Source organism: Nuphar pumila, chromosome 1 (assembly GCF_984573655.1).
Source record: "Nuphar pumila chromosome 1, dmNupPumi1.hap1.1, whole genome shotgun sequence".
Classification (NCBI taxonomy): Eukaryota; Viridiplantae; Streptophyta; class Magnoliopsida; order Nymphaeales; family Nymphaeaceae; genus Nuphar; species Nuphar pumila.
Window position 1 is genome coordinate 174,456,546 of NC_143249.1, and position 144,179 is coordinate 174,600,724.

At 38.1% G+C, this 144,179-nt stretch overlaps 1 protein-coding gene across 4 annotated transcripts; it reads right to left on the minus strand.

Annotated features, from left to right (window-relative positions):
- Nucleotides 1-10,403: 10,403 nt before the first annotated feature.
- Nucleotides 10,404-110,024, minus strand: LOC149851326 (uncharacterized). Of its 4 annotated transcripts, XM_090000132.1 has the most exons (14): nt 109,765-110,024; nt 103,593-103,674; nt 101,910-102,013; nt 100,529-100,655; nt 86,849-86,943; nt 79,308-79,431; nt 66,659-66,739; nt 45,918-46,016; nt 45,263-45,424; nt 45,089-45,158; nt 44,909-44,958; nt 24,710-24,745; nt 23,963-24,130; nt 10,404-11,471 (listed from the first exon to the last, which is right to left on the minus strand). In XM_090000132.1, exons 1-14 carry the CDS (start codon nt 109,800-109,802, stop codon nt 11,013-11,015), a joined length of 1,695 nt encoding a protein of 564 aa, XP_089856258.1. In that variant the 5' UTR covers nt 109,803-110,024; the 3' UTR covers nt 10,404-11,012. The 4 variants fall into 4 exon arrangements, with proteins under 4 accessions (XP_089856258.1, XP_089856265.1, XP_089856272.1 ...); XM_090000139.1 differs by lacking the exon at nt 45,918-46,016; XM_090000146.1 differs by lacking the exons at nt 103,593-103,674; nt 109,765-110,024 and adding an exon at nt 103,467-103,511.
- Nucleotides 110,025-144,179: the final 34,155 nt, after the last annotated feature.

The window sequence follows — 144,179 nt, forward strand, 5'->3', positions numbered from 1 at the left end:
CTGCGGCTGCGAAAAACCATAGAAGTAGGGTGTCATAACCAAAATCCTGAGCACAAGTACCTCTAATGAAACAAGTGAGCTAAAGAATACAAATAAGATTTCATGCAATAATTTAGGGGAATGCAATTATAACAATTACACAATTGAATTTAAGCATTCATGCAGTAGGAAACAATTAATAAGCATGAGAGAATATTAATAAATAACATGAATCACAATTTAAGTAACCAGAATATTTAATGTGCATTAGGAACCAAACAACATGCATTCACCAACATGTAACAATTAAGAGAACAAGTAAACATGCATGATCTAATGCATAGTAGGAAACTGCATGATTTATGTGCAATGCATGGACACTTTACTATCTTTCATTAGAATTCTATTTTCATATGCATGCCCTATTAAATGCATATAATTTAAGTTCCTCTTTTTATTTACCGTTGCCCGCAGATACACCAAATGGGTAAAATTTTTTGAGGTCAAGTAGGGTTTTCAGGGTAACTTAGCACACAAGTTATATTTTATTACTAGGTTCCAAACTTAGCCCTCGACCGAATCACCTTCGGAACATTAGACCTCCACATCTAATGTCGGGACACTAAGGACTTCCACATCCAATAGTGCTACTTTCTTGGTATATCAAAATAATAGCTGTGTCTACACACCACCTCTCAAGCAAAGTGACAGATTCTCCCTAAAATCATGGTCAGGAGAAAGAACTTCAATATCGGGTTCAGGAGTAATAAATAAAGCATACAGACTTTTTGTATCCTCATGGTTTCCCCAAAACTGAATCTCTAAGATTCTCATTCTTTCGATGAAAAATCTCAGAACGTATATTACACATTTATTATTCATTCTTTTATTAAAATCCAATTATTGAGTTTTGTAATTCAGTATGCAAAAGCAAAGGCAAAAGCTCGCATCTACCTCTGCGAGAACCATCACGAGACTCTCACTCGTAAAAACACATAGAACAATGCAATATAGTGCAATAAAAATAAATGTGATTTTTGTGATGCATTTAAAAGTAAATAAAGAGGGAGCAAACCATAGCTCGAGGCCCACCAAGCCCACAATGATTCATTTCGATTATTGATGCACCCTATGCAAAAATTGTAATGATATGCAATGTATACAATGATGTTAACATGTTTTCAAATGCACAACCATTCACACTAAGTTGATAATGTGCATGAGCCACCATAATTATATGCATATGTTCACCCTTAAGAGTGAAAATCCAAAGCAAGAGACAAGATAGGCACCTATAAACAACACTATAAGAGAAACATGCAGTGACATTGTCAGAAGTTTGAACACACTTGTTTGATGTGATAAAAAAAAGCTTGCAACAAGGATGGATAGAACAAAGTCCAGAAAATGCATTCATTAAAAACTCACAACAGATGACAGTGCATAATGGAAGTTTTGAAATGATGATGCATTTCAAGAACTGGGTCTGTCTTCTAAATGAACCAAATAATTTTATTTCATTAACAAAAACAAAACTACTGAGATTAAGTTATTCTCCTTTCCATCACAAAGTTAAATTGCTTTTCTTTTGTGGGATTGGCAAGCTGAGGATAACTCCTGTGCTATTCAAAACCAAGACCCTTTGGTAATGACAATGAGACCTTAACCATCCAGTCATCTCATTCAATCAAAAGTTAAATCCATTGCTTACACGACCAATTTTTCAACCACAAACCTATTATGGCATGAACTCTAGAATTCATAAATGATGGTTTTAAGACACTGGACCTGTTGACAGAATTTACAAAGGAACTAATCCACCCATCTGAAGTGTTTTATTTAGGTTGGCATAATTTTCTTTAGAAAATCCAAAGGACTTACCAGAATGACAAGATATGAAGAACTAAACTGAAGTCTGCAACTTGAATATGCATTCAAATCAAGTGTTTGTATCACACCAACACAATCAACATAGTCAAGAACCGTATGACTGAACCAACAACTTGCAGCAAAAAAAATGCTTCAGCATTAGTTGCTTTCCCTACTGTGTCAGTACCTTATCTAAGGAACCTATGAACCTCAAGTCTGATTTCATTTATTAGATGCATGTGCAAAGCTCTGCTTAGCTGTTAAGCAATACTTAATCAAGCAGCTATAAAAGGTCTACTCAAGAGATAATACACTACATTGTCATCAAACCATGAGATATTTGGATAACATACTATTAACACATACATGAACCGATTAGATGAAGATAATTACACCGACAAGAATCTGTTTTTTTTTTTTACAGCATGTATGTGCATGTACTATCTTATACACAGGTAGTTCAAATACCAGTTTCATAAGGACACATGCATATACATATTTACATTAACACATGCTTTCATAAACCTACGAATACCTTTAACATGCCTATGCAATAACCAATGTAGGGAAAACCATGAACATGCTATTAAACCAAACATATCCAGATTTACATAAATTAATAAGTTAATCAATGATGGAAATCACTATCTTCATGACGCCAACACATAACAAGACATTTAGCATAAATAAATTCTGTTTTATTATGAACATTAATGCATATATATAAATTTTTTTTGACAAGACGTATAGAAATAAAAATGCAGCCAATAAAAAGGATTCACACATCCCCAACCATGCATTTTTAGAGTAAATATCCAAATTCACTCTTTTTTCATGGATTTCCACCTAAATCAAGCATGAAAACCCATATATGATCAATATCTCATTTGATTCACTAGAGGAGACCCGTACCTTTGTAAAAATCGAAGAAAAATTGAGGCTGAGGTGCAAAAACGTGGGTACCTTCTTCTCCCACTCCTTTTCCTCCTTCTTCCTCTCTTTCTTCTTCTCTTTCCCTCTCTCTCTCTCTCCCTCTTTCTTTATTTCCCTTATTTTTTTTTCTTTTATAAAGTGAAGGAGAGGAGGTGACGTCCTTCCCTTCTCCAGCTCTTCTGGAAAGTCTCCAATAGGAGAAACTCTCCCCTAGTTTCCTATTTTTTTTAAAACTTTAAAAAAAACTTGACTTTTCTTTTTCTTAAAACTCCCAACCCTTCTAAAACTCTCTCTTAACCTCTCTTAGGTAAGAATAGAGACTCTTTTAGAGAGTCCCACTCAGTAAAAAAAAAATCGGAATTGATATTAATTAATTAATTAATGATTATTAATTAATTAAAATTATCTAAAAACTTTCAAAAATAACCAAATTAACCCAGAAGGCTCCCTAACCTTATTAAACCCCAAATTAATGCTCTATATTGAATTTAAAACTGAAAAAACATGGGGCTTAGATTTGAATCCGGATCCAGGTCCAAGATCCAAACCCATACCCAAAACAAAAATTGATCAAGATCTGGATCAAATCCAGATTTAAGTAGGACTTAAATAAGACCCAAATCCATATTAGTTTGGATCATAGGCCTTAGATCCAATCCAATCCAACTTCGAATTCATTTCGATAAACTACTAAAGTTTTAGAAAAACATAATTTTCGGGCCAACCGGGACTCGCATTTAGGAAAGTAAAATATCGTCACGCTTATAATTCTAAGTCGCATCCAACGATATATTACACAAATACCAAATTCTGAATTTTGCTCAAAAAATAATCTGAATTTTGTTCGAATTTAAAAGTTGAAACTACAACTTTTTCTCACGTTTCGTTTGCCTCCCCTCAACCTTGTCGATGAGACCTAGGTCAAGCCCAGACTCAAAGACTTCAGTCTAAAAATTGAGCCTCAAACACTTTTTCTCCCAGACAGCCAAATTTTTGAAAATCTCAAATTTAATTAAGTATGAAAATGTGCGATGTTACAATCTATAATACCCCAATTTTGAAATTGAAAATTTAGAGATTTTTTTTTAAATCTCCATTACATGATTTTTAAGAAACACAGAGGAAACTTTTAAACATGGTTCAAACCTTGGGCGGGTTATAGTTTCTAACTCGCACATATACGGCTAGAATTAACTGAATCATACCATTAATTGAATTGAAATAACTCAAAGTACCAGTCTCACTTAATCGGAGTTTTTAAGTTCAATGAAATATGCAAATCATAACTAATAAAAATAATTCAAGTTCTCTTGGAAGCCTAAAAAAATGTGACTCTCTTGTCACCGCCCTGAGCCTCCCGCCATTATCTGTCAACTTACTACTTAAAAATGTTTAAAGTAAAGGCATTAACAATGGCCCCAGTAGGAAACATCATATCACATAGGCATAGAAAGAATATAGAACATATCTCGTACATTGCTTTATAGTCCAAATACATAACTAAGTATGCCAATATTCAACACCTATGCACGTAATCATAAAAATATGTATGGAATGCATAAACATATACCACATATGACACTGATATACTTGTGAATATTTTAATGCATCATTATATTGTTTCTCTTTTTGTCTTCGAAGGTACATATTTAACACTTAACTCTCACTCAACAATCATTTAGAAGGGTTTATCATCTGATTTTGTATTGTGCCTGTTATCGCTGCTAGCATAAAATGACTGGTCGACTGCATAAAGTAAATCAAAACTCATCATATCTATTGCTCTCTTTGCTTTAAAAAATACAACATTCTTGTATTCTCAAATTTCAAGATTAACAAAAAAATTAACACCTGCAGTTTAAACATAAATTAGAAAGACCGTCACTCTTTACTTAGATTTGTTATTTCCATTAGAAGGCTAGGTGTCATACAACATCATGCGATGAAGATCATCAATACTTGTTTATCCAAGTAGTTTCACATTGTTTGTAGTAATTTTCTCATCATTAATTATGGAGAACGATGAAATGTTTGTCAAGGGAGTGAACCCAAGTTTGGAACTTGAATTTTCAACAGAACGATTAGTCTAACACGAGCATTGGATCCAAAAGAAAGTCTGAGTCAGAACCTGAAACTTCAAAAATAGACGATAAAAAAGGAGACCTGACTCGAAACTCAGATCATTAAATGAAAAGAAAAAGGAAAAACCCGAGTTTAGAACTCAAATTTTTAAAGAAATGATTGGTTCCAACACGAGCATTGGATCCAAAAGGAAGTCTGAGTCAGAACCCAGAACTTCAAACGAAAGATAAAAGGGGAAAACCCAAGTCGAAACCTGGATCTTCAACAGAAAGATAGTCCAACTCGAGCATTGGATCAAAAGGGGCGGTCCGAGTCAGAACTCGAAACTCCAACAAAAGAAGGGATACACTTTCAATACTTAACTCCCATTCAATAATTATTTGGGGAGTTCATTATTCTATGTATTTTAATTACCCCCAAAATTCGAAGAGTGTGCAAACTTTCACAGGGGAGGCTTGTGCAATGAACCATGCAGAATCTCGATTCGTACTCTATAGAGAGATGGAAGACCTATCTAGACATTTTTGGTAGTCTGCGTCCCCTATGTTTGAGGATGGAAAACCCATGGAGACGCCTTTACTATCCAAAGCATTAACAACACTTTCTCCGACTGTGTCTACCAACCATCCTCTCCATAGTAGCCATGGTCTAAATAGGCTACTAGGTATTCTTCATTAAGGTTGTTTAAGTGCCCTCAGCACTAAGGCTCTCTTAGCCCAGTCTCCTCTCAGGACCGCAACACAACATGGGTCATTTGTAGCTATTGAAGATCGAGCTTGCGATCATACTCCATATGGGTACCCTTGAGCCAACAATGTCTCTTTAAGGCTTAAGTGTGCATGAGCATGTCAATCATATATTTAACTTGGTGCTCACTAGCACTATTGATTCACTGAACCTGGCTCACCCACGAGCCCAATGAATGCATGCCTTACATGACTTACAACGCATCATATGCTACATACCACACTACATGATGCATGAGGCTTATTTCAATATATCATAAACCATGAATCACATAAAATATCACATGTATGCCAATACACACTATATGACCCATCTATCATGCTCAAATCTCATGTACTAACATGCAGTCTCATATGTCATCATGCACAAATCATCAACATATTTGCATATATCATAAACATGAAACATTACATATTAAAAAATACATGATTAGCATATCATATTATAAGCAAGTACAAGATTTAAAACAAGTCAAGCTCACAAGACATGACATGTCTCGCACCAGGGACCACATACATCAAAATTTTCGTTTTGTTTACAGGTCTATTAGACCAACATACCGAGCATATTTGAACCCTAAAAAATTCAGTCACATCAGAGGGTGTTATCTCTTATATCCAAGTGACAACTCAAGAAAACAAATTTTATTTACACATAAAAATACATAGACCAAAAACTGTTTTTCAGTTCTGTCAGAATATGACAAAAATTTACTTCACAAAGAAGCAGTTACCAAACCCAATCCGGGAGGAATCTCAACCTCTCAAATTTTATGGTGACAGTTATACTTGTTAGCTTTCAAAAGTAATTTCATAGAAAAACTCCATTATATGATTTTTTTGCAGTAGACCCTATCTGAGATAGTTTCAAATCCATATTTTCTAGAGAATCCTGAATTTCACTTGACTTGTGTGAGATTTTGAAATTCATAAAAAACAAATTTGATTTTTATATTATTGTTTCTAGATTCATCCACATACCAAACATCACATATCCAAAAATTACTCATAAACATCAAACCATTAATTTATTATATTTTTTGCAAAACTGTCTGTCGAAAATCACTCTACACTAAGGAAAAAATTTATACCTTGTATTGCAGAAGCCATAACCCTCAATTTCGTACGACAAATGAGACTTAAATTTTTTTTGAGACACCTCCCGGATGTCTAAGAAGTCTATAAAATACTAGAACTCATTTGGTTTGAGAGCAATAAATTTTCTACCGCAACAAATTGGTTAGGAAAATCATGATAGCATGTGCATCATAATATAAAATATGATAAATATAAGAAAAACACAAGCATCAACCTGTAATATTGATTTTCAATCATGCATTAACTATATAAATAGTATGTACGCACCACGTAGGCTTATAGAAAATATCACATGATCATAAAACATACGTCAAATCTTAAACTATCCATATATCTTATGATTTATGCATATAATACCTAGTTTAAGATGCTAGCATGCTAAATCATCATAAAACACATTAAATAAATTTGCAAAAACATGATTTATATTGTAAACATATGAAAAAAAACAAATATTCATTTGATCATCCTGAAAACAATGACATACCAACCATAAATCAAGTAAGAACAAAAAATTATGTGTTTTACATTACTTGGTTTTTCAGTTTGTCCGTTATAGCATAGTTTTACCAAAAATGTATTTTTCAATTTTTTTCAAAGCATGGTATTGATTCAAAAATAATTTTAAAACACTTTTGTAACTTGTTTCTGGTTTGATCTATCATGGACCAACCCATATAATCAGTAAGGTGCATGATATATGCACTTGCATTCGATCTACAACTACGAGTGAGATGAATCCTACCTGAGTCGCTCTCTTAGTGTGACTAAGACCTTTGTCTCTCATTGTAACATTGAGTTGCAGCTTCAATGGTTGCTCACACACAACTCTAAGTGTGGAGAGAGGAAGAAGAAGGTAGAAAATAAAGAGATTTACTAGGAATATGCGAGAGAAGAGAGATAGCGATAATGAGAGGGGTGTGTGAGGGAAACCTTTTATAGACCCTCTCCACACCAATTCATGCCACATGGGTCTTTCTCTCCCCTCCAAAATTATGTGGATGGGGGAGAGAATCTCCTCTTGATTTCAAACTCTCAAAACTCAGCCCATTAGGACTTATAACCTCTTTTAAAACTCCTACGTATTTTAGCTTTTTAATTTGACTTTTCCAAAACAAAAAACTAACTACTAATTAACATGTGGGGTCCACTTGGGGGCGGGGGGGGGGGGGGGCTCCACCCTTCCTAAAACCCTCTCAACTTGTTAAGAGTCTCATCCATATGGATTATAGGGTCTTAAGTGGGCCCCACATGGGTGGCATCCCACATGGGTCCAATTCAATAAAATTGAATCTGAAAACCATGAACCATATCCAATCTCAATTGTGTTGGATAAAAAAATCATTAGTTAAATTCAAATCCAATACTTGAGTTAAGGGTCTATATCTATTAATTAAATCCAAATCTATATTGGATCCAAATACTAACGTTTAGATCCAAATATGATCAATCCAAAATCTATAAAAACACTTGGCCACCTCCATAACCCCCGTGGACCCCCACATTGATACATGACACCCTATTAAGTTGGGCGTGATCCACTGCCCCCCCTTAAGGACTTTGGGTTGATCCAAAACATAACCTGATCAATTTTAAAAAATCAAATCTCAGGTCGAATCCAAGTTCAAAAACCCAAAATGGATGCCGATCTATGTTGAAAAATGCATTTTTCGATCCAACCCATATGTTCAACTAAAATTCTTCAATTTTGCTTGAATTTAACTTAATTTCAACTCAAATTTAACTTAAATTTTGCTCGAATTTAAAAGTTAAAATAAAAAAATTCACATGTTAAAATTAATGCTATAAATTCTTTATAGCTGCTATTTTTAGAAACAATTATAGAGCGCCAACCGAGTTGCGTAGTGCTACAATAATTTTCAAATACCATTTTAGTAGCCATCATAACTGTCTACAACCACACAACGTATCACTTAGTTAACAACTCTAAAAACCAACAACTCCATAATAAACCACAATACCCCCATAACCAACCCTTATTTAATGCTTGTGCACAATCAACCCCAACCACATCTAACTAATTGAATGCTTCTGCGCAGTTAACCCTAGCCCCAATCAAATAAAGATAAATATTGACAAAACCACCGAATATTGATAAACAACAGACAAAAATAAGTAACTATATGCAAAAATCTCTAAAGATCATAAACCCTAAACGGTAAACGAGAAAAAGATAGCGCAACAACCGAAGAAGTGGAGGAGAAGAATATCACATCCTTGCACAAGGTAAAACGAACAACTTTCACGAGAATCGCTAGAAGGGTTGGAGTTCTAGAGGGAGGCTCTTTCAAGATACAAACTAGAAAAAGAAAAAAAAACTAAATGTGCATTTATTTGAGATGAAATTTCACAATATTGGACTTTCACAAATATTTTAGAATTTCACAATACTTCATGCAATACTCATTCGTAATTTCGCAATTATCGAACTTCTGCAAATTTTATAATTTTCGCAAGTGATCATGCGAAACTCATCACGAGTTTTGCAAATTGTTTAAAATTTTACAATCTTTTTTGAAAAATCGCAGCCTTATATGTGATTTTGTCGACGAATTTCATGGGTGTAATATTTTAGCATCATGATATGCAAAAATTAAAAATTCGCACCTGAGAAGAGTAAAAGCATGAAGAAAAAATTGAGAACCTACGATATTATCCATTAGATGAATTTGGTAAATTGTGAGGCATTTTTGAAAATGCATTATTATTTTTTGTACGGTAGAACCATTTTCCATTTAAATTTTGCATGGTACTATTGGATCTGGTAAATATCTCATAAAATGTAGGTATTAGACTTCACACAACTCGAGTTCAACATGCAAATTCTTGTAAAAAATAGGTCAAAAACATGTAATTCATGGGAAAAAAATGAATCTGATTTGTTCAGGATCCAATGATATGCACATCCAAAAATAAAGTTGCAGATTCACAGTGAAGGTGGGACTAGATCTGAATTCCAAGTTCAGGCCTAATTTGCAGGCTCAACAAGGTTGAGCATCCTGAGTGGGAGCAGGCCTGAAATACCAGAACTTTGGCTAAGTAGGGGGGTGAGTAAAGCACCAGGTGATGCCGGCATAGTCCCTGCTATGGTCCTGCACATTGGACCCTTCAACCCTTGAGAGGCACAGCCTTGTTAATGAAGCCCACATCCTAGGCAGGGGGCACAGATTTGACCTAATGGAGCATAGGTAGCAGCTGCATGGGCACAGCCTAAGGGATGGCCCCATCTTGCTTGGACCCTTAGGAAATGCACAGCTAAATCGATGATGCAAAACCAGAAGGTAGCAACGGGACACTGCGCAGCTTGGGGTGATGCTATAGGTGTGCGCAATGTGGACATGAATGCACACAGTGGGCGCAGAGAGCACATTACGTGTTTAGATATTGCATCTGGCGCAAGCGACCATTGCAACAATGCACAGGTTATGAATTTTCCACGAAGTGGTACCGCATGAGACCATGCTCATATGACTTCAATGAATGTCCCCGCCTGCGCCATCACCCCTCAATGCAAAGCACAGCCTTGAATCCTTGCATATTACTGGGACATGTTTCATCATGAAATATGGACTCTTCCAACTTCCCAATTTGATGAACGACTGCGTAGGGGATGGACAATTACAAACCAAATGAACGCCATGGACATCAACCATCAATAGTGACTACATAAACGCATGCCATGAAGATGCACTAACAATAAAGAAGCATGTTCAACAAAGACAGATACATACATTCAATGCGAGAAACAGCATACAGACCTCATGCATTTGCTTGTGCACGTGCCGTTGCATAGCACAACTGGAGACACAAGCTCAAACTAGTAACCACATCCAATCACCCAACCAACGCAAACTTAACAGCAGCAGGTTCTTTCTTCAATAATGGACTGTAGCTTGTTACATACATCATTGCACAAACCGAATGCACTTGTAAACATCCATGTACGACTATAGAGCCCTCTATGATTCCAAAGATGGCAAACCCCCTTGATCTGCATGTTCCTCGAACAACATTGTTGTCATTTCACACGGCAGCTGTGTTGTAGCATATATGCACATTCGGCAGGTGCATTCTTGCCAGTTTCTGCTGTTCCACAGCTGTTTCTCACACATGCAGTTGTATACACATTTGTAAATCGAGAGGAAGCCACAAAGATTTATACATGCACACTATATCTACTGATTCATCAAACAGAATCAGTCCATCTTAGCCACAGATAATTTCCACCAATTTTCCTCAACAGTTCAGCCCCAAATGGAAAACCAAGCCATCCATAATGTGTATTCATGGTTTCTTTGGTGATGAAGGATTGGCATCTGCACACTGATGAGCATCTGAGTGCTGCTGCAGTGCTGGTATGTCACCATTGCAACAGCTCCCAGCAGATGATAACTTGTCATTCTGTGTCGTTCGATCTTCTGATGCTGGTACACAAAACTTAGATGGGTTGGGGTTAGGAGCCTGATGGTCAGTGTCAGTTGATGACTCAGCATGCTGTGCTATTATCTGACTTTCTAGGTTCGAATACAAGCTTGGCTCAGACTGGGGGAAGGTAGGAGACTGACTGCAGTTATCATGTGCTGTTCTCTCGATGGAAGGTTCTTCCATGGGTGACATATTCCTTGAAACTGATGAGTCATCCGGCTGCCGTGAATCAAATGGCTTCATCTGTGATGTTGGATCTTCACTAGTTGACCCAATGTTCATCTCATTGAGGGACAGCAAAATTGCTTCTGATAGCATCTGCAATAAAAGAAAATATCTAATTTCATATATAGAAGAAACAATTGGAAGATGCCTCCAGATTCTATGGCACATTATCGTTTGCATTGTTAAATTGCAAGCCAAATGACATGGGTGCGCCCACACTTTTTTTGTTTGGTAAACAGAGATATACATCAACTTAGAAAACAGATCACAAATGCAAGTAAAGAACATTCACGCAGATATGTCCGACATTAGTTCTCATATCACATGAAGCCAAATTAAGCTGCATAGTACCCTAGTGCATGACATATCATGACTTTTCTCCAATATTCATATGACACTCCTCAGATATGATTTTTATTAGTGCAATCATTCCAAATGGCATTTACAAAGATAAGGCAAAGAAAAAAAAATTTAATCAACCATACACACACTGAAAGCTTAACATGCACAGAACCAAAAAGAACAGGATCTGCAATCTAACATTTATGGGTTATTATGCAAGAGGCTCTGATGCACAAGAACATTCAGAAATTGAATGCCTTATATATAGTCCAACATATTAAAGTACCCAAAGCACTAACAAAGAAAAAAGGACCTCTAGTTATACCATTGTTCCAAGGCTTAAAATTGTTGGTTAATCATTTTCTTAACCATGTGATCTGAAGTGAATTTCCAAGACTCTCACATCATCTGGCTAAAGTACATTCAACCATGGTTGTATAGTCAATCAGCTGACTTGCAAAGGCACACAAGCTATTCACATGGATACAGCTGCTACAGGAATCGGCATACAGCTAGCTTCATGGATTTTCCATTAATAATAGTACATAAAAGGACATTGCATTGGAGTAAAATCAAGCATCAATATGAGCACAAACAAAAATGAGTTGAGGGTGGATTGACATGAGTGGCAAGCACATGTAACTGAACAAGAAAACAAGGTAACCTTAAATACTCATTGCCTTTGAGCAAAGCAAAGTTGCAGAATAGAATTACGAAAAAAAATATCCCCTTAATGTTGGTGCCATGTAACTGGGTAAATAAACATGACAATTAGGTTTAACTTGTCTTGAACCAAGGACTTGCAACTAGGCAGTACAACAATCCAACTGAGACATGACGCTTCAAGATGATCGTCTGTCTTCAAGTAGCTATGCTGGCCGATCACTGAGCTGAGTATGAATAGTCTGCTTATCCAATTGAAGGCATATTTATATCTAAACAAACACTATTTTCAAAGGGTATGCTAGGATATGCATGCCATGGAGAAATGGTCATTTTCACCCACTTTGCAGAATCGCAGAGGTGCATAACTAAATAGTTGCTGCATCAACTCAACTTGATCAGTGCTGAATTGGTCTCATGCCCCAAACATCAGTCAATGACCCCAGTGCACACAACTATCAACTCACAGTCAGCTGAAGATAATCTAGTCACCTATGTCTTGTCCTCTGTTACAGATCAACACAACTCGGCAAATGTAGCCAGGAGAACTTCAATAAACCTATGCACTTATCAAAAGCAATCACCTTCCTTTGCTACACAACAAACTTCAGTAAAAAAAATCTTGTTCTTGTGCTGAAATTTCTTAGGAAAACAGTTGTGATATGGCACGGCAAAGTAAATGGATGATGTTGGGAATTGCGGTGAAGAAGAATAATGGAAAAGATGGTGATAATGATGGTGAATACAATGAAGAAGATGATGATAATGATGAGAGATGATCGATGGTGATGATGATGGTGATTAATGGAAAAAGGAAGGAGTTGAAGAAGACGAAAAAAAATGAAAAAGCCCCAGATGAAGGTGGCAATAGTCATAGAGATGTCAATGAGTCAGATTCTATTCGATATCCGACCGGATTGGATTCTGTTTAGTTGCATTTGGCAAGCCAAAACCATATCCGATTATATTATTGGATGCAGATATGGTTTTAATTTTTTGCTACCATATCCGAGAAATATCTGAATTTGATGGATATCAGAGAAATATCTGAATCTGAGACGGGAGGTAATAAAGTGCCTCTCAACCAACAAGAGTGCCTACGCACCCACTCATGTGCTTGTGACATGAACGTGGAAATTTATTTCTGATAAGCACTAAAAAAGTGGATATGACTAGAACCGCAGAATTAGGTGTTTTTTGGATCAGATTTTGGTTATTATTCAGATAATTGGTTTGAGATTTTTTACATTTGAGGCTGAATCTGAATCAGACCCCAATTAGGGAACATCTGACTAGTTGGATTTGGTAATGGCCACAACCGACCCAAATCCAACCCATTTACACCCCTAATGATGATGTTATGTACAGAAGAAAATGGCATTGACGATGATTGATAGTGGTGATTAGGGGTGTCAATGGGTCGGGTTTGGTTTGGACCCAGGTGGAACCAGACTTGGACCAGATTTTCGGGTATGGTATTGGATCCGAACCTGGGTCTAATCGGGTCTAATATGAGAGAAACATACCCGGACCCGATAAGAACTACATGAACCAGACCCAGACCATACCCGGTAAAATAATATTTTTTATCATTTTTTACATTGAAAAATTGCAGGTCTTAATCAAAACTCAGGTCGGACCCGGGTCTGGTATAAAAAAATTTCACAAACTATACCCGGGTCCATGTATTAATCGGACTTTCGAGTCCGTACCCGGGTCTTAATCAGTTCTTCTTATTTGTCACCATATCCGGACCCTATAGGGTTTGGTCCAGGTTGGGTCCATGTAAACCGGACCTGTTGACACCCCTAGTGGTGATAGAATAATGATAAAGACAATAGTGATGCTGAGACTCTAAACCATCGTTATTTATCACAGATCCATTTTTCACTTTTGATTCATCAAACAGCTAGCTCTACAAACAATTCAACCAAAATTCAGCTAAAATCCTGTTACTATGTTCACCAAAATGTTGGTTAGCTTTTATCTCAGTCAAATACTTCCCAAGCCATGTCACATTGGTGCAGGTGTTCTTACTGTTAAGAGTTATGTAATACAAAGTATTACCATTTGGGTATTGCCCCTTATATGTATAGTTTCATTTGTAAGTAACATTTATATTGGGGGCATTTTTTACCTTATTATGTTTTCTTTTATTTTGCCATGGAATGTATATAGAGGGGTCGACCCCCACAATAATGGTTGCTTTTTGTTTTGCTTGAGATTGAATAAAGTTAGTCATATTTCTCTCCATTGTTATCTTCTCTCTTCGAGATTTTCTGCTCTTGATATGGTATCAGAGCCAACATCTCACTGAGAGGAGACTGTTGCTGAGGCAAGGGAGAAGGAAGACTTCATTGTGCTGGTTCAGTTGCTGCATCGGGAAGTGTGCACAGTGGGGGCTGACATCAACAGGGACAGAATCAAAGTTTGGGCTTGGGACCATCTGACTTGAGGATTCGATAGAGGACGATTTTAGAAGATTCTGGAAACAAGAATCACAATAATCAGAGGTATACTTGATTTTTTGTGATTTTTTAAGATTTTCTGGGTTTAGGCTACGTTAGTGTCCAGATTTGAAAAATCGGATCCATCTGGCTCTATTGGTAGCTTGAGGTCTGAGATTGGATGCAATGAGGTCGTTTTTGAGTTTGAAGTATGCTGGAGCCAATCTGGGTAGGGTTTATTGTGTTTTTGTGAAGTTGCGAGAAGTTTTGGGGTAGCTACTAAGTGGTAGTAACCTGTTTCCTTGGTTTATTGTGTATCGAGCATTCTAATTTGGCATTCTTTTGCTGTGGGTACTGTGGTTCAGTGTTGAACCATAGTCATTTTATACCTTTGGAGTGTGAGCAAGTCAGGACTATGACTCTTGCAAGAGGATTAGACCTCTGATTTGCTTTGGTTGAGAGTCTTGTGTTTGGGGCTTTGAGGTAGTGTGTGTGGTGCATTGGATCTTGCATAACCTATTAGATTGCTCTTGTTTGCTGTTTTTTTGGGGCTTGGTTTGCTGGCGTTCATGTATGCAGTTTATTTAGAGTTGTGGGAGCTGCACATTGTTTGTCTTCTTGGGTTGGAAGTGCTTTGTTGTCATTGTGTGCAAGAAATATTTGTAGTTTGAGGGTTGATGAGGTATGAAGAAAGAAGGCATACACGTCACGGGACAAACTATGCTTATTGGGCAGACTTTATTAGTGCAGTAATAGTAGAGTACTTGGCTGACTCGAAGGTGAAACCCAAGCTTGACAAAGCAACAGAGGACTGGGTTAAATGTATGGACTATGGGTTCAGTAGAGCTGAGAATAGCTATGAATCTCTCTGAGTTTTAGGAGGCCAAAGAAGCTTGAGCGTACCTCAGACAAGTATACAAGCAAGAGAATTGGGTAAGGCATTATCAACTCACTCAAGAATTGAGAAGTATGCAAAGGAAATAAGTCAATTAAAGAATTTTATTTGAAAATGCAAAGAATTTTGAATCCTCTTGCACTTATGGAGGATCAAACAAAATGTAAAAAATATGTGAAGTGCGAGACGTGTATCTCATGTCAAACTTGTCTGGGACTTCTTGACCAGCATAGGAAAACTAATAGGGTTATTGAGTTTCTTATGGCGCTCAAACCAAAGCTTGATAGAACAAAGAATGTCATTTTGCATCGTTCTCACTTACCCCTTGTCACCAAGGTCATAACAGCGTTGATGGCAGAAGAGACCAAGATGAGACCTCTTGAAACATATTCATCTGATGACAATGTCATAGTAATTTCTCGACAACTGGGTGAGAGAGGTACCGGAAGAGCTGGGGGAAAAGGTGATTTGAGTTTTGGAGAGAGAGGTGATATGAGCTCTATTCAATGTCACCACTATAAGAATTTTGGTCATATGAAAACTTATTATTCAATTCTCAAGAAAAAGAAAGGTGGAGTCTATGCAGCATCTTCTGATGGTAAAGGCATAAAGCCCAAAGATCATCACTTTGACATTGGCACTTAGTATGATGATCTTTCAGCTGCAAGATCTTTAAAATGGTTAGGTGGTGGTCAACTTTAGTTGTTGGAAAGGGTGATTGCAACTTCTTGCCCAATCATATGTAACCCCTTCATTTGCTACTCCTGCCTCTTCTTTTGACACTGCTTTTTGAGGTATCTCAGGTTGTTTATCTGGTTGGTTAATAAAGTCAGGGGCTTCATGTCATATGACATCTCATGAGCCTATCTTAACCAACTGTCAACCTTACAATGTCATTTTTCACACTGCAGATGGTTCTTCTATTTATGTTTCAAAAGTATGTTCCATTACTTTTGATTCTTATCCTGATAGTAAGATTAATCTTTTTTAAGTTTACCATGTTTCATCTCTTGTTATGAATCTTATTTTTGTTGGTCAAATTACCAAGATTAATTGTAATGTTATCTTCTCTCCTTTTGGTTGTATGATACAAAATCAGTTGTCAGGGAAGAAGATTGGTATTGGTTATAGAAGAAAAGACTTATACTACTTGGACTAGATTGACATGAGTGAGCAGAAGAAGCCTTGGATCAGATTGGGAGCTTTTGTCATATATGAGTCTGTTTGGTGGCACTATATATACATTTATGTATATGGTATTGTATATACGTGTATATGCACTTGTATATACTTACTATATATATTTTGTAGTATATATATTATATATATATATTTATCATATATAAATATATATAATATATAGTTAGGGAAGTCAAACTGATTTGACTTTGACCCCAAGGACTAAAAATTCTATCCATTGAAGCAAAGTCAAATCAATTTGACTTGCTCTCAAATCAAGATCTCTTTCTCTTCAAATAAATGTTTGGTGCAACAGTCAAGGAAGCTGATTAAGGCCATAGAAGAGGGCTATACTATGTAGATTTTTTAAAGATACCTAAAGATGTTTTTTGTTGTAATGTCTAAAAGTTAGATTTGAATGTATGATATAAAAGATTAGGACATCCAAATATATCAAAAATCCAATATTTTCCGAAACTGATTTGTTTTTTAATCTTAATGATTTTTCTTGTGAAGACTGTGTTCTTGAAAAAATGAAGAGATTATCATTTAATGATAGAACTTTTATTTTATCTAGACCACTAGCTAGTTCATCCGGATGTTTGGGGTCTAACACCCATATTATCTAAAGGTGGATATGCATACTATGTCATATTTGTGAATGATTTTACTAGATACACTTGGATATACTTAAGTATAAATCTGAAATCTTCTTCCACTTTCGAAAATTTCATAAATTGGTTAAAAATAGGTTTGAAAACGAAATTTATATATTTTGTACTGATTCAGAAAAAAAAATTATATTAAATGATTTTAAAGATTATATTAAACTTCATGGCATCACACATCAAAGATCTTGTCCTCACACACCACAACAAAATGGTTTAGCCGAAAGAAAACATAGGCACATCATTGAAACTTCAAGAACCTTGCTTATTGCGAGTCATGTGCCTAAGATTTTTTGGGCAGAAGCTTTCTTGATGGTTGTTTATCTTATAAACAGAATGCCTTTATTCTCTTTATAAAATATTTCACCTATTGAAAAACTTCTTAAACTCTATCCTGACTATGCTAGATTACGAATTTTTGGTTGCAAATGTTTTGTATTAACCAACAAAAATGACGAGTTTTTTCCTAGAGCTATTCTTTGTGCCTTTTTTGGTTATGCCAACAATCAAAAGGGATACAAGTGTTATGATCCTAAAACTGAAAAATTGTATATTTCTAAAAATGTAAAAAAAGAAAATTTCTTTGATAAATATCAAGCAAAGGAAGTAATTGAGTACTCGATTTTATTTGATCTTGGTTCCAACCAAGATATTGATAATTGTGATTGTAACTATGATTTTGAAAATGTCATTGAATTAAGAGAGTTTCGTAATGAAGGTCAACATGATGATCAAACTTGTTTACAATACTCTAGAAGGGAATGTCCCAAACTTCCATGTGCATTTGAAAAAATTTCTAATTTAGATAAAGAAGAATTGCAAACTAAGAAATCATCTAGAGTTTCAAAGCCTCCATCAAAACTTGTTTCATATAATTCTTTTTCGTATAAATATCAAGCATGCATAGCCTTAATTCACTCATGTGTTGAACCTTTATCTTACATTCAAGCCAAAGAATACTCCAAATGGGTTAAAGTCATGCACATAGATCTAGATGCACTAGAAAATGCTCAAATTTGATATATTCAAAATATTTCTCAGGGAAATAAACCTGTAGGTTCTAGGTGGGTATATAATTTAAAACCAACAGTGATAGGACTCTTGAGAGATACAAAAGTAAGCTAGTTTCCAAAGGATATGCACAATAATATAGTATACATTATGCAGAAACCTTTGCACCTGTTGCCCGCATGACCACGGTTAGAACCCTCATTGTAGTTGCTTCAATTAAAAATTGATTCATATACCAAATGGATGTCAAGAATGCCTTTTAAATGACAATCTTATGGCGCCTCCAAGTACGTGTATACCTTAAGGAAAGGATCTTCATCGACATAAAGCATTATATGGTTTGAAACAAGCTCCTAAAGCTTAGTATGATAGATTTAACAATGTTATGCTTGACAATGACTTTAGATCTTGTGTAACTGATACTGCTTTGTTTGTTAAGAATTCTGATGCAGATATTGTCATGATATGATAATCACTAGAGGAAATACACAGGGAGTTCGACATATTAAAAATATTCTTAAAACTAATTTTGAAATAACTGATTTGGGTTTTTTACATTACTTTCTAAAAATAGAAGTTGCTTATTCACCTAGATGGTATTTATTATCTCAGTCTAAATTTGCTTCTGATATTGTTCTCGGGTCTCGAATATCAGATGATAAGAAGGTTGACACTCCTGAAGTAACGAATGTCAAGATGAAAATTAATGATGTGGAGACTCTCTATGATCTAACTCCTTATAGACAACTTATTAGAGCTCTTTCTTACTTATCACTAGACCTGATATAGCACACGTTATACATTCAACTAGTCAGTTTCAACACGCTCCCACATCTATTTACATGAAATTTGTTTTGCGTACTATTAGATATCTTAAAACTTTTATTTCTAGAGATTTGTTTATGTCTTCCTCTTCTGCATTAGATCTTCTTGCATATATAGATGCAGACTGAGGAGGTGATTATAATAATAGACACTCAACCACTTATTTTTGTGTTTTCCTACGTAAATCATTGATCTCATGTAGATGCAAAAAGCACCAGAAGGTCTTTCTTTCCTCAACTAAAAATGAGTAACAGGTTATGGCTACTACAATGGAGGTGGTGTGACTGAGAAGATTGCTGGCTAATATGGGAATCAAGATTCTAAGAGTTTCAAAGATGTGTTGCAACAACAAGAGTGCTATCTACATTGCAACAATACTTTTTACGAATGCACGAAGCACATCGAGATGAACTATCATTATGTTTGAGATGAATATCTTCAAAGAACTATTGATCTGCCTTATGTCACATCAAAGTACCAGCTGGTAGACTTTTTTACCAAACCTCTCTCTACTCCTAGGTTTCACTTCCTTTTAGGCAAACTTTTGATTATCCTACCATAAGTTTGAAGGAGAGTGTTAAACTGTACATATATATACATTTATGTATATGGTATAGTATATATGTATATGTACATATATACATAAATATGTACTTGTATATATATATATATATAGTTGGAGGAGTCAAACTCATTTGACTTTGACCCCAACGGCTAGAAATTCTAGCCATTGGAGCAAGTCAAATCAGTTTGACTTGCTCTCAGCAGCTAGAATTTCTAGTCATTGGGAGCGTCTCTCCCACCTTGTAATGTTCTCTCTCTCTCTCTTTTCAAGAGTTCTCTCCTCTCCTTTTTGTGTATAAATAAGAGTGTTTTTCCCTTTGTAACTCATGTTTTTGGGCATATTCATTTTATTGAATAAAATATATTTTTTATATTGTGTGCCTTGTGTATTCTCTTTGCGGGATTTGTGAGTGTGTTCTTTAGAGTACTTGTGTGGTTCACTTTGTAGAATTTATGAGTGTGTTCCTTAGAAAATACTTTTGTCATTACCCACTCAAGTGAAACATTGGTGAACATTTTGGTTCGTAATTGAAAGCTCTTTGGTTCTTTATAGTCAAATCATATTAAAGATTGTGAGAGTTGTAGGTTGGCAAAAGGTCATGTCTTGCCATTCGGGTCTAGTGATAGAGAATCAGAAAGTCTTTTTGATCTAGTGCATTCTGATGTATGGGGCCCTTCGCCTGTTTTGTCAAAAAGAGTATCATCGTATTTTGTTAATAGATGATTGTACAAGATTTATCTGGTTGTATTTTAAGAAAAATAGAAATGTTTTTTTTTTGAAATCTTTAAGAACATTTGTGTTATGATTGAGAATTAGTTTGCTGTTAAGATTAAAACACTTCGAACTGACTTTGGTAGTGAATATGTCAGTTGTGCATTTGAAAAGTTTCTGCAAGAGAAAGGTGTAGTTCATCAAAGATCATGTCCTTACACTCCTGAACAAAATGGAGTGGATAAAAGAAAAATACGCATATCATGGAAACAACAATAGCTCTTCTTTTTGGAGGTGAAGTGCCCAAAGTGTTTTGGGCAGATGCAGTTCAACTAAGTATCTATCAAATAAATTGTATGCCCTCAGGTGTGCTTAAGGCTATATCTTCCTTTCAAAAATTGTATAAACAAACTCCAAATTATGATGTGATGAATGTACTTGGATGTATATGTTTTGTTCAGTTACAGATAGATATAGAGATAAGTTGTCTAGTAAAATTGTTAAGTGTTGCTTTTTTGGTTTTGCAAATGGTAAAAAAGATACAAGTGTTATGATCCTATTGGAAAGATGGTGTGGGTATCCGGACATGTCTTTCATGAGAATATGTTATATTTCAGCCAACATAGAGAAAAGACAAGAAATGAATAGAGAAAAGATAAGAAATGAGTGACTTGTCCTTGATTCCTTTTGGTGAAAAGGAATATGTGAATGAAAGGGTAGAGATTCAAGGGAAGCAAGTTCAACCTAGAGAGAGTCAGTTTGGAGAAACCTACTCAAGAAGGCATCAAAATGTAGTTGAAATCCCTTTCCTACATCAAGTGTTGGAACAAACAAAGAGAAGATATCAGGTCAATTCTGATCCTATTCCATTGTCAGATGAATCCGGCCATCAAAATTTAAAGTCTTCATCTTCTTTCTCTAATCTTCATCAGGTACATAGAAGCTCTAGAACTTTGATTTTTCCTTCTCTTTTTGTATCCTATGAGTCTTTCTCCTCTCAACATCGTGCATTTTTAGCATTAATTCATTCTTATGTTAAGCCTGAATCTTATGTAGGAAAAGAGGAGTGACAAAGAGCTATGGCTGAAGAAATGAGTGCACACGAGAGGATGTAGGCATGGGAATTGGTAAAACCTCCAACAAGGAAGAATATTGTTGGGAGCAAGTGGGTTCATAAGATAAAGACAAAGGCATATGGGTTAGTTGAGATATATAAGGCAAGATTAGTAACCAAGGGCTATAGTCAACGGTTTAGAATTGATTTTGCTGAAAAATTTGCCAATATAGCTCATATGATAACTATTCGTACATTGCTTGCAGTAGGTACAATACAACAATGGAATGCATGGCAATTAGATGTCAAGAATGCCTTCTTGAATGAAGACCTAGAAGAGGAAGTGTATATGAAACTATCATAGGAATATTCAAATCCAAAAGGTAGGGTTTGCAGACTTCGTAGAGCATTATATGGACTCAAACAGGCACAGGCACCACGAGCCTGGTTTGAGAAGTTTAGTTCAACAGTGAAATCACTTAGTTTTGAAAAGAGTCATCATGACCTTGCCTTGTTTATGTCTTACTCTAAGCTTGAAAAATGTATATTACTTCAGTATGTAGATGATATGATACTGACGGAAAATGACATGGAGAGAGTTAAGGAGACCAAGAAAAAGTTGGCTAACATGTTTGAGATGAAAGACTTAGGGCGTTTGAAATATTTTCTTAGATAGGAGATAGCACACTCACTAAGGGGATTGTACTTATCTCAACATAAGTATGCTATATATTTGATGGTAAAGGCAAGACTAGCTGATGACTAAAAAAGAGTCAATTCTTTTATAGAAGCAAATTTAAAGATGAGAGCCACATATGATGTTGAGTTAGAAGATTATGTAGTATACAGACAATTAGTTGGAAGTCTCATATACTTCCATATCCAGGCCAGATATCACATATGCAGTTCATATAGTCAGATTAATTTATGAGTGCTCCCAGGACAGTTCACTTAGCTGTTGTACTCAGGATTATCAGATATGTAAGATATTATGCATTATGGTATGTTCTTTTCATCATCATCTGCCACAATTCTTAGAGCCTTTTATGATGCTGATTTTGGAGGCTCTACTCATGATCGTCTTTCTACTACTGGTTTCTGTATTTTTTTTGGAAGCTCTTTGATCTCATGGAAAAACAAGAAGCAACAAAAGGTTGCTTTATCCACAGCAGAAGCAGAATATAGAGTTATGGCTCAAGTCACAACCGAGATTATTTGGATATGATGGTTATTGGGTTAGTTGGGAGTCACTATTGTTGACAAGACTTCCTTATATTGTAACAATATGAGTGCTATTCATATTGCAAAGAATCCAGAGTTTAATGAGTAAACCAAGCATATTGAAATAGATTGTCACTATACAAGGAAGGCCTATGAAGATGGAGTTATTGTTGTAAAATATGTAAGCTCAAAGAATCAGATCGCAAATGTCCTTACTAAGAGTCTTGCTCCTTCGCATTTTTACTCATTCCTTTCCAAACTCGGAATGATTTTGTTGCATTATCCCAAGTTTGAAGGGGAGTGTTAATACAAAGTATTACCATTTGGGTATTGCCCCTTATATCTATAGTTTCATTTGCATGTAACATTTATTTTAGGAGCATTTTTTACCTTATTATGTTTCCTTTTATTTTGCCTTGGAATGTATATATAGGGGTCGACCCCCACGAGAATGGTTGCTTTTTGTTTTACTTTAGATTGAATAAAGTTAGCCATATTTCTCTCCATTGTTATCTTCTCTCTTCGAGATTTTCTGCTCTTGAAACTTCCATGGTAGGACAAAAGTGTGGTGGATCCAAACTGTTGTTTTATAGGGTATAATTGGGTTGTGTATGTTGAACACACACACATACACAAATTTGATGCTACCAGAAAACTCCATTAAGAAATATGAAGAGAAAAATATAGAAAGTGTAAAATATGCATGGTAATGTGAAACATATCCTCATATTATATGTCTAAATGTAGTTGCACCTAAAGGCACCCAGTACCACACCCGTGTACCAGATTTGACGTGGGTACATTGGGCATTTCTAAAGTACCTATTTGCATAGCGCTCCAAGTCCTTGCTCAATGTCAACACACGTTCTAGAACCAAGAAATTAGGAAAGAAATGTAGCCAAAAGCAGCCTTTCAAGCAGAACATGAGTTGACTCCTTAATAAATGAAAAAATGCAGAAAAATAATGACAGTAGATATTGAAGAAAAAGTTGAAACAACTTACTCTTTCTTCATCTTCAATAGTGTAGGGAAAATCAGCCAAACTACCATGAGAAGATCCAACAAAATGGCCATCCAAAGCAGACTGAGTGAAGAGAATACTGCATGGATCAGATTGGTCCATGCTGATTGGCCTATAAGATGCACTGTTTGCATCTTCACTTTCATCTTCCTGCAGTATTAGCTACATGTTAGTTGTCCAAACCCAGAGACCTTCCATGATTCAAAATGGACAAGATGGATATCTAGTACCTAAAAAGAAAAATGCAGACAACTAGACGACCACCAATGCTATGAACTGCTCATATTGCTCTGTTTTTTCAAGAAAATCATTTTCTTAACTTCAATACAATTGCACATTACCAATATCACAGCCACCTGGTGTTGTCAATTTCTTGGTATCTAACTTTTCTCAAAATCTTCAGAAACCATCAGGAAAAGCTCAGTATTTTAGGAAAAGAAAATAACCAATACTATAAAACCTCAGAAAAATAGATTTTGGTAATTATTCTCAATAATGTCAAAATAGATATAAAAGTAATCAAAATGCAGAAAAGATAAGGAATAAAGCAAGAATCAACTATTAAACTGCAAATTGCAGAAATAAGTAACAAGCTAAAAAATATTTTGTGATATTTTCAATATATTGTTGATATTATTGCTCATAATATTTAGAAAACTACATCTAATATGAAAAAACAAGATTCATTTTCTCAACGGGACAAAAGAAGTGACAAAGAATATACTGCACCAGAGGTTCCTCCTGCCCACGAATATCAACAGGGACCTGAAAAGTCGAGGACCAAATTTGGTTAATAAGGGAAAAGTTAGCTTAACAAATTTCATGAACATATGACAATACCATAATTGGTATTAAGTTTTGCATTCAAACCTGAACCCGAATCCAACTAAAATCCAAATCTGACTAAAAACCCGACCCGATTAAGTGTAAATACCGGGTTTTAAGCTAGTCGGATCCTGGTTTGGTTTTATCTTTTTCATGCAAATCCGAACCTGATTAGGCCAAACCCGATTAAGTCGGACTTGGTAATGCCTAGATCTGACCCGAATCCAAACCGTTTACATCCCTACATATGACAATACCATAATTGCTAAGTTGCTGCATCAATTCTCTAACTGAAAGCTGATTTAATGTTGGTGCAGTGCAATGAACGTTTTCAACATGATTTATAAAGAATCCACTTTAATTTGTTGTGTACCTGTCTGTTTTATTGACTTCTATTTTCTTCATTCCACATCCACACAAACCAGACAAAAATTCACTCTTATTCTAGATTCTCCACAATAAACTCAAAAGGATATCCTAGACAGAGTGCCTCTACTGTCACAAAATGAGGTATAAGATTTGATGTGCCACTTATGGGCACGAGAATGCTTGAGAATATGACCTCTTATGGGTCAACACATGAAAACACAAGAGGAAGCTGAAAAAGTGTGTTGGGTCTGGATCTCATACCAGACCTGAGTCCATCTATGTACAGTCTTCTGTGTATAACCTTTGTATACCTTTATTTTACTTCGGGTCTGGATATTATACCAGACCCAGACCCAATGTACACTCAAACATATTAATATGCACTTTAGGTCACGATTTCTGATACACAGAAATCGTGACAGCCGCATACCTCTTTTTCTTCCTCTATCCCCTTTCTCTTTCCTCTACAGGTTCCTGAGCAGATTCTCACATGGTATGAGAGCAAAGATCCGTCTAGGGTTGAAGAAGCTTCCGAAAGGTGCGATCGACCGATAAGAGGTTTGAGGTCTCCACTTTCTCCTGTCGTTCTTCTCTTTCTCAGTTTCTTTTATTTCTCTCTACCTCCCGTTTCTCCATCTTCTTTCTACTTCCTCTCTGGTGATTTTATACCCACGTGAGTCTGGCATTCACGTGAATCATCATTCACGGACATCCTGTGCATCTCAAAAAAAGGGAAAAGAAATTCTGTTTCACGTGAATCGCTGAAATCGATTCACCATTCACGTGAAACCTCGATTCTTCCCGACCTCTTGTTTCACGTGAATCCTTTTGCACCAACACCTCAAACCTTTGATTTCAAGTTTCTTTAGATTCTTCCCAACCTTTTGTTTCATGTGGTATTTCCAGATCTTGCGCACCAGTTTTTTTTTCTTTTCTGCCCAACCCCTTTTACTACCTACTGTGCGTATTCAGATCTGACAGTAAAGTTGCGTCAGATCTGAGATACTAAGTGCTCTTTGCTGTGTGACAGCGTTTTTTTTTTTCAAGTGTCTCCTCTTCTAGTTCTCTAGTTGTCACAGCTGAAAAGTATTTTAGATTAGTACTCTGATTTTTTTTTACTTCTATTACGTCGATTTCAATCTTAAAAGTGCAAGGGAAATCTTAGGTCTGATTTCCCCTTAAATCTGACAGCCTCCGATTGTCAGTCTTAAGGGTTACTCAGCCAAAAAAAATTCCATGGATTCTTATTCTTCTCAATCGAGTCTTTCTTCAAGCTTTCTCAATCAACTCGTTTCCGAAAAGTTAAACACCTCAAACTTCTTGATTTGGAAGAGACAAATCATTCCTTTTATAAGGAGCCAAGGTCTCTTAGGTCACCTGGATGGAACAACTTCAGTTCCGCTAGAATTCGTTACGAGAGAAGAGAAAGATGATAAAAGGGCGAGCTCAATTGTGTATGTCAAAAATGTAGAGTACCTCAACTGGAAAAGGAAAGATCAGTCAGTGGTTGCATACATCACTTCTACCATGTCTCATGAGGTATTTGTTGCAATTCCCGACAATTGTACAGCTCTGCAACTTTGAGAGAAATTGGTTCAGATATATTCATAAGTTTCATAGGCGAGAATGGTTTTTCTCAAGAGGGAATTTCAGATGCTCAAAAAGGATTCCATGATCATCATGGAATATCTCAACAAGATGAAGACTATTACAGACCAACTTGCAGTTATAGGATGTGCCGTGAGTGACAATGACATGGTGCAACAAACTATGAGTGGATTGGGACACGACTATAATATGATTGTCACTTCACTATTGTGCCTGCCTACTCTTCCTACTTTTGATGAGTTGCGAGCTAAATTGATACAATATGAAATGACCTTGAAGGGATTTTCTGAAGAAAAACATGCTCATTCAAATTCCCAAGAAGTTCTTGTCACAAGAGTGACTAATGGTCAAGGAGGAGGACGAGGAGGACAAGGGCGAAATGGACACGAAGGTCGTGGATTGCTTCCCACTCCAAATATCCCTCACGGACAAATGTTCATCCCCACTTGCTTTCTTTGTAACAAAAGGGGACATATCAAGGCAAATTGTTGGCACAATCCCGAAAATAAACGAAAGGCTCCACAGACAGAACCAAAAAGAAAGTCCACTAATATCAGAGACAATGGAGAGATTAGAGATTTGTTAATATCAGACCTGTCAGAATTGAAATTAAAGCAGAATGATCAAGGCACATGGTTCGTTGACTCAAGGGCAGCAACTCACGTGATTGGTAATGCAGGTAAATTTTCTAAACCTATCCCTTATTTCGGCAAGAGTAAAATTGTCATTGGAGATGGATCCTCCCATTTTGTTTCTCATGTTGGAAAATTTGTCATTCCCATGTCACATTCTACTCTTGAACTTACTGATGTCCTTCATGCTCCAAATATCAAGAAAAATATTGTCTTTGTTTCTAAGCTTGTTGATGACAATTATGCTTCAGTCGAATTCACTCCCTTCTCTGTGCAGGTCAAGGACCTTCGCACAAGGGAAACATTCGTTGAAGGAAAGAGACGAGTCAATATGTACGTTTTTGAAGAAGCTCCATGTCATCCCGTCTGCCCTATTCATCCGGATTTGAAGTCTCCATTAGAGTCGTGTTCTTTTTCTTTAGCAAATGTTTTTAGTATTTCTGAATGTAATAAGCCTTCCTTATGGCATAGTCGATTAGGACATTGTGGGAGTTATTTTATTGAGAAACTTGTTTCTAATAATCTCATTCCAAAAGAAAGTCTCAATGTGGATGAGAAAAGCCAAAAGTGTTCCAGTTGTTTTTTATGCAAAAGTCGTGTATTGCCTTTCCATTCTAATAAGAGAGCTTTGAAGCCTTTTGAGGTAATATGTTCTGATGTATGAGGACCTGCCCTAGTTGTCTCTGGATCTGGGAGCAGATGCTACCTAATCTTTGTTGATAGCTATTCTCCATACACCTGGATATACTTCATAAAAAGTAAATCGGAAGTTTTCCTTTTGTTTTAAAACTTTCTTTCCTTAGTAAGAAATCAATTCTCTGAGTCCATCCAATTCTTCCAATGTGATGGAGGTAGAGAGTTTTCATCTAGTGACTATTTCTTTTCTTCAAAATAATGAGATAGGAAGAAGAGTGTACTGCCCTCACACCCCTCAACAAAATGGGATTGCTGAGCGAAACACAGGCATATCGTTGAAAGTGCCATGAGCATGCTCCATGATAGCAACCTTCCCATTAATCTGTGGACAAAAGCTTTTCATTCTGCCGTGCATGTGATCAATAGATTGCCTATGGCTGTTCTAGAAAATAAATCTCCCTATTACTGCCTTTTTGGAGCTCGTCCTAGTTATCATGATTTGTGTGCCTTTGGATGTGTTTGTTATGTGCATATTGATCGGTCTCTAAGAAACAAGTTTCAGGACAAGGCTCAGAAGTGCAGATTTGTGGGATATGCCGACGACTACAAAGGACATAGGTGTTATGACCCTGTCAACAGACGTATCAGAATCTCAAGAAATGTCATCTTTTATGAACACAATTTTGATCACAAAGTTGGCACATCGGATATGCCCTGTACCACCACCGAATTTTATTATCCTTGGCTGAATTCAGAACTTTTTGCTAGTTCCAATTAAGTTTGCTCTCTAGATTGTGGGCAACAGGAAGAAGAAAAAACTGAGAATATTGGCACATCGGGATTACAGAATGCGGAAGAAATACCACCTGTACCGGGCAGATACAAGGGCATTTGCTATACTAGACAGAGAACGACAATGCCAGATCTTTCAAATCACATCTCAGTAGCTGCACCTACCTCCTCTCATATTCTTGAGGCCAGAAAATCCAATCGCATGCGACATCCCATTGATAGGTGGGTCAGTTATAACAACTTCTCCTTGGACTTTTAGCTCTTCTTAATTGCTCTGAATAAGAAAGATGAACCTATCATGTATTATCAGGCAGCTACTTCTACTAAATGGGTAGAAGCCATGAATGAAGAAATGCAAGCATTACATGAATGCGGTACCTGGGAAATTGTCTCCAGACCACTTGACAAAAATGTTGTTGGATGTAAATGGGTCTACAAAATAAAGTATAAACCAGACGGAACAATTGAACGATACAAGGCGAGACTGGTTGCGAAACGGTTCACTCAAGATGTAACGCCCCAAAAATCCAGGACTTGTAACTTTTAGAATAGTTTAGAAAGCTTTGAAATCATATAATAATCAGAGTTTAAATAATACTTCAGCGGAAAATGATATTTTTAAAAACCACAAGTCAATGGACCTTAAGCGCATTACAGCGTAAACTTTCCTTTGTCAAATCCCGCACAACCATTGAAATCAAATGGTTTAGAAATGAAGTTTCAATAATTGAGAATTCGCTTGTTGAAACCAAGAAGAAGCTTACCAAAACAGTTTTATTAACTCACGGTTTAATAAAAGAGAAATTTTGAAACACACTTTATACCAAATTTACCAACATGTCCTCAGGAGTGAAACGTCAGGGAAAGAGCTCTATCTTGACCTCATCACGCCATCGTGCCATCGCAGACTGTATTACCTATCCATTACCTGCCCATAAAATGGGTCAGTTTCGCTAAAAACTGGTAGGTGCACAGACATGACAATATTGAACATAATTAAGCAAAATAATTTAATATGTCAAGTAGACAGGCAATTATATAGCAATTTAATTTCAACAGATTCACAAAGCAACTATCATGAACACAATGTTAAAATTATTACAAGCATTTTACTGGCACAAGTAGGCTAACTATTACAAGCAAAGCACTGCACAAGAAAGTTAACTAGCAAAATACAATGTTTCATCAACCACACACACAATTCCATAAGTATTGAACCTGTTGTACCCTATAACTTTCATACGTGCATAACTGAACACATTGCGATCAGATTTAACTTATGTTTCGATATTAACTGGCCAAGCGGGTACGCACAAGACACGACTCTAGAAACAGCCTAGACTGATCCGGGGGTTTATTATGCTATGTATTTTATGATAACCCGGATAACTGACTGAGTCCGCACCTAAGGGGACGGTCGGTGACCAAGAGAGAAATCCCCAAAGCAGCATAAACAATGGATGCATCCCGAACATGGAGAGCTACCACCTAGGATAATTATGGTAGTCCCTTTCCCCTAACTCCGATGACTGTGGAAGCCGAGTCTTTTGCTCGTAACTGCCATTACTGGCTTGTCCATCGAAGTTTTGTACCTTCCTGTCCTCTCTCCTGACAGGAGTCAGCAATTCAAATGAGTACATCAGGGGTAGTTAACTGAAGACCCATTCTACATACTCTGGTCTTTCGACCAACTCGAGTATCTTGCCGATGAAGGCGAAAACATCACTTATTTAGGTGATCACAACATTTTGTTATTTGCACTCATCGAGGTTGCCACAACCTACTTATCCAATCATCGCAACGTAAGAAGACATACTTGTCAAAAAGTATGATTGTACTTGTCAAAAGTACGATTACGATGAAAGGGAAATGGTTCCACAAAAGAAACCCCAACAGATCTTATCTGCAAAAGAATTAATACAACACATCCTGGCAAGATAAGTCTTGAATTCAATTCAACAACATTTTTCATATTTCATGATGCAAGGTCATCTCGGATCTCTCGTCCGATCAACAAAGTACTTAACATGTTGTGCATGTCTAAAAGTACGCTATACTGAACCAGAGAGGTGTGTGGACTTCTCAAAAGGAACACCCAACACACAACTTCATAACGATTCAAAGAATAAAGGAGTGTTCATTTGTCACGATTCATCCTTAAAAGCCATAATGCCACATTAAGTCATTCACGCAAGGCACAACACTATCAAACTCGCATCCAAAATTTATCTTAGTATCGACATGTGACACTAGATTGATAAATAAAGAATGGGTCCTTCAATAGAACCTCACTCATTCATATGCTCATGCCCCTGATCGGGGTTATTCGAATTGGGTCGCAACTCGAATCGGGGTTATAAAATATTTCTCCCAAGTGTGTGGACTTGGGAGGACTCAAATGCAACTTCGAAATCCTGCGATGATTAAAACTTAACTTTGCAAAAGTTGTGCCATTTGAAAAGCACTGGGTTCGCAGGAGGAAACCCTCTTTTAAAGAACTGCAATGCACAAGTACAACTTCTAGTGTTTTGAAAACAAGTGAAAACAGGATCGGCACAATACTACATTTATGTAGGTACATATTTACCATAAGTGTCAACATATGCAGGTTATAACATGACGACAAACAACTCTCGGCTTGCGATGCCGCACATCGCACGAAAAACACATAAGTAACACACGAGGTACCAAAACCATACCTTGACCACTTAGATAGGCAAACACCTAAGGTCATAAGTAATACACGAGACACGAAGTCGTACCTCACTCAAAGGAAATGTGCAAGCAAACAAGGGCGTATGTATTTCAAGAAATACGAAACCACACCTCAAATTCATAAACAACTACACAAAATAATAATCGAAGAATGAAATTGAACCTCAGCCCATGAGCATGCAAAACAAGAAAATACGCATTTCAGAAGCCATATACTCTAAGCATGTCTAGCATGGGCATCTTAATTATTTCAACTTAAATAGGTTCATTTATTGCCCTTTGTGCGACTTTACCCTACCTCAGAATGTTGTGTAGTTGCGTACGCCTATGCGTGAGGATAATACGAGGGTCGGGCCACGGAGCACGAACGGGGCCTGTTGCGTAAGCTGCAAAGGTACGTTATTAGTATGCATTTAAATGAATAGGGAAAACGGCAATAAAGGACTGGGGTTTCGGCTTCTCTGCAAAACAAGGCAGGGATCAACGGTTCCTGCCGACTCGAAACAGAGCGGGGTAGGGTCCAATGACCCATGCCAGCAAAGGAAACAGGTGCAGGGGCCATCAACCCCTGCCGGATATTTAAAGAGGGGCAGGGGCCATCGGCCCCTGCCAGACGACTAAGAAAGGGGCAGGGGCCATCGGCCCTTGCTGGGTTTCCGAAAAGAGAGGCAGGAGCCGAAGGCTCTTGCTGGCTTTAAAGGAAGGGCAAGGGCCATAGGCCCCTACTAAAAAGAGGAATGGCAGGGGCCGATGGCCCCTGCCAAAAAAATGAGCAGAGAGAGGGGAGTGCAGGGGCAAAGGCCCCCTGCGGCTTTCAAAAGAGGAGGCAGGGGCCAATGGCCCCTGTCGTTCATGGAGAAAAAGGGCAGGGGCCATCGGCCCTTGCTGGTCTTTAAAAGAGGAGGGGGGCAGGGGCCAAAGGCCCTTGTCAGGCTTGAGAAAAAGAAAATGGCAGGGGCCATCTGCCCCTGCTGGGCCAACAAATCAGCAAGGGCAAGGCCCCTGTCTGATGACAATACGGGGAGACAGGGCTCTTCCCCTGCCTGAGCAACACGAGGGCAGGCAAAAAGGCAGGAGGGGGTGATAGGGGTGTCACCCCTGCCTACCGACCGGAAAGAGGACGGCGACAAGGCATCGCCCCTACCGGCTGGTCTGAAAAGGAAGGGGAAGGGAGTGAGCAAGGAGAGAGATCGGCTTACCTGGGGCTGCCGAAGAGGAGGTGTCGACGAGGATGTCAAAGCAGGGGAGTTGAGGGGACTCGAGGTCGTCGAAGAAACGAGAGATGGGAGAGGCGGAGAGGAGAGGTCGCTGGCGGCGGCGGTCGCTGATGGCCACAGAGGAAGGAGGGAAGGCGAGGTGGCTGGCGGCTCACTTGCGAGGTCGTCGGTGGCGGCGATTGGAGAGAGGCAGCAGCGTCGGGAGGAGAGGAGGAGGAGGAGAAGAGAAGGGAGGTGTGCTTCCCCTCCCATCCCGGGATGCTCTTAAAGAGCTCGGGGCGATCTTTGGGGAAACCCTAAAAGGGTTTCCCTTATCCTGCTATCGAGGGGGGGGGGGGGGGGGTGGAGCGGCACGAGTGAGGTGCGGCACACAAGGGAGAGGCTTTGTTTTCCTCCCTCTGTGTCGGGTTTTAAAACCCTACCGATTTTTTGTTTTTTTTTTAAACGCGGGTTTTACAGAAGAAGCAGGACAAGACTATGATGAGACATTCAGTCCTGTAGTGAGAATGGGAACGATTTAAATTATTCTTTCCCTGGCCGTTGAACATGGATGGAAGCTGAGTCAGCTTGATGTTAAGAATGCGTTTTTGCATGGAAATTTGAAGGAGGAAGTCTACATGGAACAACCCCCTGGATACCAAGAGCAAAACTGTAAGACACATGTGTGCAGGCTAAAAAGAGTTATCTATGGCCTAAAACAAGCATCTCGCTCTTGGTTTGACAGCTTCTCCCTTGAGATTCAGAAGCATGGTTTCTTGCACTCCCTACTGGATCACTCATTATTTATTTTTAGAAGTCAGAATGTGATCACTCTATTGTTAATTTATGTTGATGATATAGTTATCACAGAAAACTCTGAGGATAACATCAAAGAAGTAAAAGACTTATTAAGACAGAGGTTCAAAATGAAAGATCTCGGAGTCTTGCGCTATTTTCTCGGCATAGAAGTCGATAGCCAGGCTTATGGCTTAACTCTCACTCAGCACAAGTACACGATAGATGTTCTCAGCAAGGCAGGTATGAAAGATTGCAAACCTTTAGCAACTCCTAGTGTGTTCCACCAAAAACTAAGTACGCATGATGGAGACCTATATGAGGATCCCACCAGGTACCGCAGTCTAATAAGAATGTTGCAATATCTCACATTTACTCGACCTGATATTGTTTATTCAGTCAATCAAGTGTCTCAATTTATGCATGCACCACGTACTGGACATATGGAGGTAGTTAAGAGGATACTCAGATATCTGAAAGGGACCATTGGAGACGGCTTGATATATTCTCCACAGTCGTCTGACAAGAATGTGTGTGAACTTACTGTATATTGCGATGCAGACTGGGCAAGAGATCCTGATGAGCGAAGGTCTACGTCAGGATATTGTGTTTTTATTGGAAGAAGCCTAGTCTCTTGGAGTAGTAGAAAACAAAAGGCTGTTGCTAGATCAAGCATTGAAGCTGAGTATAGATCCATGGTTGCTGCTACTGCTAAAGTCACATGGGTCAGGCATTTACTAACTGAAGTAGGAGAAGCGATCTCCACGTCTACCTTGTTGTCTGACAATCAAAGTACTCTCAATATGTCATTCAATCCCGTACACCACAGTCGCGCTAAGCACATTGAGATCGACCAACATTTTGTGAGACAAAAGGTGGACGAAAAAGAAATTGAGCCAGAATTTGTTAACACTAAAAGACAAGTTGCAAACATTTTTACTAAGGGCTTGACAAAGGATCGCTTCTGGATGCTTAAAGGCAAGTTGTTCATGGTTCAGAACCATGATCAACTTGAGAGGGGGTGAAAAAGTGTGTTGGGTCTGGATCTCATACCAGACCCGAGTCCATCTATGTACAGTCTTCTGTGTATAACCTTTGTATACTTTTATTTTACTTCGGGTCTAGATATTATACCAGACCCAGACCCAATGTACACTCAAACATATTAATATGCACTTTAGGTCACGATTTCTGATACACAGAAATCATGACAGCCGCAAACCTCTTTTTCTTCCTCTATCCCCATTTCTCCTTCCTCTACAGGTTCCTGAGCAGATTCTCACAGAAGCCACATATGGGCTGAGAACACGTAAAGAATATTGAACATTATTGGGAAACAATCCCTTTTAGAACTCACATAATGGATGGGGTTTAGCCCCATACTTATATACAAAGAAGAGGCTCAAAGGAGCTGATGAGACCTACCCAATGGCTAGAAATGTAGCCGCTAGGTAGAGTTCAACGACTCCTTTGGAGATATTTCCAATAAGGGTCCTTCAGAAACCGGTAGTTTAGTGTCTGTCATTAGGGTCTCCTCTTCAACCAGAGAAAATTAAATTAAGAGGAGAAGACGAAGATAAAAATAATCCTTTAGAAGCAAAATTTTTCAAATATCTAATAATACACATCACAACACTCCTCTACACACTAGTAGGAGAATGCTAAAATTGATTGGTGGTGTGAATTGCATGAGTTATGTCTGGTTTGGTAATAGTTAAGTATGTCAATGCCCCAATCATCTGTCGATATGGAATAGGATCATCCAGAGGTTCTCCATCATCAACTTTCATCTTTAGATTTATCACTTCAGAAGTATCCGCTTTTTTGTCGTCAGTTATTCCAAATCTGTCAATAATTTTTTATGCAAATTTGGATGAAGACAACAGATACCCTTTAGGAGAATATGAAACCTCAATCCCTAAGAATAATCTGAAAAAATCAAGGTCAGTCATTTCAAAACTTTGCCTAAAAATAAATTTAACTTGATTTATTCTATGTTTATCTACTTCAGTAATGATCATATCATCAACATAAAGTAACAAAATAACAGTACTTGCAGCAAAATTCTTAACAAACAAAGCAGTGTCAATATAATAAGAAGTATATCCAAGTTTAAACATATCAGAACTAAAACAATTATGTCAAGCTCTTAGAGCTTGCTTAAGACCATACAAAGCTTTTTTAAGACGCAAAACTTTTTACTTAGGAACATTATATCTAGAGAGTGGATCCATATACACTTCTTCTTTTAAATCACTATTTAAAAATATATTTTTAACATCCATTTGATAAATTGACCACTTCTTAACAAAAGCTATGGCTATGAGAATTCTAACAGTAGTCATTCGTGCTATATGAGCAAATGTTTCATCATAGTCAATACCATATTCTTGAGCACATCCTTTGGCGACTAACCTAGCTTTATGTCTCTCTAGAGATCCATCACTTTTAGTTTTTACTTTAAATACCCACCAGCATCCTATTGATTTCCTTTTTATTGGTATATCAGATAATTCTCAAGTTTGGGATTTCTCTAAGGCTTAAATTTCTTCATTCATGGCATTTTGCCATTCAGAATAGTCCTTTGCTTGATTGTATGTAGAAGGTTCAAAATATGAGTAAATTTTTGCTAAGCACTCTATAATGAGGTTCAAAAGATTCATATGGCACAAATCTATTTGGAACTCTACGTGGTTGCTCTGAGTGTCTAATTCTTGTGTTTTCTTGTTCTTCTGTGTTTGAATATTTTTCCAAAGCACTTAGTTGTTCATTGTCTTTTCTTTGTTGATATTGAAGGACATTTGGATGATCTTAGGGTTAATTAGATTGAGATTCGTTGCAATTTATCTCATTAATGTCTTCATTTTAGTGGGCATTGTTTTCAATGAGCATTTCTAAAAACTTGTACTCACTTAAATCTTTGGGTAAAATAGTGTCAAAACCATTTTCTTATTCTAAAAATGTGACATTCCTAGAAACATATAAATTATTATTTTTAGTATCATAAAACCTAAACTCTTTTTGGCTTTCTCTGTATCCTAAAGATATACATGAAATCGCTTTAGGAGACAATTTCTCATTCTTGTGAGTGAATACAAAGCATCTACACCCAAAGACCCTTACTCCAAGATAATCAAGAGAGACATCATAAATTTTTTCATATGGTAAAAGATTTTGAATTTTTGAAGAGGGCAACCTATTTATAAGGTATACGTGTAACGCCCCAAAATTTCAAACTTGCGAACCTTTCAGAAAACAGGCAAAAGACTAAGAAAAATCTCTTTCCTTCAGAGTTTATTTATGAAATCAACGGAAGACTATTCTTCCTTAATTTAGAAGGCAAGCTGACAACTTTGGGCACGTTAGCTAAAAGAACCAAAACTCACAAAATTCGGATATCCCAAAGAAAATCCATTACAAACCCAAAGTGTCCAGGACGCGAGCTAAGAGCAGGAAGAAGAAATCTTAAAGTCATCTTGCAATCGCGCCATCGCCCGTAGTGTACCTAATCATCACCTGTACCCATAGAATGAATTAGTTTCGCGAAAAACTAGTAGGTGCACAAGAGAGACTATAGGAAACTGAATTAAGTACATTTAATTCAGTATGCTGAGCAGTTTAAAGCAGATATGCAGTTAAATAGGTAAGCAGTACAACAAAGTAAGCAGTGCAAACGGGTAAGTACTGCAAGCGAGAAAGCAGTGCAAACGCATAAATAGTGCAAACGAGTAAGTAGTGCAAACGCGTAAGCGGTTCAAAGTAAGTAAGCAGCGCAACTGTCAAAACGCAACATACAATTCAATTGATCGTAAGCTGTGAACCACCACGCAACTAGCTTATCCTCGTTCCTAGAACGAGGTTTCTACATCTAATCCAGGACATTGTTTATCGCTCTCACTACTTCTAACAAATGCTTTGTCCTGAACAACCTTTATATATTCCTCTCTCTCAAGGCCTTACGCGACAAACTGTCACCTGTTATGACTCACCTAAGGCGTCATACTTCTCAGAAAAACCCACCCTTCCATAGAAGGTCCAAGTCATAATCACTATCTAAAATCGCTAACGATCTGATTCTCACATCTGAGTCTTGCATGTAATCATGCTAAAACAGAAAGCCAAACTATAGATTTATAACTGGCTATCTCAAACAATCTCAGAAGATCATCATAGCTCACCATAACTTTTTATGGTAAGCAAAAACACAAGATTCACATCAGATCGCTCGATCCGGAAGATATACGACCTGACAGGGAATTACTGCCCTAGAGGGTATACCTGGTCTTGGACCATACATTTCCTCACAGAAGTTCATCGTCTTTGCGGCTACCTGTTCGTGGACAGTGTACATCCTTACAGAGATTCTACCGCTCTAGCCGGATTACTCGATCTTGATCATATATACCCTCACAGCGAAACCCTTTGGAAGTTGGTCCCCAACAAATGTCATATCCAATGAAAATCATTGTGATACACACATCAACACAAATGGCCGCTCTCAGGGTTGATAGCCACTATTACCATCAACAAGATCAACGCCGGATCACCTGGTCTGGAAAATGTATAACCTCACAAGGAATTTCGCCCTAGATGGTATACCTGGTCTTGGACCATACACTTTCTCACAGAAGTTGACCGTCTTTGCGGCTACCCGCTCGTGGACAGTGTACATCCTCACAGAGAATCTATCACTCTAGCCGATTACCTGGTTTTGATCATACACGCCCTCGTAGATAATCCTTTGAAGATCCGATCCTCAACAGACACCCTACTCAGTGATACATGCATCTATACAATCGACTACTCCGAATAATTGACCGCTCATGGAGTCAATAGCCACAATCTGGGCACAAGCATGTATATCAACAATATCATCATATCACTTCACATAGTAAAATAAAACACATGAGAACATGTAGATATGGCAATCTAGCTGATTCTATAAGCAAAGAGTAACTAACTCTATCCAACAGCCAAACAAAACAACTGAATAAGACAAACACTCATAACAATACTCGTAATACATATAATTATCATCAAATGGCTCAGTCCATCAGCAAGTAATTAAATTAATCATAAGGCATAAACCATTGCATCACAAGCCATTTATAAGCAATCATACGGCAACAGTTATATCACAATATGTAAGCAGCTTATAAGACAAGCGGCCACATCAATCCTAGTTGCTACCAGTTCGTAGATTACGAGTTGTATGCAATCACATCAATCATAAGAGATGCAAGCCAACAAGTGCTACGTTACAATAAGCACCAAACAGTTCGACCAAGGGATAAAGCAAGTCACATGCTAATATATAGCAACTGGCATAATGTTATTATTATAAGCATTTAACTAATATGGGAAGCTAGATGTTACTTAGCAAAGAACTGCGTAAGCAGTTTAACAAACTAGAGTAACGCCTCGACAGGCGGGTACAGCTCAACAAGTAGCATACTGAACTACCGAGCATGCAAGCAATCGACCAGTGTGAACAGACTTTATGTTTCGATATTACTGGCATGCGGATACGCGCAGGCAAAATGTAGAAACAACTGAGACTAGTTCGAGCGTCTGTTATTCTATGTATTTTCAATAACCCGAATAGCTAGTTCAATCCGCTCCAAAGGGGACGGCTTTAGCCGAGAGAGGATTCCCTAGAGGCTGAAAAGCAATGTCACAAATGCATCCAACTTCTGCAGAAGTGTTGAGCTAACTATTGTAGCCCCTTTCCCCTTAACTCCAATGACTGGGGAGGCCGGATCATTGCCCGTGGGGTGGTTGTTAACAATCTGTCCATTGGAGTTTTGTACCGCTTTGTCCTCTCCCTTCACAGAACAACCAGAAGCGAATGGGTGTGTTAGGGGTTGCTTAACTAACGACCCATCCTATGTTGTGGTCTTTAAACCACTCGAGCATCTTGCCTGTGAAGGCGAATGTGAGGCCATTTATGTGATTACAGCATTGTGCATTTAGCACTATTCGAGATCGCACGACCGTCTCATCCGATCATCGCAGTACTAGACATGTCGTGCACGACTACAAGTACTCTAGGATGAAGGGGGTATAGCTTCTCAATAGAAGCCCCAACAGGAGTGTTTCACAAAGATGTAATGTTTATCAACTTTACTTTATCTTTTGAAACAGCAGTACCTTGTGCCAACATTATGCATGCGATTTTCTAGAATCTCATCCGCTATCGGAGTATCTACATGTCTCGCATGACTCAATACCGGCCTTGATAGACGGGATACAGGTTTCTCAACAGAACCCCTGCTAAGAAGTTCGCTCGAACCCCAACTCGTCTGTAGGACTGCGTACTCGAAGAGTCAGGATCCTTGCGAGGTATCTCTCTCCTTAGATGAGGATGTAACGCTAGCTCCCACCTCAACTCTCGTCGCAAGAGAGAGAGTGGTGAATGCCCCTTGCATCCTCCACGAGGATGCCTTTAAGGCATACGCAAAGAGCAAGAACCTGCACGTCATCTGCAATAGCAAGGCAATACCGACACATATGCAAAAGTAAGAGCCTAGGCGCAAAGCGCAACGGAGAGGTAAAGGCGGTAAGCAGGAGTTCAACGCGAAACCTCGACGCGATGCGCGACGGCAAGTAAAAGTTGTAAGCAGGAGTGCAACGCGAAACCTCGGCACAACGCGTGACGGCAAGTAAAGACTGTAAGCAAGAGTGCAACGCAAAACACTTGCGCAATGCGCGACGGCAAGGTAAAGACTAAGCAGGAGTGCAACGCATAACCTTTTCGCGATGCGCAATGACAAAGTAAAGGACAAGGATCGTGAAACCACGTTCTTGAGTTAAATGCGTACTCGTATAAATATATATATATATATATATATATTTAATGAACCATTTTTAGTTAATTAAACTTAATTCAATTGTCCAAGTCTTCTGTGCAATCTTCCCCTATCTTTAGGAGTTGCAAGCTTGTTGGCGTTTGCGAGTATAAGCGATGAACGGCTCGGGTCGCGGAGCAGGGTCCGTTGCACGAGCTGTAAAAACGACAATCTTAGCAAGCTAATGCCAAAAACAGAAGGTCGGGGGCACTGCCACTGACCTAACGCGAAGGAAGCAGTGGCAAGGGCATCGCACCCTTGCGCACTTGCTATAGCGCAAGAAATAAGGGCAGGGGCTGCGAGCCCCTGCTGACAGCAAACTACGAGGAGGCAGGGGGCTGCACCCCTACCTGAAGAAGGCAACGAGGGAGGCCGAGGCGTCGCCCTGCCTGCCAGAAGAGTAAAGAGACAGGGGACCAAGCCCCTATCTGTTACCACAAAGGGGGAGGCAGGAGGCTTCGCCCCTGCCTACCGAATACGCAAAGAGGCAGGGGATTGGCCCCTGCCTGACGCCCGAAAAGAGGGAGTAGGGAGGGGGCTTGGCCCCTCCCCTGAACAACGAGGGTGCAGGGAGGTGGCAGGGGCTTGACCCCTGCCCACCCAATCGAGAAAAAGAGAGGGAGACAGGCGAGGAGGGGTGCTCGGCACCACCCTCCTGGTAGACCCAGAGAGAGAGGCAAGGGGGGAGTCCCCCTGCCGACGACAGGGGGCTCAGCCCCCCTGTCGGTTGATCCCAAAGAGAGAAGCAGGGGGGAAGTCCCCCTGCCGACAACAGGCGACGATAGGGGCTCAGCCCCCCTGTCGGTCGATCCTAATGAGAGAAGCAGGGGGGAAGCCCCCCTGCCGACGACAGGGGGCTCAGCCCCCCTGTCGGATAATCCCGAGAAAGAGAGAAGCAAGGGGGAAGTCCCCCTGCCGACGACAGGGGGCTCAACCCCACTGTCGGCCGATCCCGAGAAAGGCAGGGGGTAACCCCCTGCCGATGAGAGGCGACGGCAGGGGGCTCTGCCCCTGTCGGTCGACCCCTCACGGAGAAGAAGAAGAGGCGGTGAAAGGAAAAGAAAAGAAGAGGGGAGGTGGGTGCGTACCTGGGGTCGCCGGAGCGGAAGGCGGTGGCGGTGAGCTGCCGGCGCCTTCGCAGCAGAGAGAAGGAAGGAGGTGGCCGGCAGCGAGTCTGGGGGTTGTCGAGTAGAGAAGCATTGCCGGCGAGGGTTATCGCGGGTGAAGGTCGTTGGCACGATCGCCGGAGCTCGGAGGCCGCCTGTCGGCTTCGATCACCGGCGTCTCCAATCGCAGGCGGCAATGAGAGAGAGACGAAGCAGAGGGGAGAGAGAACGAGAGAGGAAGAAGGGGGGCGGGGGTTCTCTTTGAAACCCCTGCCTCGCTGTCTTCAAAAACACGGAAGGCGGTGCCTCCATTTGGGTCCGGGTCGGGTCCGGATCCAAACTTATATATATATTTTTTTCAGGTTCTTACAATACGGCAATAAGAGCTACTTCAGCACAAAAATACTACTTCAGCACAAAAATATTTGTGAACATTCTTAGATATGAGAAGAGTTCTAGTGGTTTTTATTATGTGTTGATGCTTTCTTTTGGCCAAACCATTTTGTTGTGGTGTATTAGCACATGACCTTTGATGAAATATTTTATTTTCTCTTAAATATTGTTGAAAGTCATTACTGATCAGAACGAAAAATAGATATATTGGTTTTCAAAAGGTTTGTCACTAACTTATGAAAATTTTTAAAATTCTCAAATACTTCATATTTATGTTTGAGAAAATATATCAAAGTATAGCAAGAGTTATCATCCACAAAGATAACATAATAGGTATATCTTCCCTTGAAGGCAAATTGAGCAGGGCCCCAAACATCAGAGTGAACTAATTCAAGATGTTTAGAAGCAGAGAAAGGCCTCTCTTGGTATGAAATTGATGTTATTTTTGCAAAAATGCAATCGGTACATGCGATTTGTTCATTACAAAAGATTCTCAGATGAGGAATATTGGATAATTTACACATACTAGGGTGTCATAGTCTTTGATACCATAAAACTTTATCCATTTTTTAATATTAAGGCAAAAAAGTCTTGAGAGGGATTTTCAACTGATCCATATAGTATAAGTTTTCTTCTCTATGCCCTTTCCTAAATTGCTTTCCGGAATAGAGATCCTGTATTAAGTATTGGTGAAGGAAACTCTATATCCATAATCAGTGATTTAAGAAACAAAAAGCAAGTTTAGATTTAGTTTTGGAACAAATCTCATTTGAGGAATACTAAAACTAGGACATTTTTCAAAATTTTCAATTCCACTAATATTAAGAGAGGTTTCATCGGCAGTGAAAACATTTATTTTACTAGTAGAATTACTATAATTGGAGAGTACATATTCATTATATGTCATATAAAATGAAGCACCCGAGTCTAAAAGCCAAAAAGTCATACCTAGAAGAGAGGAGAAGACGATGACATCAGTCACGGATTGTCCTTTGAGAAGATGTTGCAATGCCTCCAAGAATTAAGAGAGAGATGTTTGAAATTGACTTGCTTGAAGAGACTTGATCAACTTGTAAAGTACCAACCGAAACAACCTTTTTTTCATCTTTGTTCTTGAATTCTAGGCAAAATGGTTTAATATGACTCGGTTCTCCACAATTATGACAAAAAATATCTCCTCTTCTCCTTTTATCTCCTTTACCCTCATACAGACGATTCTTTCCATAGTTATTGTTCTTATAAAAGTGTGGGGGTTTGTATGTATGGGTGTTGGCTCCCAGTTTTGAAAAGTCCAACACATTGTCCTTAGCTTCTCTTGTTTCATTTTGAGACCTTATTCTAGTCTCTTCTATGCAAACTTGAGCTAAAATCTCTTGAATAAAAGGAAGTTCTTCTTGTCTAATATGAATGATATTACTTCTCATTTTTTCAAACTCGGGTCTTAATTCTCTTATAAATTAAAAAAAAGTGTTCATTATTCATTTGCTTCTTTCTAAGTTGATCGTTGGGAGTTTCTCAAACGGGCTTTAACTTAGCCATTTGATCCCATAACTTCTTCAAAGAGCCAAAGTACTCTCTAACACTCTTGTCACATTGTTTACAATTGTGTATCTTGTCTTGAAGCTCCCATCCAAATGCAATATCGCATTGAGTATAAGTTTGTTTAATAAAAAGTCATGCTTCATTGAATCTCTCAAACTCCAAAATAGTCTCACATGTATGTTCGTTCACACTTCTCATAAATAGGGAAAGTACCTTGGCATGGGCAATTTCTCATTCTTTCAAGGCTTTTTTATATCTTATAAGAGCTTTTTCCTTTTCTTCTCCTTTGAAAACTTCTGCTTAATGGTTTCATCATTTTCTTTAATGGATTTTGTGAGAGTGAGTTGTGGTTCAATTGCGGAACCATCAACATACTCCCGTAATGCTTTACCAATAAGAATTCTTTTAATGGCGGTAGTCCATAAATTATAATTTTTTCCATCAAATTTGATTGACTACCATTACTACATATTTGTCGGCCATGAAACCAAAGAATATAAAGCAAGAGAGAAGAGAGAGTAAGAGAAATAAACACTTGAGTCAACTTTCAACTCCTTTTGAAGCACGTCTCTACGCATTCACGAGAAGACAAATCTTCAAGAAAGAAGGTAGGCATGCTTCCCAAGATAAGGCCCACTCTTCACGCAACTTCAAATAAGCTTGAGAAGATGTTGAATATCACCAAGGAATTGATCTTGCTCTGATACTATGTCACGAACTGAGGTATAAGCCTTGATGTGCCACTTATGGGCACGATAATGCTTGAGAATATGACCTTTTATGGGTCAACACATGAAAACGCGAGGAAGCCACTTATGCGCTGAGAACACACATAAAGAATATTGAATATTATTGGGGAACAATCCCTTTTAGAACTCACATAATGGATGGGGATTAGCCCCATATTTATAAACAAAGAAGAGGCTCAAAGGAGCCGTTGGAACCTACCCAACGACTAGATATGTAGCCGTTGGGTAGAGTCCAACGACTCCTTTGGAGATATTCCCAATAAGCCCCTGAGGCTGGGAATAATTACAACAATAAAAAATAAAAAGGAAAAACAGAAAAAGGTAAAAATACATTAATTTTGTACACGAGAAAAAACCAAAATGCCCTTAGGATACGAATGTACAGAAACACCTATGTTTACATTAACAACTACATCAATCAGATATGGATCCAAATTCATATCAGATGACTACAATGATGTTTTCTGAAAAAAAAAACAAGAAAAAAACTAGAGAGATAGTACAAATTATGACCGGTAGCACAATCAATGATGAATTATGATAAATCATCAAAAGCAAGCATCCTTTTACCTTCACATCCTTGAACAGGATAGTTTACTTTTGGATGACTAATCAGAATATAAAGGCAAGTAAACCAAGATACACCTGCTAGGACCCTTGAAAAAACAAACTATACCACTAATTGACCAAAATCCAATTTTTACATGGTTATAGGTTAATACCTCTGTCCTACTCATAGGTCTTCTAAGATGCAATTGATCGATGCCATCACCTGTACCATAGAAGATATATTTTTTGAGAAACATAGTTAGAAGATATATATAGCTGAGGTAACATAAACATTCAAAATCTGCTTGAAATAAATTGGAAAAGCAGAGAGTTCACCATAACAAAGGCCATACCTGTCGGAAAAGGAGGCATGTGAGAACCATAATCTTGAAATCCAAGTCCATTCATGCTATCCCAGCTATTCTACAGAAAGAAATAACCATTTACAATCACACAAAAAGATTTGAAAATATTGACATTAATAGCATCATAAAGAGCAATAAGTGTACATGAGAATTTCTTAGTACCATGTCAACGTAATAGTCATGTGTTAATGGAAAAGAAATTCCATCAGATGCATCGGCTTGAGGTTGCAATACATTATGAAAGAAAATGGTTATTGAATCAAAGTAAAATTGAGGGCGCGGTGAATTGTGATCTCCATCAAATTTGATAATATTTTTGTCCCCCTGCAAGCCCATAAAAGACATTAACAAATTTTAAAAATCAGGGTCATGAAATTCCATATAGAACTATAAATCATATTAAGCCCCTTTCTCATAGAATAATTTTAAGCCATTTCTTTTGTGTGATAGATCTATAAGATCTGATAGGACTTCTCTAAAAGAGTTACTAGGTTCAGCACAAAGAATTTTCCATCCTCTCTCTCTCTCTCTCTCTTTCTCTCTCTCTCTCTCTCTCTCTCTCTCTCTCTATATATATATATATATATATATATATATATATATATATATACGGCCTACTTTTACATTAGGTACGCTGAATCCATTGTAATAGACAGTCTTAAACTGTACTACAAGACATGATACAAATATTATTTTAAGGTCATAAGGTGGAAATAGAAAAAATTGAAAAGAAAACTACATTCCATGAACACATAAACAAGGAGCCACTAATGATGCCAAAGCATAAGCAAGAGAAGAAAAGTAACTACAAACTTACAGCATAAGAATCATATATCCGATCTGAATGATGAGGTTGAATAAAATCATCACCAGTGGCATGCCCAAATAAAGCTGGAACAAAGCAGCACTTTGCCACCTAAAGAAAGTACTAGAACTCTTAGGCCCATGCACATGCAGAAAGGAGACATCGATGCAGCAATGTAGGCAGTTTAGATGCCAAATTCAACATCTAAACTGGACATTTTTTAAGAAGGATGATGTACAACGTAAAGACTCAAATTATATAATAGCACAAAAATATATGACATTTAACATAAAAAAGTTGGTCTCCAATTTTATGTTGGTCAGTTAAAAGGACTTGGAACAGGTAGGTTATATATGACAGACTTTGGAGGCCACGAAATTTCTCCAATCAAATATCATGTAATTATTAAAATGTATGCATTTATGTATTCCTGTATGCTATTATATATATATATATATATATATATATATATATATATATATATATATTTTTTTTTTATACATATATATAATATATATTGATATATAAATATATAGTTGTATATTAACATAACCCTAAGGGGTATTTTTGTCTTTTTCATATGTACTTAGGACAGTCCATTAGGGACTTCTCTTTTTATTTTTTACTTTTACTATTTTCACTTTTTTGACTTTTTGACCATGGACTAAACTGTTCACATTATAGGACTTGGGATTCTCCCCAACAGCTCTATTGAGCTCTCCTTTGTTGTCAAAACAAGGGACCTTCTCCCCTCTTGTATGCATGGCTCTTTAAAGCTTTATATCAATAAAATATCTTATTTTTTTGTGTTCTTTTGTGCTATCTTGTGTTGTGCCTGTTAAAATATATGTATATATATGTCTTATCTAGAATACCCGATAGGGGTATTTTAGTCTTTTCACATAGTTGTTTCTAGAAACAACTATTTTACTAGGTTAGATCTTTTTTTTAATTAAATGTAACTTTTTTTTATTTCTTTTTTCCTTTCTTTTTGAATCACATTGGGGGTCCCACCATAGAGTTATCGGGACCCCCAACGGTTATGACCGTTGGGGGCTCCCAACAACTCTATGTGGGAGCCCCCAATGGTCTCTCACTCTCTCATATTTTTTGTATAAATAGGGGACCTCTCCCCTTGTATTTCTTATGCTTCTCAAGGTCTCTTCAATAAAGATTTCTATTTTTTACTTATTGTGTTGCTTTTTTAAGGCTTTTGTATTGTCCTATCATGAACTTATTATTTGTGTTTTTCTTATGTCATCGTGCATGTCCATTGTTGGACTTGGTTAATGCTTTTTGCATTCTTAGGTTATATTTTCACATACTTCATTACATGGTATCAGAACAAGGTGGTGCTCTTGATTTTGTTAAAGCTATCTATTGATAGTTTGTGCTTCGAGAATCTCTTCCATACTTTTTGGCTCATCCTCTCTCTAAGTCTCTATGAAGAATAAGCATAAGATTGATCTTTCCTTAAAGTTAAATGACACCAACTATATGAGGTGGGCATCCGCCATGGAGAACAACCTCAAGAGCAAAAAGCTTTGGGGATACATGATGAACCAGAGTTACCGGAAGCGCCTAGGCAAAAGGGGAAGCGCGCTTCCCCGAAGCGCGCTTTGGAAGATCGAAACGTCGCTCTTCCGAAGCGTGAGGGGAAGTGTCCCCCTTTTTTGGAAAGCGCGGTTCCCTTTTATGGGAAGCGTGTTTCCCTTTCCCATATATGGGAAGCGCGCTTCCCCCACGCTTCCCCATTTTTTCATTTTTTTTGCTTCCCCCTCACTTCTGGTTCGCTTCCTAGGTCACTTCCTAGGTCGCTTCTGAGACGGTTCAGAATTTTCTTCTAAGTGGTCCCACGCTTCCCCGCTTCCTAAATTTTTGAAAGTGCCTCGCTTCTCGCTCCCGCTTCCCGTATCGTTTCCCGTTCCCGCTTCCTCGACTGGTAACTCTGTGATGAACTCCATTTCAGAACCACAACTCAAACTTACCAAAATGGAAGGAGGACAAGAAAAGGCTCTAGAGGAAAATGCTCGCACCAAAGCCATTGAAGATCACCAATCCAAGATAGAGGATTGGGAAAGTAAACATGCAAAAATCCTTACATAATTTATGAACGTGAAGCTCAAGATATGTGCCAACATAGCCAAATTCCGCAAAGCAAACGAGGCATGGTTTTTTATGAAAGATATGTATACTAAGAAAGACCTTGCGAAGAAAAAATTCGTACCATTAAGTAAGGGAACATGAGAGTCTGCGATTATTTTAGCACCTTTAATCTCTTGTGGAATGAATTATCTCTTCTTGAACCCAAATGAGTTGCTAGTGATGATGTTGAACTTAGAAGAGAGCAAATGAAAAAAGAATACTTTTTCCAATTTTTACATGGGCTTAGGCCCGAATATGAACAAGTTAGATCTTCCCTCCTTCATGGATCTAAGCCTCTTCCCTTAGAAAAAGCCATTGCCGAAATATGCCAAGAGAAAACTTGTCTTAGCATGATAAAGGGAGGAGATGAAGTATTAGTCGTGTCCAAGCGCGACAATCATATTAAAACTTATAAGCCTCCACACTTTAAGAGGCAAAATGGCTATAATGAAGGCTATAGGAAAGCCATTTGTCATCATTGCCATGAACCAGGACATATAAGGCCTAATTGTCCTAAGTTATATGAAACCCCAAAGAACAAAGTTATTTCCGTCGAAAAAACCACACCAAGGAAGGAAGAACCAATCAAAGGAAATGATTTTTTCTCGCTAGCTCAATTATCGAAGGCACTTCAAATTCTACTCAAATCTCCATCTACATCGGGTGCCACCATTGCCTTTTCCTCACCTCCAGGTATGTCTTTTTGGATCCTTGATTCGAGGGCTTCTTTTCATATGACACCGCTTGAGAGTGGTTTATCCAAATTATGCACTAATTTAAAAACCTCTTATATTTTAACTGTCGATGGAATATCGTTCTCTGGTGGACAATGATAAAGAAAGGTATCTCTCTCAAGTACATTAGTATAATTAAAGATATGTACGAAGGAGTAGTAACCAATGTCCTCACTTGTGGAGGGGTGTATGTTGTTTGCTGATGATATTGTTTTAATTGATGAGTCTAGAGTTGGGGTTAATGCTAAGTTAGAATTATGGAGACAGACTTTGGAAGCAAGAGGTTTTACGTTGAGTAAGAGTAAGACAGAATATATGGAATGTCGATTTAGTAAGCAACGAAGTAGTGATGAGAGTGTAGTGAAGCTTGGTGAACAAGAAATAGCGGTGGATGACTGTTTCAAATATTTGGGATCTATCATTCAAAAGAATGGAGAAATTGATGGAGATGTAAATCATAGGATTAAGGTTGGGTGGATGAAATGGAAAAGTGCAACTGGAGTGTTGTGCGATCGTAGAATGCCATTGCGGTTGAAGGAGAAGTTTTATAGGACGACAATTAAACCCGCTTTACTATATGGTACAGAATGTTGGGCTGTCAAGAGACATCATTTTCAAAAAATGAGTGTAACTGAGATGTGTATGCTTCGATGGATGTGTGGAAAGACACTAAAAGATAAGATTCAGAACGAGGAAATACGTAAGAAGGTAGGCGTTGCACCCATTGAAAATAAGATGAGTGAGAATCATTTACGATGGTTTGGACATATTCGACGAAGGCCTAATGATGCTCCGGTTAGAAGGATGGAGAAATGGGAAAATATATTAGCTAAAAGAGGTCGGGGTAGGCCTAAGAAGACTTGGATGGAGATGATAAGAAAGGATATGAAGGCTTTGAACCTCACCGAGGACATGACATTGGATAGAAATGATTGGAGGATAAGGATTCATGTGGAGGATCCAAAATGATTTTTTTTTGTTCATATAGCCGACCCCAATTGTTTGGGATGAAGGCGTTGTTGTTGTTGTTGTTGATGGAATATCGTTACAAATTAAAAGTGTTGGAACTTTAAATTCTTCTAAAACTTTTTTGTGCCAAATATAAGAGTTGTTCCACAATTAAATTTAAATCTTCTTTCCGTTTCTCAAATTTCTGACCATGGATATAGAATCTCCTTCTCATCTAAGGGTTGCTCCGTGCAGAATCTTCAGTCCGGGAAGCTAATTGGGCAAGGCCATAGGAAGGGAGATCTCTACTACATAAACTATTTAAATCTTTCTACCAACTATTTTTGTAATTATGTCCAAGATAAAAATATTGAAACCTTTTTCCTTTGGAAAAAAAATTGTAATGAGAAAAATTTTGCTTGTAAGGATTATATCTTTGGAAAAATGAAATCCACTCCTTTTACAAATAGAACTTTCATTTCTAAGAGACATTTTGAATTAGTGCATTCGGATGTTTGGGGACCTTCTCCCGTCATATCAAAAGGAAGATACGCATATTATGTGATGTTTATTGATGATTTCCTAAACATGTATGGATATACTTTCTTAATTTCAAATCTGATGTCTTTTCATTCTTTAAAAAAATTTATATGATTGTCAAAAATTAATTTTCAAGCAACATCTCTATCCTTAGATCCGATTTGGGTGGTGAATATTGTCAAATGAGTTTCAAAACTATTTAAAAACAAATAAAATTTGTCATAAAAAATCATGTCTTAAAACCCCCTAACAAAATGGATTAGCCAAAAGAAAACATACACATCTTAGAAACCACTAGGATACTACTTATTTCTAAAGACATTCCAAAAAGTTTTTGGGCCGAAGCCGCTCTAACATCAACTTATTTAATAAATAGAATGATCTCATCGTCTTTACAAAACATATCTCCCTATGAAAAATTATTTGAAAGAATGCCCGACTTCAATAGATTAAGGATCTTTGGTTATAAGGGATTTATGCTTTTTCATAAAAGAGATAAATTGTCTCCAAAGGATATTGAACGTGTATTCTTAGATTATGGAGAAAACCAAAAAGCATATAGATGTTTTGATCCCCAAAACAACAAACTATATGTTTCTAAAGATATAACCTTTTTAGAAAATGAAAATGGTTTTAAGAAGACCAAAGATAACAATGAAATTGAATATACTTTTTTATTTGATCTTTTACCACAAGAAGAGTTGAACTCTTGTGATAATTCTTTGAATGAGGAAGGGGATAATCCCCTAAATGTCAATGAAAATGGTAATGAAAATATGGAAGAAGAAATACATATAAATGATGTTATTGTTGATAAACCAATGCAAACTTATACCCGGCGTGATTAAAAAAATCCTCTAAATGCTTTAGAAAAATATTCTCAAAATTCAAACTTAGTGGAAACCTCTCTTAGGAGATCCAATCGTATATATAATCCACCAAATAGATTTGTATCCTACGACACATTAGCACAAAAAATATAGGTCATGTTTAATTGCATTACACTCATTTCATGAACCATCTTATTATAATGAAACAAAAAAACTTGTACGGTGGGTTGAAGCTATGAATTTAGAACTTAGTGCTCTCGAAAAAGCTAAAACTTGGGAGATAACTTCATGAACCATAGAAAAGAAATCTATAGGATGCAAATGGGTTTTCAAAGTTAAAACCAAGAGTGATGGGTCTTTAGAACAATACAAAGCTAGACTAGTAGCTAAGAGATACTCTCAAGAGTATGGTATTAACTACAAAGAAACATTTGCCCCAGGATGACTAGTGTTAGGACCCTCATAGCCGTTGCATCCATTAAACAATGACCAATTTATCACCTATATGTGAAAAATGCTTTTTTGAATGGTGAATTAAGTGAAGAAGTTTACATGGATCCGTCGTCAGGGGTTGGCATTGGAAAAGAAAAAATTATTAAACTTAAAAAAACCTTATATGTTCTAAAACAAGCTCTAAAAGCTTGGCATGATAAATTTAGTAATGTGATAACTCATTTGGGTTTTCATTTGTGTTATACTGACATTGCTCTTTTTGTGAAAAGTACAGGTTCTATGGTGGTAATTCTTCTACTTTATGTACATGATATGATTATCACTGAAAGTGATAAGCAAGGAATCAATGATATTAAGAATATTTAAAAAAAAATTGACATATCTGATTTAGGATTGCATACTCTCCCAGAGGGTACATTCTTTCTCAAATAAAACTTGTTGCTGACATTTGTACAAGTCTAATATTTTAGATGATAAGAAGATAAAATCCCCTCAAGTCATTAATGCCAAATTGAGGCTGAAAGATGAGGCTCTACTCGAAGATCCTACTGTCAACTTGTTGGATCACTAACATACTTATCCATCACTCGGCCAGGCATAGCTCACGCAGTTCATTCAGTCAGTTAGTTTCAACCAAGGTTTTAAAACCCGTGACTCGAGACTCGACTCGTTCTTTATTGACTCGTGACTCGGCGGGTCAACTCAGTGACTCAGACCGGGTTTTGTTAACTTTTGATTTTAAAAGAAAAACAATTTATAATTTGTCTCAAACCATGTTTTTCAGTAAACAAGAGATCCTTGGGTTGTGTAAAGGCATGTAATCACTGAAACTGGGAGAGAGATGTGACTCTTTCTTAGGTTGCTTTTGAACTGATAACAATTGGCATCAACTAAATTAGCTTGGTTTTGCTTGTATTACTTCCTGGGTTTGTCATTTTCTAGTTAAACCATTCATAGAGAGCAGTAGCATTGAAAAATGCATAGGCTGATCTCTGCCAGACTATCTCACAGGAATATTCCCAACTTACCAGTTACCCTTGTGTCATGCCCCCTTATACAGTATTCTTAATGAAAAATTGAACAACAATGGCATGCCATGTGTCATTTTTGTTGTCCATGCGACCATATATAAATGTACATCCTTGACAAACGAACAAAGGTCATTAAAAGCAACTAATGTTGTAGCAAAAAACTCTAGGATATCCTGCTAACTAGCCTTCAAATTTCCTTTTTAGACAAAGGACTATGGAGTAAGTTGAAGAATAACTATGGTGTCAGTTGAAAAATATGAAATTAAGTGGCATGACAAAAATTCTCGAAAGAGATGCAGCATATAAAATCCTGGTTGTTCACTCCCAAACAAAGCTAAAACTCTTTTCCCTATGAACACTGGCTCCTAATGTTGTTTCTTATGAATTAGCGGGATTTTTGTATTTTGATGGTTATGTGCATTGTCAAGCAATCAAGAACTTATGTGAAGCTCTGTTGACATTTGTCTCATTGGTAGAAATTTATGAAAACGTTACAAATCCTCTCTTGAGTGACTTCTAGCTACTGGCTACCACAAGGCCAATTACCAGTTTCCAACATATACTTAGTTCCTTAATTTTATGCTTCTGATAATACATGATGAATATTATAGTTGATTATGCTATGATAGTGATACTTAGTACCTGTTACGAAGTTAACACACACACACAGGGAAGATCCAAGAGCACACATACCACAAATCCAATGAGCACATCAGTCCACCAAAAAAGCCAACACAAGGACCACTAAGGACACACTCACAAGAGACCCTAAGGGTCTGTCTGATTGCTTGTCCAATATTGGACAGACCCTTAGAACATAACAGACAAAACATATGTTTTGTCTGTAACAACCGTACTTCGTCCCATGTTTGTTTAACTCAAATAAAAAATCAAATTTCAAACATCCCAGAACTCGCCCGAGTCAGGCCGAGTCAAGGCCGAGTTTGCCTTGCCGAGTTGACTCGTTGGAGGGTCGAGCCGAGTCAACGAGTTGACTCGGCGAGTTTTAAAACCATGGTTTCAACATGCTCCTACCACTGTACACATGAGTGTTGTCTTAAGAATTATCAAATATATCAAGAATACTATAACAAAAGGGTTTTTTTTTTCTTAGCTTCTTCATTTGATTTATATGCTTATACTGATGTTGATTGGGGTGAAAATCCCAATGATAGAGTCTCAACTATAAGTTTTTGTGTGTTTTTAGGTGACTGATTTCATGGAGATGCAAGAAGCAACACAAAGTATCTCTATCCTTAACTAAAGCCGAATGTCGTACAATGGCCACTACGACCATGGAGCCTGTGTGGCTTTGAAGTCTTCTAAGATATATGAGCATAATCATCTTCACACCTTCGAAGATGTGCTGCGACAATAAAAGTGCAATTTACATCACAAGCAACCACACTTTTCATGAGCGTACTAAGCATATTGAGATGGACTGTCACTATGTACGTGAAAAATATTCGAGAGGAACTATTACTTTACCATATATCACATCATAGTACCAGTTAGCGGATTTCTTCACCAAAGCTCTTCCTGCTCCTTATTTTATTTTTCTCCTTAACCAACTTTCGATTATCTCCCCGTAAAGTTTGAAGCGGGGGGGGGGGGGGGGTGGTGTTAAAATATATGTATGTATATGTATATATATATATATATATATTGTCCAGAATACCCAATAGGGGTATTTTGGTCTTTTAAATAGTTGTTTCTAGAAACAACTATTTTACTAGGTTAGATCTTTTTGTTTTAATTAAATATAACTTTTTTGTTTTCTTTATTTCTTTCTTTTTGAATCATATTATAAATAGGGAACCTCTCCCCTTGTATTTCTTATGCTTCTCAAGGTCTCTCCAATAAAGATTTCTATTCTTTAATTATTGTGTTGCCTTTTTAAGGCTTTTGTATTGTCCCATTGTGGACTTATTATTTGTATTTTGTGCTATCGTGCATGTCTGTTATTGGACTTGGTTAATGCTTTTTGCATTCTTGGGTTATATTTCCGCATACTTTGTTAGAGTGCCTAGACACCTTGTGACTTTATATATCTTGCTCATTAGTGGCTTGTTATTGTGTGTTTAGGGATATCACTTGTTTCATTACATGGTATCAAAGTCCATTGGGTTCTCTTGATCTTGGAGGTCTTGCTTGCGGTGATTGAAGATCGTGACAAAGGTGTGTTGCCCTCTCTTCCTCTTTACCTGTCTCTTTTTCGTCATGGAGCATGAATCAAGAGTGAAGCTCTCCTTCAAACTCAATGGATCCAACTACTTGATGTAGGCTTCGGCTACAGAAAATCATCTTAGAAGAAAGAAACTTTGGAGCTTTGTGATGGGAACTCTTGAATCATCGTTAAAGTTCACCAAAGTAGAAGAAGGTGTTGAGAAAGCTCTTGTTGGAGATGATTGTATTAAAGTCATCAATGAACATCAAATAAATGTAGAAGATTGGAAAAACAACCATGCAAAAATTTTGGCATGGTTTATGAACAATGTTGACATAAAAATATGTGATAACATTGATAAATTTAGAAGAGCCTTGGTTCTTTCTTAAGAGTATGTATATCCAAAAGGATCTTGCTAGACAATATTTTTGTCAAGATAAAATTAGATTTACTAAGCAAAGGGACATATGTGTTCGGGATTGTTTTAGTATTTTGTCTCTTCTTTGGGATGAATTAACACTTATTGAGCCTAAATGAGTGGCTCCCAAAGATGTTGAGATTAGAACAAAGGAAATTGAGAAGGAACACTTTTTTCAATTCCTTCATAGTCTAAGACCGAAATTTGAACAAGTGAGGTTTTCCCTCATTCATAGAACCAAAGTTATGCCTCTTAAAGATGCTCTTGCAGAGGTATGTCAAGAAGAAACTCGTCTTAGCATCACCAATAAAAATGATGATGTTTTGACCGTTATAAGGTCGGGTTCCAATGTAAAAACCTGTAAGCCTCCTCACTTTGTAAAACAAAATAACTATAATAATGATTCCAACAATAATAGTGGATATAGAAAGGGTGTTATTTGCCACTATTGTAATAAACTAGGACACATTAGGCCTATATGCCCAAAGCTTAAAGGCAAAATCGCTTCTATTGAAGAAATCACACCCAAGAAAGAAAAAACAAGCAAAAATAGATGAGATATTAAAGATACACTTAGCCAAATATCGGAGACACTTTAAGAACTTCTCAAATCATCTTCTACTTCGGGTGCCGCCATTGCATCTTCTTTATCTCTTTCAAGTATATAGATTCTTGACTCGGGTGCTTCCTTTCATATGACACTTTATAAGAATGATCTCTCCGAAGTTTGCACTAATTCTACTTCATCTTATGTTTCAACAGCTGATAAAACTTTTTTAAAAATAAATAGTATTGAAACACTTGACTCAAAAAATTCTCAAAATTTTCTTGTTCCAAGAATAAGGGTGGTTCCAAAATTAAATTTAAACATTTTTTTCATCTCTCTAATTTTTTATCATATTTGCAAAATTTCTTTCTTATCTAAATATTGTACCGTGCCGAATCTCCAGTCAAGGAAGCTGATTGGCCAAGGCCATAAGAGAGGGGACATTTACATTATGGATTTTTATTCCTTCTACCCAAGTCATTTTGTAATTATGTACAAAACAAAAGTATTGATACTTGGTATAAGAGACTTGGGCATCCTAGTTTTTCGAAGATGTAAAAGATATATCTTAAAAAGATTTCATTTTTGAAAAAATGAAAGTCATTCCCTTTCCGCATAGAACCTTTATTTCTACTCGGCTTTTTGAATTAGTGTATTCGGATGTATAAGGTCGTTTACCAATCATATCAAAAGGTGGTTACTCTTATTATGTTATTTTTGTTGACGATTTTATTTTCTAAATCATAAATCCGATAGAGTTCTCTTTTCTTAAGGAATTTCATATAACGGTAAAAATCAATTTCTTAACTTATCTATTTTTAGATCAGATTCGGAAGGCGAGTACATGTCAAATAATTTTCAAACCTACTTGAAACAAAATAAAATTTGTCATCAAAGATCTTGTCCTAGAACTCCTTAACAAAATGGGTTAGCGAAAAGAAAGCATAGACATATAATAGAAACCACTTGGACTCCTTTAATTTCAAGGGACATTCCAAAAATTTTTTAGGCCAAAGCCGTTTTAACCTCAACTTAATAAATAGAACTCCTTCGTCTCCGTTACTGTAACACTCATAATTTAAAAAAAAATCGAATCCAGGTTGGATTCGACCGAATCTGAGTCACCCCCCCCCCCCCGCTCATGTTTCTATTTAAACCCTAAGGGGGGGAGGGGGGGGGGGGGGCTTTTTTAAAAACAAGGACCTCGACCCCCGCCGAGATTCCCCCTCGACAAACCACCCGCCTCTCTCTCCCTCTTCGACTCACCGAAGCACACCCCCCCCCCCTGCCTGACCACCTCTCTCTCCCCCTACGATCCCTCCCTTTGCTCGACTCCGACCCCCACTGGGATCCCCCTCTCTGCTGAAGGACAGAACCCCCCTCCCGTCTCTCGCCTTCTTCCCCCTCTCGTCGGGTCCCCTCCTCACGCCGGAGGCGCTGCCTCCCTCAGGTACACAGCTTCGTCTCTCTCTCTCTGTTGTCTGCTTCCCTACTTCCTCTTTCCCGGTTAGCCCAACAGAGGAGGGGCGCCGCCCCTTCCCGCTCCCTCTTCTTCCCTCTGTTAGCAGACAGAGGAGGGGCACCGCCCCCTCCTGTCTCCCAATTTTAAAAAGAGGCAGAGGAGGGGCACCACCCCTCCTGCCCTCTTCTCTCTCGTCTCTATGTTTTCGGTAGGAGGGCGCATCCTCCTTCCCCTTCCTCTTCTCTGATTGGAAGGCAGGAGGGCGCACCCTCCTATCCCCCCTTTACTCTTCTTGGTTGGCAGGCAGAGGCGACGCCCCTCCTGCCCTTCCTCTCCCTTTTTTTTGTCGGCGGACCAGAGCCACCATTGCTGGTGGCTCTGGATTTGCTAGGAGGGAGGGTGCCGGGCACCCCCCCCCCCCCTCTGCTCTTTTTCTCCCTTGCCTTTAGCTCACGGCAGGAGGTGGGGCTTCGCCTGAGCCAAGCTCACGCCCGACAGCCCCACCAGCCTTTCTTCCGTTCCCCTGCCCCGTATCTCTTTGGTTTGTGAAGGCAGCCGGAGGTAGGGTCCAACTACTGGAAGAGCACCGCACGTCGCGTGGTGTTCGATGCGCCCTCGGCTACCCTAGAAAATCAGGAGGACTGTTTGACGACAACGTTTGGGAGTCTGGACACGTTGGCGGGGGGCTCGGGAAGAGTTGTCTTTTCTGTTTAACAGTCAGCTCCCTCTCCGATTTCCCTCTGTTTGCTGGCAGACCGACAACAGCGTTAGGCTAGGGCCTCTTGGCTGCTGCCGCCTGAGCAACATCTGCTGCCTCTGTCAACAGCCCAGCTGCTAATCCTTTCCCTATTCTGCCTCTGACAGGAGCAGATCACCTGTTGCTCCTGTTTCCAACAGCAGTAGCAATACCAGCTGCTGCTGGTTGTTCGGCAACGTCCCCACCGGCCATACCTTCCTTATTCAGCCACCACAGTCCCACCAGCTGATTATCGAAGCCCCACTTAGCACTTAGCTGCCTCCTCTTGGCCAGCAGCATGTCATCCACAGCTGCTCTTTTTCTGAGCCCTAACAGGGCCAACCCTAGTCACATCCCATTAACGAACGAAGCACCAACACGGCCAGCCCCTGTCGCACCTCATGGATCGAGCCCGACTTGGTCCGGTCGGCTCGAACTGGGTTCGGGTTCGACCCGTGCAACACAAAGCGTTGCTTATTCTATTTTAGGTGATTGTATCGTTCTCTTTCGCAGCACGATAAAAATACCTTTTAGCGCACCCTATTGACGCAACGGAATCGACACACACGCACCAATGGCACAAGGCATTTATAACTTACACTCGGAATCGTTAGCAAAGCCGACAATCTCCGAGGTAGGAGAAAGTTGCATACAAGACAATGGCAGGACAAGTCTAAAACATGTATATATATATATATATATATATATATATATATATATATATATATATATATATATATATATATATATATATATATATATATATATATATACACACGCTTTTAACTCAATGATGCACTCTTGTGAATCCTTTTCCATTTACCTTTATGTCATTTACTTTGTCGTCGTGCTGTTATGTGCATAGGCTACTACTTACATAATTTATTTAACTCGATGTGTGGTTTCGCACATCGAGTCTTGCTTTATGTCATTTATTTTGTCGCCCCGCTATTACGTGCAAGGGCTATTGCTTACGTATTTTATTTAGCTGAGGTACGGTTTCGTACCTTGTGCACTACTTATGCATTTATTTAGTCGAGATATGGTTTCGTACTTCGTGCACTGCTTACGCATTTATTTTAGTCGAGGTACGGTTTCGTACCTTGTGCACTGCTTACGCATTTATTTAGCCGAAGTACGGTTTTTTAGTTCGTGCACTGTTTACGCATTTATTTAGTTGAGGTACGGTTTCGTACCTCATGCACTGCTTACATAATTTATTTAACTCGATGTGTGGTTTCACACATCGAGTCTTGCTTTATACATTGCCACCGCACTGTAACGTACACAGGCCTACGCTTTGTGATATAAGTATTATATATATACATATATACAAGCTTGTAAGGTACACAATTTTGCATATTTTTTCTTACCCTGCACTACGCTTGTTTTTAAAGATGCGAATTTGCGCATGTCTGCCAAATCTTTAAAGAAAAAGGATTTGTTGTGAGATTCCAGTATTTGAAATATGTGGTTTTAAAAAGAAAAAATGAACACGTGATGGTTGCTTATTCGCAACCAAGCTTTTTCTTCGAACCTGCGTGGAAGGAAGAGGTACATACGGACTTTGTTCGATATCCGAATGACTTGGATACCCCCGGCCAAGAGTACGGGGAGTTAAGACTTTCTATCCAATTGAAGGTTTCTTCTGAGAAACCAATACCCCCTTTTTATCATAGTGGTACCATCAGACATGCACGGCATATGGGTACTACGATAAATAGATGAGAGGTTCATGGTGACCTTGTAATGTACAATTGCAAAATGTTAAAAAGAGAAATCACATAAATAGTAAGGATCGCCTTCACAGGCAAGATGCTCAAGTTGGTTTGAAAGACCAGGGCATGTCAAATTAAACAAAAATGGTTACATCATTTCCTTCACAACACAATAAAGTTGGTTTTTTTTTTCTGAAAAAACGATACTCCTTTCATCGTAGCGGTACTATCAAACACATGCCGCATGTTAGTACTACGATGATTAGATGAGAGTTTTATGGTAACCTCGTGGCGTGAAAATGCACAATGATAAAAAGGAAAATCACATAAATGGTGATCGCCTTCACAAGTAAGATGCTCGATTTGGTTTGAAAGACTAAGCATGCAGAATGTGTTGTCATGTACTCATTTGTCTCTTGGTTCCGTCAAGAGAAATGATGGGATGGTAAAAAAACTCTGATGGATAAGTTGTTAACAATTACCCTCCTCGAGTAAATGACTCGGTGTCCCCAGTCATCAGAGTTAGAGGACGGGGCTACCAAAAATTATCCTGGGTGGTAGTTCCTATGGACTTCTGCAGAAATTGGATGCATCCCTAAACACGAATGCCTCTGTAACGCGCCCAAAAATTTTAACCTTATTATAGTTCAAATATTGAAATTTCGAAACCAATTTTTTTTTATAAGTATAAGTAAATCAGATCTTATAATGCCGAAACGATTTTTAAAAACGGTTAAGACTTTGGGCGAGGTTACACTAAAGATAATAATCAAATCAAAATGTACAGGATATACACATTTCAAACCACGTACAATATAAGACTGAAATATGAAGAGTTTTAATTTCATTTCAAATCAAAGTATGAAAAAATACTTCAGTCTCTATATGATCAAGTACTTAAAACGAAAAAATCATGAATACCAGGATCGCAAGGTAAGAGTGGACCCTCGAGGATGCAGCTCGACTAGCCCTTCGCTCCAACTACTCATCATACTTTACCTGCATTACCTCTCCCATAAAATGGGGTCAGACTCGCTAAAGTCTGGTAAAGCAACCCAAACTCAAACTTAAAGAAAAATATCAAGCATTTAAAGGTAAATATATATTATTCATCCATCGTCAAGTGATAGACAAGGGAACAACGTCCTATGAGTCATTTATTTCAAGCATTCGAACATAAAGCATTTAAAAGCATTTCATCACTTAATATTCTATAAAACCTTAACTCACGTAATAAAACATAATCTATATGCATTCAAGTCATACAAGATCGCATATATATATATATATATATATATATATATATATATATATATATATGTGTGTGTGTGTGTATCTAAGACATTCAGATCATTGCATCATTTTCATATGCATTCATAATTCTTATAAACAATAAGTCAAATCACATTTGACCATTCCAACGTGAAACACACGCACATACCTTATAAGTAATTTAGTTAGATATTCATGATATATATCAATCATGATACATAGGTGTGATATATTTACTCAGACAATCATAATGCAATCATTTGTAATGAAACTATGTAGGCGTGATGTATCATTCACCTAATAAGTCAAAACTAGTCATTTATAAGCGTGATGTGTCGTTTACCTATACGTTAACATAAGCGTCACAATCATAACCTCATATCAAGATCTAAAATCAATAAGAATCTTATTATCATATCTGAGTTCAATATATAATCATGCTATAATAGAAAAGCCAAATATATAGATTCATAACTGGCTATCTCAATCAACTCAGAAGATCATCACAATTCATCATAACATTTCATTTATTCATAATAAAGATTTACAAAATCCACGCCGGATCACCTGGTCTGGGAAATGTACACTCTCACAAGGAGTTACCGCCCTAGACGGATGGTCTGCCTGGTCTTGGACAATGCACTTCCTCACAGGAATATACCGTCTTCGCGGGCTACCCGCTCTTGGACAATGCACCTCCTCACAAAAGGCTTACCGCTCTAGCCGGATTACCTGATCTGGTCATGCACAACCTTACAGAGAATCCTTTGGGAACAGTTCCTCAACGAGTACCATATCCAGTGAAAACTATTGTAATACATGCATCAATACAATTGACCACTCTCAGGGTCGATAGCCATCAACACGGGCATAAGCATGTATACAATCAAAGCATTACACCATACATCACTTCATATGGCATTAAAATTATAAAATCATGCATTTAACCAATAAGGCTTCATGAACCAAATTTCACTATTAAACTTAAACGTTTAGCGCATGCATTCATAATTTCATTTCACGTGACATTTAAATCATATCATACATAAGCATATTATACTACGCATCATATCATCGCCACAAAGAACATTGCACTCCGTAAATTAAACCTCGAAGCATGCGTAAACAAAACATGAGTTCTATGCATGCATACGTGAACATGCACATTTCATAATACGAAACAACTAAACCTCAACATACATAACTCATACGTAGTTCGAGATTTACACGCATGATAAAAGTCATGCATTTTTCATCACATGAATTGATATATCACCTTAGATATAATTGTGTAAGGGTTGGTCAAAATCTCATTAACCATCCTACCGTACATCATACGCATATATTTCTCAAACAAACAAGACATACAAGTTCAAAACAATTTATAACATTCGCATGCTTTCTTCTATACAAAAATAAATGAGTCAATCATATGATAAGACAATATATATAATATTCACAGTATGCATCGAACACGACTTATACATGTTCATAGTAGTTATATGTGCATCACGTATCAAATTCATACAAACACACAAAGCAACATAGTATGCGCAAACCAAAATATGATGACACACATCGCGTACATATTATACATTCATAAGTGCACAGACATTCAAACCCACACACAGGTGTACCGGCAACAAACACACTCCATATTCCGCTAACTACAATTATGACAAGCATGATCTCCGAACTACAATCACAAGAGTCTTAGATATCCACAACTAAGTGAAGTGTGTGAACATAACTTGTATTTGCAATTCATTTAGATATTCAGTGCAACATCATGCTTACACAACCAGTGCCTAAACATGCTCTCTATAAGTTCAGTTAAGGTATCTTACCTTAATAATGTGAAGAACATTGAATCGAAACTCAAAAGACCGAGGAATTTTGAAGTCCGCAAAGACTGCTACCCAAGTAATACAACGAACCCTTCGTGTGTGATCGCAAATGCCAAAAACTCAAAAAATGTCAATTATAACAAAATTAGCCAAAAATAGCAAATTACCCTATAAATCATTACCAAGAGCCAAATAACACACAAATACACTCTAATAATTTACAAACTACATAAAAAATATATGTAAATATAATATATATATAAGTAGTGATTTGTAGATAAAAATAGTTCTATAAATGCAAATTATACCCTGATTGACTTGAATGAACAAATGAATATGTAATAAATAAATAAATAAAATTCAAAAGCTAGAAACATATTTCTAATTTGGAGATAAAAAAATGAGTTCTTTATTTATTAATAATCCTTAAAAATTACGGGTTTTACAACCTCTGGGGAATTCTCTCTCGGTCACTAACCGTCCCCTTAGGAACGGACTCAACTAGTTGTCTAGGGTATCAAAATACATAGTATAACAAACCCCCGGGCAGTCTTAGTTATTTCTACATTTTCTTTTGTGCGTACCCTCAAGACAACTAATATCGAAACAATGTTATTGTACTCATTTTTACTTATTTTAAACTGAATATCATGAATGGAACTACGCATGTGTTAGTCTTATTCTAAATTGTTATATCTATGCCCATACCAGATTTTCATCAATCTGACCTCATTTCATGGGTACAGGTGATGATTAGGTCAGTACGACAAACGATGGCACGATGACGTGATGATATTAAGATGAGACTCTTTCCCTGACGTTTCGCTCCTGAGGACATTTTTTTTAATTTGGAATAAGGGTTTCTTTGATATTTCACTTGTCGTATAAACCTTAATTATTTAAAACCTTGTTTTGAATCTATTTGGTTTCAATGAATGTACTGAGTTACAAATCTGTTGTGTAATGTTAAAGGTTCACTTGTAATGCATCCAAGGTACGTGAACTTATTATTTCAAACAACATTTTTCGCTGAACTGCTATTTTAAACTCTGATAAAAGAATGATTACAAGGCTTTCAAAAATTTCTTAAAAAGTTACAAGTTGGTGAGTTTGGGGGCGTTGCAGTTACAAAATGTTTCACAATTTAAAAAACTTTTTAAAATGACTCCCGATTTTAAAAGACTAAGAATCTTTGATTGTAAGTGTTATGTACTTACTCATAAAAATGATAAACTATCTCCAAAAGCCAATGAATATGTTTTCTTAGGCTATGGTAAATATTCAAAAGGGTACTGATGTTTTGATCCAATAAATAACAAGCTTTATGTTTCAAAAGATATCACGTTTCTTGAAAATGAAAATGGTTTTGATAGCAAAAGACCTAAGAAGAAATTGATTATTCATTTCTATTTGATCTATTACCAAGACATAATGAGTCTAACTCTATTGAGGTGTTTGATTCTTTTGACAATAACTCTAGTATTGATCATCCGATTGTTGATGAAGTTAGCCAACATGAAAGTTTGAAAGAAAATGTATTAAATGATATGCATGTATATATTAGATGGGAGGAAAGTAATCACCTATGTGCCCTTGACAAGTTCTCTCAAAACATACCTTTAGAAAAATCTCAACTTAGGAGATCAAATCGAATCTCTAGTGCTCCAAGTAGATTTGTATCTTATGACTCGTTTTCTCCAACTTTAAAGCATGTTTAATAATTCTCCACTCTTATTATGAATCATCTTATTATAATGATGCCAAACAATACCCTCATTAGGATGAAGCAATAGAAATATAACTGAATGGTTTTAAAAAAGACAACACATAGGAAATAGTTGATCTTCCTTTAGGCAAGAAACCTATAGGATGTAGATAGGTGTTTAAAGTCAAAACCAAAGTAACAAATCATGAGAAAGATATAAAGCATGGTTAGTCGTCAAAGGGTATGCCCAAGAATATGCAATAGATTATGAAGCAACCTTTGCTCCGTCGCAAGAAAGACTAGTGTTCGAACTCTCATCGCCATTGCCTCTATTAAAAAATAGTCTATTTTTCAGCTAGATCTTAAAAATGTCTTTTTAAATGGAGAACTTGGTGAGAAAGTTTACATGGAACCCCCTCAAGGAGTCAATTTAAATGAAAAAATTTTAAAACTTAAAAAGGCCTTGTATGGTCTTAAACAAGATCTTAAGGGTATGATAAATTTAGTAATGTTTTGAATAACTTAGGATTTATCTCTTGTTATACTGACACTGCTCTCTTTGTCCATAAAACAGGTACTACAATTGTGATTCTTCTTCTATATGTTGATGATATGATCACAGAAAATGACAAAGAAGCTATGATTGAAATTAAATTAATTTTAAAGAAAACTTTTGATATGTCTAACTTGGGATTTTTGAGATACTTTTTAGGAATTAAGGTTGTCTACTCTCCCAGAGGATATATTCTCAAATGAAATTAGCTACTGGCATATATGCTAGGTCAGGAGTTTCAAATGAAAAGAAGGTGGACACCCCAGAAGTTATAAATGCAAAATTAAGACTCGAAGATGACGTATTGCTTAAAGATCCTACTCCATATCATCAATTGATTGGATCTTTCACTTACCTCTCCATCACCCGACCTGATATTGCTCATACAGTTCATGTAACAAGTTAGTCTCACTATGCCCCTACCACAGTGCGCATGGCGGCAGTCATGAGGATTGTGTGATACATTAAAAACATCATTTCAAAAGGGTTTTTCTTATCTTCTTCATCATCTTTAGATCTAACTGCTTATACTGATGTTGATTGTGGTGGTAACGCAAATGATAGAATCTCAACTATTGGTTTTTGTGTTTTTTTAGGAGATTCATTGATATCTTGGAGGTGTAAGAAACAACAGAAGGTCTCATTATCTTCAACTAAAGCAGAATATTATGCAATGACAACGACAACAATGGAGCTTGTTTGGCTTAGGTATCTTCTTCAAGACATGGGAGTTTCCATCTTCAAATCCTCGAAGATGTGTTGTAACAATAAAAGTGCAATCTACATAGTAAGCAATCACACCTTTCATTAAAGAACTAAATATATTAAGATGGATTGTCACTATGTTCGTGATAAATTTTTAAAAGAAACTATTGAGTTATTGTATGTCACATCGGAGTACTAACTTGTGGATTTCTTCACCAAAGCCCTTCCCACTCCTCATTTTATTTTTCTACTTAACAAACTTTCGGTGATCTCACCGTCAGTTCGAGGGGAGTGTTAAAATGTATGCATTTACATATTCCTGTATGTCATATATATATATATATATATATATATATATATATATATAGTTGTATATTAACATAACCTTCAAGGGTATTTTTGTATTTTTATCATATGTACTTCGCACAGTCCGTTAGGAACTTTTCTCTTTTTTACTTTTTACTTTTTCTATTTTCACTTTTTTGACTTTTTGACCATGGACTAAACTGTCCACATTATAGGGCTGTTGGGATTCTCCCCAACGGTCACAAATGTGACCACTGGAGAGCTCTATTGAGCTCCCCTTTGTTGTATAAATAAGGGACCTTGTCCCCACTTGTATGAATGGCGCTTTAGAGCTTTATATCAATAAAATACATCATTTTTTTTTGTTCTTTTGTGCACTCTTGTGTTGTTGTTCCTAGACACCTTGTGACTTTATGTACCTTGCCCATTAGTGGCTTGTTATTGCATGTTTAAGGATATCACTTGTGATCCCTCATTTCATTACAGTAATCTCCAATGAAAAGCTAGAATATGTTCACAGCCATAATAAGGCCCTCTGGTATTCACAGTTACTACTAACCACAGACCTTTATAGAAGTACATCATCCTGCAAGCAAAAGAAATCAAATGATTGCATAGCGATATCTTGTTCAATACCTCAACAGTATTTAGATTTGCTATATCAAAGTTTGCCTTTCGCTGGACAACCTTGCGCATATAATGAATTGCAACTTTCACCTAGAATAAGATAAAATTAATCCAGTCAAAATCCAAATAACAAATTTCAATGGATACTATAAGGAACTAGAGAACAATAATTTCCAAGTAAGCTTAGGTTGCCCAATCCTGCTCAGCAAAAGATGAGACTGCAAGATAAGTAGAAGCTTGCAAGCAATTATTCAGAGATTAAATCAACATTGTTTAAGATTTTTAAGCCAGTCATAGAATTTAAAACTGTTTTCCACACCTTAAACACAAAATGGGTGTTACAATATATTTTTCTTTTTCTCTTTGTAACAGGAAAACTGGATAATAGACCCTGAAGAGCATTGAATGAAAGTATCCTCAAGTGAAATACCACAACTCAACCTGTCCAGGATAGCAGAGTAAACCACTAACCCTGCAATTACAATTAAAAGGTAATAACCCAAGTAAATGGGGACAGTGCATGTAATGCTCTTGATACTTAACAGGACACTTCTAAAACTGCCACTATATGAGCGCTAAGTAATGAAGTTATGGTACAACCAACACATAAGGGATGGAACCATTGTGTTATCATTATATTTATTAGTTTGCAAGTACACGACACCACTGTATATGTGTTTGAACTTTGAAGTTGCAACCAATTAAGGATGTTGGATTGGAATAAGGTTCAGACCAACCTGAATTCAATTTTATTCGACATGGATGTGAAAATTTTGATATAAATAGGATGGATAATCAGATTTAGATCACCAAGAACCTGATGCACTCATATCCAGATAGGATAAGTTTCATGCTTGCCTGGATCAGATACCTTACCCAATTCAATCTGGTCCTGCCCTTGTTCTCCCATATGAAGCATTGACAATGGGCCCAAACTCATGCTTCCCGTGTAGCAAAAAGTAGTATCCCCATTCAAACAACTTGAACTTTGTAACACAAATTCGATACATAATCTCATTTCATATTCAAATATGCGTAATTGGAATTGCATTCTGTTGAAGAGACAGTATGTTATGACCCAAGTTCCAAATCTGAATCTATAAGGAAGTTGGCTGTTGCTTGTGGTTGACCCTGACTGAACCTGAATCCTACCTGTTTACAGTCCTAGAGCCAGTAAACCAGAAAATCAGTAACAAAGCCAGTAATAAATTGTCCTTAGCAATTTTAACTTTCTTTGCAATTGCAAAGTGACCATCTCTAGAGGCACATAACAAGCATTTGATCATTAAATTACTTTGTGGAACAGCCAAGGGTCAAACCTCACAGGTATCACTTGAATGGAAACAATAGCAAATTTTCTAAATAGCTGAAATTGAACATAATTTTACAATTGATTAATGTACTTGTAAGCAAGCTAAAATGGAAAGGGAATATATGAGGAACCAACTTTTGACAAGAACACTCAGGTCTCATAACATATTGAAGAAATCAGATCTGAATGCATTTGCACCTACTGGCTTTTCCTCTACTGTTGAAGTGTAGACCTTGACAGTTTGACTAGCTACTATTATGTTTGTTTGCTATGACCTTAGCCATCTTTATCTGCTGCTCTTGCCCTTAATCAACATGCATAAGAGGAGCTAGTTACAGACAGGCAATGCCTTAAGTTGTACATACACCAAACATCTCATAGTTACAGCTATTGAGTTTTTTTCAATTCATTGGATTTTTTTAAGTTTCTTAATTTGAAACCAAATTTGAATGAATATTGCAATCAATTAAAAAAAAGGTGTTTCAATAATACACAATGTTATCGCAATATTTTCCAGAGAAGATCACACTTTAATTTCTCCCAAGAAAAAAACATGCTGATATTATTTCTTGACTGATATTTGTGATTATGATATGCAGATACATTGCATTTTTAAAGGCCTATTATAAAAAAAATGAAACCGTATGTGTCAGATTTGCTGCATAAATCAAAGACGAGAGAGAGAGAGAGAGGGCTCTGAAGTTGTTGGGAATCGGCAGCCTGTTTCCTCACACAGGCTGCGTTAATACTCTATTAACATTAATAGGGTTACAATAATTTACACATGGACAAAAGTGCCCCTGTATTAGTAACGCATATTACATTAAAATACAAAACCTGGAATGGATATGGGTCCTTTATTGAATGGATCCATATCCAGCCCACATTCTAATATATTCTAATAGTATGTAAGTATCATGATAAATTAAAGAATGCAAAAACCAAAACAACTCAAGGGATCACATCGGTATTGTAATATTTTCCAGAGAAAAGATACATCTCAAATTCTCCACAAAAAACACCTTGTTAATATTACTGCAAGACCAACATTTATTATTTATTATTTATTTTATGAAAATAGAGTGATACAATAACCTCATTATTAATTCTTTGATAAAATATTGCCATCACAAGCATTAGAAGATACATTAGATATAACTAATAACTATAAGACATCATATTCTCAAATTTTGAAGATGAGCTACAACTTGTCTCTATTACATAATTATGCAGAGTATACTAACTGCATAACAAACTTCATGTCATATGATGATTCACTAATTCATATGAAGAAAACATAATCTTACTCTTGCTACAGAGAATCAACTAAGGGAGTAAAATAAGTAGATGTCTATGTAAATATTCATCATTCTAGTGCCATGATAATGGTTTTATATGACATAATAACTTGAACTGAAAAAATAGACGAGTGATCAAGCCCTCAAGCTGCAACTACAAGAAACATTTCAATTTCATCGATGACAATAAACTACATATATACCTTTTTTGATGAACTTTTTTTTTTGATAAACTACATATATACTTAATGTCACAAATAATCCCTTGATAGCATTCACAAAATATAAACAATAGCAACTGGGCCAGAAGAAAAGTTCGATCTTGCCTCAAAAGATTGAACAAATAATATGAAAAAGATATGAAAAAGAGATGTACTAACACATTTCATGCTATCATTTATGGTTGATTGGATTTGTCTTGTGAAAAAAAAAAGAAAAAAGAATAAATACAATTTGTCGAGTAAAGCCTTTGACTTATGGAGTATCCATGTGACATATTTTTATGCTTATAACAATAACCAGATATAGCAGTAGTGCTCAAAATTGAAGTGACATGGCTAGAACCCTCACTCCAGATATGCACCAGTGCATTTGAATTTACACCTTATTTCATGTCCATAATAAAAATGAAGTATCCCATTCGAGTAGCTATTTGATGGAAGTGCAAGCAGTAGCAGTGCATCTCCATTAACCTCTCTTCCAACATTGTAGTTTCTGTTATGCAATGCCCACATTGAGATGTAAGGTGCACTGTCCTGCCTGGTAACTGTTAAAACATATGTAATAAAACCATAATACCAGATAGGGGTATTATGGTCATTTCACAAAGTACCCCATAGGGGTACTTATTTTGTTTCTTTTATTTCACTATTTTTTATTTTTCTTTTTATTTTTATTTTTGTATTTTTTGGATACCGAAAAGGGGCCCCACAATGGAGTCGTTGGGGCCCCCAACGGTCACATATGTGACCGTTGGGGGCTCCCAACGACTCTATTGGGAGCCCCTTTGGTCTCCTTTTCTTATAAATAGGGGGAACCCCCCATGTATGGTGTATTGCTCTTGAGAGCTCCTCTTCAATAATAGTGATATTATTTTTCATGTGTGTAGCCTTTTTATAAGGCCCTTTGTATATCCCTTAGTGGATTTTCTCTCTTGTGCTTGTTGCACTTGTCCGTGTGGGACATAGTGAATGCTTTAGCATTCTTGGTTTCTTCCGCTTATTTCATTACATGGTATCAGAGCCATAAGATCTACTAAAGGTAAAATCTTGTCTCTCTCTACTTTTCTTTCTCACATCTTCATTGTGTAGCTATGGAAGTCAAGATCGATCTATCATTCAAACTCAATGGAAAAAATTACATGATGTGGGCATCCGCAATGGAGAATAATCTCAAAGGCAAGAAGCTTTGGGGTTATGTAATGGGAACCGTTCCGGAACCCCAACTTAAGCTCACAAAGATGGAAGGAGATCAAGAGAAAGCACTTGAAGGCGATGCTCGTCTCAAGGCCATTGAAGATTATAATCATCAAATGGAAGATTGGGAGAGCAACCATGCAAAAATCCTAGCATGGTTTATGAATAATGTCGAACTTAAGGTATGTGCAAATATTGCAAAATTCCGTCGAGCAAATGAAGCTTGGTTTTTTATGAAGGGTATGTTTACCCAAAAGGATCTTGCAAGAGCTTATTTCTTGCAAGAAAAAGTAAGAACCACAAAACAAGGAGACATGAGCATACAAGATTACTATAGTGCTCTAAATCCTTTGTGGGATGAATTGGCTCTTTTAGAGCCTAAATGGGTATCTATGGAGGATGTGGTTCTAAAACAAAAACAAATGGAACAAGATAGATTGTTTCAATTTTTATTTGGGCTTCGTCCCGAATTTGAACAAGTGAGATCCTCACTTCTCCATAGATCCACGTTTCCTCCCTTAGAAGAAGCTACTGCCGAAATTACTCAAGAAGAGACTAGGCATAGCATGGGTAAAAGCATAGAGGAAGTTCTTGCCATATCTAAACCCGGCAATCATGTTAAAACATACAAACCACCTCATTTTGGTAAGCAAGGGAGTGGTGGAAGAAAAATGATTATATGTCACCATTGTTATGAGCCGGGACATATTAAACCCGTTTGCCCAAAGCTTAATGGAGCATTCAAGCCAAAGGTGGCTTCCGTTAAAGAATCCACCACCAAAGAAGATGACGGCAAGAACGGGGATCTCAAAGATACTCTTGGACAAATCTCCTTGGCTCTTCAACAAATTTTAAAGGTCACTTCTTCCACCTCCGGTGCCGCCATTGCCTCATCATCACCTCCCGGTACGTACTCTTGGATTTTAGATTCCGGAGCTTCTTTTCACATGACCCCTCATGAAAATGCATTAACCAATGTGCACACCAATTCAAAAATGTCTTGTGTCTCTACGGCCGATGGAACTTTTCTCAAAATAAATGGTGTTGGAACTCTTGATTCTAAAAATGTTCAAAATTTCCTTGTTCCAAAAGTTAGAATAGTTCCAAAATTAAATCTTAACCTTTTTTCCGTTTCTCAAATAGCCGACCATGGATGTGAAATATCTTTCTCATCCCAAGGGTGCTTTGTGCAGGATCTCCGGTCCGGGAAGCGGATTGGGCAAGGCCATAGGAAAGGAGACCTTTATTTTATGGATAATTTAATGCTTCCAAATACCTCATTTTGTACTTATGTCCAAGACAAAAATATTGAAACTTGGCATAAAAGGCTTGGACATCCAAGTTACTCTAAAATGTATCCTTTTCCTTTTGGACACAAGTTTTGTAAAGAAAAAGATATCAATTGCAAAGATTGCATTTTTGGCAAATTGAAGTCCACTCATTTTCCTATTAGATCCTTTGTGACAACAAGACCTTTTGAATTGGTGCATTCTGATGTTTGGGGGCCATCTCCGGTTCTATCTAAAGGTGGTTATTCATATTATGTTACTTTTATTGATGATTATACTAGATATGTATGGATTTATTTTCTTAACTTTAAATCGGAAGTTTTTAACTTGTTTAAAGAATTCCATGCAAAAATTCAAAATCAATTTCAAAGTCAAATATCCATTCTTAGATCCGATTCGGGTGGAGAGTACTTATCAAATGATTTTCAATCATATCTAAAACAACATGGCATTTGTCATCAAAAATCTTGCCCAAGAACTCCTCAACAAAACGGTCTAGCGGAAAGAAAACATAGGCATATTTTGGAAACCACTAGATCCTTACTCATTTCTAAAAATATTCCTAAAAATTTTTGGGCCGAAACCGTGTTAACCTCCACCTATTTAATCAATAGGATGCCATCTTCAAAATTGAATAATATCTCTCCTTATGAAAAACTTTTTAATATGACACCCGACTACAATCGTCTTCGGATTTTTGGGTGTAAATGCTTTGTTCTTTTACATAAAATAGATAAATTGTCACCTAAAGCAATAGAATGTGTATTTTTAGGATATGGTGAAAATCAAAAAGGCTATAGATGCTTTGATCATAAAAACAATAAGTTATTTGTCTCCAAAGATGTAACCTTTTTAGAAGATGAAAATGGATTTGACATATTGGAAAAATCAAATGAAATTGATTATATGTTTATCAATGATCTTTTAGAAGATTCAAATGATGACTCTTTGAGTCATCCGGAAATTTTAGAAAATACTCATGATTCTCATGATAATGATGTATCACCAACTAATGGTGACAATCTTCAAGTATACACTCGGCGTGAGGAAGCCCAACCTATTAGTGCTTTAGAAAAATTCTTGCGGCTTAATGAACCCCTAGAAGAAACCTCCCTTAGGCGTTCTTCTAGAGAATCAATTTCACCTAATAGGTTTGTCTCATATGAAACTCTTTCACCTAAATATAGAGCTTGTCTAATAGCCTTGCATTCTTACTATGAACCTTCCCATTATAATCAAGCAAAAAGTATACCTCATTGGGTTGAAGCAATGAAAGTTGAACTAGATGCTTTAAATAAAGCTAAAACTTGGGAAATAGTTCACCTTCCTCCAAATAAGAAAGCTATAGGATGTCGATGGGTCTACAAAGTCAAAACAAAAAGTGATGGTTCCCTAGAGCGTTATAAAGCTAGATTAGTTGCTAAGGGATACTCACAAGAATATGGCATCGATTATGAGGAAACTTTTGCTCCCGTGGCTCGCATGACAAGCGTTAGAACTTTAATTGCGGTAGCATCATCTAAGAAATGGCCTATATTCCAATTAGATGTTAAAAATGCCTTTCTTAATGGTCAGTTGAATGAAGAAGTATATATGGACCCTCCGCCGGGAATCAGTGCTAACCAAGGTCAAACCCTTCGGTTATTAAAAGCCTTATATGGTCTTAAACAAGCCCCTAAGGCTTGGTATGATAGATTTAGTACTATCATGTTACAATTGGGATTTCGCTTTTGTTATACTGACACTGCTCTTTTTGTTAAACATGCAGGTAATAGTATTATCATCCTTCTGCTTTATGTTGATGATATGATCATCACTGGCAATGATGAAAGCGGTATTCTTAAAGTTAAAAATATGTTAAAACATAATTTTGATATGTCTGATCTGGGTTTTCTCAGGTACTTTCTTGGTATAGAAGTTGCATACTCTCCTCGAGGATATATATTGTCACAGATGAAGCTTGCTGCAGACATATGTTCCAAATCTGAGATTTCAGATGATAAAAAGGTGGAAACTCCCGAGGTTATCAATGCTAAACTACGACTGGAGGATGGAGTTTTGCTGGATGATCCTACGCCCTACAGGCAACTCATAGGCTCCCTCACCTATCTGACTATCACCAGGCCCGATATTGCTCATGTTGTGCACTCTGCAAGCCAATTTCAGCATGCTCCTACATCTGTGCATATGAGTGCTGTGCTCCGGATCATTCGATATATTAAAAATACTTTGACTAAAGGGCTATTCCTATCCTCACTCTCTTCCTTAGATTTACTAGCTTATACTGATGCTGACTGGGGAGGAAACTCAAATGATCGAATCTCAACTACTGGTTTTTGTGTGTTCCTAGGAGATTCGCTAATTGCTTGGAGGTGCAAGAAACAGCAGAAAGTCTCATTATCTTCTACTGAAGCAGAATACAGGGCTATGGCAACTACTACAATGGAGCTGGTGTGGCTTCGAAGTCTTCTTCAAGATATGGGGGTCGAAATTACCAGGGCTTCGAAGCTTTGTTGCGATAACAAAAGTGCCATCTACATTGCCAGCAACCACACTTTCCATGAGAAGACGAAACATATTGAAATGGACTGTCATTATGTACGTGATGAATATCTTCGTGGGACAGTAACACTGCCATATGTCACTTCTGAATATCAACTTGCCGATTTCTTCACCAAAGCCCTGCCTGCTCCTCGCTTCTTGTTCCTCCTTGGCAAACTTTCGGTCATTCCCCCGTAAAGTTTGAGGGGGGTGTTAAAACATATGTAATAAAACCATAATACCCGATAGGGGTATTATGGTCATTTCACAAAGTACCCCATAGGGGTACTTATTTTGTTTCTTTTATTTCACTATTTTTTATTTTTATTTTTATTTTTATTTTTGTATTTTTTGGATACCGAAAAGGGGCCCCATAATGGAGTCGTTGGGGCCCCCAACGGTCACATATGTGACCGTTGGGGGCTCCCAACGACTCTATTGGGAGCCCCTTTGGTCTCCTTTTCTTATAAATAGGGGGAACCCCCCATGTATGGTGTATTGCTCTTGAGAGCTCCTCTTCAATAATAGTGATATTATTTTTCATGTGTGTAGCCTTTTTATAAGGCCCTTTGTATATCCCTTAGTGGATTTTCTCTCTTGTGCTTGTTGCACTTGTCCGTGTGGGACATAGTGAATGCTTTAGAATTCTTGGTTTCTTCCGCTTATTTCATTACAGTAACATGGCGACTTCATGCAGGTGAAAGAAGCAAAAACGAAAATCCACTACTTGCTCTTCTTTTAAGAACGGACCTATAGCTCTTCAAAGATTGTGTAAAATTTGTCTAATCTGGACCATCTCATCTACTGTTTGATACAACAAGTGCCAAAATACCTTCTACGAGCATACAGAGCACATCAAGAAGCCTATGAGTATAAAGGCAAAAGACTCATGGACAGATCTATTGTTTAAATGCCTATACACCTTCATATAGGATATAGCCCATTTTGTCCTAATGACTTCAGTATCTAAGTTTTCTGGAAAGCTCAAAGTTCAAGGAGGAAAGTAGCTTCACTGGTAGACACACCTACCGCAAGAAATTAACTGTTTCATGATTCTTCAGTTTCTTCTGAAAAATAAATAACTTGATCTATTTATATCTAAAAAAAGTTCAGTTTCTTTCATTTCTAAAACTGAATTATTTTTCTTCAAAAATCTGCCGGTCCCAAGCCCGGATAAAGGAGGAGGGTTGCGGTAGGCCTGTGACAGCCAGCATAAAAACTTAGTCATACCCTATGAATATGAACCATTATGAGAATTTCGTTGGGGCGTTCCCTACTAAGCGACGCGTTGTACTCTATAGGCCCGGAGGCAGTGATAAATGGGCAAGGGTTGCTAGGTCGTCGCCCGAAAGCGACGCGTCACGCCGGCGCCCGGGTGTGGTGTCAAATAGGCAAGGGTTCCCTCACTTTGTTGGACGGGTGGGGGTAAAGAAGTTAGTCCAAGACCATAAAATTAAGTTAGCCACTGGGAACATAGGGTCTTTAACTGGTAAGTTGATAGAGTTAGTAGATGTTATGTGTAGGAGAAAGATTGATATTTTATGTCTACAAGAGACCAAATGGGTAGGTGAGAAGGCAAAAGTGATAGAACCTCGGGGATATAAGATTTGGTATACAGGAATAAATAGAAATATGAATGGAGTATGGATTGTTATGAGTCGTGAGTTTATAGATAATGTAATTGAGGTCCGTAGGAAGGGTGATAGGATTTTACTTATTAAATTAGTATTAGGTACGGATATTATTAATATTATTAGTGTTTATGCACCTCACGTAGGTTTAGATGATTCCATTAAGCGTCAATTTGGGGAAGATTTAGATGGAGTAGTACAAGGGATATCTTATGGTAAAAAACTTTTCATCGGCGGTGACCTTAATGGACATGTAGGCATTAGTAGGGATGGATTTGAGAGTATCCATGGAGGCTATGGTATAGGAGAAAGAAACGAAAGTGGAGAAAGGATTTTAGATTTTGGTTTGTCCTATGATATGATCTTAGCAAACACTTGGTTTAGGAAGAGGGAGTCTCACCTAGTAACATTTAAAAGTGAGGTTAATACGAGTCAGATAGATTTTTTCCTACTTAGAAAGAGAGATAGGGGTTGTTGCATCGATTGTAAGGTTATACCGGGAGAAAGTGTAGCTACACAACATTGAGTCTTAATTTTAGATCTTAGAATTAGACAATGCCGCAAAGGGATAGACATAGGATAGATCCTAGAATTAAGTGGTGGGCACTGAAAAGAGCTAAACAAAGAATGTTTGTAGAGCAGGTAGTTAAGGAAGCTGATTGGTGTCTCGAGGAGGATTCAGAATCAATGTGGAATAAGATAGCGGGTGGCATGAGAAAAGTGGCTAAGGAGGTATTGGGTGAGTCTAAAGGCGGTGCACCGCTAGGTAAGGATACATCATGGTGGAACGAGTATGACAAATTAGCTATTAAGGTTAAAAGAGAGTGTTATAGAAATCTAAGTAAGAGTCGTGATAATGAGAATTTGGAGAAGTATATGATAGCAAAGAAGAAAACTAAAAAAGTAGTTCAAAATGCGAGGGATAAGGTATATAAGGAGGTTTATGACAAGTTGGATACCAAAGAGGGCGAGAAAGATATTTATAGGCTTGCAAAGATGAGAGATAGGAAATCGAGGGATCTGGGTATGATTAGATGTATCAAAGATGAAACACAAAGGGTTTAGTCAAAGATGAGGACATTAAGGAGAGATGGAAAGATTATTTTGATAAGCTATTTAATGGAAGTCATGCTCAGGATCTTGGAGACTTGTCCATTCATTTTCATGAGATGAATCGTGACTTCATGCGCAAGATTCAAAAGAAAGAAATTGCAGAGGCTTTGAAGAAAATGAAATCAAGAAGGGCAGTTGGCCCATATGGTATACCTATCGAGGCTTGAAAATGCTTGGGAGAGAAAGGTTTAGAATGGTTGACAAATCTTTTTAACAAGATTTGGCGGATAAATAAGATGCCTAATGAGCGGAAGAAGAGTACTTTGGTGCCTCTATATAAGAATAAGGGTGATATACAAGATTGCACAAACTATCGTGGTATAAAACTCATGAGTCATACTATGAAACTTTGGGAGAGGGTGATTGAGTCTAGGTTGAGGAAGGTTGTCATGATATCGGAGAATCAATTTGGTTTTATGCCTGGAAGATCAACTATGGAAGCTATACATCTTAGATAACTTATTGAGAGAAATAGAGAGAGGAACAAAGATTTGCATATGGTTTTTATTGATTTGGAGAAGGCATACAATAGAGTACCTAGGGACGTTCTCTGGTGGACAATGATGAAGAAAGGTGTTTCTCTCAAGTACATTAGTATAATTAAGGATATGTATGAAGGAGTAGTAACCAATGTCCGCACTTATGGAGGGATGACAACCAATTTTCCTATAACGGTTGGGTTACATCAATGATCTGCTTTAAGCCCTTTTCTATTTTCTATAGTGATGGATGAGCTTACGAGATCAATTCAAGAAAATGTGTCGTGGTGTATGTTGTTTGCTGATGATATTGTTTTGATTGATGAGTCTAGAGCTGGGGTTAATGCTAAGTTAGAATTATGGAGACAGACATTGGAAGCAAGAGGTTTTAAGTTGAGTAAGAGTAAGACATAATATATGGAATGTTGGTTTAGTAAGCAACGAAGTAGTGATGGGAGTGTAGTGAAGCTTGGTGAGCAAGAAATACCGGTGGATGATTGTTTCAAATATTTGGGATCTATCATTCAAAAGTATGGAGAAATTGATGGAGATGTAAATCATAGGATAAAGGTTGGGTGGATGAAATGGAAAAGTGCAACTGGAGTATTGTGCGATCGTAGAATGTCATTGCGGTTGAAGGGAAAGTTTTATAGGACGACTATTAGACCCGCTTTACTGTATGGTACAGAATGTTGGGTTGCCAAGAGACATCATATTCAAAAAATGAGTGTAGCTGAGATGCGTATGCTTAGATGGATGTGTAGATGTACAATAAAAGATAAGATTCGGAACGAGGAGATACGTAAGAAGGTAGGCGTTGCACCCATTGAAAATAAGATGAGATAGAATCGTTTACGATGGTTTGGACATATTCGGCGAAGGCCTAATGATGCTCCAGTTAGAAGGATGAAGAAATGAGAAAATATATTAGTTAAAAGAGGTCGGGGTAGGCCTAGGAAGACTTGGATGGAGATGATAAGAAAGGATATGAAGGCTTTGAACCTCACCGAGGACATGGCATTGGATAGAAATGATTGGAGGAGAAGGATTCATGTGGAAGACCTAGAATGATTTTCTTTGTTGGTTCATATCGCCGACCCCAATTGTTTTGGGATGAAGGCGTAGTTGTTGTTGTTGTGTTGTTGAAAAATCTGTCGAGATTTTCCTCAAAAAATCTTTTCATTTTTATTTCTCCTAAGAATATTCTCTGCAACATTATCATGATTCTGATTCTGGTGATTGTCATTTGCTCAACTGTCTCATGTATCAACAATTCCATTTTCTCTATGCTTATATTTTTGTCTTTTACCCTTTTTTGTGTTTTATGTAGCATACAAGAAAGAGAGAGAGAGAGAGACCACATTTAACTACATGAACTGGATGAACAATGACTCAATTTCTCAAAGAAATCAATAAGGGAATATATGTAAAAGAAACAACACAATTAAAAGGGGAAAACGATAAAAAGATGATACTTATAAACATGTTAATTAGGCATGAAATAAATCAATAGTGGCATCTATCTCATAAGCTGCTCAGTTCTCAGGACCTTGTAAAGCACAAAAAGAAAAACTACTTACAGTGAATTTTGGTAGACGGATTTTGTAAGTATCAACAAGTTCCATCATCAAGTCAATCAAATTGGAAAATGGACTGTCAAGAACCATACCAGCAATAGAGGGATCTTCAGCCCCATACATCAAGCTGTTAATAAAAAGGAAGTGCATAAAATGTTCCATTAGATAGAAGCACCAAACGGTAATAACTGGGAAATAATAAGCTAACATGCAACTACTGCAAGAGAGGCAAGTATAGGATCATCTAGTAATGCTATTAAAACAAGATACCTTGCTGAAACTGTTTTGAGTAAAATATCAAGTATAATTTTGGACACTGCATTATTACTGTTTCAAAGAAAATTTGAAAGTTATTGTTAAAAGATTGTAATGTTGTATATATATGCCTCACCCCCGCACCCCCACACCCGGGTTTTTTGGAAGTGCCGAATCCGCGCACCCGCACCCATGTGACATAGATATATATATATATATATATATATATATATATATATATATATATATATATATATATATATATATTATGTATATGTATAATCTTATATATATGTGTATGTATATATGTATGTATATATATATGTATATATGTACATATATATGTATGTATATATATATGTATATATGTACATATATATGTATGTATATACATATATCAAGGTTGCCAAACTAGGAAACGGAAGCAGGAAACGATACCGGAAGCGAAAGCAATAAGCACGGCATTTTAAAATTTATAGGAAGCGGGAAATGAAGTATCAATTTAAAAGCGAAATATTTAAAAAAATGAAGCAATATGGTAATTGAATAGGAATCGAACAAGAAACAAATAAAAACTAAAATAAAATTGATCATTCTTATATTTTGTGATTTTTCAGTAAAAGAGTTAAATTTTTGTTAAAATTTAACAATGATGGTTACTAATTTAAAGAAAGTACATGGAAAAAGAGTGAAAGTGTGAGAAAATACATGAAAAACATGAAATGAAACGTGAGAAAAGCATATAGGAAGCATATACCATGCTATGTCACATGGGTGCGGGTGCGGGGATGCGGCACTTCCAAAAAACCCGGGTGTGGGGGTGCAGCAAAATATATATATATATATATATATATATATATATATATATATATATAGGACTTATAACCAGTTTTTTTTTGCTGGTGTGTTTGTTTGAAGACTTCTTACCCACGTTCTGCTTGTGTACTTTGGTGCAACGGGACAAAATTGATGAACCGAAAGGATTGGCAATCTGATCGACCCAGCCTGCTCTGTTCTGCTGACTGTCATGATTCAATCATGTCTGAAACTCTCTGGTCTTCACGAAAAAAAATATAAGCGAAAGGTTTGATGTGGTTTGTTGGAGAGAGAGTGTTCACGAGGCCTACGGCTCCACCGCCACTGCCTAGGGTTCTTCAAATTTCATTTTATATGCAGTTGCACACAAATCTCCGGTCTGGACTCTGGATGACAGCTAAAAGAAATTTATTGGATTTGACATGTGGAAAAGAGAGGTCTACACCAGGCTACGGCTAGAGCACCCATCTCGTCAGGAGAAAAGTGAATACTAATAGCCACCAAGGCTACCACCACCATTATCATTTATTACGGAGAGAGAAAATCCTTGACGAAGAAAGATCTGGATGGTTGAAGGATAAAGACTTTAAAAGGCTCTTGAATTTTGGTTTTAATTTTTGAGGAAGATGGATCATCATTTCCAAGTTAACAGTATGTTTTCCAACGCTGCGAATTCATTATTTGGAGGCAGAAATAGCATGGGATGCCAACAAAGCTTGTCAGATGTTGTGGACACAAGTGCCCCCTTTATAAAACAAGAGCAGCAGCAGCAAGTAGGCATCCACGCTTTGGATGTTCCGTCCTTTCATTCTCTCATCACTACCTGCAGGGATCCAGCAAGGGGTGGGGAGAGGTGAAGAATCTGGAAGTCTTTGTCAGTCCTTGTCAGGGAATAGGCAACTCTAAAATGACCGAAGCTATCAAGGCCAAAATCAAAATCAAAATCCAGCAAGGGGCGGGTCTCGCTGCGTGGTCAGCAGAATTTTTTTTTTAAATTCCACAGCCCATTTCACAAGGCAACTTTTAAAAAAAAAATCAAAAAAATGGACCAAAATGACCCTGGGTGCGGTCAACACACCCAGGGTCGGGTTGACCGCACCCGCATCGCGTCGCGTCGACGCGGGTGCGGCACCTGTCTGGCCAAATCCTTGTGACATAGATACTATGTGTGTGGGAAGCATAGAAGAAGCATGGGGGAATCAAAATTCCCATGAAGTTTCAGAAGCGAGGAGTATCGCGCTTCCGAAGCGAGTTTCCGGAAGAGCTTCCGGGAAGCGAGCTTCCCACCTACCTAAGAAGCTTGTAGATCGTGAACTCATGGTGTCCAATAGAACTTCGCAATCTCTCTCTCTCTCTCTTCATCCTAGTTATTACTATGAAAGAGAATCAAGAGATGTCGTCTTCATTCCCATAAGACTCAATGATTTCAATTATGTTACGTGGGAGTCTGTAGTCAAACATCAAATTTGGAGCAAGGGACTATAGGGTTTGGTGGATGGCATCGAAACAGAGCTGAAACTTGTGTTTATAAAGAATGACAATGAAAAAGAAGTAGCACTTCAAAGAAATGACATGACTAAAGTCGTTACCGATTACAAGAAGAGGTGAAAGGAATGAAAGATGGGTTATCCTAAGATTAAATGGTGGCTCATTAATAGTGTTGATATAAAGAAGTGTTCTAGTTTGACAAAGTTTGATTTTGCTAGTGATGCTTGAAAATATCTTCAGATATGTATTACTTAAAAGACATTGCTCATGTATGTAACCGCCAAAATAAAGTTAGGACTATGAGCCAAGGAGACATGAGCATAAGAGAATATTATAATACTTTATCTCTCCTTTGAGATGAGTTAGCACTCTTAGAGCTTAAATGACATTGTCTTATGGACATTGAGCTAAGTGAAAAACAAATCAAAATTGAGCATTTTTATCAATTTGTTAATGAACTTAAACCCGAATTTAAGGAAACTAAGTCTGCCCTTCTTCATAGAGGAGTCATTTCCATAGTTGAAACTCCAGAAGAATTAACTATGGAAGAAAATAGATTGAAAAAATTGACTTCCTCCACGAACGAAGATTTTGTTCTTGCTATGTCAAGACTCGATAATCACACAAGAACCTATAAACCCCCTCATTTTGGAAGAGGCATCAATGAGTATGAACCCCAAAAGATTATATGTTATTTTTGTAGTCAGACCACATCAAGCCTTTTAGCCCAAAGAGGAGAAAAAAAGATAGACGAGAAGAAAAGAAGGTGGCTTCCGTAGGACCATCCTTTGAGAAAAGCGGTAGAGATGAAAGCTTTAAAAATATTTGATTGATGTCGCTTGCTCAACTAATGGAGGCAGTACAACCACTACTTAAGAATCAATCTTCCTCTCTGGTGCGACGATAACTACATGTGTGGACCCTAGTACTTGTTTTCATTTCTTGAAAATTGTTATAAAAAAGATTTTGTTTGTCAAGATTACATCATTGGAAAAATGAAATCTCTGCCTTTTGGTCATAGTCATTTTGTCTCTAAAGAACCATTTGAGTTAATATATTCCGACATATGGGAGTGACACCGTTATGTCTAAAGGAGGAGTATCATGCTATGTTATTTTTATGGATGATTATAGTAGACATAGATGGATATATTTTCTTAGACTCAAATCTAAAGTGTTTGAATGTTTTGAAAAATTTCACAACTATGTTAGATATCAATTTAAAGCAAACATTAAAATTTTTAGAACCAATTCCGGAGGAGAAATTTATTCAAATGATTTAAAAAATTATCTTGATCATTATGGAATTACTCATCAAAGATCTTGTTCTGATACTCCCCAACAAAATAGTTTAGCCGAAAAAAACATCAGCATATTATTGAAACTACAAAAACTCTTCTCATATCCAAAAATGTTTCAAAAATTTTTGGGTTGAAGCTGCTCTTCAGTGGTTTACTTGATTAATAGGATGCCTTCAACCGTTCTTGAAAATGTGCCTCCTATAGAAAAATAGTTTAAAACTCCTCCTGATTACCAAAGATTGAGAATTTTTTATTGTAAATGTTTTGTTCTTCTTACTAACAAAAATGATAAACCTTCCGCAAAAGTCATTCTTTATGTATTTTTGGGATATGCCTAAAATACAGAATAACAAACTTTATGTTTCAAGAAATGTTACCTTCTTGAAAAAGAAAATGATTTTGAAAAAATTAAGTCTAAGAAACATCATGATTATTCTTTTCCTTTTTATCTAATTAGTAAGCATGACAATGCTAATGACAATGATGTGCATGAGAATAATGACATTGATAGTGAATATGATGACACTCATGATGCACATGAGAATGGCAATGATAGTTCAAATGAAGTAGTTGAACCACACAATGAAATACAAGTTACTGAAGACCATCCAAGAATGGATTCAAATTATGAATAATGAATTAGAAGCCCTAAAAAAAGCAAAAATATGGGAAATTCAATCTTTAACTATAAGAAAATAAAACAATAAGGTGTAGATGGGTTTACAAAATTAAGACTAAAAGTGATGGTACTTTAGAAAGAAACAAAACTAAGTTAGTGGCTAAGGGTTATAGTCAAGAATATGGAATAAATTGTGAACAAACCTTTGCCCCAATAGCTAGAATGACTACGGTTAGGACTCTTATTGCTATAAAAATCTATTAGGCAATGACCTATTTTTCAAATAGATGCTAAAAATGCTTTTCTTAATGGTAATCTTAATGAGAAAATAGGATTGGCACATGGAAAGGTCTTTCGTCTATGCAAAGCCCTATATGGTCTGAAACAAGCCCTCTAAGGCTTGGCATGATCGTTTTAGCAGTGTGACGGTTCAACTACGTTTTAAATCCTTTTATACTGACAATGTGTTGCTTGTTAAGTCTTTTGATGTAAGTATAATAATTCTACTATTTTATGTGAATGACACGATTATCACAGAAGATGATAAAAAAGGAGTTAGTCATATCAAAGATGTCCTCAAGGCTAACTTTGATATGACAGATCTTGGTTTGGAATTGAAGTTGCATGTTCAACTAGTGGGCATTTTTTATCATAGACTAAATATGCAGCCGATATAATAGAAAAATCAAAGCTTATTGATGAAAAGCGAGTTGATATGTCAGAGAAAGATATCAATAAAAAAATGATGATAGAGAGCCTCTGAAAGATCCAACTCCATATAGACAAATGATTGGAGCTCTAACTTATCTCTATTACTCGTCCTGATATTGCATATGCTATTCATTCTACGAGTCAATTTCAGCATACTCCCACTACATTACACATGAGTTTTGTAACGAGGATAGTTAGATATATTAGAAATACTACTAATCATAGTTTATTTTTATCATCTTCCTCACTATTAGAAGTTATTGCATATTCTGATTCTAATTAGGGAGATGTAAATAATCGATGCTCAGCCACTGGATTTTGTGTTTTTGTAGGTGACTCCTTAATATCCTAGAAGTGCAAGATGCAACAAAAGGTGTCCCTATCTTCTACAGTAGGCAAATATCGTGCCATGATCACTGCAACTTCTAAGCTCGTGTGGTTGAGTTAATTGCTAGAAGATTTGGGTGTCCGCATAGCGAAACCTTGAATATTGTGTTGTGACAACAAAACACAATCTACATAGCAGGCAATCTAACATCTCATGAGCGAACCAAACATATCAAAATGGATCGTTACTATGTTAGAGAAGAATTCTTGAATAAGACCATTACATTGCCAGATGTATCATCGGAGTATCAACTGGTAGACTTCTTCACCAAAGCGCTTTCGTCTCCAAGATTCTACTTTCTTTTTGGCAAACTCTCGGTTGTGACACCATGAGTTTGAGGGAGGGGTGTTAAAAGATTGTAATGTTGCACACACACACACACACACACACATATATATATATATATATATGCATTTTAAGAGTTTGTAATAGATAATACCCTTTAAGGGTATTTTGGTCATTTGACCTTGTAATAGGATCTGCCCATTAGGGGCAGAACTGTCCTCTCGTGTCCTTTTATTTTTTTGTATTTTCTTATTTCTGTTTTTCTTTTTTTGTTTTTTGTATTTAGTAGGTATTGTCAAGGGCATTTCTGTCCTTGACAATATGACTGTTGGGGCTCCCCAACGGCTAGAAATCTAGCTGTTGGGAGCTCCCCAACAGCTAGTTTTTTGTATATAAATATGGGTTTATGGCCCCTTGTAAGCAATGCATTCTTTGTGCATTTCTCTCAATAATATTTATTTTTTAAGTATGTTCTTGTTGGCCCTTAGTGACTTATGTGAGTGAACCCATTTTGGGTGTGTTTTGCGCCTCTTGTATGAGGCATGCGAGCTCTTTTCACTTCATTATATATATTACAATCTTTTAACAAGTTATATGCCATAAAATGTTGAACCTGCATTTTGCAGTAAAAAAATGCTAAAAGGGGTCAACAGCTAGAGGTTCAATAAGTCAAAATTCAGTAATCCCTTAGGCTTTCTAATCAATTAGATTTGATGAAAACAAATTAGCCCAAACTCTAGTCTTCCCTGCGATGCACAATATGCATAATCAAGATATTCCTTAAACTTGCAAAGTCATGTTATGAAGTACTTGGACATCAAGGAGAAAGGACACTGCTGAGTGATCCACTGTATGAACATACGATGGCACTGATATAATTTGCATTTGTGACAAGTGGCAATCACTGTATGAGTTCATTTCAAAAAATTTGAGTCAAACCAGATGCTACCTTCCGTTGGATTTGATCCCTTGGTTAGAACAATGCAATTATGCAACTCTAATCAGCAAGCTATCTTATTTAACCATAATCATCATATGAATTAATCCAAGTACATAAGACACTAAATCGTAATTTTGAATAATTAGATGTTGTGCATGTCTGCCAACCATGTTGTGTATTCTCTTAAAGAATATGTCTCTGCACAAGGTCCAAATCCAACATTTGGCAGCAGTAAGGAAGAAGGGGTAGCCAAGTACTTAGGGTAGCCATGACTTTTGATGCTCAAAGTGATCAGACATACATCAGTGGTATTAAGGGGTATGGCAACATAAATCTTGAACATAAACTAACTGGTAATCTTCTGTCAAGCCTGAATACTCCAATAATATGCCTATGTTTTTATTTAGGAATTATAGTTTGTTTAATAATGAGCCTATTAACCTGATATTGATGCCTTGGAGGTTATGTTATCCCAAGGAAACAACAAAATACTCTTAACTTCAGAAATAGTTCTTATTTTTTAATATAAGATTACAGGCAAAAAACACAAAGGTAAACTCAAAGATCAATTGAAAGCAAAACTTCTTGCGAAATTCATCACAGTTAGCCGATGCATCCAAAGAAGTAACACGATAGATTTGCTAGGAAAATCAACATTCAACAAATGCAAGACTCTGATATCTGAAATACTGATCAAAAGATTCAAAAGAGGCAGAGTGAGAAGCAAGTAAAAGAAGGCAACCTGGTTACAGCACCCATTGAGCGACCCCACAAACCAATACAAGAAACATTGCCTTCAGTTCGCAAATAGTGGACAACAGACTTCAGATCATCTTTCTGGAAAAAAACTAAACGACATATCACTAGAAAGTTTATTACATGAAGCAAAGCCTTTTTTCTAACAAAAATCAAAGTCTTGGATCCACAAATTGGTTCCATGACTATGCATGTGTATCATACAAAGCAAAATTTCTCAGTAAATATCACAAAGATGCAACAACATCCTGATTTTGAAAATACTGTGAGATTGCATACGTGCATACATGACTTCGCACACACACGCACACATGTACACATATAAGGATAATTCAAATGGCCATGCTACAAACTGTGAAAACTGCTTTGGGCAGTCGTATTTTGTGAAGGAAACGATGAAGTGAGGAGAAAGAACAGGCTCTTCTTAGGAAATCGGCAGCCACTTTTTTCCTTAATAACTGCAGCACTAATACATCATTAACTTAATAAGGTTACAATATTTTACATGGACAAAACTGCCCTATATTAGTAATACATATTACATTAAACTACAAAACATGTATGTGCTGTATCGGATATGGATCCTCTACTGGATCCATATCCCCATATCCATTCCATGTTCTAATACCCTCCCTCAAGTTGCGCATGGGAGTGAACCATGTGTAACTTGTTCTTCAGAAACCAGAAACGGTTACTTGTGAGACCTTTTGTGGACATATCAGCGACTTGGTCTTCTGAAGACACATAAATCAGTTCAATTTCTTTGTATGCTATCTTTTGTTTGATGAAATGTTGGTCAATCTCAATATGCTTAGTCCGACTATGATGAACAGGATTGAACGCAATTTGTATAGCACTTATTATCACACATAAGAGTCGAACTTGAGATATTCTCTTTCATCTCTGTAAGTAAATGCCTAATCCAAGTCACTTCTGCTGTGGTGGCTGCCATGGATCTATACTCTGCCTCTGTGCTAGATCTCGCCACTGCCTTCTGTTTTCTGTTACTCCATGAAACAAGATTTCCTCCAATAAAAACACAGTATCCTGAAACAGACCTCCTCTCATCTGGGTCTCCTGCCCAGTCTGGATCTGTATAGGCCAATATGTCATGTTTTGGTGTTCCCCATGAAGATTGTACATATGTGAGTCCATCACCCACCGTGCCTTTTAAGTAACGAAGAATGTGTTTGAAGGCATCCATATGACCAGTTTTCGGTTCATGCATGAACTGAGATACTTGATTTATAGAATAGACAATGTCTGGTCTAGTAAAAGTGAGGTACTGTAGCATGCCCACCAAACTGCGATACTTGCCTGCATCAGGAGATAACTCACCATTACAAAGACTGAGTTTTTGATTGACAACACTGGGTGTGGGCAGAGGTTTGCAATTTGTCATTCTTGCTTTGGCCAGAAGGTCAAGAGTGTATTTGTGTTGAGTTAATAGCATTTTTCTATCCTGTCTGTCCACCTCTACACCAAGAAAATATCTTGGTTCCCCAAGATCTTTCATCTTAAATCGCATACTTAGTAAAATTTTGATTCGTTGAATATGGTCTAGAGCATTACCAATGATCACGATATCATCAACATATATAAGTAAGAAAACCATAGTAGTTTCAGCCTTGTATATGAATAGAGAATGATCTAGTTGGGACCGAAAGAAACCGTGGTTCTAAATCTCTAAGGAGAAGCTTTCAAACCATGACCTGGAGGCTTGCTTCAAACCATACAATGCTCTGGTTAATTTGCATACATATTCTTTTGGGTCCCCTTCTGCGTAACCTTGAGATTGCTCCATGTAGACCTCTTCCATTAAATCCCATGAAGGAATGCATTTTTAACATCAAGCTGACTAAGGGTCCACCCATGTTCAATTGTGAGGCCAAGAATAATACGAATAGTTTCCATTTTCACCACTGGGCTGAATGTCTCATCATAATCTTGACCATATTCTTGAGTGAAACCTTTGGCAACAAGATGTGCCTTGTATCGTTCAATGCTACCATCCAGTTTATATTTAATCTTATATACCCATTTTGAGCCAACAACATTCCTATCTGGAGGACGACCAACTATCTCCCATGTTTGACACTCATGAAGTAACTCGATCTCCTCACTCATCGCTTCAATCCATTTATTAGATTGAATAGCTTGACAAAACCCAAGTGGTTCCTTATGTTTTTCAATCTTGGATAGAAAGATCTAAAAATCCATAGAAAAGTTGTCATAACTTACCTATTTTTCAATAGGATGCCTTATTCTGCCTGATCTTCTAGGTGTCTCTCTGTTGTTGGCCAATGCCATATGTTCTCCAGCAGGTACATCTATCTGTTCTTTGGATCTCTTGGTGTAGACATTTTCTTTGTATCTCAGACATTCTGTTTCTGATACCTTATCTGAAGTCGTCTCATCATGTATGCTTTCAGGAGCCAGAGTAGTATGTTCTGCAGCGTGTGAAATAAGTTCAACATTAAGCCATGGATCATACCAATTAGCAGCTGCATCAATATGAACACGCTTGTGATCAACTTTATTTCCTAGGAAACTATTTTCATCAAAAACAATATCTCTGGATATTCTGATTTTCTTACTGGCAGGATCATAGCACCTGTAACCCTTGTGTTCATCTGCATAGCCTACAAATTGGCACATAGAGGCTTTATCCTGAAATTTAGTTCTCATGGATTTATCGATATGTACATAACATGTGCATCCAAAAACTCGTAATTCATCATGATCAGGGTGTACACCAAAGAGAATATAATAGGGAGACTGATTTTCAAGGATAGACATAGGAAGGCGATTTATCACATGAGAGGCAGTATGAAAGGCTTCTGTCCAAAGACCAATAGGCAAGTTACAACCATGCATCATACTCATTGTACTTTCCACAATGTGTCTGTGTTTGCGTTCAGCAATTCCATTTGCTGTGAAGTGTACGGGCAAGAAATTCTACGATGTATCCCATTATCTTGGAGAAAATCTAATTTTTTTTTGGAAGAATACTCACCACCTCCAGCACATTGAAGATTTTGAATATTTTGGGAGAATTGGGTTTTAACGTAGGCATAGAAGTGACGAAAAATAAGGAAAACCTCTAATTTGTGCTTCATAAAGAATATCCAGGTAAAACGAGAGAAACTGTCAATAAAGGATACATAATATTTACTTCCAAAAGAAGAAGGATTGGGGGTTGGGCCCCAAACATCGAACATATTATCTCAAAAGGCATTGAAGCTCTTTTATTTATTTGATGAGAAAGAAGTACATGACTTTTGCAGACCTGACAACTAGAACACACTTTGTCTTTCAACGAAGGTGAAATAGACTCTAAGAGGAAACCGTTCGACACTAATTTTTCAATAAAGACTTGACTACAATGACTAAAACGAGAATGCTAAAGATCTGGCTTATTACATTTGGATATACTTAGAATGCTTTTAGAAACATGATCGAACTTGGGCTTCAAGACACTGGCGGCTGGATCTTCATGGAAGATATACATGTCACGTCGCTCTCCTTTAACTAACATCTCCTTCGTTTGAAGATCCTTGACAAAGACAGAAGTAAGAGTAAATTCCACAGATGAATTGGTAGAGTCAACAAGCTTAGAAACAGAGACAATATTTTTCTTAATGTTTGGTGCATGAACAACATTAGATAAAGGAATGGATAAAGACTCGGACAAAGGGATGAGGACGTTGCCTACATTTGAAATAGAGTGGTGAGTCTCATCTCCAGTTACAATATTAGATTTTCCAAAATAGGGAGTCAAAGTAGAAAGCTTACCTGCATTGTCAGTGACATGAGTTGCTGCCCCAGAGTCTACGTAACATATTCCATCCTCGTTCTATTTCAGATTCAAGTTGGCCATAGCAGATAAGAGAAGATCCTTAGCATCATCACTGACCCGAAAAGTACCTGCAGTTCCTGAAGTAGCAACATTTCTATTGTTTTGTGTTTTATTACGATTTTGTGGGTTGAACCAGCAGTTGGCTTTGATGTGACCTCGTTTGTTACACTAGTAGCATGTGAGAACATTCTTTGAAAAGTTGGCAGTGGAATTTGGTGTAGGTAGCAACCCACGTCCACCCTGGATTTGGGCTCCCCTGCCTCTACAACGCCCTACTCGTGCACGATCAGCAAACGTCCCTGTGACAAAAACCTCATACGTAGATGATTGCCCTGCTAAAGCATCAGATATGCTTTTCAAAGACATCTCGTATTGGAAGAGTTTAGCACATAATTCCCCAAAACTGGGCAACGAAGGCAAGCATAATAAAGAAGTGACAAGTACATGATACTCTGATCCCAGGGCATTCGGTGTTTGTTGCACCTTTTCTTTATCTGGCATTGGATATCCAACAATGGCTAATTGATCTGTGATGCTTTTGACTTGGTTTAAAAATTCAATAATAGTCATTGCCCCCTTCTTTAAAAGTTAAAATTCACGCTTAAGAAACAACACCTTAGCCTCTGATATCTCAGAGTAGGTCTGAGCTAAAGTCTCCCACAATACTTTAGATGTGCAATCATCAGGAATAGAAACCAAAACTTCTTGCGACAGTGTGGAAGTGATGTACGCGACGAGGGCCTGATCGCGCTTCATCCAAGCAACAAATGTAGGATTGCGAATGATGCTTGACAATCCTCCATCCTCTTTTGCTTTGGTGGTGATAAATTTCGGATGCATTGGGGTGGAGCCATCCAAGTGACCTGAAAGATCTTGACTTCGAATAAAAGGGGTAATCTGCCTTTTCCAAGTTAAATAGTTATTTGTATTCAGTTTTTCCGCAACTAGCTGCCCCAGGAAATTGGAAAGACCAGAATTGCCTGATGTATCCATGTGTAGACTTATGACAGAAAATCGGCTTTATGATAGATAGAGAATTGTGGCTGAAATAAATAATAAAACTGAAATAAATAATAAAAATGATGCAGCTTTATGATTTATAAGAGTGACTGGATCTGGACTGCTATCATAAAATGATCCAGCTTTATGATTTATGACAGAAATCGGTACCAAGAAAAAAAATGAGAACTTGACAGAAAAGAAGAGAAGACGTGAACAGCTGGTCTTTAGATATTGTTTCAGATCTGTGTAGGGTGCACAGCAGATCTGAATGTATTCAGATCTGTGAATGAATGGGGAAGGTGAAGGCATGACCAGCAATTGCTGAATCTGATTCACGTGACTAGGAAAAGTCACGTGACTAGGAAAAGTCACGTGACTAGGAAAAGTCACGTGACTAGGAACAGAAAAAAAAAAAAAACTGTTGTGTGAAACAAGAAGAGGAGAAGAGAAAGGAAGGTCTGTTGTGTGTGAAACAAGAAGAGAAGAGGAGAAGGAAGTCACGTGGAATAAGAAGAACTCGGCTTTTGTGTGAACCAGGAAGAGAAAAAGAAAAGTCTGTTGTGCGTGAAACAAGAAGAAAAGAGGAGAAGGAACTCGTTTAAAAAAAAAAAAAACGAAAAAACGGAATTAATGGAGTGACCTGATGAAGAGAAGAGGGGCTCGACTTGTACAGAATTAATGGAGTGACCTGATGAAGAGAAGAGGGACTCGGCTTGTCACGTCGCAGATGAAGATCCTCTTTTACGCCCAGAGATATTGTGGCTTTGATACCATATGAAAACTGCTTTGAGCAGTCATATTTTGTGAAGGAAACGATGAAGAAGTGAGGAGACAGAACAGGCTCTTCTTGGGAAATCGGCAGCCACTTTTTTCCTTAATAACTACAGCACTAATTGTAAAGCCTGTTAAAAAAAAAACGGACACGTGCTAGGCACGTGTCACGGTTTGCCAGTCGTATCGGATCCGAGCAGGACCCGAGCCCAAGCCCGACCCGGCTTCTCGAATGATCGAGAAGCCTGTGTCTTTCATAAGACACAGGCGCCTCGGGCGAGGGGCAAAAACCCTCGCCTCTTCTCTCTCCTCTGCTCCGTCTCTCTCACGCTGCCGCCGGCGATTGGAGACGCCGGCGACCAACTCCGTCCAGTCGCCTCCTCCTCTCTGAGTTCGGCAGACCTCCCGGTGGCTCCGCACTCTGGCGACCGACCATCTCCTATTGTTTCCCATGCGACCTCGTCGGCTGCGCCAGAGCCCCCGACGTCGGAGTTTTCGACCCTCGCCGCCTGAGTTCTTCGTCGTTGCCGACCTCCGAGCCTCGACGACCTCTATCGTCGACGACTCGCCGCCGGCCACCACTCTCTTTTTCTTTGTTGCGTGGGTACCAGCGACCCCTTTGTTTTTGTCACCTTCGTCTCGGGTGCTGCAAACGTCGGCGATCGGAGTCGTCGGCGACCTTCGACTGTCGGCCACCGTCGCTGGCCATCTCACTCTTCGAGCTGGCGTCAGCGACTCGCCGTCAGCCACCATCTGCTCCCTCTTGGTTGTGTTTCCCGACGATCGCCGCCGTCAGGCACCCTCTCCCCCGATCTTCTTTTTCTAGCTCTCGCCGGCGATCGACAACCACCTCTGTCTGGCAGCGCCTCTGCCAGACCGCTTCTTTGATCAGCACTCCGATGAGCCTCCTTGTCACTGCCTTTCTCTTGTGTTGGGTTGGCACCACCCAGCATCGAAGCTACCCTTGAGCAACCCCCGACGACCTTGTTACCCTCTGCTCGTCGGAGCTTAACGCTGGTAACCCCAAGGCCATCCTCTCCTCTGTCCCTTTTCACCCATCGAGCGAGGTTTCGTCGCCATCTCCTGAGTCGTCCGTGGACTCCCCCATCGTCGTGGTCTCCTGAGGTAAAACGCTTTTCTCTTCTTCTTTTCCTTTGTGAGGGATTGGTCGACAGGGGGCTGAGCCCCCTATCGTCACCTCTTGTCGGCAGGGGGTTACCCCCTGCCTTTATGCAGTCGGTCGACAGGGGGTTGAGCCCCCTGTCGTCGCCTCTCGTCGACAGGGGGCTCCACCCCCTGTCGCTTTGTAGTTTTTCGGTAGAGGATTTTGCCCATGTGCCTCCTATGGTCCTCTGTTAGGGGGCTCTGCACCCTACCCCCATCCCGTGTTCGGCAGGGGGCTTCGCCCCCCCCCCCCCCCCCTTGTGTTTCTCGGTAGGGGGCTAGGTCCCCCTGCCTTTGTTTTGCTTCTCGGCAGGGGGCTTCGCCCCCTGCCTTCAGTTGTTGTCCCGGCAGGGGGCGGAGCCCCCCCTGCTCTCCTGTTACTTCTCGACAAGGGGTTCTGTCCCCCTGCCTCTTGCGTTTTGCCGGCAGGGAGAGAGGCCCCCTACCTCCTTTGGTTTCCCAGCGGGGGGTGAAGCCCCCTGTCCTCTTCATGTTTTCGAGCAGGGGGTTGCCCCCTGCACCTCGTTTGTTCTCTGACAAGGGGCTTTGCCCCCTTCCGTGTTCCTATTGACGGCAGGGGCAGAGCCCCTGTCTGTCTCGTTTCCCGCAGGGGGTCGCACCCCCTGTCTTGATTCTTGTTCTGACAGGGGGTGTTCCCCCCTGTCTTGTTGAGGCAGGTGTGGCAGGGAGCCTCTGCTCCCTCTCCTGCCTTTCTCTGTTCTGGCAAGCAGGGAGCCCCTGCTCCCTGCCTCTCTTGCTTTTTGACGAGCAAGGTTGACGCCCCTGCCTCTTGCACTGCAACCTGCGGGAGGCCTTGCTGCCTCTATTGCTCCTCTGCAGGGAGCTGAGCTCCCTGCCTACTCTCGTGTTTGGGGTTCGGTACCACTGCATGTTTTATCGGACTCGCTTCTCGTTCATATTACGACATATACTAATGTACTTAGCATCGCAGGTTGAACGGTGGATGCAGCTCGCTTTCGTGGCTCAAGCTTGCGCTTACCTACGCTGCAGGCGTACGAGGACCTGCAACCCCTCAAGGTAGGGGATTCTTGTGTAAAAGGACAAGGAACTGATAAATGCTAAAATAAGGAAAGATAACTAAAAGAAGATGATATATGTATACGTATAATATTTATATGTATGTTTTTACCTTCAAGGACGCAGTTTCGCGATCCTTATCCTCTTTACTTTCTTGCACTTTAATTTTTTTTGTCGCCGCGCTATATGTGCCCAGGCTTTTAATTCATGTCTTTACATTAAAGGACGCGGTTTCGCGATCCTTGTCCTTTTTACCTTTTTCCTACTTTAACTTTTTGCTGCCCCACGCTTTGCGCCATGGCATTTACTTGTATATATCTATCTTTTTACTCCGGGATGCAATCTTGGTCCTCTTTTACGTTCTCGCACTTTGCTTTCTGCATTTACCTTTATTGCCCTGCACTTTATGTGTCATGGCCTTACTACTTGCTTTTGCTCTTCATACCTTACTTTCCTGTTGTTGTCGTACTTCTATTGCACTTACTTTTTGTATGTGTTCGTCCTTACTTTGTTGTTGCACTTCGTGCATGTATTCTTATCTCTGTCGTATGCTCCTTTACTTGCTTACGCTTATCGTTTAATCGAAGTGCAACCCCATGCCTCGTGAGTCGTCCTTTACACTTGCTTAGTCAGTATAGGATCTCATACCTCGTGAGTTGCTTACGTAGTTGTCTGCTTGTGTGTTTCGATGATCAAGGTATGATTTCATACCTCGTGTGTAGCTCTAGCGTTCTACCCTCGCGATGCAGCTTCGCCGATAGAGTCTTGCCCTTCGATTTGCCATTGTATTAGTATGTGCACGGGTTTGCCCCTTGTCAGCTTGCACTCCCTGAGTGCAGCTTCGAGTGTATAGTGTATACTATTTCGCTTATTTGTCTTAAAGGATACGATGCACACTTATGCACTTTGGTTCTCCAAAGAATGACTTTTTAAGCACAAACTATTTTTGAAACATATAGTTTTGCAAAGCTGACAAGGGGTAGTAGTTGTTGAATGATTTTCTTTTTTGGTTCATATCGCCGACCCCAATTGTTTTGGGATGAAGGCGTAGTAGTTGTTGTTGTTGTTGTTGATAGTTTTGCAAAGCAGATTTCGAAAGCTTTTTATGACATAGTGGCTGGATCTCCCAAATCGATGTATTTGAGAGAGGTGTGTTACAACTTCAGTTCGCGTATCCAATACCACTCGGATAACCCTGTTTAGGGGCATGTGCACGAGTTAGGCAAAGGCTCTACTAAGGAACCTGTTGGATAGTTGTTGCATCACCACTGATGCGAGGCCTAGTTACTAGGCCTTTTGGTCAACTAAGATAGTAGCGCCTTTCCTTTCTTCACGAGAGTACTGTTGATAGATTTCTTCTAAGAAATCCATGCCCCCCTCATCGTGGTTGTACTTTTGAACAGGTACTTGGCATACTACGATGAGTAGGATGAGAGGTCTATGTCTACCTCGAACGTGAGGCCATTAATGGCTATTACGGGCAAAGGTCCGGCTTCCCCAGTCATCGGAGGTTAGGGAAAATGCTTCAGGCCACTTCTGCAGAAGTTCGAATGCGCATCCATGGGCCTTTGTTTGCCTTTGGGGATTTACTCTCTTGGTCACTGGCCATCCCCTTAGAAAGCGGACTCAGTCAGTCATTCGGGGTATAATAAAATACATAGCATAATAGACCTCCGAATCGATCTCGACTATTTCTACGTTTTTGCCTTGTGCGTACCCACAACAGCCTGCTCATAATGAGACAAGATATAACTCACACACATGATTATGAGATATGTGTGTTGTGACGTGAATTGATTGCTTGCTTGTTAACTCGGTAGTTCAGTGCGCTACTCGTTGAGCTATGTACGCCTGTTGAGGCGTTACTCTAGTTCGTTAAACTGCTTGCGCAGTTCTCTATTAGGTAATAACTAGCTTCTCATACTAGTCAATTGCTTATAATACTAGCATTATGCTAGTTGTTATATATTGTGATATAACTGTTGTTGTATTATTGTTTATCATATATAGCTTATGAATTGCTTGTGCCTTACGATTAACGTAGTTACTTGCCGATGGTCTGAGCCATCTAATGGTAATTGTATGTATGGCAAGCATTGTTACGAATGCTTGACTTATGTGATTGCTTTGTTTGACTGTTGGTTAGAATTAGTCACTCTTCACCTATAGTATTTGTTGGATTGCTATAGTTACTTGTTTAGTATTATGGTCCTCACTGCTCTTGTATGTAGTTGTTTGCATTACTAGAACTTTGCTTACTCCACAACACGTTTTGTCAGATCTGCTAGTCTTGTTTTTCCTGCTTGATCTAGCGATTATCTTGCTTATTGCAGCCTTTGTTCTTTCTTGTCTTTTGCACCCCCTACTAATTTGTTGTGGGACTGACCCATTTCATGGGCAGGTGGTGATAGATTATACAGTTTGTGATGGCACGATGACGTGATGCGTTCAAAGCGAGACTCCTTTCTTAACGTTGCACTCTTGAGGACATTTTGATAGATGTGGTATAAAGTTTATTTGAAAGCATCTCTTCTGATTAAAACTCTGGATTACTAAAACTATGTTACCAAAACGTTCTTTTCATTTCAATAAAATATATATTCGAGTTGCAAATCGGTTTGTAAGGGAAAGTTTGTGTTTGCGTTGTAATGCGCCCAAGGTCTAGGGACTTGCTATTTTAAACATGATTTTCCGTTGAACTCCTGTTTCAAACTCTGATAAATAATCGATTTCAAAGCTTTCAACCTTTTTCATAAAAGGTTTTAAGTCCACGATTTTGGGGCGTTACACTAATACATCATTTACTTAATAGGGCAACAATATTTTACATGAACAAAACTGCCCTATATTAGTAATACATATTACATTAAACTACAAAACATGTATGTGCTGTATCGGATATGGATCCTCCACTAGATCCATATCCCCATATTCATTCCATGTTCTAATACAAACTGCCAGTGATGTATACCCACTGGGCATTTCTAGCACCTTTTTTCACAAATTTGGCCGTGCAGATGTGTTCAGCATGCTCCATTTGCTAGGAATCACACCTGGATCGTGTTTTTCAACCAAAAAAAAAAAGTTTTTTTGGTTTGAATATTTACAAAAATTTTGAGCCATTGATTTCAAACCCTACAAAAACCTACCCATGTGTGATAATCAGATGATCTAAGAGCCAGTTCCTATAAAATAAAAAATGTAGAACACATACATATGGCCAGGAAAAAGAAAAGGTTAGGTCTCTCAATCCCAGTTTGTACAGGAGCATGGGAGGATCTGATTATATATATATATATATAGACACACAGATATACACACCAAAAAGAAGACACAGTAACCAAGACTAATAATATAAATATGAAAAGCCATTTTAATCTAGCAAAGAAGTCTAGCAGAATTACTAATTTTCAATAAAACAATAGAATAAATGACAATTTAATGCATAAATACACAAATTGATCCTTCTTTGGTTGATCTCCTTGTTGTGATCCATATTCTCAATTCTTAAGAAAAAGTCCAAACGAAAAGAACATAGTCAAAAGCAGGAATTGGCATGTATTGGGAAATCTGTGTTTTCCAAGTGGATATGTTATATTATGTACTCCAAAGTAAGCTCTCAGGCAATAGTTGATTAGTTTAGAATGTTAATCAGACCAAAATCTTTGTATTTACATGCATCGCAGAACAAATATCCAAAAATAAGCCAGAGAAAAAAGCTTCCACAAAAAGTTAGAATGCTTTTGAACCACAGTGATAGATATCACTTGTATTTTTTAAAATATCAAGATATTATCATGAATAAAAAACAAAAAAAAAGGAAAAACAGCATGACATTTTCAAAATATTAGCAATCAAAAGTGTCATGATATTATTGTAATATTACCGGTATAATTACAGAATTTCTTATTTTAGTATTTTCTGTGCTGTAAATGAGATTTTTTTTGTTATTTATCTTTTTTATACTTTAGAAACTTTTCTATCTTTACATTTCACAAAAAAGAAAAAAAAGCTCCAAAATCTATTCTTACCTTCTTTTATTATTTTTATTTTATTATGTACGCCAAAATTTTTCCCAAGACAAAGAAAATCCTATAATATCCCAGAAATTACCTTTCCAAGATATTGTCAAATTCGATATTGGTGACTGTGCTTTGTGTCGAGCATTTTTATAATAACATCAGTGGCAGGAAAATTAGCAAGAAATATCTGTATAATCCAGAAAATTTTCAAAGTCAAAAAGACATTCTCACGAAATAAAGCTTCCATTCTATTTGCAGCGAACGAAAATGATGCCAAAGAAGATGCTATACATGAAAGCCATGAACCTACAACCCTGACACGACAATGAGTAATATCATCATTTAATGCTACTGAAATCAAAGTGACAGAGTTGTTCCCAACGTGTTGCCATAAAATTTTGAACACCAAACCCTTCATTACAATGTGTCAAAAATCTAAGAACAATGAGATATACCTTGATATAAAATAATCCAAAGGAGACCCAACATGTGAGCTGGGATGAATATTTCAAGTAAATGTTGTCAAATTGTTCATTGCCTTATGGAAATAATATTGCTTCTTTATTGTGAAACACAAGCCTGAAGATGCTTGACCTTCTGGTCAAAGATATTTACAAAAACCATAACCTTTCATTTCTTTCCACACCACCCCAAGACTGGGAGGCCAATCAATTTCGCAGGACTCCTGCCCGAAATAGATTTATTCAACAAATTAAGCCTTGTGAGGTAAAACTTTATCATTCAGTGGACTGATTCCTTTAAAATATAACATAGAAGAATTGTTCTTCTTTTCTTTTTCTTTTTTGGTAAATACTGTAAAAATTTTGTTGATTGTTTCAAATATTTGGGATCTATCATTCAAAAGTATGGAGAAATTGATGGAGATGTAAATCATAGGATAAAGGTTGGGTGGATGAAATGGAAAAGTGCAACTGGAGTATTGTGCGATCGTAGAATGCCATTGCGGTTGAAGGGAAAGTTTTATAGGACGACTATTAGGCCCGCTTTATTATATGGTACGGAATGTTGGGCTGCCAAGAGACATCATATTCAAAAAATGAGTGTAGCTGAGATGCGTATGCTGAGATGGATGTGTGAAAATACAATAAAAGATAAGATTCAGAACCAGGAGATACGTAAGAAGGTAGGCGTTGCATCCATTGAAAATAAGATGAGAGAGAATCGTTTACGGTGGTTTGGACATATTCGGCGAAGGCCTAATGATGCTCCAGTTAGAAGGATGGAGAAATGGGAAAATATATTAGTTAAAAGAGGTCGGGGTAGGCCTAGGAAGACATGGATGGAGGTGATAGGAAAGGATATGAATGCTTTGAACCTCACCGAGGACATGGCATTGGATAGAAATGATTGGAGGAGAAGGATTCATGTGGAAGACCCAAAATGATTTTCTTTTTGGTTCATATCGCCGACCCCAATTGTTTTGGGATGAAGGCGTAGTTGTTGTTGTACTGTAAAAATTTGGTTGCCCATTATAAACAATGTGCAAAAAAGTCCATGAAGTTTTTTTTTCCTGAAAAAAGAGAATAAAATCCATCCTGAATAACTGTAGAAGATTTTTTCCTCTTTTGCTGGTTGTCACAAGTGCATAGCTAGGAAGAATTATATAAATATTAAGAAATAAAGAATTTTTACATGTTAAATCTAACACAAGAATATGTCATTTGGAAACACAATATTCAGCTTGCTTTCTTCATTACCTGATTTTGGGATGAAAACATGCATATGAAGCTATGAATAAGATTTTGGTTTCCAATATTTAATGAAAATTCCAATCTGTTTAGGAGTCTACCTCATTCCACCCCAAAGTAACATGCTCTCCCCCTGAAAGTCCAGACCCAGAAAAATCCAGCGTGAACACTGTAATATACGAGGGAAGCAGAATGATGGCAGCTTCACTTGCATCCACCCTAGAACCACTGTAAAAATAGACAATTTACAACTCAAGCAAGCATAGAATTCTTTAATCAACAGTAATTTTTTCATCAGATATTTTCCTCTGTTCGAAAGAAGGCAGCCTAAAATTGTTATTGAAAATAAAGTTGTTATCCCACATACCTCATTGGAAAATCCAATACAGATACTTTAAAAAAAAATGGCTATATTGCACTATAAGTAATGGGAATTGCCCAGACCAGAAAAGACACAAGGTTGAGTAAAAAATCTGGATCAGTAATTATAACAACAGGTTCCTACCAAGATAAACATTCAGGAAATTCTTGGTTTCCACACATTGTCTAAAAAGGCAAGAATATGCATCGTAAAATTGGATCTGAAAACAACCACGTGAAATGAAGTTATCTAAATAGTATAATGAAATTGAGCCAATCTGCCTGGTCTTGAGATGAAATTCACAACTGAAAGAGAAAATCTTAAGACGGTGAAAAATGCAACATATACATGAAAAGTGAAAAGATTATCAATGGAAGTAAAAATTATAAGATGATTATATTTTAAATAACAATATGTTCAGAAAATGGTGGAATGCGTTGCCAGATTTGGCTCTGAAAGTATTGAAAAAGCACATTTAAAACATAGACACTAAAGTAGAAAGGAGGTGTTGTGCAAATGCAATTCTAGATTGTGCAAAAGCATAAAATGGCATTCTTCAGCATCTACTTTGGCACCCACCAATGGCTGATCACTTTGGGAGGGATGTGCCACTAATGCTGACTTGGAAGCTCAATGAGAGCTACCACCTTGAAAGATTAAGGAAAACCACTAACCACCACAACACAACCACTAATGTAGCATTGATTACTTTATTGTGAAATGCATTTATATTAAACAACATTATGGGATTGAGTGGCTTGGGTCCAACACTGGAATGGCCTAATCCATAACATGTTAAACTTTAGAAAAGTTGGAAGTTTCTGAAATTCTCTTGTCATGCAAAATGAAGTGCCACATGATTACATACATGACTGATGTATCAAGCAGAATGTTATCCCCAATTACATAAACAGAAGATTCCCATTAAACAATTGCACATGCACACAACTATGGAAATACAGACAGTGATAACTAAGTACACATAACTATACAGATGCACAAAGCTTAAATCAACTACAAATTTTCTTTCCAAAACATACATGAAGTAGATGGTTCCTTATCCATGTAAGTGTTGACAGCACAAAAAATTTGTATTTTGAACCAAGTATATCAAAGCCCACCTGTTTCCATGGCAGTATATTACACATGGCAGTGCTTTTCCTTCTGGAATTACAAGAGGCATGTAATGGCTACACTGGAGCACATGCCCTCGGCTATTCGTAACCTGCAGTTGTATTTTAAAACAACTAACACTATGAAATATTTCATCGCTAATATTAACTAACTGGCAATAAACTGCCAAAGACACACTGAACAGGTAGTGAAAAAATTCAGTACATGAGAACAACCAGAAAGCTATGTGTGAACATTCAGAGCTTATCAATTAGCTAGAAACTACATCCATTATTTTTCCAAGAGAAGCACATGAAAACCACTCCACTATGTAAAGTACTTCAAATTCATCAACAAAGAACTATGATGCTGCAATGGTTCATCAACATTATTTTATGCCCTTTCTGTAGTAGAGGACCCACCTTTCAGGTGGTACTCGATACTGTGGATCATAACAGGTTTCATAACATCTCTGACATGGATGGATGGGTGGTGGCAGCAGAACATGCATGATGTGATGTTTGAAATTCCTCAACTCTTCTCAGACAAATATAAAGGGCTTATTATTCAATTTTGGCAAAAAATCTAGTGCAATTCAACAGATGATTTACAGAATGACAGTTAAAAAAATGAGAAACGCAGCATTAAAAGTGAGGAATTAAAGCACGTCTATTCATTTCTATAGATCCAAAAGGAGCAAGTGGTTAACTTTGAATTGCACCATCTAGCAAATGACAAATGACTATATATATATATATATAGAGAGAGAGAGAGAGAGTAATGTGTATCTTCCAGACCTTTTATCTCCCAGATCGTCCCAAACCTTTTTTAAAAACATATTTGTCTGTGTTTTTTGCTTAATCCAAACCTGTAGATGTGTTTACCATTGTTTATTCACTAAAAGCCATGCTTTGGATTGAATCAATGTAACAAGAATTCCTGACTTTTTGTTAATCAAGATTTTGGGGCAATATGAACCGTTAAACATGAAAACTATTTAAACTAATACATGTTTTCTACTAAAATAAAGCATATAGATCAGAGCTATGGATTTAGATTAAGCAAAAAACACATGCAAGTATGATGTCTAAAGGAGTCTGGAATGGTTTGAGAGATAAATGGTCTGGAAGACACATTACTCTCTCTCTCTCTCTCTCTCTCTCTCTCTCTCTCTCTCTCTCTCTCTCTCTCTCTATATATATATATATATATATATATATATATATATATATATATATATATATATATATATTCAACAAGGTGCACAATCCAGCATGTACCAAAATCCTGTATGAGATTGGAACACTGTAAAGGATGAACACATAGTTGCATATGTACAGCTGGCCAAATTTTGGCATACACTAATATCAGAAACCCATCAAGATGGAGCCAAGTTTTCATGCATTAAAAGCACAAGGGATACATAAGCTGCTAAGAGGTTTTCAGGCACCAATAACTCAACCATAATTCAGTAGTTCTGTAGAGTGTTTTGGTACAAAATTTTGATGGCTCCCAAATAATTTCATCCTCTAAACATCACAACGTAAGTGGTTTCAAACACTTACCAATCTGTAGGAATTTGAAACCTTGATAAAATGTATGAGAAGTTGTTGGTTTCAGCAGGTTCATATACATTTTATGCCCGTATGGGCACATGTACATGTGTATGTGAACTGCTGGAAAAATAGTACCTCAATGTCCTTCCTCTGATACCAGCGTCCCTTCAGCATAAACTTCTGATCCAGCAAGTCATTTTCTGGACTATAATCAGCTCTGCAATTCAGATTAACTTCTCTCAAAAAAAGAAATCACAACCAAGAAAAGTCTATAGAAATATCAAAGTGGAGGATGTAGTCTTCTGGAAAGGCTCCTAACTGTTTCCAAAAAGAAACAAAAGATCAACAGTAAAACCTTAGGCTGAGTATGAATATGTAGATATGAAACAGAGGTCAATGCAAATTTGAGCATTAGCTCTGTGTTTGATAAAATAGGAAAAAGAAATGTTCATAGTTCAGAGTTAAAGCTACTAAGGCTTCAAAGAAGAAGGGAAACACTAAAGAACGAAATTGCTGTTCAATTTTTATTGCAGCATGGCGAGATTGTTTAATAGATTTCAACTAAAATGTTCAACGCCTGTACACACTAAATATAGAAACTAATCTTTTCCATTTCAACTTATAAAAGGTCCCATAAACGTTGTAAAAATCATATTAAAAGGCGTATCAAAGGGGTCTAAGGTATGGATGTGTTATACCATATTGCTTCGTATCTTAAGATACATCACCAAAAATTTAAAAAGTAAAAAAAAAACAAAAAAAACAATTAAATATTTATATTTAAGTTTTAAAACTACCAGAAGTCTAGAAGATCAAATACAACTACATTTAGACTACTAAAACATGATAAACTAATAAGTAACAACTAACAAAAACTAAATATATAGCAATGAATAACCAAAGAATTCAACATAAACAAATAAGCAAAGAAACACAATTACAAAACAACTAAAACAAAAAAACTATGCAATCATAGAGCTATTGTAATGAAATGAGTGGTAGATAAATACGAGCCTACTAAGGGCATACAAAAAGCATAATTCAATGTGCACAATCACAAGTCCACTAGGGACAATACAAAGGGCCTACAAGGGATTACAACAAACATAAAAAATATGGGATCTTATTGATAATATGCTTAGCAAAAGCATTAAAGAATCAAGGGGGACAAACCCCTTATATATACACATATACAAGAGAGAGAGACCATTGGGAGCACCCAATAGAGACGTTGGGATCTCCCAACAGTCATATTTATGACTGTTGGGGAGCCCCCAACGACTCTATGGTCAAATGACCATAGAGCCCCTGCTCTACTTAATTAATGACAGCAAAAAATATAAAAATAAGAAATGAAAAATTGTTCCTAATGAACAGTGCCTATTACAAGGGGAAAAAAAGCAAACTGTCACTAATAACAGACACACACACACACACACACACACACACACACACACACACACACACACATATATATATATATATATATATATATATATATATATATATATATATATATATATATATATGCAATTTGAACACCCCCCTCAAACTTTGTAGGTACTCATTATGCCTGTGATCATCGTACTTGTACTCATGTGACTTTCTTTGTCCATCTGATATGTTTCAATGGATCCGAATTCATCGCAGTTTGCCATCTCTTCTAACTTCCTAAATCAGCTAGTCTCTGAAAAGCTCAACAACTCCAATTTCCTTACCTAGAAGAGGCAGATCACTTCTTTTATTAGGAGTCAAGATCTTGCTGGACATTTGGATGGTTCTATTCTCATTCCGTCATAATTTATTTTGCACGAAGAAAAGGATGACAAAATGGTTGTCTTATCAACAAAGACAATTTGGAATATGAAATTCATGAGTTGGATGAAACGAGATCAAGTGTTAGTGGCATACATTACCTCTACTCTTTCTCAAGAGGTATTGATTGAAATTTTTGATGATTGCACAACACTAGATTTATAGACCAACCTTGGTCCAAAACCTACCCTCATATTTCAGAGGCAAAGGTAATGTATTTGAAGAAAGGATTTCAGCTTTTGAAGAAAAATCCATCCATATCAATGTTGGAATATTTCAATAAAATCAAGAGCATCACAAAGCAGCTAGCACTCATTGGATATAAAGTTCAAAACAAGGAAAAAGTTCAGCAGGCGTTATCCAGATTGGGCCTTGAGTTTCATGTGTTTTCTATGATGTTGCAGTATCTTCATTTTCCCACTTTTGATGATCTGAAATCCAAACTGTTACATTATAAAATGTCGATGAAAGGGATGTCCGAAAATACAAAACAAGGGAATATAGGTTCTCATGGTTTATTGGTTATCGGTATCTCTTCAGGTCGTGGACAAGAAGGTTACTGAAGAGGTTATGGTCGTGAACGCGAGGGTTATCAAGGTGGACGAGGTTTACTGCACACTCCGAAGAGTACCTACATGTTATCTATGTAAGAAGTCTGGGCATGTAAAAGCGAACTGCTTGTTCAAAGACGATCCTAGGTACAATCCACAGGCGCAGAATAAAAGGCAAAACAACAATCAAGGTCAGAATAAGGGACAAAGTAGTGGATCTAAAAGTGAGCCGAACAAGGAGTTACTGTTGGCAGCTTTGGCAAGGTTGAGTTTTAAGCAGAATGATCAAGTTGTTTGGTATATTGACTCAGGTGCAACCTTAGTTGTCAAAGGTGCTAGGCGGAGCCTAGGCGGTGAGCCCCTAAAAAGACTAAGAGAGGCCTAGGCGGTACCCCAAATAAAAAAACAAAAAAAAAATTACAAAACAGTGTTGTGAAAAGCATTGAGGCATAGCGAGGCGCTCCACCAAAAACCGAGGCGAGGCGTAAAGCGTAAGCCTCAAAAAAAAATTGAAAACTTTAAAAAAATTATAAAAAATATATCTAAAAATACAAATAAATAAAGAAATGCTTTATTGATGAAAGAACAACCAATAAGAAATAAAAAATCTCAAATAAGTACTAAAAAATATGAGATTAACATATAAAAGTAACTAAAAACTAATTACATAACCGGAAAATATATGAGATTAACCAACAAAAGTTAAAATATACTAAGAAACTGATTATATAACTGAAATAACTAAAAAACATATGAGATTAACCTACAAAAGTTAAAATATATGAGATTATTCTAAAAAATATGAGATTAACATATAAAACTAAGATACTTTTATATGTTAGATTAACCAACAAAAGTTAAAATATACTAAGAAACTGATTACATAACTGAAATAACTGGAAAATATATGAGATTAACCTACAAAAGTTAAAATATATGAGATTATTCTAAAAAATATGAGATTAACATATAAAAGTAAGTTCCTTTAAGTAACATATAAAAATTGATTACATTACTGAAAAATACATGAGATTAACCAACAAAAGTTAAAATATATTAAGAAACTGATTACATAACTGAAATAACTGAAAAATATATGAGATTAACTTACAAAAATCTTGTTGATTATGTCTTAGAAATCTTAAATTTTTTTTTTGTGCCTCACGCCTCAAGATTGCACATTGAGGCACAGAGGGTCGCGCCTCAAAGCGGTTTTTTTATAACACTGATACAAAATATGTAAACAAACTACTAAAATTAATAACAAACATGTATACAACATAAAATCAATCAATAATAAGCAATAGACAAATAATAACATGTTGTCGAACGTTGTAAAGTAATTATATTATATAAAAACAGTCAAATAGATAACTCATACGCTTATAGATTATATATGAATTAAGTACATATATATGTATATATATAATATAAACACATAATATTATAAATTTATAATATATGTTTATGATATGTTAATATATATAATTATATACAATTATACAGAAAACATATATATGTGTGTGCAACTGTGCATCAGACAGAGAGACTACCTCGGCTAGGCCGCTTAGACTGCGCCTAGGCTCCGCCTTTGACAACTAAGCAGAGGAGTGAAAGGAGGAGGAAGAAGAAAAAAAATAAGGTAAAAAAAGAAAAACAAAATAAGAAAATAAGAGAATAAAAAAAAGCTTTTGGGGTGGGAGGAAGAAGAAAAACAAAAGAAGAAAAAAAATAAGGTAAAAAAAAAAGAAAAACAAAAGAAGAAAATGAGAGAATAAAAAAAGAAAGATTTTTGGGCGAGAGGAAGAAGAAAAAGAAAAAAAGAAAAAAAAGAAAAAAAATTAAAAAAACATGACAATTATGTCTCTGCGGCTTAAGCATAGACAACCTAGGCAGCCTAGGTAAAAAAACAAAGCCCTACTACCTAGACCTATAAGAGTACGTGGTGGCCCTATGCCTTGCTAGCCTAGGCGCAACTTTTGACAACTAAGGGTGTAGCCAGCTATGTCACAGGTGACGTAGGTAAAATTTCTAAGTTAGTTCATTATTCTAGTAGGAGTAATATAGTTACTGGAGATGCTAATCATCACCTTGTTACTCACACTAGAAATGTCTCTATTCCTATATCTAATTCCAAATCTATTGAGTTGCCTAAAGTTCTTTGTTCTCCCAATATTAAAAAGAATATCGTGTTTGTATCTAAACTTGTGGATGATACAAATTCTTACATCGAGTTTACTCCATCTTTTGTGTATGTCAAGGATATCGGAACGAGGAAGACGTTTGCTGAAGGGGAGCAATGTGAAAATATATATGTCTTCAAGGAAGACCCTTCAGTTGCTCGTGCTCGGTTGGACCTAAATTTGAAGGTCGAGTATGTTCCTTCTACATGTATTTTTACTCTATCCAAGTCCAATAAGCTAGATATAGAGTAATATTAGGATTATTGTAGTATCCAGTTGGCAAAAAAGGAAATGAAGATCTAAAATAAATCTTTGAAAATGTTTGGAAGGGAAGGATTGTGGATAGTTCAATTCTTTTAATTGTTTGGGTATGAGAAATGTATATCACAATGAATTGCAAGCTTTGTGTACAATGTTAGGTGTAATTTGAAGAACCATATCGGTTTCATGATTTTGGATGAAGTTTAATGTGGATTTTCAAATAAAAAATAATGTGGACCACTAGACCTAAAATAGAGTATACTTTACTATGTGGCTTCAATAGATAGAAACTGTAATTTACTCCCAAATGTGGTTTCCCAAAACATGCTTTGGTGGCCTTGACAGTGCTTTGCAGGGTACTATCACTAGCAATCTCACATAGGAATTTCTTAGAAATGCTCAAAAAGTGGTTTGAATGAAGCAAGGAAATAACATGTTTACATGTTCACAAGGTTTCATGCTTCTGAAAACTTCAATGTTTCAAAGAGTAGTGCTAATAAAGCTTCCCCAGCTATGGCATCTCTAATCCAAATGAAAACTCCTACAAAACAACTTAGCACATGTTTTATGTACTCTAGTGATTGTTGTTTTCGTTTCTTTTTATTTTCCTTGGCCTGAACCATTACTTTAGAAATGCCAATTTAGACAGTCGTTATATCAGTCCCACAAGCGCCCCAGAATTACCATATTTAAAAGCAATAATTAAAGAAACAGAGCTACACGTCTATGAAATGGCAGACAGCACTAAAGATCAAGTAAACCACATCGCTCTAATTCATAGCGTCCCCATATTTTATATCAAAAACTAATCTTTAAAAGCACACAGGAATTCATGCAAAGAAACCAAATTCCACTAAAAAAAATGAAAAGAGACAGATCAGATTATAAAGCTATAAAAAAATTTGCTAGCTTTTAAAAAATTAAACAAATTTGTAACTCTGAAAAGATAAACACCTCAAGGAGTGAAATTCCATAAATGGAAGAAAAAATCAAAAAGCACAAATTCTTCATCTTAGAAGAAACCATTGCCTGTTATTCACAAGAATCTATAGATTAACACATTACAAACTAGACAAAACAATCAAGGCAAAATATCGGAGAATAGCAATTTCATCACGTTTAAATCAAACCCGACAAAAATGCAGATACTAAAACCTACAGTCAACAAGAAATCAACTCCAAGAAAAAAAGGTCAAAAAAAGAAGAAGAAAAAAACAGTTAAACAGAAAACCTACAGAAATTCATCCAAATAAAACAGAAGAAAGCAATCCGACCCAAAATTCAACTATAAACAAGCATCACGCACGCACATCCAGATCATCAAGCCCTATAAAAACTCCAGAACTCCAAAAAATTCACGGAATTCTCATATGAGACCCCAGAATAACGTTTTTACGAATATCACAAGGAGGCTACCCAAAAACAAAATCGACAGGGAGACCAACAACTCAAAGATTAACTCTATCTTCCAACAGAGAGAGAGAGAGAGAGGTTTACCTCGGGGGACGAATGATGAAATTGACGAGCTGCTCCATCGATACCGAAGAAGAAGAGGAATCTCGAATTCTCCCCCTTCCCTTAGAAGAAAAGGAAAGAGAGGAAATAGAGAGAAGAGGAACGGAAGAATTAGGGCTTTTTCAAATCCACCTTTGCACAGAACTCCTTAAAATATTCAAAGAAAGAAAAAACAATAACAATGAGAAGAGGAAGAAGATGAGGAAAAGAGGGACGCTGCTCTCTCTCTCTCTCTCTCTCCCTCTCCGTCGCACGTGCAGTCGCCGCGCTCCGCTCGTGGGATTACATGAGCGGCGTGAGACAGCGACGAGGAGAGAGAGAGAGAGAGAGAGAGTGCTTCCCTCAACGTGGGTCCCACAAATCATTTTGGCCAACCACGCTATACGGAATGATCGAGAAGTCTCAAGGGGCCCACTTGATTCGGGGGACTCTCTCTCTCCCTGCGCAAAGAACCAGAATTTGGTGTTCCCGTAATCCGATCAAAGTATTGGGCATGCACACGGGCACCAACCCTCCTGTAGGGATAGTCAACGAACTGAGCAGCTCGCGACTTGGGTCAGTTCAGCTCATGCCGAACTCGTTTACGATTGATTCATATAGCTAGTGAGCCGATCTAGGAGCAAATTGTTTAGCATAAACGAGTCGAGCCTCAATAGTAGGTGTTCAGTCGGCTTGACTTGGATGAGCTTTTATATATATATATACTAATGGGTAAGTGCTTGAACTATAGGTGTTTTATGAATGTGCTTGATAGGTTATTTGGTTTCTCCTGTTTTTTTTACGCGGTTCCCACTCTATAAATGTGTTGGGCATGATCGATTTACTAAGAATCCACACTTGATCATGTATTTTTTATGAAAAAATGATGTTTGGAGCCTCAAAATTTTACAAAGAGTTTGGACCTATGATTTTTTGAACCGTATAAAAACTTACCCATGTGTTGGAATGGAACACTTTAAGAGCTGATTCCTATAAATTGAAATACATAGATCACATCTGGTCAGAATTTAAAAATAAAATAAAATAAAGGTTGAAAAACCTATAAAGCACATAACATTAAGCACCTACTCACTACTCATAATTTATGCCTAATACATATTTTAAGTATAATATAAAAATAATATATAAGGATATATATATATACCAAAATGGGTCTGTGCTAAACCCATTTGGTGTTAAACTACGTGATAAATGGGGCTTTCAACTTCTTCTGTGACTTTACGCAGTTCTGGCCTTATAAATATGTTGGGCATGGTCGAGTTACTAAGAATCCACATTTGGATCATGTGTTTTTGATGAAAAAAAATGATCTTTGGAGTCTCAAAAATTTACAAAGTTTTTGGACCATTGATTTTTTGAACTTTATAAAAACCCACCCTTGTGTTTGAATCAAATGCTTCAACTGATCCCTATAAAATCAAATACATAGATCACATTTGTACGGTCAGAATTTAAAAATAAATTGAAAAAAGCTTGACGGTTTAGCACCAAATGGGTTTAGCACCGATTCATTACTCATATACGAAAATATAATATGAACTATTAAATGTGACCTATAAAAGTTATAAACATATTTTATGTATAAATAACATAGAATATTTTACATGTGCAAGATCATGTACGGTTTAGCCATTAGCATAGCTTGAGCTCGGCCGAACACAAGCACCAGCGTGTTCCACTGGTAAGACGAGTTGAGCTCAAACATGCCATGTTTGGTTTGTTTGTCTAGTTCAGACAGCCACTCACATGGACACCAGAAGATCTTATTGGTTTGACTTTGAATCCAAACGAGCAATCTTATAAGCAAGGTCAAAGGGTCAAATCACATGGCATCCATTTGGTGGAACTCATGTATCATTTTCAGAGGTGCGCCACATAAGGCAGGGTGATCATGGGGCCCCACCCAGGGTTTTCGTCACTTCGGTGAGGGTTCCTCGTCGTAAAAAAAAGAAAAATGTTGCTGATGATTGGATCTTGTTCCTATCGGATTGGTTTCTGCATGTTGTGCTTATAACTCTAACCAATGCTTAAGAGTGAAAGGTAGGACTCAGGTCCCCTCATGGTTCATCTGAATCCATGTCTAAATTTATTGCTTGAATGTCGGTATTAGATCCACTCGCACGGTCCATGTGGTCCATGATGAATGAGCTTTTTTTTCATCTCGGCAAGCTCTAATGGTTTGGTCCGATCCAATGTTGTCAGATTTGATATCCTGATTGGTTTTCAAAACGGGAATCGGGCGATTCCGATCTGAATCTAACTGAATCGGTCAATTTTTAAGCAGCAGACGATATGTATCACAAAAAATATAAAATACTAAAAAATATTCTAACCCATTTTTTAAAATATTTAAAAATAAGCCAAATCAGCTTGGTTTCGGGTCGATTTCTGGCCGATTTGTACAGAACTGGTGATATTGGTCCGATCAGAAATCCTAATTATGGAATATGGACTAGTGCGATGCAATCTAAGAATGTTCAGGTCCGGTTTCAATTAAAGAAGAAGAAGAAAACCCCATTGTTGTTCAGTTTGTGAGCTGCATATGAATCGACTAAAACAGAACTCAATCTTTTCCATTTATGGAATTTATTGAAAAAACAATACTCATCAATTCACAAGAATTTTAGCTTTTTCACTTTCTACTTCAGTTTCATAAATTTTTAAATTTCATATATGACAGTTCTTTAAAAAGTTTCATTTATGACAACATTTTTTGACATTTTCTCTAAAAATACAACTTTTACTTTATTGCCAGATTTAGGGGTAAGTTTTACGCTGCCAGGATAGTGCTAGTAAGGCAGGCAGAGTCAGTGCAGTTAGGTCTCTGATCTTGGGGGCGGTTTCTCCGTGTACAGTGGCGTAGCTGGGATTCATGTGGGGGGGGGCAAACAGGGGTGTAGCAAAAAAAAAAAATTTTGTGTGATAGTCAGGGGTTTGGGGGCCGCCCCCTGAAAAAAAATTAGATAAAATAAAAAATGGCTATAATTATTAATAAAAATCTATTTCATATGGACGAATCAAACTATTTGCTGCAGTCAGGGCTGGGCTAGGACTGGACTTTAAAAAAAAAAAAAAAAAACCTAGCTATGCCTTTGTCCGTGTAAATATAAAAAAAAAATATTGTCATATTTCAGAGATATTTGATTGTCCTCATTTGCCCACTTGATGTGACTAACATTGACAAATCACCTAAATTGTGCATACTCTGAATGGCGTTTGAAGTAAATATTTGTACAAGGATACAACTAAGGATGTTAAATGAATCCAATTTTATGGGATATCCCACCGAATTTGATTCGGTTTAGTTGCATTTGGTAAGCCAAAATCATTTTCAATTAGACCGGATGCGGATATGATTTTGATTTTTTGCTACAGAATTCAACAAATATTCGAATTTGACGGATATCCGAACCTATTTACATGTAAAAGAGCGGATTTGATATGACATTTTCACTATCTGAATCCAAATTGGAATCCGTTTAGCCAACATCCAAGTGAGTTGTCACCAACTTTGTGTCTATTAGTAGCTAGCTTTTTGTGTTACAAACTATTTAGTTCAGTGCATGTTTGTATGAATCTGAAGCTAAAAGATTCCATATACATATGAAAATTCCAGCATTTGGAAATGACAATATAATAAAATGTATACCACACCATATAATAAAACGTATACCGTGTAATAAAGCATGCTTATTTAGCTTAGCAAATAAATTTTTGAAGGTAAGAGCTCCCGGTCCCAAGGCTTCCAATCTAGTGATCTATCAGTCAGAAATGCATTTAGCCTACGAGCTCTACTCATCTGGTAGTAGGGATGGCAGTGGACCGGGGGAAAGCCCTGCCCCACCCCGACTCACCCCGTTTGGACCAGGAATAAAGGGTATGAAACGGGGATGGAGGCGGGGGCGAGGGTTAAAATCCATCCCCGTTCGGGGATGGAGGCGGAGATGGACGTACCCTTTTCCCGCCTTGCCCCATCCCTGCCACTTTTCCCCGCCCCGCCCTGCCTTATCCCCGTTTGAACCGGCGATGGAGGACATGAAACAGGGATTAAGGTGGGGGTGGAGGTTAAAATCCATCCCCACCGGGGATGAAGGCGGGGATAGAGGTTCTAATCTTGAGGCGGGACAGAGGTGGAGACCTTGTCCCCCGCCCTGCCCCAGCCGACTGCCATCCCTATCTGGTAGGGGCCATTTGTCACTGTCACCAAGTTGATGAGACGTCACAAGTTCAATCTCATGAGTAGTGTCCCTTGCTGCAAGGTCGAAGCTGAGTGTACTTCCCGGTGGATAGGGGAACTGCAAGAGTTTTACTGATGGGAGGCCATCCTACGTGGGGTAAGTCATATGGGTTCCTTTGGACTATCCAAAAAATGTGTGCATGTGTATGTATATGTGTGCATGCATGCATGAAATATGAATTATGAACTATAAGTGGGACAGGGCTTTTGGTAGAGGGTTGCTCTCTTGTCGAAAGGATAAAACTTGCTTACACACTCAATAGTGTCAGCTTTTAAACTAATAATGAGTGCCTACAAGTGATGATTAAGAGAGCTTTTGAAATAATAGAGTTTATTTCACAATTTGTAGGCCTTTAAGGCTTAATTCCACATATAAGAAAAATTAGACAGTGGCATGGGTATCTTTAGCCCATTTTTCAGCAAGCATTTAGGTATAGCACCTATTGCGAATAGAACAAGACCCTTATTAGATATTGCAAATTCCTTGCAACAAATCTTGTTTTTGAAAGGCAAGCTCGGGTTAGGCAGACCCCCACCACTTGTTATTCAATGTACCACTGGGTTTTGAACCTGCAACGTCTCATCACAAAAAGGCGTGCACCGACAGCTCCTACCAACCACGCGGAGCCCCGTTGATAAATTCCTTGCAAGATTGGCAATGATTTTGTGTGAAGCTTGTCAAACACATCAGCCAACTTTTTGCTATATTAAGTTAAAATTCTAAGTATTATTATGCAGATGTATCTACTTATCCATTTAACTAAAAATTCAACTTTTGACAAGCAATCTTGTGGAAATCCGTGGCCTGAAATTTGCTTTTGTTTTAAACTTTTGCAAGTAGTACATCTAGAGCGGTGCTATTAAAAATTTGGAACTTTTTGCTCCTTAATTAAGTTTGTGCTCAGGTCATGAGCAATTTATTGCATTAAACAGTCCAAGACCAAAATTATTGCATGTGGTGTTTGCGGTAATGATGTGCCAAAGATGTCTGGTGGAAAGCCGGCCAAGTAATAATCAACCAATCCCACCAAAAAGGGGGTGGTTGGTAGGAGCTGTTAGTGTACGTCTCCCTATGGTGGGACATTGCAGGTTCAAAACCCCACTGGTACGTTGAATAGTAACTGGTGGGGTCTCCCTAACCCCAGCTTGCCTTTAAAAAAAATAATCAATCAATATGAAACATTTTTTTTTCTAGGCCAAGCAAAAGCCATCACCGATTGCACATAGGCTGGCCTATGGTTGGTAAAACTCTTCAAGTCAGGTCCCCTCTGCCCACCCGAGAGTACACTCAGCTTCGACGACAAAGGATGCCTCTTATGGGTTTCGAACTCAAGAATGGCGCTTGTGGTTTTCAAACTCATGATGTCTCCTACCATCCTACCATATGAGCAGAGCTCTTTAGTCCAAACCCTTAATTTTTCCTTTCTCTCTAGAACTTTTTGACTTTGGAGTAGTTCATGATTTTGGTTACATTCCTTCCTCTCGCCAAAGGCACCACCTAGGGATGGCAGTGTACTGGGAGAAAGCGTGGGCCCGCCTCACCCCGTTTGGACCGGGGATGAAGGGTATGAAACAGGGATGGAGGCGGGGATGAAGGTTAAAATCCATCCCCGTTCGGGGATGGACGTACACATTTCCCCGCCCCGCCCCGCCCCACCTCGTCCCCGCCACATCCCCGCTTCATCCCCGTCCCCGCCACTTTCCCCCCCCCAATAGCCCTGCCCCGCCCCGCCTCATCCCCCGTTTGAACCGGGGATGAAGGACATGAAACGGGGATGAAGGCGGGGGTGGAGGTTAAAATATATCCCTGCCTAGGATGGAGGCGGGGATGGAGGATCTAATCTTGAGGCGGGGCGGGGGTGGAGACCTTGTCCCCTGCCCCACTGCCATCCCTAGCACCACCATAATTTTTTTTTAACAAAGATGTTGGGGGATTTGGCCCCTCCCTTTCATTGACAAAATAACAAGTGCATCAATCATCCTAAATAGGAAGCTAATCCCAAATGAATCACAAGAGATAATCCCCAAGGCCACTAAGTATCAAGAAATGTCCAGTAATAAGTTGATCCATAAGCCAAACACCAAAAACAAATTCAAATTTAAAAATTACTTTGACTAGGATCCTTAATTACAATTAAGGATCTAAGGTTAACATATCCATCCCCCAACACTGGTTTTCCCGTAAGGGTCCACCTCGATCGGATTGGCCTTTTTTTTTTTATGACAGTGCTGGGAAAATTAGAGTCCCTCCCTTTTACAAATGGCATTTATCCAACTCAGACAGGCCAAAGGACTGCCCATGCTACCAGGCAATTATTCAACCACCCATATGAAAGTGCACTAGGATCGAGGCAACGAGCACTAGAGGGGGGGGGTGAATAGTGCTTTTAAAACTTTCTGCGGAATATTGAATAATTTTGCAAATCTCAAAGCAAACACACAAAGAACATAAGATTTTATCCTGGTTCGGTCAAACCGGACCTACATCCAGTCCCCAAGCAAAACCCGCTTGAGATTTTCCACTATCAACCTTGTAAACTACAAGATCACACAGATCATAACCGGTCTCACTTTCAGTAACAATCCTACTGAAAGCAAACAACTCCTTTACACCAAGGAGTCCTTCTTTTTACACAAAAGAAATAACAACTTACAATACAACCTATGAGCCTTCCTTTTGAATGCAAATGAAATGCAATTGGCTTTTGAGGTTGTTGAAACACTCTACTCACGAATTCACTATCTCTCAAAGTGATTTGAGTGAAAAACTGAAGTGAAAATATCACGTGAGTGAGAAAACAAATACTTGAATGGATAGGAGTGAAAAGCAAGAAGTAATTCAATATAATTCTATTGAATTTCATGTTTTTGAGTGTAGAATGCACTCATATTTATAGTTAAAAGATTCCATACGTTGAGAGTATGAAAGGGTGTCAAAACTGTCCATTTTGAACGATCAAAATGTTTGAAAAATGAAAAGACACGCCTTTTTGAAGTTTCAGGAAAACGGCAAAATTAGTCGACTGAAACATCAGTTAGTCGACTAATAGTTAGTTATTAGTAGACTGACAGTTATCGTCGGTCGACTGATCTGTTAATCGAGCCGTTTGAAAATCTCAACTTTTGAAACTTAGTCGACTTGAGAAAAGTTAGTCGACTGATAATATCATCAGTAGACTGAAAAACCTTTTAGTCGACTGCTGCTAAAAACTTCTGAAAAACAAACATTCTGTTCGGTCGACTGATAAAAAGCATTAGCCGACTGCTGCTAAATTTTTCAGAAAACACATGTTCTGTTCAGTCGACTGAAAAACCATTAGTCGACTGCTGCTAATTTTCCAGAAAACAGACATTCTGTCGAGTCGACTGATAAAACCTTCGGTCGACTAATTTGACACGAATGACTTTTTAGAAAATATGGCGTGAAAGGATTAGTCGACTGATAAGTCTATTGGTCGACTAATAAACATGAAAATTTAAGAAAAGAGTTTTCTAAAAAGATTTTCAAAAAAGTTTCTTTTAGAAAAGTTTTTCTAAAGACTTTTAAGGTGAAATGCAACCTAAATATGCACTCTAAGTAAGGCTCTTACAAGAATCTAAGACATTTAATGAATTAAACATTTGCACACTAGTCTTCAAGGATTCTTCACCGAATTCTTCAATTTCTTTATAGCCTTAGCTGAAATGCAGTTGATTCCACTTGCTCATCATCAAAACCTTGTACTTGAAGTATCATGTATGGCTTCATTGTCGTAACACCATATACCAGTAGGGTTCGAATTTGCAATGTCCTATCACATGGTGACTAGAACAAATTGCTCCTACCAAATTATCGGATCCTCCGTTGGTGGATTAGCCTTCTTAGGTCCTCAGTGACAAATATCCCGAGATTTATGAAAATCTTGCAATAATATCATGAGAAATTGCCTAAAAGTTTAAAATGGCAATTTCTTGCGAGATTTTCAAAATATCACGAGATTTATGAAAAAGCATAAATACCATGATTTAAACATGATATTTATGTTTTAAATAGATATTTATCGTGAATAAACCATGTATTTTTATTTTTAAATAATTTTTATTAATATTATCTTATAAAAATTATTTTCATATTTTTTATTTTTTATTGCCACGATTTTGCCAAAAAAATGCAAGATTTATGAAAAATTTTCAATTTCTCGCTAGTTTTTGAAAAGCGAGATTTTGCCAAAAAAAATGCTTGTTACTATGTTATGCTTAGGTCACCCCCACTTTATGAGTAGCAGTAAGGAGACCTTAATCAGAGGTTTCAAACTACCATTGTTCCTTTCTTGTCCCACATGATGACTCCGATCAATGGATGCCATGCATTAGTCTTTAAACCTTCTTGCTGCTTATAAGAATTCTGAAACTTGTTTCTTTCATTAGAAGCCATAAAACTAGGATCTTGAAACCAGTTTCCATCATCAGTGGCCTCAATTGGTTTTAATAAGCAATAAGAGTTGAACTTTGCAAAAACAGGGACACACAAAAAAAAAGTCGATCTTCCTTTGAAAATGGGACACCTACAGTGTCACAGGCTTAGAAGCGAAGCCCCCCCACGACGTAGCTTCGGGTAATCACAAACACCGAAAGCAAGCATTTTTAGCGCACAAGCAACTCACAACACATGTGCACGAGCGAAAGCAAGAGTATGTGCATGCACAATCACAAAAGGATGCAAAAAGCTTTTTTATAAATACTTGAAAGCAAAATACATCAAGAGAAGAAGAGAGGGTCCGAATACATGGGGTTCTTAAGCCATAAAGCCTTTTGGGGCACTCAAGAGTGTCAAAGAGGTATATGCATCAAAAACAAAAAGGTAAAAAATATGGTGGTCCGGAACATGCTCCCCCACCTAAGTTGGCGTCGTCATCGACACCAATTGTTCATGATAGTCCTCTACAGGTTGTCGATGCTGAAAAATATTGGTGGCCTTCTCTCAGGTGGCTTCACATTCTAGCAATCCCTTCCACTACACTAAGTACTTTTTGACTTTCCCTAGGTAGTTGATGGAATGGTTGAGGATGAGTTCAGGTTATCTGCCTAGGACATTGACTGTTAATAGTGTGCACTATAGAATCGGAGCACGTTTAGGCATGCTCCATTCAGGGTTTCATTTGTCTTCGTGTAACAACTTCAGGTTGCATATGTGAAATACCAGATGCACTTAAAACTTTGCTGGCAAGTCCAGCCGATACGCCAAAATTTTCACGTGCTTGATAATGCTGAGGGAGCCTTCATACTTGCGAATAAGGCCTCGGTGGTGGCCTCAAAAGATAGTTGTGCGATCTAGAAAGAGCTTCGCCAACACCTTGTCCCCAACACAAAATTTTGTTGATCAACGCTTCTCATTTGCCCATTTTTTCATGCGCTTGGTTGACTTGTTCAAATATGCTTTTGCTAACTCTGTTTGATCTTGTCAGTTCCTGACGAACTGGTATGCATAAGGCGCTTTGCCACGTCCTCACGCAGCAAGGGAGTGCGAAGTCTGCAGTTGTAATTTCAAAGGGACTATGACTGGATGACTCGCTCTTTTGGAGGTTATAGCAGAATTGAGCCGCATCAACTAAATCAACCCAATCCCTTTGATTGACACTGACAAAGTGTCACAGGTATTCCTCCAACATGCCATTGATCTTCTTCATCTATCCATCAATTTGGGGGTGAAAACTTGTGCTGAAGTGCAAGTTTGTCCCAATTAAGCGAAACACTTCTCGCCAAAACTTGCCAGTGAAGCAGGCATCATGATAACTGATAATGCTCTCTAGGATTCTCCAATGCTTGACTACATTCCGCACGAACAACTTAGTAGTATCAGCAGCTGAGCAGGTGGCAGGGGCAGGCACGAAGATAACATACTTCAAAAACATGTCAACAACCACATAGATAGAACTACAACCTTGAGCTTTTGGCAAGCTCACTATGAAATCCATGGTTATGCACTCCCACATACGACTTGACATAGGTAGGGGTTCCAGTAGCCCTCTGAGTCTCTGATTGATAGGCTTGTCTTGTTGGAAAATCATGCAAGTCCGCACATAAGCATCCACATCGTCGCATATCTACGGTTAGTAAAATGCGCATTCCAACAACGCCAACATTCTCTGTTGTCCTGAGTGACCCACCTAAGTGGTATCATGGCACTCGTGCATCAAGCACCTTTGTAGAGTATCCTATTGCGGGATATATAGACGGTTGCCGGCTGAGCAGAGCAAATCATCCTCCAACAAAAATCTTCATGTCTTTCCTTCCTTTACCAATGCGATCAACTGTTGAGCCGTCGAGTCACTCTTTAAAGCTTCTTGAACCTACTCGAGAAGATCGCTCGTCGGTTGGCTCACACTGTCGTCCCAAGCGAGCAAAGCTGCAAGTTCCGCCTTCCGACTTAAGGCATCAACAACAACATTGGTTCTGCCAAGCTTGTACTCAAGGACCATATCAAATTCTACCAAGAAATCTTGCCAACACGCTTGCCTTGGACTCAGCTTCTTCTGAGTCTGAAAGTAGCTTGTTGCAACGTTGTCAGTATGCATAACGAACTGTGACCCTAAAAGATAGCATCTCCATGTGTGGCGACAATGCATGACCACCAACATCTCGCCCTCGTGCAAAGTCTATCAACACTCATTGTCGTTCAACTTTCAACTTTTAAATGCAATAGGATGTCTTTCTTGGAGCAACACCCCTCCAATAGAAAGGTCAGACGCATCAGTCTATACCTCAAACAGTTGCCCGTAATTAGGAAACTTTAGCACTGGTTTCTCTGTCAGGGAGCGCTTTAACCCATCAAAAGCCTTCAGGCATGCATCAGACCATAGCCATGACTTGTCTTTCTTCAGTAGATCTGTGAGCACAATAGCGATGTGCAAATATCTCTTGATGAAGCATTGATAGTAATTTGCAAGTCCTAAGAAAGTGTATAATTTAGGAATCTTAGCAAGCGGCTCCCAAGCTTGAATAGCCTCAATCTTCTTATGGTTCATCTTCAATATGCCTCCTCCTATAATATGGCCAAGGAAGTGAACTTCTTTCTGACCAAATAGGCACTTTTCATGCTTGACATACAACTCATGGTCCTTCAGAGTCTAAAACACAATCTGAAGGTGTCAAACATGTTGCTCGATAGAATCATTGTACACCACTATATCATCCAAGTATACAATGACAAACTTGTCAAGGTGCGGGTAGAAAATTTTGTTCATCAGGGTTAAGAAGGTGGCAGGCGAGTTTGTCAAGCCGAAGGGCATAACAAGGAATTCGAACGCCCTATATCGCGTTATGCAGGTAGTTTTTGGCTTGTCCCCTTCTGCAACTCTGACTTGCCAGTAGCCAAATCTCAGGTCTAACTTAAAGAAGACATTTACCTTTCTGAGTTGATCAAACAAGTCTGCGATCAAAGGAAGCAGATACTTGTTCTTCACAGTCATTTTATTCAGTGCCTTATAGTCGACGCACAGGCACTTTGACTTATCGTGCTTTGCTTGAAACAACACGGGCGCTCCAAAGGGAGTTTTGGATGGTTGGATGATTCCTGCTTCGAGCATGTCATCCAATTGCTTGCGTAATTTCTGCAGCTCAGAAATTTCCATACGATAGAAAGCCATTGTGGGTGGTCGTGCATCTGGCACTAGCTTAATCTGGTGGTCTACCTCACGCCTCAAAGGTAGCTTTTCGACAGGCATCACACCACAACAAAGCCTTGGATTAGCGACGACCACTTTCCATCGCTATTCTGTCGCTAACAGGCTTAGCGACGACTAGGCGACAATATGCTTACGTCGCAAATTTTTTGACGCTAACTGGCGATGGAATAAATTCGTCGTCAAGTCTGTCACTAATTGCGATGGAATAACGAGCGATATATTCTGTCACCAATCCGCTAATACTAAACGGCGACCACGGCTTGGCGACGGATTTACGTCCGTCGCTAAGCCGTTGCTAGATTTATATGCATAGCGACGGATGGTTCCGTCGCTAATCCGTCGCAAACACGAAAAAAAAAATTAAAAAAATTATTTGAAAATTAAATACCAAGAATGGTATAATTTATATTTCCTGTACAATTTAGATTTCCTGTAAATAAAAAACAAACCACACAAAAAATTTCATATAAAAGGAATCTACAACAATTAATCGTTTCACAGTTAAATTAACAAGTTCAATTAACTACAATTCAATAATTACATTTAAGAAACAAAAAAAATAGAACTTCAACACAATTCTCTAATCTTCGCCAAGATTTTGTGCGTCTTTTTCTTCATTGCCTTTATCTGTCCCTTCAGCTCCGCTACGCTGATTATCGCTAGCAGCCTACACAAGAAAAGAACAGTCAATATTGATAAACAAAATATAATGAAATAATTTACACACTATATGTGATTCTATCATGTGCTCATATGTGTTCTAAGGCAATAAAAAAAGTTTATATGTGATTCTATCATGCTCATATGTGCTCTAAGGCAGGAAAAAAACTATATATGTGATTCGATCATGCTCATATGTGTGCTAAGGAAGTCAAAAATATGAATATGTGATTATAGCATGCTCACATGTGTTTTAAGGCAGACAGAAAAACTCTATATGTGATTCTATCATGCTCATATGTGCTCTAGGGTAGGCAAAGCAAAAAACTTTATATGTGAATATATCATGAATGATATATGTTCTAAGGCAGTAAAAAAATTCTATATGTGATTTTGTCATGCTCATATGTGTTCTCAGGTAGTCAAAAAACTGAATATGTGATTATAACATGCTCATATGTGTTCTTAGGCAGTCAAAAAACTGAATATGTGATTATAGCATGCTCATATGTGTTCTAAGGCAGTCAAAAAAACTTTATATATGATTCTATCATGCTCATATGTGCTCTAAGGCAGGCAAAAAACTTTATATGTGATTATAGCATGCTCATATGTGCTCTAAGGCAGTCAAAAAAACTTTATATGTGATTCTATCATGCTCATATGTGCTCTAAGGCAGGCAAAAACTTTCTATGTGATTATAGCATGCTCATATGTGCTCTAAGGCAGACAAAAAACTCTATATGTGATTCTATCATGCTCATATGTGCTCTAAGGCAGGCAAAAAGTTATATATGTGATTCGATTATGCTCATATGTGTTCTAAGGCAGACAGACAAAAAACTGAATATGTGATTATACCTAAGAGGGACCTGCAATCGAAGATCTCCTGTTCAGCACATGATTGTTGATCTCATCTCGGAGAAAGGAGGCGACAGTGTCATGGAAGTAGTCATTCATTGTGTCCTTAATGATCTGACGTACATCATCACCGGAAAGAATATGCTGCTTCTTGGAGCTTATGTCGACGGAAGAAGTCGGTGAGCCGTAACTGGAAAAAGCAATAACTGGTGAAGTGTTCAGATTACTCCCAAACCCGAACACACGATCCTTTTTAGGTTCACCTGCTGCAGTCACCCATGCTGTAGGATCAAATGATGGATGTTGAGTAGCATCATTGCCATATCGCTCTACCATCTGTTGCTCATATGCCTCCTACAAAATAATGTTTAAAGTATGCATTAATAATTAATGATAACATTATGATAACTTGCATATTGCAATGATTATTAATAGAATAAATACATACTGTTGTCGTTCTCGCCTTCTCTGATACGAAGACTCCCGTGGTCTTCCGTTTATGTGTTTCAACAAACACATCCTTATATGGTACAATGCCTCCTTTTTCTGCTTCCTGCGAAGTTAAAGGACAAAAGATTTAGTTCACAAGTTTGCAATAATACTTATAAAATTAATATGATATATTGATGAGTTACCATTTTCTTCAGGTGGCTCCCAAATGTCTTAGATCCACCTGTGTGTAGATGGGCTTTAGGCATTTTCGCTCGATTTTGTGCAGCCTTCGCAGAGCGATTTCAAAATGCATCTCTCGCCCACGTATCGCACATTTCATCCCAATAATCTCTCCTGATAGTAATAGGGTCATGACCCTTCCACTGTAGTGGATCATCTATTACGCCAGATATTTTTTTTGCTGCAGTCTTCATAGTGTGCAGCATGTCTGCAAATCGATTGACAACCACCTTCTGCCACACCTTCCTTACATCATTTTCTTCTACTGTAGTTGCGAAGCGATTCAAAGCCTACAAATATTTTCAGAAAGTTAGTAGACATTACTTAAATAAATTAAATATAAAACACATTAACTATGAGAAACAACTGTATACAATGAATGAGGACCACAATCTGTCTAACACCTCCTTTGGGTACTCTTTCCATTGAGCCACCGGTCCTGGTAGATGTTGAAGAAGTGAATTCCTAATCTCCCGTACTACTTCTTGTGGCTCAAACCTCGTGTTGCACATGAATTGATACACAGTAAATATCAATATAAAATATTTATAAGATATGCAATAATTGAAAACAAAATACTTACGATCGATTATCGATATACACTATTCGAATGAGTTTTCATGTGGCAGACTGAGAAGACCCTGCTTCATGTGTTGGCTCATGACTTGTTTGATCAACTGGTGTAGGTGGGTCATGTACAGGCGAAACATCATCTGTAAAAAAATACGTTAGACTTTCTCAGAATACGCATTCGAACTAATCAAGCATCCAATTAGTTAAATGATATACCTATCACAGGAGCCCGTGAAGATGAAGGCTAGGCCTGACTACTACTGGATGAGCGACCACTGTAACCTCCACGAACCATATTCTAACAAAAAACATATGTCATACAATACATTCAAGTCATTCACATCAAGTATTACAATACATTCAAGTCATTCACATCAAGTATTACAATAATTCAAATCATTCGCATCAAGTATTACAATATATTCAAATAATTCATATCAGATACTGCAATGCATTCAAGTCATTCACATCAAGCATTGCAATGCATTCAAATCATTTGCATCAAGTATTACAATGCATTCAAATAATTCAAATCATTCACATCAAGTATTGCAATAATTCAAATCATTCGTTGCATAAATTACAATACATTCAAATAATTCAAATCATCCACATCAAGTATTGCAATGCATTCGAATCATTCGTATCAAGTATTACAATACATTCAAATAATTCAAATCATTCATATCAAGTATTACAATGCATTCAAATAAATTTTTTAATCATTTACATCAAGTATTGCAATACAACTCATTCATTCGCATCAAGTATTACAATACATTCAAATAATTCAAATCATTCACATAAAGTATTGCAATGCATTTAAATAGAGGTTTGCATTACAAGATTTTCCTCACTAGCTTGAGAATTCTTCTTCGTTACTTGATTGACTTTCTTCTTCTTCATTGTTTGCCCATCCACTTGGTACATCATTTGGATCACATTCCTCTATGAATGTTTCATTGGCCAATGGAGATATGACATGCATATCATGCGCAACATCGTGACCATAAGCGAAGTCATAGACATCATCTGATTGATAGTAATCGTTGTCTTCAGCTAATTCATCTTCCTGTAACTGATCATACTCATGGTATAGTTTGGACTTCACCTTGCAAACTGCCCACCATTCATTTCTATCTGACTTTTTTATACTCGGATATGAAGTATAATAAACTTGTTGAGCTTGCGAGGCTAATATGAATGGTTCATATGTTCCAAACCTGGATTTATGATTCACCTCCACAATGCCTGAAGCTTTGTCGAGTCTTGTTGCAGTTGGATCAAACCAATGACACTTGAATAAAGTTACCCTGTTATTTATGCCTAAGTAAGTCAACTCCATTATTTCCTCTATAACACCGTAGTAATAATGTTCATTTTCACCGTAGCTGCTACCCTTGACACACACGCCACTATTCATCGTTGATTTGTTTATACTGTAATCTTTTGTATGGAATCGATAACCATTTATGATGTACCCGTTGTAGCATTGCACAACTTTGGTCGGACCATTTTCTAAATCACATATTCCTTGATCTTTAACATCACCATGGCGGACCTACGCACAGACATAAACAATGATTGTGATCACGATCAATTAAGTAACTTAGTGTTGTTTATAAGTATGAAATTTATGTTAGCTTCTTTAACAATTGTTTCAACCACTCCACAAACTTAGTTTCACGTTCTTTTTGTACTTCTGCATCAGTGAGATGTGAAACTTCTCTTTGCAACTCTAGATTAAATCGTCTGCAAACCACAAATACTTATATTACCGAGCCATGTATCCACATATAAAACATAACGGATTTATAATTGTGTTGCGTCTACATATACTTACTCGATGTATGGGTCGATCACTGAGCAATTAAAAAGAATATAGATGTGTGTTGCGTCTTGCTCTCGATCTGTCAAGAGCCTTGATCGACAACTACCAAATGCATGCCCAAGTGGTTGAAATATCGACAGCTTGTCAGCTACAGTTACTTGTTCTCCATCATCGTTACGGGGCGGGCATGTGTAACGTGTTGGAATATGAGGTTTGAAGTACATAGATGAGAAATTTGAAATCTTTTCTAAAGTGTACGCCTCACAAATAGAGCCTTCTACTCTTGCTTTATTACAAACCTTTTTTTTGAGGTCGAACATGCATCTGGCAAAAATATACATTTCAAAATTTAAATATCTGTCATTAAAGAGACAAATATAAAAAAACATATACCTTTCAAATGGGTATATCCATCGATATTGCACAGGGCCACCAACCCTTAGTTCATATGGCAGATGTATGATCAAATGTTCCATAACATCGAAAAATGCTGGCGGAAATATCTTTTCTAGCAGACAAACAGTGGTGATGACAGAGTCCTCGAGATTCTTTATATCTGATACTACGACCTCCGATGCGCACAATGTTCTGAAAAATCCGCTTAACTCAGATAGTACCCCCCATATAGGTTTGTCTAACATATCATGGAATGCTAGGGGTATCAATCGTTGCATAAAGATATGACAATCATGGCTCGTCAACCCATATAACTGTCCATCGTCAATCTTCACAGCTCGAGCAATGTTAGAGACATATCCATCTAGAAATGTCAATTGTCTCAACCATTGACATACATGTTTTATTTGATCAGGTCCGAGCACGTACTATGCCTTTGGTTTCAGTACTTTGCCATTATACTCTTTGAGTTCCAATTCTGGTCTTTTACATATTAATTTTAAATCCATATGGGCCTTTGGATTATCCTTTAACATTCATTACTGTATTGAACACATTATCAAACACATTTTTCTCCACATGCATCACATCCAAATTATGTCGTATCAATAGGGTCAGCCAATACGGTAGTTCCCCAAAAAAAGATTTCTTCGTCCAATTGTGATCCTTCCCAAATCCACGAAAGGGTGTAGGACTGCGGACATCTGTTAATACATCTGGAAAGTATCGCAATCTTCTTAGAATCTCTATGCCAGACAATCTTGAGGATGAACCTTCTGTTTCAGTTGTGCCTGCTTTAAACGCATTCTTTTGTCGTCGGAACGAATGGTCATTGGGTAAAAATTGACGATGGCACTTAAACCAGCAAGGCTTCCTTTCATGCCTCAATCTAAAAGCTTTGGAATCCTCCATGCAGTACGGACATGCCAATCTCCCACGTGTGCTCCAACCAGATAGCATACCATATGCAGGAAAGTCACTGATTGCCCATAGAACAACGGCCTTCATGTTGAAATTTTGTTTTTGGTGGGCATCATACGTGGTAACACCGTCATCCCACAATACTTTTAGTTCATCAATCAATGGCCTTAAATATACATCAAGATTTTGGCCAGGTGAGGTCGGACCAAAGATCAACAGAGACAAGAAAAGATTTGGACGTTTCATACATAAGCTTGGTGGAAGGTTGTATGGAGTTACAAATACTGGCCAACATGCGTATGGAGTTGATTTACCCCCAAATGGATTAAATTCATCTGTACATAGACCGAGTCTAACATTTCGCACTTCCATTGCGAAGTTCTGATGAGTACGATCAAAGTGCTTCCAAGCTTCAGCGTCAACAGGATGCGTGATCTTGTTTTCATCGTGTCGAACTTTATTTGCATGCCATCTCATGTGTTTAGCTGTCCTTGAAGACATATACAATCACTGCAATCTAGGAGTGATAAGAAAGTAGCAGAGCGACTTGTATGAAACTTCCTTTGATCTCGTGCTACCATTGCCTCTTATCTTTGACTTGAACCGAGGATGCCCACATGACGGGCATGATATGTTGTTTTCCTGCTCCTTGAAATACAACATGCAGTGATTTGGACATGCATCAATCTTTTTGTAACTCATACCCAGAGCGTTGACCATAACTTTCACACGATAGAAATTTTGTGGCAATTTCTCATCTTTGGGCAACATACTCTTTACAATCATGCACAAACGGTCAAAACATGATTAACTCAAATTATACTCGGACTTCAAATTCATTAGTTGAAAAATTGCAGACAAGATAGTGTGACTCTCTCAACTGTTCCAAAGTGGCTCATCAGCATCTCTAAGTAAATCATAAAATCTACTAGCTGCATCGTTTGGTGATTCTTCATCTACGGCAGTTCTTACATCACTAGAACTCATAACAGAACCCAGTTCTGTTTCTGTAGTATCAAATATCAAATCCGTATATGGATTATCGTGCACCACATTCACCCGTGCATCAAAATCGTTTCTAAATTCTTCTCCATGAAACGTCCAGTTCTGATAATCACTCACAAAACCCTTCCTGTATAGGTGATGTCTAACGCTATGAGGTTCTACAAATCGATTATTCTTACAAATCTTGCAGGGACACCTAATCTGACCTGTGGGATCCACTGTACTGACACTTGCCGTTGCAAATTCTATAAAACTGTCAACACCATCCATATATTCATGCGATAACTCATTGTTCACTATCCTACGGTACATCCATTCACGGTTTGCAGTCATTTTCTTATGATGTTACGGATAATAGCCTAACGAATTAAAAGAGAACAATCAGAATGCTATGATGAAGAAAATATCAAATTTATCATGCAATAACAAGAATTTTGATGCATGCATTGATAACTTAATATTTTCATGTGCAAACTATTAATGACACGATACAATCATTTGAAACATGCATTCATTATACAATTTCACATGAAAGTCATAATCAAATTGAAAGTAACTACATGCAAGCATGAATACAATTACATCAAACATTGCAATACATCGTAATCATTCATATCAAACAAATGACAAATATGTACCTGCAACAAACACACTTCAATATCTCACTAACTACTACCATGCTTAGCATGAACTCCGTACTCCAAAAATAAGAACACTTTAATATTTATACATTAAAATCATGCTCAGCATGATCTCCGAACTCCAACAAAGCAACCCTAAGTATCAACAACTAAGTGAGTGTGTGAACAATAAAGTGTTACATCTAATAAATTAAATAACATGTGATACGCTTGCATCACTTACTTACCACGGGTATTTACCCGATTTGCATTGTTTTTGTCAATTACTTACCATAGATGGCTGAGCACAAGCTGGTTCCGTTGAAAAATCTGCACAAAAAACACAGTTTTAAAATGAAGTCACCACGAAAAAAAAGAGGCTGTTCCGACAAGGGGTCGACTCCCCTGTTGTTTCGGCAGGGGGTCGACCCCCTTACGGAACATAGGGAGTTAACCCCCTTACGGAACATAGGGGGTTAACTGACCCCCTGTTCGGGCAGGGGGTCGACCCCCAACCTTTTTGCCAGTGAGTCGACCCCCTGCCAGAACAGGCAGGGGGTTAACCCTCTACCGGAGTCGCCCCCTGCCGGAACACGTAGAGGGTTAACCCTCTGCCTGTTCCGGCAAGGAGTTAACCCCCTGCCGGAAAAGGTAGGGGTTAAACCCCCTACTAGAAAGGCAGAAGTTAAACCCCCTGCCGGAAAGGCAGAGGTTAAATCCCCTGTCGGAATAGCAGGGGGTTAACCCTCTGCCGGAAAGGCAGGGGGTTAACCCCCTGCCGAAAAACGTAGGGGGTTAACCCCCTGTCAGAAAACGCAGGGGGTTGACCCCTTGCTGAAACCTGCGTTTTCCGGCGGACGGTGGGACCGGGGAACGGTGGGACCGGCGAACAACAGGAGTGGGACCGGCAAACGGCGAGAGCAGCGAAAGAAGAAAAGGAAAAGCTGTCTGGGATTAGGGTTATTCGAAAATTAGCGACGACTTAGCGACATATGAATTCCATCGCTAAGCCAACGTAAATCAAATTTACGAAACAAGCGACAGACTATATTCCGTCACCAAGTTCGTCGCTAAGTAGCGACAGACTGGATTCCGTCACCAACATCGTCGGCAAATGGTGCAACCGTAGCAACAAACCATTACGTCACAAAATCCGTCGCTAAGTAGCGACAGACTGGGCGACGAACTATATTTCGTCGCTATGTTCGTAGACTTCATTAATTATAGCGACGGATGTATGTCGCTCGGTAATCCGTTGCTAACGAGTGACGAAAAAATTCCGTCGCTATTGTCCGTCGCTAACAACGTATTTTCTTGTAGTGTCACATCACCGAATTTCTTCAATATGGGCACTAAGGCCCCTAGGACATCAACGACTTCTCCCATTTCATCTATAGCATGGATTGTGACAATAAAAGTCTCATCACTACGTTTTATGCCTCTCTTCAAGTGAAGCGCGAACACCAAGCGCTCGCAAGGCTTCACCAATATCACAATAACCATGTAGGGATGATTCTCACTCTCAAAGTTGTCAGCGTTGAGGTGAGGCATCGACACTGCCTTTTTGCTTCTCAAGAATTCCATTCCGAGGATGACTTTGAAATCATCCATAGCCGCGATTGATAGTGTGATCCTTCCTGACCAGTTATGGATCCGCACTGGTGCATCACAAACAACACCGTAGATGGCCATGGCTTTCGAGTTAACCGCTTTCATGCGGCTCTCCTTCTTTTTCCACTATAGTCCCAACCGTTCTGTCTCTTCACACGAGATGAAATTATCCGTGGCACCTGTGTCTACCAATTCCTTGGTGAGTCTTCCATTGAGTAGAAGTTTTAAGTACATCAGTTCTTTGTATACGACCAATTTTGTAGTAGCTGTCACCTTCAATGTATTCATTATTTGCATTGCACCAACTGTTGGCGCCTCTGTAGGTTGATAAACTTCCTCACCCTGAACGACATTCACAATTTAGGGTGCGCGGTTATCCCCATTCCTATTGGGACATGTATCAACCTAGTGATCACCATGATAGATACGATAATCACGACGCCGATAGTTGCCGCCCTAAAAATTATTTCGGTTTTGATTATTATTTTGGCCATCTTGTCGGCCTTGATTCTGCTGGTTCCCTTGGCCAGCATTCTGCGCATGATCATTCCTTCAATTGTCCCTTCAATTCTTATGGTCATTTCCCTGTTGTCTGTCTTGAAATGATGCATTGTTCCTATCAAGCTTGGCAAGTTTCTCTGCAACCATAAGCATTGCAATTAGCGTTGCAGGGTCATGCCGAATGAGTTCTGTGTTTGCCCATCCTTGTGGCCCGTTACTGAAGTAGAACAACCGATCCTGATCATCCATTCTCTCGACTTCCAGCATTATCGAAGAGAATACCTTGACATAGTCATGCACTAACTCTGTCTGTTTCAATGCCAACAACCTTTTGCGGGTCATTTTACGTTGATTTTTAGGTAAAAAGTAGTCTTGTAATTCCTTTTTGAGGTCCTCCTACGATACTATAGCAACCAAACCACGTTGAATATCGCCCAAGCGACGTCTACACCAAAGAGTCACTTTATCCATAAAGTACATTGTTGCGGTCCACAACCTATCTACATCTTCCTCTATTCTCGTAGCTTTCAAGAACTAGTCTATTTTATAGATTAAGTTATAGAGATCCTTTGAGTCTCGCGTGCCCTTATGCTTTGCAGGCTCAGGAAGCCTGTAACGTTATTCACGTGCGCTGCAGCGCCGCCAGTTGGGGCAGCCCTCAGCTGCCACTCCAACTGATCATTCTTTCGTCAGACAACATCCAATTCAGCAGCCATGATGTTGAACTGACCCAGCAGATCATAAAATTTAGTGGCAAGGTCCTCCACCAAATAACCAAATTTAGTGGCAAGACTTTCCACAAAGTCTTCCACTCCCTCTACTGATGTCTTGATCTCTGTGCTGAGATCCTTAAAAGCAACACAAGTCTCATTGACCAACTTTTCTATGTTGGTCACTGTCCTAGTCATCTTGACAACATCACGCGAGATGGCTGACACCCGATCATCGGCCATGAAGTCTTCTTCAGGAGGAACCATACTGCTTGAAGGAGTCATGACATTCTTCTTCGATGCCATTGTCAATCCCAATATCGACAAGGCTCTGGTACTAACTTGTCACGAGCTTAGAAGCGAAGCCCCCCTCGCAACATAGCTTCGGGTAATCACAAACACCCAAAAGCATGCCTTTTTAGTGTACAAGCAACTCATAACACATGCGCATGAGCGAAAGTAAGAGTACGCACATGCACAATCACAAAGAGAACAAAGAGGCAAGGATGCAAAAAGCTTCTTTATAGATACTTGAAAGCAAAGTACATCAAGAGGAGAAGAGAGGGTCCGAATACATGGGGTTCTTAAGTCGTAAGGCCTTTTGGGGCACTCGAGAGTGCCAAAGAGGTATATACATTAGAAACAAAAAGGTGAAAAACATGGTGGTCTGGAACATACAGATTGCAATGGGATTTTCTCTAACTTTTATCTAAACAAAGACCAAATATTTAAGATTCTACCAAAGCATAAATTAAATGGAATGAAAGTAGACTTCTTGAGGCTCGAAATCCTTGGAAGTGCTCGAGAATACTATGAAGATTTTCAATAAAATTCTTTGAATCTTTTTAGGGAAAAAGTATCATATGCGTAAAAGTTGTGACTCCACCTGAAGGACTTAATTGAGGCAAGAATAATTTGAGAAGTGATCTCAACATACTTTAATGTCTTACATAATCGCTCCATGACCAGTAAAAAACAAGAAAGAGCAAACGGGGTCCCTTGATGAATGCCTTGAGGGCTCTTGAAAGTAACGTTGGGCTCACTATTTATAAAAACTGCAAAAGTGAGCATCAACACACATAGTCATAATCCTTTGGACACATTTATTATGAAACCCAAAGAAATGCAAGGAGCTTCCAAAAATTCCCAATCTAGTCTATCTCTATCATATGCTTTAGCAAGATCATATTTAAACATGACAGTCTTCTGAGCACTAGACTCTAGCGAATAAAGCACTTCATGCCCAACATAAATACTTTCCCGAATTGACTGCCCCCACAAAAACGTGGGTTGATTTTTTGAGATATTTTTTTTGCAGAACAAGACCCATTCTATTCACCATCACTTTAGTAATAAGCTTGAAAATCACATTGCATTAGACTAATCAGACGAAAATCCTTCATCTTAGATGCCCCTGCAACCTTCAGAACAATACATATATGGTTGATTAATGTGTTTTAGGAGATGGCCTGAGTAAAAAAAAAATTGAATTGCTTGCGACACCTTAGTTCCCATAATGCTCCAAAACTTCTGATAAAAGAACACTAGGAACCCATCCAGGCCCATGGCAACATTTAAATTCATCTTAAAAGTGACATTTTTTATTTTTGAGTCAGAGATTGGGCTAACAAGCATCAATTTATCAACATTATCAACCCTCAAATCTACCATCTCATCAAAATCATCAGCCTTCGTAGGAATCTTCGTAAAGAGCTCCATAAAACACACATGGCCTCCTGTTTCTTAACTAGCACAATCATCTATAATTGTATTAATAAATCGTATCAAATTTCTTTGAATACTACACTTGAATCAAGCATGGAAAAATTTGGTGTTGAGATCACCTTTAGAAATCCACTTCCCCCATGATTTTTGGCGTCAGAAGCTTTCCCCCATCACTACACAGTGTTGCATCTTGTCCCGAGGAATATGTGTTAAGGATATTAAAAGTGGACCAATATTGGATCCAACTCAATGTGATAAAGAAAAGATAAGCATGTATGCATGCGTAACAGCCAAGGAGGATATGATAACGCCTAAGGATCTAGATGTGTCTTATTGCCATAAGATGAATGGTATCTCCTTGATTTATGGAGATATCTAAGGCAAGTTGTTGATGTAAAACCTATTAATGGAACCTCCTCTCAATGAAATGAAAATGAGAGTGAGAGATAGATTAACTGTGAACGTAGGTTGTTAACAACTGAACCACGTTAAATTTGATTGCATTTCTTTTTCTGCCTTGTGTGTGCTAGAACTCTTTTATGGTATCAAAGCATTCATCAACGATGAGCACCAGAGGAGAGGGTGGTGTATGTTCGCCCCCGATGATTCACTGAATCCCAGGTCTGTGTTCGGGGGATCGAATGAGCGCCACGTATTCATGCACATGGGGCTCGTATTCCCGTGTATGTTGACATAACTTTGCATCGGACTCTGGTGTTGTTGCAAAGACTTAATCACCCTTACTTGCTTTTCTTGCTCTGAAATGACGATTCGAGGAAATGACAAAAATATCCTCCATTCAAAAGTTGTGAAACGACGGGTCGATAAAAAGACAAAAAAGTCCTCCATCCAGAAAGTTTGATGTTAACCATTTAAAGTGGAGACGTTCCCTATTCATTAAACTCCTGCGCCATTTGCTGTAACAGTTGCTCCCATTATCAATCAAAACTTTTCCTTCGTCTCCAGTCGAGCTTTCCGCCTTGTTTTTTATCCTGTTGTACAACACATTGTCTCCTTCTCGTGCCTGCCTTGCGTTACAAAACATTCCAGTGTCTTCTCTTCATTTTTGCTGTCGTTAGGCATCATGGTAGAAAGCAATGATTCACAAACATTCCTTCCAGTGCCATTAAGGCAGCGTGAGTAGCTTTTCATCTCATCATGCGATCGATGAAGAAGGCATGTCATCTTGTGTGCCATTAAGACATTGTTTGGTTATTGCAGGTAGAAATTGTTCTTACGAAGGTTGGAAACTTATCAATATTTGTAAGACGCTGAGACTTATTGACAAGAATGTTTGTTTGCAGATGCTAGGAAGGGCCTTTACCCCATCAGGTATCCTACATTCATTCATCGTATGCATTGTATCTCAAACCGCTGTATTAGTAACAGACTCCCGTTTTTGTGAGATACATTTTTGTTAGTTAATATCGATTTGTTTGCTATTATGCTCAAGTTCTTCCTTATCGATTTGTAATTTATTGTGCGATATATTTATCGACCTTTTAGATAGTATTGTTTTGTATCGTCGAGTTGTAAGTTATTATGCTGAACTGCCGTATCGATTTTCAATATCTTACAAATCGCTATACATACATATCGTTTTGTTATATATTATATTTCATGTAATATGTATTTGTAAGATATTTGTACACAGACTTTGAAAACATGTGGTTGCAGAAACACATCGTTACACCCATGGCGGGGCGATTTTCGCATGCATATCGTTGCTCTCTTATTGACTTCTATTGAACTCGCTTTAGAGCCTCGTGGATATTATGAGAGCGTTATCGTCAACACACATGTACGACATGTGTATTTTATTGGCATGGTAAGCGATAAGTCAATGCTCAGTATAAGCAAACATCAAACTGCACTTGCTTTGATACTTTCATGCATTAAATCGTTGCTTTGACTTTCTTAACCCTAGTGGTATCCATTGTTATATGCATCTTGATTAAATCGTAGTAAACCTATGTCGCTTGCTAACGCAAATTGATATATTGCTTACAAAACATTCCACTGTCTTCTTTTATTTGTCGTTGTTGTTAGGCATTATCGAAGAAAGCAATGATGCACAAACATTCCAACCAGTGCCATTAAGGCAGCGTGAGTAGCTTTTCATCTCATCATGCGATCGATGAAGAAGGCATGTCGTCTTGTGTGCCATTAAGGCATTGTTTGGTTATTGCAGGTAGATCTTGTTCTTACAAAGGTTGAAAACTTATCAATATTTGTAAGACGCTGAGACCTATTGACAAGAATGCTTGTTTGCAGATGCTAGGAAGGGCCTCTACCCCATCAGGTATCCTACATTCATCGTATGCATTGTATCTCAAACCGCTGTATTAGTAACAGACTCACGTTTTGTTAGTTAATATCGATTTGTTTGCTATTTTGCTGCAAACACAAATTGATATATTGCTTAAAACATTGTTGAGCTTATCATCAGGTTGTAATAAAGACGATGTAGCTGAATCAATCAAAAGATCTGGAGAATTGAATATTTATACTTATGACGCAACTGAAGAATTGAACATCTGCACTAACAATGCACATGAAAAGAAGGGTGCAGGCATTAGACCCACTCTTGACTTGAATGTTCCAGTGGAAGAAATGCAATTCAATGATGAGGTAGACTACCATGACAGTGCACATAATAAAAGTGTAGGCCCCGGGAACGTACACGGAAGTACACTTGACTTGAATGTTCCAGGAGAAGAAATGCGATTCAATAATGAGGTAGACTACCATGACAGTGCACATAATAAAAGTGTAGGCCCCGGGAATGTACACGAAAGTACACTTGACTTGAATGTTCCAGGAGAAGAAATGCAATTCAATAATGAGGTAGATTTTGATGTCAGTACACTTAATAAAACCGTAGAAACTGGGAATGTACATGGAATTACACGTGACTATGTTCCTGTAGAAGGAATGCAGTTTAATAACGACGAAGATGCATATAAATTTTACAATGATTATGCCTTAAAAGTTGGCTTCAGTGTGAGAAGGTTTTCTTGGTCAAAAAATGCACAGGGTGTCTTGGTTAGAAAGACATATGTCTGTTCCAAGCAAGGTTGGAAGAAATCAATGGGAAATCCAATAAGAAGCATGCCAGAATCAAGATGTGGATGTCAGTCGAGATTGGTTTTGAGAAGACATCTGAATGAAAAATTTGTCGTGCGTACTTTAATCAGTGATCATAATCATGATTTATCTGCATCATTTATGACTGCTATGCTAAGGTCACATTGTAAAGTAACTGTAGCGCATGCTGCAATGGCTGAAATAGCCGATAGCGCCGACATTGCACCAAGGAAGACATACAATTTGTTTACCCGCATAGATGGTGGTCGCGAAAATGTGCCATTCACACCTTTGGATCTAAAAAACCACTTGAGAAGGAAGAGGACAGATAGCATGAAGAACGGAGAAATATGTTGTTTGGTTCGCTACCTACAGAATAAATCAAGCAATGAACATGGTTTCTTTAGTGCAATGCAAGTGGACAAAGATGGATATGCTGTGAATATGTTTTGGGCAGATTCAAAGTCTAGAGTAGATTATGAATGCTTCAATGATGTGCTTGTGTTTGATACTACAATAAAGATTAATACTGAACAGTGGCCATTTGCGCAGTTTGTAGGAGTGAACCATCATGCACAGAGTTGTATATTAGGCGGTGCTTTTGTGTATGACCAGACCAAGGAAAACTTTGAGTGGTTGTTCAGAGTATTTACACAGGCAATGAACGAGAAGCATCCTGAAACTGTACTTACAGATGGTGATCACGCAATTGCGGCTGTAGTGCTTCATGTGTGGCCAGATGCACATCATCGCCTATGTTTGTGGCATATCTTTCAAAATGCAGCAAAGAACATAGGACACATATTTAATCAGAATACAGGGTTTGACAAAACATTTACAAGGTGTGTACTTCATAGCGTAGACGAGGTCACTTTTAAGTCAGATTGAGACAAAATGATTAAGACATACGACCTTATTGACTGTCTGTGGTTACAAAATTTATATGCAGAAAAAGAGAAGTGGGCATTGGCATATGGAAGACAATACTTTTGTGCAGGTATGATAAGCACACAAAGAGCCGAATCTATGCATGCCACTCTGAAGAAAACTCTGTATTCATGTTTAACAATGCTTCGTTTCATGGAACAATATGAATTATTTGTAAACGGTCTAAGACAGAATGAGCTTGAACAAGACGTGAAATGCTTCAATACACGACCTCAAACTTTTGGCATGAAAATATTGATGTGACCTGCAGCTCTGTATACACTAATTGTATTTGAATGGATCAAGAAAGAGGTGTTGCATGTCATGAATTGCAAAATAGAAGGACTCATGCAAACCGAGAATATGCACAAATACCATATTTTTTGTCAGGGCGAAAAGCATCAAGAAAGGCAAGAAGCACATGTCACGTACAATGTTGACAACGGAAGGGTAGAATGTTCGTGCAAAATGTATGAATTCAAAGGCATTCTATGCTGTCATGCATTAAAGGCACTCAATCAAGAGAAGATACAAGAAATACCTGAGTCTTACGTAATGCGAAGATGGACCAGACGTGCGAAGATTGAAATGCTTGTTATGGACAATGCGAGTAAATCTGGTGTTGACGAGAAGTGCCACATAGCCTCCCGTTACCAACAACTGTGTAGGTCATTCATGCATGTTGCTGATTTGGCATCGAGAAGTGAAGAAGGCTATGCATGTGTGAGAAAAGCTGCAACGGAGTTACTTGAAAACGTGAAGTTAATTCACATTAAGTCCGTTGCAGCGAATGAATACCAGACGAAGATAATGGGATCGAAAAGCGTAGGTCAAAATCATGTTTCGCTTGACACTCCCGAGAAGTTGCACCAAAGCGTAAACATTATCTTCAACAAGTCCGTAGTGAACGTTGTTGATTATGATGAACATATTCATGAAGCGAAGAGTATCAAAAGAAAACATGCTTCTGATCGCAGTCGTCGGAGGGCAAAGGGTGCACTAGAATTTGTTGGCAAGAACAGGACTAAGAAACAACCTACCTGTAATAAAAAACAACAAGGCCCTTGGAATGAACAGGTATGTAAAACATTATATTGCTTCCCATTGCGTGAAGCTTGTCAAATAGCTAACTCGCGTAATGTCCATCATGCAGAAGTACCACCAAACGTTCAAACCTATATTCCTCCCGACCAGATTTCCGGCAACGATCGCTACAGTTTTACAAGTCTTTTGGTATGTAATCAATGTTGCGAGGAGGTATGCATTTCTTCTGAAACTTAATTCAGTGTCTAATATTTTCTGTTTCATGACAGGCTCTGATGCATTCGACAGATAGGTATGGGACACAGGAATCTCGTGTGGGCTATTAATTTAGTTGTCATGCCTCTTTGCATGCCCCGATCTCCACAATGCCGGATTTGTTTTTGAGTTTATAGTAATTTGTCACTGACGACTTGCGGTCCGTGGTTGGATTTGCTTTAATCGATAGATAGCGATTTTTTGCTTCTGCAGGAAGTCGATTGATGACATCACTGTATGGCGATTTGTGGTTATCGTTGAATAGCGATCTTTGGCATCGCAGCATAGTGATTTGAGGGTATTGTTCGACTGTCGATTAAAGCGGGTTGACAAAGGTTGTTCAAGTAAGCTTTTTTCGGGCAATGAGCAAGGTTGCGCTTCATTTTTTGATCTAAGTATGCTATCACCTGCGCGGTTGAAATCCTACTTAGATCATAAAATGAAGCGCAACCTTGCTCAATGCCCCAAAAAAGGTTACTTGAACAACCTTTGTCATCCTACTTAGATCGACAGTCGAACAATACCCTCAAATCACTATTTTGTGATGCCACAGATCGCTATTCAACGATAACCACAAATCGCCATACAGTGATGTCATTAATCGACTTCCTGCAGAAGCAAAAAATCGCTATCTATCGATTAAAATAAATCCAACCACGGACCGCAAGTCGTCAGTGACAAATTACTATAAACTCAAAAACAAATCCGGCATTGTGGAGATCGGGGCATGCAAAGAGGCATGACAACTAAATTAATAGCCCACACGAGATTCCTGTGACACCTCCAATTGTCTTTTGAAATCATTATTGTTATCCTGTGAAAAGTTGTATCCATATATTATAAATAAAAGGCTACTGAATGTGTCTTTTCTCTTCCTCACTTCATTTCTTAAGAGGTAAGTCAACCTCTTCATCTGGTACAGGGGGAACTTTGTTCGCTTTAACAGTGGAAGTGCAAGTGTGAGTGGTACTCCATAATTTCTCATAATCGCTATGTAGTTCAACCCGTGAGTTTTTTTTAGATCTGTGGGGTTATTATCAACAAACGTTCATTATCAATTTATACTAGTATCGTTTAACACCGCAAATCGGCATTGACTAACACGCTTTACAAAGGCCGAGTATTGCTGCACAAATCGCTTTCCCGCGATAACCACAACTCGCTATGCAGCGAATATGAAGTCGAATTACTCAGTTACAACGGATAACAATAAATATTTGATTTGTCGTACAATATTCATTGATCATGTTGGTTGAGCAGTACATCTTTTAGGTAATAAATAGTCGCACGAGTACTGGAAGCTGTGTTTGTCTTCTACTTCGTGAAACAACAACAATCAAACCGACGGTTCCTTCATAAACCTGAAGATCCGTCCTCCAACATACAAAGTTGTGGTCGGTGACGCAGACGAAGACAGCTACACGACCAACAATGGTGAATCACGGGTATATTGTCTACACATCGTCTACATGTTCAGCAAAATCCGTTTGTTTTATGCCATTTTTTGCGATTTGTTTTTTGTGTACTGTATAATGTAATTTCAATATCGTTCGTTGTAATGTCCGCATTCATTTCAGTCGAACATCCACCGACGAAGTTGGGCGAAAACTTAGTCAATCACTCCTGGAGGACATCAACCGAATGCACAGTGAATTCGCACAATACAACATGATCAGTAATTTTGTTAGTATGAAACTAGTAGCAGTTGTCTATATACGTAAGCCATGTGTACGTGCGTTAATAACATATTTGCTGCAAATAGACTATATCCGATTTCGTCAATTATATTAAAAGCAACGCACCAAGCCAGACTGTAAGCGTCGTAAGCCCGTATTTCATGGTATATCGGTTTTATTTTATGTTGCTTTTCGTTATTGATTTAGTCCAATTGATTCGTATGTTATCGTTGGTGTTAGCAATGTTTCGGTTTGCAGACTATCTTACGCTGTTTGCCATACTCTAGTGCATTTCAAGACGGCATACCTTATTGGGTTAACGGTAATCACTGCAGAGACCTTTTGTCAAGTGAAAAGGTAATCAAACAAACCTAGAGTGCAATATTACAACATAACAAGTTCTAACATCATTTTTTCGATGTATTTGCAGATATTGATTCCTACACTATGGCAATCTGAAAAGCATTGGGTCTTATACGTGATGGATTTACACGAAAAACAACTATGGTGTTACAATTCATTGAAAGTTGACAGTGGTTTACGGCTAGACATTTCCCATCTCGTAAGTTTCAATATCTATGTGAGGAACAAGTCGTGTACTGGGGTCATGAATTTACTGTCGGTCGCATTATTCTCAGATCGGTTTCCTCAAAGCCATTTTGGGAGTCGATGCTAGCGAGTGGATCTATCGCACGGCATACCATGCTCCTTTACAAGATAATGGCGTTGATTGCGGGGTATTTGTAATGAAGTACATTGAAGCAATATACAATGGTGCAGAACCCTGTTTCGACGCTGTATGCCATTTCTTCGCCTCTGTTATTGGGGATTAAGTGCATGTTTATTGCTTCTACTTTACAATCTGTTTTTGCTGGTTGATATACCCGGATTCCGCGAAGAACTCTGCAAAAAACTGACATCCTATCTAATTGCGGAGGAGAAACTGACGGAGGCCTCGCGAGCATCTAAAAGGGTTGTAATTGATAAAAGATGTGTGCTCAACCCGCGTGGTTGAGAGTCGCTGAGTGAGACTGCGATGTATTTTAATGAACAAAGACTTCTAATGTTCGAAATGATAATATTCAACATCGCTATGAAATGTTGTATGCTTAAACATCGCTTTATTGCTGGCATATGAAAAAAGTGGTGAATAAGAGCCATTAATGTAGCTTTCGTATTTTACGAATAGTACAAAGCGATACGCTTAGTGGTCTACCGTCAACTACACTGCTACCACCATGAAAACTTGTGAAAGAATTTGAAAATTTCTTGAATTTTAAATGACGTTTCCTTCAATTATGATCTTGCAGACATATGAAAAAAGTATAAATGGATACGACAACTGCGTCGAAGCCGCCTATATGCAGGAATTATCGATTTGTCGGTTCCTTATTCGCGAAGCAAAGTGGAAGTGTGTGTTGTGTCATTCAAATATTAATGAAACATCCTATCACCCTCCGTCAGTTTTCAAGTATATACGTCAGTTTCATTAAACCAAAAGCAAATTAATGCACTCCGCATTAATGACAAAAATTGAACAATGTCATGCCAGAGGGCTATTCTCAATAGTAATCAATGCGATTGAACCGAATTTTTCGATCTCAAATAAATCCACAAGTACGTCCACACGCGTCCCAAGAAATTGCCTTAGGTGTACATCAGTGTACATTATCGTAGGTTCAACAATACAGCGATTTCTGAGAACAAACCTTTCTTATTGATAAGTTCACGGAATGCGATTTTTAGAAAGATCTTTCGTCGTACAGTATTTTTCATTACTGAAGAACAACTTTTACCAGCATTGGTTATGCATATACAACAATGGTGGAGCTCCTGCTGGCCATCCTCAGCGCGACTGCACCGACTGGGTTGCTGTCGAGGAGGAGGGCGAGAACGGTGATGGCGGAGCTCGTTAGGTTGTACAGAAAGAGCAATCGACAGGTTTCACTTTACATATTTTGTCTGCCGTTCTTTTTAAACTCAATCAATTGTTGGCATATTTCGTAGTGTATTTCCGGCATATGATCCTGCAACAAAACATGTAATGTGAAACCAATGTATAACAAGAATAAACAATAACATCGGATACAAAGCTCATACAGCGTGGAAACAAGGTTCTTCTCCATTGTATATTGCTTCAATATGCTTCATTACGAATATGCCACAATCGACCCCATTACTTTGTAAAGGTGCATCGTCAGCACAGAGCAACATCCACTTGGCAATGTCGACACCAAGCCCGTTAAGGAATCCCGTCTGTGATAAAGGGATAATATATTACAGTCCGGTCCACCTCAAAAAGCTAAGATTCACCTATGGGCACAAGCATACCAAATGCATAGCGTCACGTTCTACGCCAATGTGGCAGTCCAATGAGTTGTAGCACCATAGTTGTTTTTCCAGAAAATTCATCTCGTATAGGACCCAATGGTCAGGATTTTGCCAGAGTGTAGGAAGTAAAATCTGCGAATCGATAAAATAATTTTTCATGTTTCGCAGACATATCGTGATGGGGATGTTACGACTAAACCTTGGAGAAGAGGTTTGTTCACTTACCTTTCCAAATTTTGAAATGTCTAGGCACTCATCATCGTTGTTCCAACAAGGTAGTGCATCTCTGAATCCAATGTTGTATGGTCTTCGCCAGACGTACATCTGTTGCACGAAATAGTAAGATTTAACAACCAAGAAACGTGAGTACGTCATAAAAGCAAACAAAACAACAACGGACCAGACATACCATGAAATAAGGGCTGATGATGCGTACTGTATTGCTCTTTGGGTTACTCTGAATGTAATTGACAAAATCACACATTATCTGGTTGCACAAATTTACGAACTTCAAAACATACAAACCAGAATGACCTAGAAATTGATAGTGGTTAAATACTTACAAAATTACTGATAGTGTTCCCAACTGCAAATTCATCTTGCATCTGCTCGATGTCATCTACGCACTCGTCAGAGCGTTGCCGCCCAACCTTGCCTGTGGATGTTGAACTGAGTGCACCATGAGCGTGGTATTCAGGATTCGACATTGAAATTATTGTCTACAGTAAACAACAATAGTCCAAATACGACATGAAAAGACAAATATTGACTAAACCGCTCAAGCGTTTTAAAAAATATACGTCTTAAGCGCTAATGCTGGTACTGTGGATGTGGTTGTCTTCTTCTTCGGCGCCGTGCCTGGCCGTTTTGCTCTCATCGTCCTCTCCGTTGCCGCCGTGCCTGGTCGTTTTGCTCCCATCGTCCTCTCCGTTGCCGCCGTGCCTGGTCGTTTTGCTCTCATCGTCCTTTCCGTTGCCGCCGTGCCTGGTCGTTTTGCTCCCATCGTCCTCTCCGTTGCCCCCGTGCCCGGTCGTAGTGCTCACATCGTCTTTGGCGCCGTGCCGGGTCGTATTGCCTCTGTAGTCCTCTT

Bases quoted from the DNA above. Each gene is read 5' to 3' on its own strand.
- LOC149851326 (XM_090000132.1), bottom strand. From the start codon at position 109,802: ATGGAGCAGCTCGTCAATTTCATCATTCGTCCCCCGAG. The intron at 102,014-103,592 runs GTACTATTTTTC...ATACAACTGCAG, and splicing joins ATCAGAGGAAGGACATTGAG to GTTACGAATAGCCGAGGGCA. The intron at 45,425-45,917 runs GTAAGTTTGTAG...ATGGGCTTGCAG, and splicing joins GGATATATGATTCTTATGCT to GGGGACAAAAATATTATCAA.